Source organism: Oncorhynchus gorbuscha, linkage group LG24 (genome assembly GCF_021184085.1).
Source record: "Oncorhynchus gorbuscha isolate QuinsamMale2020 ecotype Even-year linkage group LG24, OgorEven_v1.0, whole genome shotgun sequence".
Lineage (NCBI taxonomy): Eukaryota > Metazoa > Chordata > Actinopteri > Salmoniformes > Salmonidae > Oncorhynchus > Oncorhynchus gorbuscha.
In genome coordinates, this window is record NC_060196.1 from 25,251,218 (window position 1) to 25,388,703 (window position 137,486).

The 137,486-nt window shown below is 43.7% G+C and overlaps 4 protein-coding genes across 5 annotated transcripts; 1 reads left to right on the plus strand and 3 right to left on the minus strand.

Annotated features, from left to right (window-relative positions):
- Nucleotides 1–12,658: 12,658 nt before the first annotated feature.
- LOC124013354 (free fatty acid receptor 3-like) lies at nucleotides 12,659–14,215 on the minus strand. The gene has a single exon (XM_046327652.1). The coding sequence runs from the start codon at nucleotides 14,189–14,191 to the stop codon at nucleotides 13,202–13,204; it is 990 nt and encodes a 329-aa protein (XP_046183608.1). The 5' UTR covers nucleotides 14,192–14,215; the 3' UTR covers nucleotides 12,659–13,201.
- A 1,527-nt stretch (nucleotides 14,216–15,742) lies between these two features.
- Nucleotides 15,743–17,894, minus strand: si:dkey-211g8.9 (free fatty acid receptor 2). The gene is made up of 2 exons (XM_046325669.1): nucleotides 16,959–17,894; nucleotides 15,743–15,751 (listed from the first exon to the last, which is right to left on the minus strand). Exons 1-2 carry the CDS (start codon nucleotides 17,892–17,894, stop codon nucleotides 15,743–15,745), a joined length of 945 nt encoding a protein of 314 aa, XP_046181625.1.
- A 21,294-nt stretch (nucleotides 17,895–39,188) lies between these two features.
- LOC124012974 (protein argonaute-3-like) lies at nucleotides 39,189–90,338 on the minus strand. Its single transcript, XM_046327072.1, has 19 exons — nucleotides 89,805–90,338; nucleotides 78,634–78,805; nucleotides 78,336–78,456; nucleotides 77,877–78,085; nucleotides 72,505–72,641; nucleotides 71,994–72,128; nucleotides 71,471–71,558; nucleotides 68,688–68,835; nucleotides 68,415–68,534; nucleotides 68,164–68,307; nucleotides 67,734–67,900; nucleotides 66,136–66,320; nucleotides 44,965–45,124; nucleotides 44,170–44,260; nucleotides 43,809–44,003; nucleotides 43,488–43,622; nucleotides 43,277–43,378; nucleotides 42,797–42,996; nucleotides 39,189–42,573 (listed from the first exon to the last, which is right to left on the minus strand). Exons 1-19 carry the CDS (start codon nucleotides 89,821–89,823, stop codon nucleotides 42,465–42,467), a joined length of 2,637 nt encoding a protein of 878 aa, XP_046183028.1. The 5' UTR covers nucleotides 89,824–90,338; the 3' UTR covers nucleotides 39,189–42,464.
- A 28,045-nt stretch (nucleotides 90,339–118,383) lies between these two features.
- On the plus strand, nucleotides 118,384–127,828 carry olah (oleoyl-ACP hydrolase). Of its 2 annotated transcripts, none has more exons than XM_046327455.1 (7): nucleotides 118,384–118,468; nucleotides 121,221–121,356; nucleotides 125,139–125,277; nucleotides 125,493–125,592; nucleotides 125,743–125,912; nucleotides 126,779–126,861; nucleotides 127,147–127,828. In XM_046327455.1, exons 2-7 carry the CDS (start codon nucleotides 121,230–121,232, stop codon nucleotides 127,287–127,289), a joined length of 762 nt encoding a protein of 253 aa, XP_046183411.1. In that variant the 5' UTR covers nucleotides 118,384–118,468; nucleotides 121,221–121,229; the 3' UTR covers nucleotides 127,290–127,828. The 2 variants fall into 2 exon arrangements, with proteins under 2 accessions (XP_046183411.1, XP_046183410.1); XM_046327454.1 differs by having other exon boundaries at nucleotides 118,387–118,468; nucleotides 121,226–121,356; nucleotides 127,147–127,818.
- Nucleotides 127,829–137,486: the final 9,658 nt, after the last annotated feature.

Below are 137,486 nucleotides of genomic sequence, written 5' to 3' on the forward strand. Positions count from 1 at the left end.
TCAAACTTAATATTCTGAAAATACTAACCTGAGGTATCAATGATTAGACAGGATACATTTGCACCTTCCACAATTTTCTTCAAACTCGCCTATTCAGTAGCCCAGATCCACTAAGACATTATGGTAACCAGACAATCAGATCAAATTAAACAGTCATATGCATCTGTCTTACACTGGTCTAGGGAGTTGGAAGTGGTCTTATTCAAGGAGGTGGAAAGTGAGTGCAAATTAGTCACGAAATGCAAAGTATCAAAAATCCAAACCATAAAGAAGTACCCCTTTCTCTCTCCACCAACTCTCTTTGGTCATAGGACCTTAAGGCCCCTGTCAGTCATAACTCACCCTTCTACCTTTTTTGGTGAAAAACATATATTTTGGTTATCTACTTTTGGTTAGGAGAGACTGGTGTAAAATGAACTTTTTTAAAATATAGTATTCGTTCTAACAAAGATATCTACATACATTTCAGGATGTTGTTTATCCCTGGAAAAAAATCAGAATTCATGTAAACATAAAAGTTTTGACAACATAGCTGGTCCCCAAAAAGTGGTCTCTTGGGGTAAGTACAGCTGCGGGACAGGGTAAATTAAGCCACCTATACATTTCTGTACTGAATTAAATACCTCTACCTTTTTAAAACCATGTCTATCTTTATTTCCCAAACACAATTCAACACAATCACAATCGCTGTTTGTCCTTTAAGCACCTTTTAACACAGGCTTAACATATCTACCTTAATTACCTTGTACCCCTGCACACTGACCCGGTACTGATATATATAGCCAAGTTATCATTACTCATTGTGTATTTATTCCTTTAATCTTTCTATAGTTTTTAAAATGTTCTTTGCATTGTTGGGAAGGGCCCGTAAGTAAGCATTTCACCTGTTGTTTACCAAGCATGTGACATAAAATGTTATATTTAATTTTTAACAAACACTTTGTACTTTTAACATAGGCCAGGCCCTGTTGTTACCTCATATCTCAACAATAGTGCCTTGCATTATGCCTGCGAAGAAGACACTTCAATTCTGACATTGGCATTAGCTCAACTTACCCCAAGGCAAACATTTGGACTATATTAGCCCACACAGCTACAAGGATGCCCTTTCATGATAGGTTTAGGACCTAATATTGAAGTTTATAGACCCCAACTGATTTATAGAACAATCCTAAAATGATCTCATTTCGTTTAGATACAAGCCTCATGAAACCTCTAACACAATAAATTAATTTGACTGGGTGAAAATCTGTTTTTTTGGACTCAACTTGCTTACTACTTTTGTAGTGTGGTTTCTTCCTTCACAGACTCCACTAAATGATGAGATCTTCCTAAATATTTGTGTCATTTTGTGTATAGTTTGTGTATAGTTTCTTAGAAACAAGGGTGACAAGGGTGACTCAACTTATCTCTTTGCTCAACTTACCCCACTCTCCCTTACATACATGTTCGGTTTCAGTGTTGACACTCCAATATAGGGGTGAAAATCTGATATCAACTTTGGAGGGGACAATTACATGAAATTTTCTCAAGAGCAATTCCTGAGGGGGACACCAAAAGTAGTGCTGTAACACATAGCCTACGTTGTAATATGTTAAATGTATATTGAGGAACCATAATTACTACTACTGGATAATTGATAGGTACAGTAGTTTACTGAAGGGTTGTCCCAACTTTTTTAAATGTTTAAATCATTATAATACTAATAATAATAATTGTTATAGCAGTGTTCCTCATCAGTCCAGTATGTATGCAGGTATTTGTATTTACAACCAGCAATACCAAGCACGGCCAGTAGGTGGTAATGGCCGTACACTGTATGGGTGCAGTTTTCATAAATACAATGAACATGGTGCGATCTCATCTCAAAGAATCTCCATTGAGAACCATCACAAAGTTAGTCTCCGCACTGAACTGACCTTTTATTGAACTTTTTCTGATTCATTTATATAGTCATTAAATATGTGCCACTGGTTTGAGTCTATTACAACATCTTTACAAGAACAAAACACTCAGAATAAGTACAGTTCTAAAAGCAAGATAACTACTTCAATGAAAAACCCAAACAAATCAACCAAAATATCCTTCAGAAATACTTGGTTATTGTTCAGTCAGTGTCTCAACTCTTCAAACAACAGCTATGGACAAGTATGTCACACAAAGTATGCCATATTAAATTAAATTAAATCAATAATTAGTAAGTGTACTGTCATGTACTAAAAACTACTAAACAAAAATCATACTATACACCAGGGGTTCTCAAACAGGGTAGGTGGACCCCTAGGGGTCCCTGGTGTAATGGCAAGGGGTCCATGAAATAAAAAAGTGTAGTGAACGTATTCAGCAGCACAAGGATTCCACTAACTTTACATATAATATAGATGGGGTGGAGGTCCCTGAGGACCACTCAAAACCTTGCCTGCCTTTCCTCAAAATATGCAGTACTCAAAAAAGGTTGAGAACCACTGCTATACACACTACTGAACAAAAGAACCGAACATATGTTTGAGGGTTTCAATGGATCCAACTAATTGCTGACAGATATTTTCCTCAAGACTGTCTAGCCTGTCTTTATGTACATTACAGACAAAGTTCTGATCAGCACCTCAACTTGGTCAACCAACCCCCGCACCTCCACTGGAAACCTCCTGAGGACCTCTGCTGCCTCTCAACTGTTGCTACAGGCGTATTTGTTGAAAAAGAGAGGCAACTGCACTGAAAGAGAATCTATGTTCAGCTCAGGGTACTCATCCAACTCCCCTGTGAGAAGCACTCTTTCCAAATTTTGCAGAATGTTTAGACTGTCCTGGTCAAAACGGTCGCCAAACTGAACCTCCACACCATCCAACACTTAAAAAGATTCTGCCCTATAGTGATCCACTGCTTTGCCAGCAAATCGTCTTGAGTGTATCTCAATAGATTCAATCAATGTTGTTGCTTTCTCATACAGTGCAAGGTGGCTTTCGTCATTTCTGCTGTTTACCCCACGCGCTGGATAACTGGACACTGATTGGATTCAGCTGGTGTGCTGTTACAGTTACACAGTGGCGGTGGGTTTGGCAGTTTTGATGTGCTGTGAATTTTACAATGGCTTTTCTCCAGTTCCTAAATCGTGCACTAATGAAGGCATCATCTGCTCTTTGGCCAAAAGATGGCTGGCTTGAAAACCCTTGGCTACAGTGAAAACACAACACTCCTTTTATTGATGGATTATAATGTAGCCAGGGGAAATCGCGAAACCATCTCTCTTGAAACGTCAACACTCTGTTGGCAAGAGTTTGCGGTTCTATAAATTGTGGGTTTGGCTGATAAGGTTTTGTGCCATCACTGAGGTAACTGGACAATGCTCTGCCACTGTCCCTTATACTGGTGCTGCTGGCAACAAGGTTGACACCTGGTCCTGCCGTGGCCGTGCCACTGTCCCCTATACTGGTGCAGCTGGCAACAAGGTTGACACCTGGTCCTGCCGTGGCCGTGCCACTGTCCCCTATACTGGTGCAGCTGGCAACAAGGTTGACACCTGGTCCTGCCGTGGCCGTGCCACTGTCCCCTATACTGGTGCAGCTGGCAACGAGGTTGACACCTGGTCCTGCCGTGGCTGTGACACTGTCCTCTGAAGTCTCTCTCCTTGTCTCTTTCCCTTTCACCACCTTCACAGTCTGTCTCCTAGAAAATAAATAAGGTGTTTGCCGTACTCCTAACTACCAGTACCCAGAACTACACAATTAATCACAACAGCAATACCCTTGCCTTAAACAAATCTTAGTTCAGTCACCAGTTTAAGTTGAGAGTGGGGGTATCCATGGCATTTTCCAATGATGTCCCTATTTTGACAGGTCAAAAAAATGTAGAACCTTTCATGTTGCCAAACAAAGACTCAACAAACTTACCTGAGACTCCCTGTCTCTGCCAGTCTGTCCCTGCCCATCTGTCCCTGCCCACCTGTCCCCAGCTCTGCTGTCTGTGTGCCCTCTGTTGCCTGATCTGCCTAATGACATCATTGTGAAACGTTTCCATTAGCATTTCACTTCTTTCTAATGAACATTTTATCAACTAGTCTTAGGTTACTAGGGTTCTTGCTTTGCATTTTGGTGTACTGAAAAATACTCTGATGTCTGTCTTTTTACTTTTTTCGGACTTTTTTTCTACCTGGCAGGCTGGCTAGCTGCACAAACACACACACACACACACGCACACAGTGTGTAGGTTATTTACAGTAGGAGATGGGCTTCTATCATCTTATCTTCTATATCATTCTCTATGAGCTTCTATCATTCTCTATGAGCTTCGATCTAAACGGTAGCTAGCGATGACAGCTGTATGAGTTCACCATTTACACAACATATGATGCAACCTTTTGTCATTTGAATATAGTTTGTTTCATATTGGCTGGCTTCCAACAATAGCTGAATTTGCAAAGCTAGCGAGCACCAATTCCGATTTGTGGTGTTTGCTATAATCTTTGCTATTGTCAGTTTACTCCAAGATCAGCACACGTGCTTCAAGGTTCCATATCGACAATTGAGCTTTTGCAACGAGACCATTCAGTATATTTAAGACAATGGTAGAAGAGAGTGTAGTTCTGTTCAGTTGGGAGTTCAGTTTATCGCTAACCTCATCACAGGGACTTTGAAGCACTACAGCTGCATGCTGATCTTGGAATAAACTGACGATAGCAAAGATTCCATCTTTGACGATGCCACATAAATGGAATAGATACTAGCTAGCTTAATAGTTCATGTTTGCCCCCTAGCTCTGCAAATTCAGCTAGTGTGTGTGTAAACCCTGCCATCATTAAAAAAACATTGCTATGGCGCGATTGACTGGATTAACCTCACGTCAGTCACGTGCATTGAGTGCCTTTACAGACAGTAGATACGAACCCTCTGTTACCTGTCAGATAAGGAACTGGCAGTGGATCAAACCATTGTGAGGCAAAGGGCGGGGGTGCTTTCATTGCGTATTATTAATATTATTGAAATTACATAGTTATGTTTACAGTGATATATTGGGGGGGACAAATTTTACATTTACATTTAAGTCATTTAGCAGACGCTCTTATCCAGAGCGACTTACAAATTGGTGCATTCACCTTATGACATCCAGTGGAACAGTCACTTTACAATAGTGCATCTAAATCTTAAAGGGGGGTGAGAGGGATTACTTATCCTATCCTAGGTATTCCTTAAAGAGGTGGGGTTTCAGGTGTCTCCGGAAGGTGGTGATTGACTCCGCTGTCCTGGCATCGTGAGGGAGTTTGTTTCACCATTGGGGGGCCAGAGCAGCGAACAGTTTTGACTGGGCTGAGCGGGAGCTGTACTTCCTCAGTGGTAGGGAGGCGAGCAGGCCAGAGGTGGATGAACGCAGTGCCCTTGTTTGGGTGTAGGGCCTGATCAGAGCCTGGAGGTACTGAGGTGCCGTTCCCCTCACAGCTCCGTAGGCAAGCACCATGGTCTTGTAGCGGATGCGAGCTTCAACTGGAAGCCAGTGGAGAGAACGGAGGAGCGGGGTGACGTGAGAGAACTTGGGAAGGTTGAACACCAGACGGGCTGCGGCGTTCTGGATGAGTTGAAGGGGTTTAATGGCACAGGCAGGGAGCCCAGCCAACAGCGAGTTGCAGTAATCCAGACGGGAGATGACAAGTGCCTGGATTAGGACCTGCGCCGCTTCCTGTGTGAGGCAGGGTCGTACTCTGCGGATGTTGTAGAGCATGAACCTACAGGAACGGGCCACCGCCTTGATGTTGGTTGAGAACGACAGGGTGTTGTCCAGGATCACGCCAAGGTTCTTAGCGCTCTGGGAGGAGGACACAATGGAGTTGTCAACCGTGATGGCGAGATCATGGAACGGGCAGTCCTTCCCCGGGAGGAAGAGCAGCTCCGTCTTGCCGAGGTTCAGCTTGAGGTGGTGATCCGTCATCCACACTGATATGTCTGCCAGACATGCAGAGATGCGATTCGCCACCTGGTCATCAGAAGGGGGAAAGGAGAAGATTAGTTGTGTGTCGTCTGCATAGCAATGATAGGAGAGACCATGTGAGGTTATGACAGAGCCAAGTGACTTGGTGTATAGCGAGAATAGGAGAGGGCCTAGAACAGAGCCCTGGGGGACACCAGTGGTGAGAGCGCGTGGTGAGGAGACAGATTCTCGCCACGCCACCTGGTAGGAGCGACCTGTCAGGTAGGACGCAATCCAAGCGTGGGCCGCGCCGGAGATGCCCAACTCGGAGAGGGTGGAGAGGAGGATCTGATGGTTCACAGTATCGAAGGCAGCCGATAGATCTAGAAGGATGAGAGCAGAGGAGAGAGAGTTAGCTTTAGCAGTGCGGAGCGCCTCCGTGATACAGAGGAGAGCAGTCTCAGTTGAATGACTAGTCTTGAAACCTGACTGATTTGGATCAAGAAGGTCATTCAGAGAGAGATAGCGGGAGAGCTGGCCAAGGACGGCACGTTCAAGAGTTTTGGAGAGAAAAGAAAGAAGGGATACTGGTCTGTAATTGTTGACATCGGAGGGATCGAGTGTAGGTTTTTTCAGAAGGGGTGCAACTCTCGCTCTCTTGAAGACGGAAGGGACGTTGCCAGCGGTCAGGGATGAGTTGATGAGCGAGGTGAGGTAAGGGAGAAGGTCTCCGGAAATGGTCTGGAGAAGAGAGGAGGGGATAGGGTCAAGCGGGCAGGTTGTTGGGCGGCCGGCCGTCACAAGACGCAAGATTTCATCTGGAGAGAGAGGGGAGAAAGAGGTCAGAGTACAGGGTAGGGCAGTGTGAGCAGAACCAGCGGTATCGTTTGACTTAGCAAACGAGGATCGGATGTCGTCAACCTTCTTTTCAAAATGGTTGACAAAGTCATCTGCAGAGAGGGAGGAGGGGGGGGAGGATTCAGGAGGGAGGAGAAGGTGGCAAAGAGCTTCCTAGGGTTAGAGGCAGATGCTTGGAATTTAGTGTGGTAGAAAGTGGCTTTAGCAGCAGAGACAGAGGAGGAAAATGTAGAGAGGAGGGAGTGAAAGGATGCCAGGTCCGCAGGGAGGCGAGTTTTCCTCCATTTCCGCTCGGCTGCCCGGAGCCCTGTTCTGTGAGCTCGCAATGAGTCATCGAGCCACGGAGCGGGAGGGAGGACCGAGCCGGCCTGGAGGATAGGGGACATAGAGAGTCAAAGGATGCAGAGAGGGAGGAGAGGAGGGTTGAGGAGGCAGAATCAGGAGATAGGTTGGAGAAGGTTTGAGCGGAGGGAAGAGATGATAGGATGGAAGAGGAGAGAGTAGCGGGGGAGAGAGAGCGAAGGTTGGGACGGCGCTATACCATCCGAGTAGGGGCAGTGTGGGAGGTGTTGGATGAGAGCGAGAGGGAAAAGGATACAAGGTAGTGGTCGGAGACTTGGAGGGGAGTTGCAATGAGGTTAGTGGAAGAACAGCATCTAGTAAAGATGAGGTCGAGCGTATTGCCTGCCTTGTGAGTAGGGGGAAGGTGAGAGGGTGAGGTCAAAAGAGGAGAGGAGTGGAAAGAAGGAGGCAGAGAGGAAAGAGTCAAAGGTAGACGTGGGGAGGTTAAAGTCGCCCAGAACTGTGAGAGGTGAGCCGTCCTCAGGAAAGGAGCTTATCAAGGCATCAAGCTCATTGATGAACTCTCCGAGGGAACCTGGAGGGCGATAAATGATAAGGATGTTAAGCTTGAAAGGGCTGGTAACTGTGACAGCATGGAATTCAAAGGAGGCGATAGACAGATGGGTAAGGGGAGAAAGAGAGAATGACCACTTGGGAGAGATGAGGATCCCGGTGCCACCACCCCGCTGACCAGAAGCTCTCGGGGTGTGCGAGAACACGTGGGCGGACGAAGAGAGAGCAGTAGGAGTAGCAGTGTTGTCTGTGGTGATCCATGTTTCCGTCAGTGCCAAGAAGTCGAGGGACTGGAGGGAGGCATAGGCTGAGATGAACTCTGCCTTGTTGACCGCAGATTGGCAGTTCCAGAGGCTACCGGAGACCTGGAACTCCACGTGGGTCGTGCGCGCTGGGACCACCAGATTAGGGTGGCCACGGCCACGCGGTGTGGAGCGTTTGTATGGTCTGTGCAGAGAGGAGAGAACAGGGATAGACAGACACATAGTTGACAGGCTACAGAAGAGGCTACGCTAATGCAAAGGAGATTGGAATGACAAGTGGACTACACGTCTCGAATGTTCAGAAAGTTAAGCTTACGTAGCAAGAATCTTATTGACTAAAATGATTAAAATGATACAGTACTGCTGAAGTAGGCTAGCTGGCAGTGGGTGCGTTGTTGACACTACACTAATCAAGTCGTTCCGTTGAGTGTAATAGTTTCTGCAGTGCTGCTATTCAGGGGCTAGCTGGCTAGCTAGTAGTGTTGTTTACGTTACGTTGCGTTAAAAGAACGACAATAGCTGGCTAGCTAACCTAGAAAATCGCTCTAGACTACACAATTATCTTTGATACAAAGACGGCTATGTAGCTAGCTATGTAGCTAGCTACGATCAAACAAATCAAACCGTTGTACTGTAATGAAATGAAGTGAAAATGTGATACTACCTGTGAATGCGACCGGGTTGTTGAGTTCTATTCAGAAGACGTTGGCTAGCGTTGGCTAGCCAATAATCATATTTTTCCCAGGATGGAGGGGGTCGTGTCCCCCCTGGGATTTCCGCCTATACTCCAATAAGCAAGTTCTGCAGGCTCTAGTTTAGTCTAATCTTGATTATTGTCCAGTCGTGTGGTCCAGGGCTGCAAAGAAAGACCGAGTTAAGCTGCAGCTGGCCCAGAACAGAGCAGCACGTTTTGATCTTCCTTGTAATCAGATTCTGATATAATCTGATATAAATTCTATGCATGCCAGTCTCTCTTGGCTAATAGTTGAGGAGAGACTGACTTCATCACGTCTTCTTTTTCTTTTTATAAGAAACAATGTGTTGAAAATCTCAAATTGTTTGCATAGTCAATTTACACAGAGCTCTGACACACGCACATACCCTGCTCCTTTTACTCTCTGCTCTGAACGCACTAGACGACCAGTTCTGATAGCCTTTAGCCGTATCCTTACCCTACTCCTCCTCTGTTCCTCTGGTGATGTAGAGGTTAATACCTGCAGCGCCTAGCGCCACTCCTACTCCCCAGGTGCTCTCATTTGTTAACTTCTGTAACCGTAAAAAGCCTTGGTTTCATGAGTTTTGTCAAACTACCCAGGTCTGTACCCAAATAATTTGAGCTTCTACTTTTAAAAATCCACCTTTCCAGAAACAAGTCTCTCACTGTTGCCACTTGCTATAGACCTCCCTCTACCCCCAGCTGAACCCTGGACACCATAAGTTAATTGATTCCCCACCATCTATCTTCAGAACTCGTGCTGCTAGGTGACCTAAACTATGACATGCTTAACACCCCAGCCATCCTACAATCTAAGCTTGATGCCCTCAATCTAACACAAATTATCAATGAACCCACCAGGTACAACCCCAAAACCGTAAACAAGGGCACCCTCATAGATATCATCCTAACCAACCTGCCCTCCAAATACACCTCTGCTGTTTTCAACCAAGATCTCAGCTATCACTGCCTCATTGCCTGCATCCGTAATGAGTCTTCGGTCAAACGACCACCCCTCATCACTGTCAAATGCTCCCTAAAACACTTCAGCGAGCAGGCCTTTCTAATCGACCTGGCCCGGGTATCCCGGAAGGATATCGACCTCATCCCGTCAGTAGAGGATGCCTGGTTATTCTTTAAATGTGCCTTCCTCACCATCTTATAAAAGCATGCCCCATTCAAAAAATGTAGAACCAGGAACAGATATAGCCCTTGGTACTCTCCAGACATGACTGCCCTTGACCAGCACAAAAACATCCTGTGGCGTTCTGCATTAGCATGGAATAGCCACCGTGATATGCAACTTTTCAGGGAAGTTAGGAACAAATATACACAGGCAGTTAGGAAAGCCAAGGCTAGCTTTTTCAAGCAGAAATTTGCATCCTGTAGCACTAATTGCAAAAAGTTCTGGGACACTGTAAAGTCCACGGAGAATAAGAGCATCCCAGCTGCCCACTGCACTGAGGCTTGAGTGTCACTGTCACCACCGATAAATCCACTATAATTGAGAATTTCAATGAGCATTTTTCTACGTCTGGCCATGCTTTCCACCTGGCTACCCCTACCCCGATCAACTGCCCTCCACCCCCCACAGCAACTCGCCCAAGCCTCCCCCACTTCTCCTTAACCAAAATCCAGATTGCTGATGTTCTGAAAGAGCTGCAAAATCGGAACCCCTACAAATCAGCTGGGCTAGACATTCTGGACCCTCTCTTTTTAAAACTATTTGCCGAAATTGTTGCAACCCCTATTACTAGCCTGCTCAACCTCTCTTTCGTATCGTCTGAGATTCCCATAGATTGGAAAGCTGCTGCGGTCATCAACCTCTTCAAAGGGCGAGAAACTCTTGACCCAAACTGCTACAGACCTATATCTTTTCTACCCTGCCTTTCTAAGGTCTTCGAAAGAAAAGTTTGGGTTTGGGTGTACCTCAGCCACGCTCAAGGTCCTAAACGATATCATACCAGCCATCGATAAGAGACATTACTGTGCCGCCATATTCATCGACCTGGCTAAGGCTTTCGACTCTGTCAATCACAACATTCTTATTAGCAGACTCAACAGCCTTGGTTTCTCGAATGATTGCTTCGCCTGGTTCACCAACTAGTTCTCTGATAGAGTTCAGTGTGTCAAATCGGATGGCCTGTTGTCCGGACCTCTGGCAGTCTCTATGGGGATGCCACAGGGTTCAATTCTTGGGCCGAATCTCTTCTCTGTATACATCAATGATGTCGCTCTTGCTGCTGTTGATTCTTTGATCCACCTCTACGCAGATGACACCATTCTGTATACCTCTGGCCCTTCTTTGGACACTGTGTTAACTAACCTCCAGACGAGCTTCAATGCCATACAACACTCCTTCCGTGGCCTCCAACTGCTCTTAAATGCAAGTAAAACTAAATACATGCTCTTCAACCGATCGCTGCTCACACCTGCCCGCCCATCCAGCATCACTACTCTGGACGGTACTGACTTACTACAAATACCTAGGTGTCTGGTTAGACTGTAAACTCTCCTTCCAGACTCACATTAAACATCTCCAATCCAAAATTAAATCTAGAATCGGCTTCCTATTTCTCAACAAAGCATCCTTCACTCACGCTGCCAAACATGCCCTCGTAAAACTGACCATTCTACCAATCCTCGACTTTGGCGATGTCATTTACAAAATAGCCTCCAACACTCTACTCAACAAATTGGATGCAGTCTGTGACAGTGCCATCCGTTTTGTCACCAAAGCCCCATATACTACTCACCACTGCGACCTGTACGCTCTCGTTGGCTGGCCCTCGCTTCATACTCGTCGCCAAACCCACTGGCGCCAGGTCATCTACAAGTCTCTACTAGGTAAAGCCCCGCTCACTGGTCACCATAGCAGCATCCACTCGTAGCACGTGCTCCAGCAAGTACATCTCACTGGTCACCCCTAGATCACTGCACCTGTACATTTCCCATCTGTAAATACCTCATCCTGTATTTATCTTGCTCCTTTGCAACCCAGTATCTCTACTTACACATTCATCTTCTGCACATTCTACCATTGTTTAATTGCTATATTGTAATTACTTCACCACCATGGCCTATTTATTGCTTACCTCCCTTAGCCTGCCTCATTTGCACATGCTGTATAGAGACTTTTGTACTGTATTATTGATTGTATGTTTGTTTATTCCATGTGTAACTCTGTGTTGTTGTTTGTGTTGAACTGCTTTACTATATCTTGGCCAGGTCGCCGTTTTAAATGAGAACTTGTTCTCAACAAGCCTACCTGGTTAAATAAAAGTGAAATAAAAAAAAATAAAACACACGTATCACACCAGACATGCCACCAGTGTTGTTTTCACAGTGTCCAAATCCAGAACAAATTCAAGAAAGTGTACAGTATTATATAGAGCCAGTATTGCCTGGCACTCTGTTCCATCTCATAATGCTCAAATAAACAGCCAACCTGGTTTAAAAAAAACAGAAAGCAATGCCTCACGGCACAACGCCTGTCCCGTATTTGACCTAGATAGTTTGTGTGTATGCATTGATATGTAAGGCTACATGTGCCTTTTTTTAATGTATTCTGTCCTTAAGCTGTTCTTGCCTATTAATATTCTGTATTATGTTTCATGTTTTGTGTGGACCCCAGGAAGAGTAGCTGCTGCTTTTGCAACAGCTAATTGGGATACTAAAAACACCAAAAAATACCCCCCAGAAATACATACAAGTGTGTTGTTGTTTGTGGCTGACTTGAAACTTGGGCCCCTATCATGAAGAGGTCCGGAAATTACCTAAATCTAATTTGTCACGTGCACAGGATACAGCAGGTGTGAACAGTACAGTGAATTTCTACTTGTAAGCTCTTCCTCAACAACACGAGACATACAAATACATAGGAGAATATACACTCTACACAAATAAGCATTTTCCTTCCTCTTACAATTTCCTCTTCTCCAGATAAAGATGACCCCCAAGGTTCTTGAAAAAGCTCCACTGATAAGCATTATATTTGATTCTGACATGAATGACTTGATGATAAATCTAAAAGAGAGTTGGCAAGAAAAGCAATAACATTAGGCAAGGATAATGTCTTAATAAGGAGTTTATTGACTAAGTGATCACTAAGAAAGCTAATTACATGTGTAATAACGCATAGATAATATACTGTAAATTCAAGTGCAATGACCACAATGTGACTTTTAGGATACTGATTTTTTTAAATAATTTGTGCAGCAATTTACAGTCTCAATAAGCATGGCATAAGATTAGCCACAAAGACAAATTGGAAGCTTCTGTATTCCCTTTAATAACATATTTTACAGTTTACCATTCTAATGCACTATTCTCATCATTACCCTCTGTACAAGTAATACAAATGTACTGTAATAACCCTTGTGGGACACAAGCTAAGTTACCAGTCACAGTCACCAGACATCATCATACTGTTGTCTCACTGCACACATGTGCAGATGAAATCAGACATTCTATAGCAGTTTCAGATGGACAAATGCTATCAAAATGCTTGACCATGTTTTCAGAATTCTAGATCACATTGTGGAAACACACCATTTCAATGCTTTGTGTACACTTTGTATGGATGGACAAAACTGATTTACTAGTCACTGATTCATCGTGGGGTGTAATTTGTCCCACTTTTGGCAGCAGCGACAAACTTCTGGCTGGACGAATGGGTGGAGTCCATAGGGTCTGGTGTATTACCAGCATGGGCGGCTGTGGCCATTGGATTGAGCTGAGCCTTGATTCGCTTCAGGCAGAGACTGAGAGTGCTCCTAACAGCTGAGGAGGAGAAGTAGAAGACAATGGGGTCCAGACAGGCATTTAAGGTGGTGAGCAGAATGGCATTGTTGCGCCAAGTAGGGACTTTATTCTGCATGATCCCCACCATATGGGACACGTTGTAGGGCCCAAAGCAGAGGGCGAAAACCAGCAGAGTCCCCAACGCCAGCCCGATGGCACGCAGGCGCCGGTGCTGGCTGATGTTGGGAAGCCTAGACAGGATACGGATGAAGTTCACATAGCAGAAGGTGCTGATCAGGAAGGGTACACAGAAGAGAACCAGGGACATCTCTAAGCGTACCGGGAGAAGGGTAATAAGCTGGACATCATTGAAATTTCCATAGCAGGTAGTGTTGTCGGCATCTTTGTCTAATTGCATTACGAAGACAACACTGCAGTGGGCAAGGGACAGGATCCAGAAAACTGCACAGGCCAACTGTGTGTGGAAAACCCTGCCTGGTGCTGTAAACCTTACGGGATACGCCACGCTGAGGAAGCGCTCCACACTCACCGCGGTCAGGAGGAGGGTGCTGTTGTAGATGGTGGAGAAGAACAGGTAGCCAGTGACTGGACACAGGAAGTAAGGGAGGGTCCAGTTAAAATCATTAACAGCCTCCTTCATCTTGAAGGGCAGGAAAGTGAGGAAGATGAGGTCAGAGATGGTCAGGTTGAGGAGCAGGATGTCGATGGGGGCAGGTTTGCGACGCACCTTTCGGCAAAAAGTGCAGAATGCCAGGATGTTGGCAGGTACCCCGATCAGGAAGGTGGTGATGTAGACGAACAGCGCAAAGCTGCATGAAATGTCATTTGCTGGCCTCATATTGGCAGATACTGTTAGCGTTGTTGTCACTACAAGAGAGAGAAAAGCATCATGAAATACAGACATTTCAACCCAAAACTATTGGGTCGCAGCTATCTGAACGGAATTGCACAACTAACATCTCAGATGACATTGTTGTCTCATTCACTTCCTGTCATTACTTTATTACCATGGAGACGCACCACAAAACTGTTGTGCTATTTCTACAATGACTGTTCATTATTTCTAGTCACACAAAAAATGCATTTTTAAAATGAACTACGCTACAATGTTATTTCCCCATAGTGCACACCCTGTTGTGTACTGTTTTATTAGCAAATCCTCTAGTGTCCATAGTTAAACGTATGGAATATATAAAACGGAATATTCTGAATGTCCTAACTTCAGTTATCAATTGTTAGAGAGGATACATTTGTCCCTTGCACTTTTACTCTTTAAAAAAATAGAAAAGTACTAAAAGTACTAAAAGTACTACTCTAAATGACACCACACTAGACAATACAGCCCCTCAGGGATTCATTTGAAAAGTACTACTCTAAAGGACACCACACTAGACAATACAGCCCCTCAGGGTTCCATTTAAAAGTACTACTCTAAATGACACCACACTAGACACAATACAGCCCCTCGGGGATCCATTTGAAAAGTACTACTCTAAATGACACCACACTAGACACAATACAGCCCCTCGGGGATCCATTTGAAAAGTACTACTCTAAATGACACCACACTAGACACAATACAGCCCCTCGGGGATCCATTTGAAAAGTACTACTCTAAATGACACCACACTAGACACAATACAGCCCCTCAGGGATTCATTTGAAAAGTACTACTCTAAAGGACACCACACTAGACAATACAGCCCCTCAGGGTTCCATTTAAAAGTACTACTCTAAATGACACCACACTAGACACAATACAGCCCCTCGGGGATCCATTTGAAAAGTACTACTCTAAATGACACCACACTAGACACAAAAAATGGGACCCCTTCTTGTTCTCTCTTAACCCAATCCCTGCAGATGCCCTGAGAAGTGTCAAAAATCATTTTAGTTCTTTATTTTCATGAATGCAGCATTTGGCTTATTTGCAGCATATTTAGCAAAGGCATGCATAAAAGCCATACACATTATGGTACAGGTAATTTGAATTACACAAAAAAATGTGACCCCATACTAAGATATGACAGGGTAGATTTATAATTGCACAGTTCTGCATGAGTAACAACGTGTTTTCAGTATCTCTTGTACAAACGTCATGGATGACGGCTATGGATAAGGACTGTGAACCATTGTTGCATTTGCTAAACCATCCCTCACTGATGCTACTCTCAAATAAAATAAATGATTAAAGTGAATTTACTCACCAAAGAAGGCCTTCTCCTCACTGGTTACCATAAATGCACTTCAGCTGACCTCGACTTTTTTATACACACATTAGGATGTATCTATGATGAGGAAGTGACTAACATGAAAATGATGAAATGATAAACAGTTTGAGGGACTTTCACTGAATGCTTATAATATTATCAACTTTAGGTACTCTCAATTAGGCCGACTAACAGGGTAAATCGTTTAACTGAAACACTGAACACTATCACGCACGTTGAATTGATCAAGTTATTCATCGTTCAGAATGTCTCTTGAATGGGATTCAGAAGAAATATACACAACACTTGCTCAGTTTATATTTTATTCGGGCATTTCTCTTGCACAAGGAAGGTAGTGATTTACATGTAAATATTGCAAAGTCAAATCCTCAATTAGAAGCAGGTTCTATAAACAAGTAATGCTCAGTTAATTCACATTTTGAGATTAGAGAAACATTCATTATAGTCATAACTGTTTCTGGTTGAGATTTCAAATGTATTGATTCTCAGACTGTCAGATATAAAATGAGGACATGTTTCTGATTAACTTCATGTTCAGCAGAGTTTCAGATCAGAATTAATTAGTACATGTTACATTCATCTTCGTAAACTCCTTAAAGCTCCCAGTGTAAGCTGTAAATAACAATCAATAAATGATGGTTCAATTTACATGTGTCTGTTTAATACCACTTGCCTATTGATCAATTATCTACAGAATATTTGGACAGAGAATTGACAGGGCATTTCTATCATCATACCTTTTTAAGATAGAGAAAGATACCCAGTTTCTGACAGTAAACCAACCAAAATATACCAGAATGCATTCAAACTATTTTTATGAATCTAACTTTTTAACAATGGCTCCATTGTAATTAGTCACTCAGTTGAAATTGTCCTCCTGCCCCATCTGCCGGTGGTGCAATCCAGATCAGACCATCACAGTAGAGGACTCATCACTGGCCCATCTCAGATAACCTTTGGTCAATTTTCCACATCTCACTTGTCTTTCAGCCTCTCAGTTCATAAGCCACAAAGGTTCTTCATATGAGTTCTCATGATACTGTGGTTTGTTATGTAGAACTTTCTAATTTCAGAGCATAGAAAGCTTACAGTATCATGAGAACACAATATATTATTTTTGTCATCAATAATTGTGCAGATTTCTAGACTGTCACTTGTCCCAACCTCAGCTCTGCCCATTTTGAGCACTACCAGTCCTATTTCTAAGTGTTTTCCACATCAGCCTCAGTTCTCCACTTCATTTTGTCCTAAACTATTTATTTTTTTAATTCCACTCACAGGTCTTACATGTCTTGTTTGTGCAGATTTTTCCTGACTTAACTTGGAAATGTTTGCTCCTGTCTGTCTGTCGGTCAGCGACGCCACTCCCCTCACATTAGCTAGAGGGTCCCGTGTGATGGTTTTGCTACAATGGCGCCCCTCTGTCCGGCTGTATCTGCTGGGCCTTCCACAGAGCCTTCCCATGAGGCCGCGGGGCGTTGCCGGGGAGAGCATCAGCATGACCACAGGCTCCAGGAAGACGTTACAGGCACTGGACAGCATGGCCTCAGTCCTCCAGTGGACGTTCTCCTGCAGCACAAAGCCCACGATGTGTGAGGCGTTGTAGGGCAGGTAGCAAACCACAAACACAGCCAGTGTGGAAAGGGCCACGGCCAGGACGCGCCTCTTTCCCAGGACGGGCAAGCAGGACCGCCACACCAGGGCTACGCAGCGCAGCGTGCAGAAGGCGGTAATGGCCAGTGGCATTAGGAAGAGGAGGAGCGCCATCTCCAGGCGCAATGGCAGCAGCAGGTCCAGCTGGTCCTGGGTGAAGTTTTCAAAGCAGACTGACACATTATGGCTGGAGGTGGACACGAAACCACCCCCGCCTTCTGCCACCAGGCCCAGACTCAGGTGCAACAGTACCACTGCCCAGAGGGCAGCGCTGATGAAGCAGGAGATGCGGCCCCGCCGGTACAGCTTGTAGCTGATAGGAAAGGCGATGCTGAGGTAGCGGCCCACCGTCACGGCCGTGAGGAAGAGGCAGCTGCCGTAGATCGAGGAGAACAAGAAGAAGCTGTAGACCGGACAGAGGGGCGATGGAAGAGGCCAGTCCTGGAGGAAAGTCTCCAGGGCCTTGACGGGCAGCCAGGCCACCAGTGCCAGGTTAGCCAGGCAGAGGTTGAGTGCGTATACCACGTTGGGCGTGGCACCCCGCTTGCGCGCCTTGCGAAAGTACACGAAGAGCACCAGCAGATTGGAGGGGAGGCCCAGCAGGAACGTGAAGGAGTAGACCGTCAGGAAGACAAAGTCCTTGACAGGCACTTGCATCGCTTCGGCTCACACCTCCTGCTCAGGAGTTCAGGAGCATAGGAGGCACTGCATCGGAAGCAACTGAAGTCTCGATTCTGCAAGTAAAATCATTTGAGATGGGAAGAAAAAAAACACACTAGTCCTGTGGCAGACACAATGGATGTTAAAAGTAAGATCTCTTAAAGCGACTCGGTTGAAAACAAATTCCAAAGCACATACAGTAAATCCTCAATGCCCAATCACAGATCCTCTCCTGTTCCTCAGTCCTCTAGCTTCAATTTGTGGACAGCATTCCTCTTGTGAAGTTGCAATGCGCATCAATAGGATAGTTCCCACCATGTGAGCACATAACTCTTCAGCAAACCCCTCTCTCCTCCACACACAGGCTTGGCACTGAGCGAGAGAGCAGGGAGGCAGAGACAACCCTTTGGTGACAATAGTATAGAGAGCGGAAGTGGGGTGATACTGGTGTGTGTATATGTGTGTGGGCATGAAGGGGCAGGGTGCAGCATGACAGGTAGACAGATATGGGGAGGTGCCCATTCAAGCAGAAGAGTATGGCATTTAGGAGGCACCAGTGTGTCTTAATGGCCCCCAGGATCTGAGACGACAGCAAGGCAGCATCTGGACCCTTTAGTGAAATGATTCAGAATAATTGGGCTTGTCAGGAAGCGCATGCCCATCCAGCCACGGCGCGGCCACTCGAAATTAACTTGAGGGTCAGGCAGTAAAATCATAAAATGCCATGGATGATGGTCATCGCGTGGGAGCAGGGTAGTAGGGCTTTAGAGTTGGGTGCCTACTTTGTGGCACAAGGGAGATTCTCTATGCTTTATAGCAGTAGGAAAACAACCTGGTTTATTTGTATGTGTGCGCTTGGGTGTGTAAGTGACATAAATTACTCTTCACGGAAGAGAGAAGATTAGAGCGAGGTTGGATAGTTGTGTGTGCAAATAAAAATGTCATCAGTATAGAGTTTTATCATAAAGAAAAACAATTCTCCCCCAGCTTTGTTCAAAACTATCCTTTGTTCAGCTATCCTTATCTACATTTATGTGTAAGAGCACTATGGGCTAGTTTCCTGGACACAGATAAAGCCTAGTTCTGGACTAAAAAGTAGGGTCAATGTAGAATCTCCATTGAAATCCTTTTTTTGGTCCAAGCTAAGCTTAAGGGAAACCTGCCCTTTACGTTTTCTTTGTCTGAATTGGTTTTTAAATGAGCCTTTTTACTTTATTGAATGAAACACGTGGTTTGGTAAGAAGAATGTCCCTCCCTACCGGTGTGATTTCTACCTCTGAGGGTTTAGAGCTTGAAGTAGTCACCTCATACAAGTACTTGGGAGTATGGCTAGATGGTACACTGTCCTTCTCTCAGCACATATCAAAGCTGCAGGCTAAAGTTAAATCTAGACTTGGTTTCCTCTATCGTAATCGCTCCTCTTTCACCCCAGCTGCCAAACTAACCCTGATTCAGATGACCATCCTACCCATGCTAGAGTACAGAGAGTTAATTTTTAGATTGGCAGGTAAGGGTGCTCTCCAGCGGCTAGATGTTCTTTACCATTCGGCCATCAGATTTACCATTTACATCATTTTACATTTAAGTCATTTAGCAGACGCTCTTATCCAGAGCGACTTACAAATTGGTGCGTTCACCTTATGACATCCAGTGGAGCAGCCACTTTACAATAGTGCATCTAAATCTTTTAAGGGGGGGGGGGGGGTGAGAAGGATTACTTTATCCTATCCTAGGTATTCCTTAAAGAGGTGGGGTTTCAGGTGTCTCCGGAAGGTGGTGATTGACTCCGCTGTCCTGGCATCGTGAGGGAGTTTGTTCCACCATTGGGGGGGCCAGAGCAGCGAACAGTTTTGACTGGGCTGAGCGGGAACTGTACTTCCTCAGTGGTAGGGAGGCGAGCAGGCCAGAGGTGGATGAACGCAGTGCCCTTGTTTGGGTGTAGGGCCTGATCAGAGCCTGGAGGTACTGAGGTGCCGTTCCCCTCACAGCTCCGTAGGCAAGCACCATGGTCTTGTAGCGGATGCAAGCTTCAACTGGAAGCCAGTGGAGAGAGCGGAGGAGCGGGGTGACGTGAGAGAACTTGGGAAGGTTGAACACCAGACGGGCTGCGGCGTTCTGGATGAGTTGTAGGGGTTTAATGGCACAGGCAGGGAGCCCAGCCAACAGCGAGTTGCAGTAATCCAGACGGGAGATGACAAGTGCCTGGATTAGGACCTGTGCCGCTTCCTGTGTGAGGCAGGGTCGTACTCTGCGGATGTTGTAGAGCATGAACCTACAGGAACGGGCCACCGCCTTGATGTTAGTTGAGAACGACAGGGTGTTGTCCAGGATCACGCCAAGGTTCTTAGCGCTCTGGGAGGAGGACACAATAGAGTTGTCAACCGTGATGGCGAGATCATGGTACGGGCAGTCCTTCCCCGGGAGGAAGAGCAGCTCCGTCTTGCCGAGGTTCAGCTTGAGGTGGTGATCCGTCATCCACACTGATATGTCTGCCAGACATGCAGAGATGCGATTCGCCACCTGGTCAATGCTCAATTATAGGACACATCACTGTCCTCGATACTCCTCTGTAAACTGGTCAACTCTGTATACTCGTCACAAGACCCACTGGTTGGTGTTTATTTATAAAACCCTCTTAGGCTTCAATCCCCCCTATCTGAGATATCTGCTGCAGCTCTCATCTTTCACATACAACACCTGTTCTGCCAGTCACATTCTGTTAAAGGTCCCCAAAGCACACACATCCCTGGGTCGATCTTCAGCTAGCGACTGGAACGAGCTTTAAAAAATAATAATAATAATAAAACTGGACAGTTTTTATCTCCATCTCTTCATTCAAAGACTGAATCATGGACACTTTTACTGACAGTTGTGGCTGTTTCATGTGATATCTTGTTGCCTCTACCTTATTGCCCTTTGTGCCCTTTGTCTGGCCCAATAATGTTTGTACCATGTTTTGTGCTGCTACCATGTTGTGTTGCTACCATGTTGTGTTGCTACCATGTTATGTTGTCGTCTCTCTTTATGTAATATTGTCTCGCTTGTTGTGATGTGTGTTTTGTCCCATATTTTTATTTCCAGAATCACAGCCCCTAAGAATCTGTTCTTAACTGACATGCCAAGTTAAATACATGTTCAATAAAATGTAAATTTAAATTTGAAAACACAAAAGGAGAACGATATGCATCATTGCTGTTGGTTTGGTTTCCACAGCACGGACAAACACACGCACATAGGTATGATCAATAGAGAGCAGAGAAAAGGGAGTGTGATGTGTACAATGCGATCTGTTAATTGTGTTGTGTGTACAATTTGATCACTGAGTTGTCACTGAGAAACTCTAATTAGCTGTGTGATTTACATAAATTCACTGATAGCCTGCAGTTCCCTTTCACTATTGCTCGCTCAAACACTAAAGCACCAGACAGAATAAAAGTTCTACCACTGTAGGACCTGGTACTACATTCAAATGTAAAAAAATAATCTGAAATTCAGCCATACAAATCAACAAACAGTTGTTTTACAGTACAGTATATAGCTTAATAACACAAGATAGATATTGGTCTCCACTACGACATATAAGTGTATCTGAAATAAAACCGTATGCTACACCTAAACTATAGTCTAAAGTATGTGGACACCTGCTCGTCGAACATCTTGTTCCAAAATTCAAACATCTTGTTCCAAAGTTATGGGCATTAAAATGGAGTTGGTTCCCCCTTTGCTGCTATAACAGCCATTCAGCAACAAGAGCATTAGTGAGGTTGGGACACTGCTGTTGGCCGATTAGGCCTGGCTCGCAGTCGTCATTCCAATTCATCCCAAAGGTGTTTAATGGGGTTGAGGTCAGTGCTTTGTGCAGGCCTTTCAAGTTCTTCCACACTGATCCCAACAAACCATTTCTGTATGGACCTTGCTTTGTGCACGGGGGTATTGTCGTGCTGAAACAGGTTTGGGTTCACAATAACAGTTGACCGGGGAAGCTCTCGCAGGGCAGAAATTTGATGAACTGATTTGTTGGAAAGGTGGCATCCTATGACGGTTCCACGTTGAAAGTCACTGAGCTCTTCAGTAAGGCCATTCTACTGCTAATGTGTGTCTATGGAGATTGCATGGCTGTGTGCTCGATTTTATACACCCGTCAAGAACGGGTGTGGCTGAAATTGCTGAATCGACTAATTTCCACATACTTTCGTATATATAGTGTATATAGAAAACATGTTCTATGTCCTACGTTCTGCACTGCACTTGTGGCGGCACTATAAATATCGATAAAAATCTGTCTTCTTCCTCCTCTTTAAAATATACCGTCTGACACAAACAAGCACATTTGGAGACATTACCACAAGCTGTTAGGGTGGTTTATTATCAATGATTCTCTTTCCTGTGCGTGTTTACCTTGTTTTTATCTAGCTACCTCCTCGTATGATACAAAGGTCACATAAACCGTATGATACAAAGGCCTAATAAACACTATGCCCAGGACTCTGGATCAAAACAACATATTTTGGACTGCATGCCAAATGGCACCCTATTCCCTATACTGTATAGTTCACACATTTTGACCACAGGGCTGCGATCAAAACTAGTGCACTATATAGGATGCCATCTGGGACGTAGTCTTGGCCAAACAATGCGTATTGGACAGACGTAGGATAAACAGGGTCATTAATGCGAATGCTCAACATACATAAATCACCTTAAAACATGATTTATGGAATAGGTAGTTTATTTGTTATGAGCACAATTATATGCTACACTACCAATTCCACACTCCAGGTGGCAGCAGCAACTGGTCAGGTGCTGTGCTCTGACAGAAAGACTTGTCAAGTGTTGATTGTGCAAAGGAGTGAGGATGTAGCAGCTTGCAGAGCTGCGAGGCTGCTGGATTTGGATGGCCATGAGGTTTTGGTTTGAAACATTTGAGCATGGTTTTTTGTATATATACCATATACAGTTGAAGTCAGAAGTTTGCAGACACCTTAGTCAAATACATTTAAACTCAGTTTTCACAATTCCTAACATTTAGTCCAAGTAATAATGCCCTGTTTTAGGTCAATTAGGATCACCACTTTATTTTAAGAATGTGAAATGTTAGAATAATAGTAGAGAATGATTTATTTCAGCTTCAATTTCTTTCATCACATTCCCAGTGGGTCAGAAGTTTACATACACTCAATTAGTATTTGGTAGCATTGCCTTTAAATTGTTTAACTTGGGTCAAACATTTCAGGTAGCCTTCCACATGCTTCCCACAATAAGTTGGGTGAATTTTGACCCATTCCTCCTGGCAGAGCTGGTGTAACTAAATCAGGTTGTTGGCCTCCTTGCTCGCATACGCTTTTTTCAAATTTTCTATAGGATTGAGGTCAGGGCTTTGTGATGGCCACTCCAATACCTTGACTTTGTTGTCCTTAAGCCATTTTGCCACAGCATTGGAAGTATGCTTGGGGTCATTGTCCACTTGAAATACCCATTAGCGACCAAGCTTTAACTTCCTGACTGATGTCTTGAGATGTTGCTTCAATATATCCACATGATTTTCTGTCCTCATGAGGCCATCTATTTTGTGAAGTGCACCAGTCCCTCCTGCAGCAAAGCACCCCGTGCTTCACTGTTGGGATGTTGTTCTTTGGCTTGGAAGCCTCCCCCTTTTTGCTCCAAACATAATGATGGTCATGATGGCCAAACAGTTCTATTGTTCTTTCATCAGTCCAGAGGACATTTCTCCAAAAAGTATGATCTTTGTCCCCATGTGCAGTTGCAAACAGTAATCTGGATTTTTTATGGCGGTTTTGGAGCAGTGGCTTCTTCCTTGCTGAGCGTCCTTTCAGGTTATGTCAGTATAGGACTCATTTTACTGTGGATATCGATACGTTTGTACCTGTTTCCTCCAGCATCTGGGATTGATTTGCACTTTTCGCACCAAAGTACATTCGTCTTTAGGAGACAGAACGCGTCTCCTTCCTGAGCGGCATGACGGCTGCTTGGTCCCATGGTGTTTATACTTGAGTACTATTGTTTGTATAGATGAACGTGGTACCTTCTGGCGTTTGGAAATTGCTCCCAAGGATGAACCAGACTTGTGGGGGCCTACAATTTTTTTCTGAGGTCTTGGCTGATATCTTTTGATTTTCTCATGATGTCAAGCAAAGAGGCACTGAGTTTGAAGGTAGGCCTTGAAATACATCCACAGGTACACCTCCAATTGACTCAAATGATGTCAATTAGCCTATTAGAAGCTTCTAAAGCGATTACATCATTTTCTAGAATTTTCCAAGCTGCTTAAACCTGTTAAGGATGATGCGAATTTTCGCAGCTTTTTGTTAAAAATCGCGCAACATTTCAAAGTCCTGCTACTCATGCCAGGAATATAGTATATGCATATGATTAGTATGTGTGGATAGAAAACACTCTGACGTTTCTAAAACTGGTTAAATCACGGCTGTGACTATAACAGAACGTGCGTTCCATCGAAAAGCGCAAGAAAATCTGATCACTGAAAACTGGAAAATATATCAATGCGCCACTTGCATGTATTGTTGAATGGAAACCACATTACATGGGGCTTAGATTGCAATTCCTACAGCTTCCACACGATGTCACCAGTCTTGGCATTTGCCTAGGCTTTGTTTCTTGGTCAAACGAACAAGAGACAGTCCATTTCTTCCGGTCTCCGACAGGATGTTTTGGATGAGAAATATCCGGATATGATTTGAAGACGTGGAGCTATTGAATACACATCGCCCCGTGATCAATTTGATAGATTATTAACGTTTACTAATACCTAAAGTTGCATTACAAAAGTATTTAGAAGTGTTTTGTGAAAGTTTATCGTTTACTTTTTTAATTTAAAAAAATGACGTTGCGTTTTAAAATGCTGTTTTTTCCTTGATTACACAGTCTTCATAGATCGATATCTAGGCTATATATGGACCGATTTAATTGACAAAAAGACCCAATAGTGATGTTTATGGGACATCTAGGAGTGCCAACAAAGAAGCTAGTCAAAGGTAATGAATGTTTTATATTTTATTTCTGCGTTTTGGGTAGCGCCGGCTACCGCAAAATCTGTTGTTTAGGTGACGTTGCGGTATTTAGGAGGGTGCATGCTATCAGATAATAGCTTCTCATGCTTTCGCTGATTTGGTTCCGACAGTGGGACCAAATCCCTAACAAGTTTTTAAAGGCACAGTCAACTTAGTGTATGTAAACTTCTGAACCACTGGAATTGTGATACAGTGAATTATAAGTGAAATAAGCTGTCTGTAAACAATTGTTGGAAAAATGTATTGTGTCATGCACAAAGTAGATGTCCTTACCGACTTGCCAAAACTATAGTTTGTTAACAATAAATTTGTGGAGTGGTTGAAAAACGAGTTTTAATGACTCCAACCTAGGTGTATGTAAACTTCTGACTTCAACTGTATATGTACAGTGCCTTGCGAAAGTATTCGCCCCCCTTGAACTTTGCGTCCTTTTGCCACATTTCAGGCTTCAAACATAAAGACTTAAAACTGTATTTTTTGTGAAGAATCAACAACAAGTGGGACACAATCATGAAGTGGAACGACATTTATTGGATATTTCAAACTTTTTTAACAAATCAAAAACTGATAAATTGGCCGTGCAAAATTATTCAGCCCCTTAGTGAGGATCTCTGAATGATCCAATGTTGACCTAAATGACTAATGATGATAAATACAATCCACCTGTGTGTAATTGGGCGTGTAACTCTGTGTTGTCTGTTCACACTGCTATGCTTTATCTTGGCCAGGTCGCAGTTGCAAATGAGAACTTGTTCTCAACTAGCCTACCTGGTTAAATAAAGGTGAAATAAAAATAAAATAAAAATAATCAAGTCTCCGTATAAATGCACCTGCACTGTGATAGTCTCAGAGGTCCGTTAAAAGCGCAGAGAGCATCATGAAGAACAAGGAACACACCAGGCAGGTCCGAGATACTGTTGTGAAGAAGTTTAAAGCCGGATTTGGATACAAAAACATTTCCCAAGCTTTAAACATCCCAAGGAGCACTGTGCAAGTCATAATATTGAAATGGAAGGAGTATCAGACCACTGCAAATCTACCAAGACCTGGCCGTCCCTCTAAACTTTCAGCTCATACAAGGAGAAGACTGATCAGAGATGCAGCCAAGAGGCCCATGATCACTCTGGATGAACTGCAGAGATCTACAGCTGAGGTGGGAGACTCTGTCCATAGGACAACAATCAGTCATATATTGCACAAATCTGGCCTTTATGGAAGAGTGGCAAGAAGAAAGCCATTTCTTAAAGATATCCATAAAAAGTGACGTTTAATGTTTGCCACAAGCCACCTGGGAGACACAAAAACATGTGGAAGAAGGTGCTTTGGTCAGATGAAACCAAAATGGAACTTTTTGGCAACAATGCAAAACGTTATGTTTGGCGTAAAAGCAACATAGCTCATCACCCTGAACACACCATCCCAACTGTCAAACATGGTGGTGGCAGCATCATGGTTTGGGCCTGCTTTTCTTCAGCGGGGACAGGGAAGATGGTTAAAATTGATGGGAAGATGGATGGAGCCAAATACAGGACCATTCTGGAAGAAAACCTGATGGAGTCTGCAAAAGACCTGAGACTGGGACGGAGATTTGTCTTCCAACAAGACAATGATCCAAAACATAAAGCAAAATCTACAATGGAATGGTTAAAAAATAAACATATCCAGGTGAATGGCCAAGAATGGCCAAGTCCAGACCTGAATCCAATCGAGAATCTGTGGAAAGAACTGAAAACTGCTGTTCACAAATGCTCTCCATCCAACCTCACTGAGCTCGAGCTGTTTTGCAAGGAGGAATGGGAAATTTTCAGTCTCTCGATGTGCAAAACTGATAGAGACATACCCCAAGCGACTTATAGCTGTAATCGCAGCAAAGTATTAACTTAAAGGGGCTGAATAATTTTGCACGCCCAATTTTTCAGTTTTTGATTTGTTAAAAAAGTTTGAAATATCCAATAAATGTCGTTCCACTTCATCATTGTGTCCCACTTGTTGTTGATTCTTCACAAAAAAATACAGTTTTATATCTTTATGTTTGAAGCCTGAAATGTGGCAAAAGGTCGCAAATTTCAAGGGGGCCAAATACTTTCGCAAGGCACTGTATATATATATACCTTAAACTGAACACAGTTTACTTTATCTTGTAAATGAGAACTTGTTCTCAACTGGCCTACCTGGTTAAATAAAGGTGAAATATATATATATTTTTAAATAAGCCGCATGGAGCTGCCCTTGGACCCAGGTAAGGTTGCGGTCTCTTGGAGCACATGCATACAACACGATCCGCATGCTCTGAATTCTCAAGTAAATGCACACATTAAATCAGGTAACAGACCATTTAGCTAGGCCTAGGACTCCTAGACTTAGCCAGTGAAGCAATGTCAGTAGACATGCTAGCTGGTTTTTTAACAGGTGAGCGAATCATCAGATGTGTTTCTTAAACGTGATCACATTCAGAAATGCAATCCGCCTCCCTGAGGAACTACATATTTGGGCCAACCTGTCAATTGGGAAATTATTTCAGATTAATCTGAATAATGACCATGTATACTGAACAAAAATATAAAGATTTTACTGAGTTACACTATATAAGGAAATTAGTCAATTGAAATAAATAAATCAGGCCCAAATCTATAGATTTCACATGACTGGGCAAGGGCACTGCCATGGGTGGGCCTGAGAGGGCATAGGCACATCCACTGGGGAGCCAGGCCCATCCAATCAGAATACATTTTTGCCTACAAAAGGGCTTTATTACAGACATACTGTAAATAATGTCCCCAGATGATCCCGTAGGTGAAGAAGCCAGATGTAGAAGTCCTGACGTACTGTCAAATTCTCTAAAACGACATTGCAGGCAGCTTATGGTAGAGAAATTAACAATCAATTCTCTAGCAACAGCTTTGGTGGACATTCCTGCAGTCTGCACGCCAATTGCAAGCTCCCTCAAAACTGCAGACATCTGTGGTATTGTGTTGTGTGACAAAACTGCAACATTTAGATTGGCCTTTTATTGTCCCCAACACAAGGTGCACCTGTGAAATTATTATGCTGTTTAATCAACTTCTTAATTTTCCACACTTGTCACCCAACTCTCAATAGTCTTACTGTACACATACATTTTTAGCAATATCTATGAAGCAGAAACAGGCCCTATCAAATACTAAACAACAACAGAGAGCCCTGTGAAAGCAGACAGGGTTTGTCCCCCAAATGGCATCCAAAGGGCCCTGGTCAAAAGCAGTGCAGCACTATAAAGGGAATAGGGTGCCTTTTGGGATGCAGTGACAGTGCTGTTTTATAGGGGTCAATACAGAACAGTGCTATTTTTACAGGCCTGGCCATATGGTAACGCTACACTCCTCTCCCCCAGGCTTTATTTTATACCTGTACCCTAGTGACTCATGTCCTCCCTCAGCTGCTGTGACGCCTGCATCGTCTCCTGTGCTTGGGGCCATGTTGTACTGGCTGAAATGCTCCCACTGCTGGGAGGTGGTGGAACTGCAGCAGCACATTTACACATACAGGTATTTTACAGGTACATTCAATTAATTTGAAAGGCAAATGGTGGCATTGCAGAAACTATTTTGATGAGTTGAGTGCCCGGTTAATTAATATTGTAGATAGTTACAGACATGTTTTTACAAATCAAATCACATTTTATTTGTCACATACACATGGTTAGCAGATGTTAATGGGAGTCTAGTGAAATGCTTGTGCTTCTAGTTCCGACAATGCAGTAATAACCAACGAGTAATCTAACCTAACAATTCCAAAACTACTACCTTATACACACACAAGTTTTAAGGGATAAAGAATATTACATTTACATTTAAGTCATTTAGCAGACGCTCTTATCCAGAGCGACTTACAAATTATATAAAGATATATTAATGATATATTAATGAGTGATGGTACAGAACGGCATAGGCAAGATGCAGTAGATGGTATAGAGTACAGTATATATATATATATATATATATATATATATATATATATATATATATATATATATATATATATATATATATATATATATATATATATATATATGAGATGAGTAATGTAGGGTATATAAACATTATATTAAGTGGCATAGTTTAAAGTGGCTAGTGATACATGTATTACATAAAGATGGCAAGATGCAGTAGATGGTATAGAGTACAGTATATACATATACATATGAGATGAGTAATGTAGGGTATGTAAACATTATATTAAGTGGCATTGTTTAAAGTGGCTAGTGATACATTTTTACATCAATTTCCGTTATTAACACTGTTATGCTTTATCTTGGCCAGGTCACAGTTGCAAATGAGAACTTGTTCTCAACTAGCCTACCTGGTTAAATAAATAAACAAATAAAAAATAAAAAACCTCAGAGAACTTGGCAGAGGAACTGTTGAGAGTGGCCAGAGAATGGTAAGTAGGTGGAAAAGTGGTCTGTTGTATTAGCGACAATGCAGCTAACATAACCAAAGCCATGAAAATGTTTAAATGGACCTATCAGCCATGTCTTGCCCACACAATCAACCTGATTGTAAGAGATGCTCTGAAGGTGATGAAGCCCACCGTGGACAAAGTGAAAGCAGTTGTGGAAATCTTCCACAGGAGCACAGTCGGTGCTGAAAAACTAAAGTCTACACAACGCCAGATGGGAATGCCTGAGCTGAGGCCTAAACAAGACTGCACATTTTATATTTAACATTTTATATATTGAAGCGGTTTCTTGAGTCAAAGGATGCCATCATCTCTCCCCTGGCCATGGTCAATGCAACTGTTGATGCTCTGACTCAAGAGTAATGGGAGGTAACAACAGGACATGTGACAGAGTTGATGGACACCCTATGTTCACCAATGGACAGAAGGTTCCACAGAATGGAATATAATCAGAAACCGCTGCACTTGACCCCAGGTTTAAGAAGTTAGCCTTCAGTGATGCCAGAGCGATTGATGAGGCTCTTCAAAGAATAACCTTAGCAGCAGGGAGGGACAGCCCCAGCAGTCAGCTGGCTCAGGCACCAGGGCAACAGGAAGAAGATGGAGCAGAAGCACAAGCAGTAGTGCCACAAACGTCTGCTGTTTGGATGCTGTTTGACGAGAGAGCAACTGGGGATGCAGCACGAAGGAATCCCGCAGCAGATGCCATAATGGAGGTCCGATCCTATTTGGAGGAGCCCATCCTCCAAAGATCTGCAAATCCTCTGAGCTGGTGGAAGAACAAGGCCTCTGTCTAAAGTCATTACAGGGAGACTGCATAGTGGCCACACCTGTTCCCTCTGAGAGAGTCTTCGAAAGTGAGGCATCTTCCATTTCTGAATGCAAATCTCTCAAAAAAAAGCTAAATATGGTCAGCATTACTGTGTGTTGCTGGTTATAACATGGCAATAAAGAAAAGATGGACCAGTGTAATGTTTTAAGTGGGATACTACAGTTTTGCACATTGTTCATTATTTTTCTTTGATATGGTTTAATATTCTATTATTATGTTGTTCAGATTGTATTCATTTTGAATTGTTACATTTAAACTCAGCAAAAAAAGAAACGTCCTCTCACTGTCAACTGCGTTTATTTTCAGCAAACTTAACATGTGTAAATATTTGTATGAACAACAAGATTCAACTGAGACAAACTGAACAATTTCCAAATACATGTGACTAACAGAAATTGAATAATGTGTCCCTGAACAAAGGGGGGGTCAAAATCAAAAGTAACAGTCAGTATCTGATGTGGTCACCAGCTGCATTAAGTACTGCAGTGCATCCACTCCTCATGGACTGCACCAGATTTGTCAGTTCTTGCAGTGAGATGTTACCGCACTCTTCCACCAAGACACCTGCAAGTTACTGGACATTTCTGGGTGAGCCTGCAGGAATGGTACCACATGAGGGAGGAGAAGGTCTTCCCTGTAACGCACAGCATTGAGATTGCCTGCAATGACAAACAAGCTCAGTCCGATGATGCTGTGACACACTGCCCCAGACCATGACGGACCCTCCACCAGTCCTTTGCCAGTCCTGTCTGGTCCACCGACACTGGGTTTGTGCCCATAGGCAACGTTGTTGCCGTTGATGCATGGTGAGGACCTGCCTGTCTGCAATAGGCTGAGAGAGGTTGGACTTACGGCTTGTAGGCCTGTTGTAAGGCAGGTCCTCACCAGACATCCCTGGCAACAGCATTGCCTTTGGGCACAAACACACCGTCGCTGTTTTGAGACATCGTGCTTTCATTTGTGTTTGAGCTCATCAGTTTACAAGTTAGAACCGTAGCAAGCTAAATGTCCTTTACCTTGAGCTAGGAGCTCATGTGGCATTATGCCCTCATGGGGCATACACATCAGTTATGGAAGCTAACAACCAGCATACATAACAAGCTAACAAGACTACCTAGCTAGCTCACAAGTCTAGCCAATTTAGCTGCGTTGTTTCTTGCATTATATCGGCTGCATGAGATAGGCTGTGGTCTTGGGGACGCCACGCAGCCTGTGAGACCAGGCTGCCTATCCAGTATCGTTCTGGGCTTCAATGCCCCACGAGCGCATTGTGATCTATGCAGCGGCAGCATGGTACTTTTGATTATCTTGACATTTGTTATGTCGGGATCACAAGAAAATTATCTTGATTTGACAAAACTTTTGTGTTGTAGTGATGATGAGATAAGTCGTGACTTCGACATAACAAGGGAATTTTATTTATTTAGTTATATCTGAACTTCTGTAGTGAACTGAGTAATAGCTCCTCTTTCTTCTTAACAAACCCTTATGTGAGCTAACTTGTAACACATAAATAAGTGCAGTCACATTTAACATGTAAAATTCATAAGCACAAATAAGAATTGTATAGAACAGGATATATTTCGATTGGAGAAAGTTTCTATTGTGACAAGATGCGTATCTCACGTGTGAGTGGTAGTGTTATGCAGGTGAATGAGGACCCAAAAGCGACTTAGCGAAAACAGAGTCTTTATTCCAGTATATGGCAAAAGTAATAATCCTGGAAAAAGCAAGAAGAAAACAAAACAGGAAAAAACTTAAATCCACTCGTAGTAACGAGGACAGACTGGAGACTCGACCATTGACTGCAGGTTGCTTCGGGAAGGCACCGACCGTAGCAGACTAAGACACCTGCTCACACGCAGCATCTGAAGGAGACAAGACACGGCAGGGCGAGACAAGGACACAGCACAGCGAACATCATACAAGGATCCGACAAGGACAGAAGCGGAAAACAAGGGGAGAAATAGGGACTCTAATCAGAGGGCAAAATAGGGGACAGGTGTGAAAAGAGTAAATGAGTGAGTTAGGAGAATGAGGAACAGCTGGGAGCAGGAACGGAACGATAGAGAGAAGAGAGAGAGGGAGGGGGAGAGAGAGGGATAGAAAAAGGGAACGAACCTAATAAGACCAGCAGGGGGAAACGAACAGAAGGGAAAGCACAAGGACAAGACAATATATGACAAAACATGACAGGTAGGCTCAAGCAAGCCTGTTTCTCTCCCCAGTCAGAGGCTGCATGTCTGTCTCACAGACTGACCTGCAGCAGCAACCTAACTTCCTTACAGTGCATTTGGAAAGTATTCGGACCACTTGACTTTTTACAAATTTTGTTACGTTAAAGCCATTTAAATGGATTAAATCTTTTCCCCCTCATCGATCTACACACAATACCCAATAATGACAAAGCAGAAACATGTTTTTAGATTTTTTTGCAAATATATATTACAAATAAACTTCTGAAATATCACATTCACATGAGTATTCAGACCCTTTACTCAGTGCTTTGTTGAAGCACCTTTGCCAGCGATTACAGACTTGACTCTTCTTGGGTATGACGCTACAAGCTTGGCACACCTGTATTTGGGCAGTTTCTCCCACTCGTATCTGCAGACCCTCTGAAGCTCTGTCATGATGGATGGGGAGCATCGCTGCACAGCTATTTTCAGGTCTCTCCAGAGATGTTCGATCAGGTTCAAGTCCGGGCTCTGGCTGGGCCACTCAAGGACATTGAGACTTGTCTCGAAGCCACTCCTGAACCTTCGCCCTAGTCTGAGGTCCTGAGCGCTCTGGGGCAGGTTTTCATCAAGGACTCTCTGTACTTTGCTCCTTTCATCATTCCCTCGATCCTGACTAGTTTCCCAGTACCTGCCACTGAAAAACATCCCATCAGCATGATGCTGCAACCACCATGCTTCACCGTTGGGATAGTGCCAGGTTTCCTCCAGACGTGACACTTGGCATTCAGGCCAAAGACTTCAATCTTGGTTTCATTAGATGAGAGAATCTTGTTTGTCATGGTCAGAGTCCGTTATGTGGCTTTTGGCAAACTCCAAGTGGGCTATCATGTGCCTTTTACTAAGGAGTAGCTTCCGTCTGGCCACTCTACCATAAAAGGCCTGATTGGTGGAGTGCTGCAGAGATGGTTGTCCTTCTGGAAGGTTCTCCCATCTCCACAGAGTAACTCTGGAGCTCTATCTCAGTGACCATCAGGTTCTTGGTCACCTCCTTGACCAAGGCCCTTCTCCCCCAATTGCTCGGTTTGGCCGGGCGGTCAGCTCCAGGAAGAGTCTTGGTGCATTGAAAATTATTCAATTTAAGAATGATGGAGGCCATTGTGTTCTTGGGGACCTTTCAATGTTGCAGACATTTTTTGCTACCATTCCCCAGATCTGTTCCTCTACACAATCATGTCTCGGAGCTCTACGGACAATTCCTTTGACCTCATGGCTTGGTGTGCCTTTCCAAATAATTTCCAATCAATTGAATTTACTACAGGTAGACTCACCTCAAGTTGTAGAAACATCTCAAGGATGATCAATGGAAACAGGATCCACCTGAGCTCAATTTCAGGTCTCATAGCAAAAGGTCTGAATATGTAAATAAGATATTTCAGTTTTCTATATTTGTGACTCACAACCTGGAGTGACACGTGCACTTATCACATAGTGAGTGACACATGCACTTATCACATATTATTCCATACATAAGTTAAGGCCATACATCCTGAGTTGAAACCTGAGTGAGGTGCGCATTTACAGTACATAAACAGATGCATGAGCCATATATTTATGTGGTGGGCACTTGATACGGTCACATGACATTGTTGTGGTATGTCACAAAATGTGGGGTGGCAGGTAGCCTAGTGGGTAGAGCGTTGGACTAGTAACCAAAAGTTTGCCAGATCGAATCACCGAGCTGACAAGGTAAAAATCTGCCATTCTGCCCCTGAACAAGGTAGTTAACCCACTGTTCCTAGGCCGTCATTGAAAATAAGAATTTGTTCTTATCTGACTTGCCTAGTTAAAGGTTGAAAAAAATAGAAGGGGTAGTTACAGTGGAATTCAGATGTTTATACACCTTAGCCAAATACATTTAAACTCAGTTTTTCACAACTCCTGACATTTAATCCTGGTAAAAATTCCATGTCTTAGGTCAGTTAGGATCACTACTTTATTTTAAGAATGTGAAATGTCAGAATAATAGTAGAGAGAATGATTTATTTCAGCTTTTATTTATTTTATCACATTCCCAAAGGGTCAGAAGTTTAAATACACTCAATTGGTATTTGGTAGCATTGACTTTAAATTCTTTAACTCGGGTCAAACATTTTGGGTGAATTTTGAGGATTGAACCCTGTGGCACCCCCATAGAGACTGCCAGAGTTCCGGACAACAGGCCTTCCGATTTGACCCACTGAACTCTATCAGAGAAGTAGTTGGTGAACCAAGGGAGGCAATCATTTGAAAAACCAAGGCTGCCGAGTCTGCCAATAAGAGCGTGGTGATTGACAGAGTCGAAAGCCTTGGCCAGGTCGATGAATACAGCTGCACAGTCATTTCTCTTATCGATGGCGGTTATGATGTCGTTTAGGACCTTAAACGTGGCTGAGGTCATGACCAGCTCTGAAACCAGATTGCATAACGGAGAAGGTACGGTAGGATACGAAATGGTCGGTAATCTGTTTGTTAACTTGGTTTTCGAAGACATTAAGTTATCAAAGTCATGTTATAGCTATGCAAATTGTTTATAAGAGATGTGAATTGGAGATTGTATTCTGTTGTATCTTCATTTCTCTCTTTACTTGCAGACTAACCACACATTGTTAGTCTGCAAGTAGCACGCGCTCCAGCAGGTGTATCTCACTGATCATCCCTAAAGCCAACACCTCATTTGGCCGCCTTTCGTTCCAGTTCTCTGCTGCTTGTGACTGGAAAGAATTGCAAAAAAATAAAATAATCATCGCTGGAGTTGGAGACTTATCTCCCTCACCAACTTCAAACATCTGCTATCTGAGCAGCTAACCGATCGCTGCAGCTGTACATAGTCTATTGGTAAATAGCCCACCCATTTTCACCTACCTCATCCCCATACTGTTTTTATTTATTTACTTTTCTGCTCTTTTGCACACCAATCTCTACCTGTACATGACCATCTGATAATTTATCACTCCAGTGTTAATCTGCAAAACTGTAATTATTCGCCTACCTCCTCATGCCTTTTGCACACAATGTATATAGACTCCCCTTTTTTTTCTACTGTGTTATTGACTTGTTAATTGTTTACTCCATGTGTAACTCTGTTGTCTGTTCACACTGCTATGCTTTATCTTGGCCAGGTCGCAGTTGCAAATGAGAACTTGTTCTCAACTAGCCTACCTGGTTAAATAAAGGTGAAATAGAAATAAATAAAAAAAATTGCTTGACACAAGTTGCCAGACCACTAAGAGCCTTTGCCCATCTATACTACATACACTGTGCGGTTCCGTGCTAGCCCATCCAATTGACATACACTGTGCGGTTCCGTGCCTGTGCAGTCAGCGTTATTAAACCACCTCAACTGGAATCCTACCCGTCTGTCATCTGTGCCCTTATCCGTACACGGGAACGAACAAAGTGTATTAAGTATGGATGGGCTGGCATGGAACCGCACAGTGTATGTAGTATGGAACCTAACCTAAAGACTATACAGTTCACCAAATCCTCACTTACACAAATGAAAGCATGATGTTCACATGAAATTGACCATCCCTTAGTGTAGCAATCAATAAAAACATATGTGCTGATCCACCGTGGGCTCACTGCCTCAGCCATACTGTCACTATCATCAATATGTCCACTCCTATTTCTAGAGTTTGTTTCAGGATCTCGACAAAACAACTTTTATGTCGTGATCATGAGAATTAACTAGCTACGATGGGAAAATAATTTCCAATCCATCATGGTGTATTATTGAGGGGGTCAAATTGGCTCGTCTCAAATATTGGGGGCATTGATCTCCCCGCAAGTTACACACCTGACTCCAGCACCATCACAGTTGAAAACCATATCTCAGTCTTTCTAGGAATGATGCAGAAAAAGACTAAGGATCAACATACATTACTTATCCATTCTCAATGAATACACCAACACAGATTTCATACATACAGTATTTAATTAAAACAATTAAATATGACAACCAAATAAAAAGGCTCAACTTAGGACCAGGATCAGGCAAAAAAAAATGTATTTTACATATAATTATACTTCTAAAAGTGTCACAATAATTTCATAATCAGGCAAAGAATCTAGAGCATACTGTTACCGAAGCAATTTGTCAGTTGTATCTTATTAAGTACGATATGCAGCCAACCACAATAGAGATGCAGGGTTTGGAGATTTAGAGGAATCCTTTCTTAGGCAAGCGGGCACTCATGTGGCACAACTGGACCACTGCATGTTGTTCTCGGTCTATAAACATCTAGCTGTAACACGTCAATGCTCTTCAATAAAGACCTTCAGAAGAAACGCAGAATGCCAGAGCAATGGTTCTAAACAAATATAACATGTATTTCTGTCTAGCCTAGAATAATGGTTGGGTTACACCAGGGTTGCTTCCCAAAATGGCACCCTATTTCCTATATAGTGCACTACTTTGACCAGAGCCAACATTAGAGAACTATAAAGAGAATAGGGTGGCATTTGAGAAGTAATCCCCGTGTAAACCCAACAGCCAGTTGCTCAGAGCCTAAAGATCACATTGTTTATTGCTATTCACTTTAGAACATACCATCCCTGAACATCTACTAAATGATTAAAGGGAACCAGGGCTGAAAACCCCATGCATTACAGTAAACAGTTTGCCACTAGGGAGGCAGTCTAAAATATCCACTGTAGTGTCTAGTTATTAAAAGCAACATTTTTGGTTGTGCATTGTGAGTGCCTGCCCACCTTATCATCCCCACAAGCTTTTTTGGTCCCGACACCTCAAAACTGATTGGTTCTGCATATTGTTGTGTTCTTGGCATACAGTATGTCAGTGGTACACACAAACAGACACCCAGGCGCACACATACATGCACATGTTGGACAGTATTGTCATGTATCAATATATACGTATCAATGTAGAGAGGCATATTGCCCTCAATGTTTTGAAAGTAAGATATCTTCTTTGATTTACTTGTTTTCAGCACCATCAGAAAAAGGCACGGGTCTATGGAGTTTTGTCCAAGGATGAACCTTCAACCCATTCCCACAAAAAACTTTGAGAGATGCACACACACACAAAATTAGACAAAATGTCTCAGATGAAATCAACACTCAAAAATGGAGGTCACATTCACTACCTGTTCTAGTAGACCAGGCTCTGTGAGATGAATGGAATCTATGAATGGAAGCTAGGCTACTCTCCAGAGATTATTAGTTCAATGAACAGAGGAGGGTGATGGGAAATAGGGGGAGGTTCATCTAATCAGTCACTACAGAACAACACCTGACCCCCCCCAAAATAATCAGCAATCCCCCTCACAGTAGGTCATTTAAATGCTACACAGATGTAGCTTCAGTACGACACGCTTTGCTTTGACATGGAACAAATAAACACCACATCAGTCTATTGCATTTGGATTATTATTAGTGACCATATTACCATTGTCTTCTATATTTTATTATTATTGTTCTATTTTTATAGAATTTGTTAGCAAAAATAAGTGTTCATTATAATATACAAATATATCTCAATTTCAGAATTTTAAATAGTTTAGAACAACACGAAAGAAGGCATCTGATGTCCAGCGTTTAGAGGGGAGGGCATCACATGGAGGAGCCTGGTTGAGTCCCAAATGCCACTGATTACCTACATAGGTAGTGCATAGTGCGCTACGGGCCACCCCATTCCCTACATAGTGCACTACATTTTCCCAGAGCCCTGGTCAAGAGCAGTGCATTACATAGGCATTGGGCTGCCATTATATAGGAAATACAGTACATTTGGAAGGTATTCAGATTTTATTCCACATTTTGTTACGTTACAGCCTTATTCTAAAATTGTTTTTTTTTAAACCCCCCCCCTTAATCTAAACACAATACCCCATAATGACAAAGCAAAATCATATTTTGTATTTAAAAAAATAACTGAAATATCACATTTACACAAGTATTCTGACTCTTTACTCAGTACTTTGTTGAAGCGCCTTTGGCAGCAATTACAGCATCAAATCTTGGGTATGACGCTACAATCTTGGCACACCTGTATTTGGGGAGTTTCTCCTGTTGTTCTTTGCATATCCTCTCTATCTCTGTCAGGTTTGTTGCGGAGCGTTGCTGCACATCTATTGTCAGGTCTATCCAGAGATGTTTCATCTGGTTCAAGTCCGGGCTCTGGCTGGGTCACTCAAGGGCATTCAGAGACTTGTCCTGAAGCCACTCCTGCGTTATCTTGGCTGTGTGCTTAGGGTCGTTGTCCTGTTGGAAGGTGAACCTTCGCCCCAGGTCCTGAGCGCTCTGGAGCAAGTTTTCATCAAGGATCTCTTTGTACTTTTCTCTGTTAATATTTTCTTCAATCCTGACTAGTCTCCCAGTTCATACCGCTGAAAAACATTGCCACAGCATGATGCTGCCACCAGCATGCTTCACCGTAAAGATGGTGCCAGGTTTCCTGCAGACGTGACGCTTGGCATTCAGGCCAAGGAGTTCAATCTGGGTTTCATCAGACCTTAGAATCTTGTTTCTCATGGTCTGAGAATCTTCAGTTGCCTTTTGGCAAACTCCAAGCGGGCTTTCATGTGCCTTCAACTGAGGAATACTTCAACTGAGGAATACATCAGTCTGTCCACTCTACCCAAAAAGGCCTGATTGGTGGAGTACTGCAGAGATGGTTGTCCTTCTGGAAGGTTCTCCCATCTCCACAGAGGAACTCTGTCAGAGTGACCATCGGGTTCTTGGTTACCTCCCTGACCAGGGCCCTTCTCCCCCGATTGCTCAGTTTGGACAGGTGGCCAGATCTAGGAAGAGTCTTGGTGGTTCCAAACTTCTTCTATTTAAGAATGACGGAGGCCACTATGCTCTTGCAGATCTTCAATGCTGCAGACATTTTTTGGTATCTTCCCCCAGATCTGTGCATCAACACAATCTTGTCATGGAGCTCAGACATTTCCTTCAACTTTCATCACTTAGATTTTGCGCTCACATGCACGGTCAACTGTGGGACCTTATATAGACAGGTCTGTGCCTTTCCAAATCATGTCCAATCAATTGAATTTACCACAGCTCAATTTCAAGTCTCATAGCGAAGGGTTTGAATACGTATGTAAATAAAGTATAATTTTTGTGCAAAAACCTGTTTTTGCTTTGTCATTATTGGGTAGTGTTTGTAGATTCATGAGGAGAAAATCTATTTTAGAATAAGGCTGTAACGTAACAAAATGTAGAAAAAGGGTCTGAATACTTTCCGAATGCACTGTAGGCTGCCACGCGTCTCCCCTGTATTGTCCCCCAGCCTCAGAATAATGCTGCATTCGTTAACCAAGTGGGAATTCACCACATACAACTGGGAAAATCGACTTGAATGGCCCTCCAACTGCTAATTACTAGTGGTAAATTTGTCCATCATCCTGTGCTCCCACACGATGACCTCTGTCACCTACTAAGGAAATAACCTAGATAACAGCATTTTCGGAAGTTAAATGCAACAAAACATTTCTAAATAGCAATCTATTAATATGGTTTTTGAACCCTTTAAATTTGTTTGCAAGCATGAGAGCTGTACTTTTAATTTATGGTTTACGCAGCTTGTAGCCAATCGGCATTTCTCAATGAGTTCAACATTTACATTTACGTCATTTAGCAGACGCTCTTATCCAGAGCGACTAGTATTTCCGACTTTACAACTGGTAAATTCCCACCTCCCACGAACGGCAGCATAAGTTCACAACCCCCCCCCCACCTAGATGCAAAACCCCGCCCACTGGGCTCTAGAGGTCAATTCCGTGGCATCGTAGAGAGATAATTCCTTCCCGTTTTACTACCGTACAGACATTTTTTAAATATTTTATCACACAAGCAGAGCAGCTACACATTAGCACACAGTAACAGTTGATGAGATCATACCGACACTGTTCTTTAAGTAAAATCAGATGCTGGTAATGTCTGACATTTTGCTGGGACTTAATTCACACATACAGTTTGGCCCCCGGGGTACTGATGACTAAAAGACCACACCCTCTGGGAATGAAAGCATGTCCCCTGTATTATAAGTGGAAAGTCCTCTCTACTGTTACACCTGATCCTTTAAAACACGAAGCTCATAATGTCTGAATACAACAGAGGGGGTTCTACTACCCCCCCCCCCATACTGCACCGCTCAGCACCAGGGTATGTGTCTCACGTGAAACACATGCATCTTTAAGTGCAGTAAATTGTCATATATTTTTATAGTCTCTCTTTGTAGGAATATATATGAACAAAATAACATGTGGTATAGCAGCTAGTTTGGTTTCTGGTAACACGTAGCTATAGGACAATGAGTGTGGCAGAGTGCTGGCCATGCTACAACACTGCCTCTTTTGCAGTGAGAGCAGGGATCACCTGTGTCCCAGTCGGACAAGGCTCATACCACCCACGCTTCAAGCCCCATGCAGATGACCCCAGTCCTCCCCCTCACAATCCCACGAGGCACATTGAGTTTCGTCTCGTTCCAGCTTGACCAAACCAAAGGCCTCGCCTGGAGGATACTGCACAGCAAGGCAAAGCCCTTCAAAATGTGACAAAACGGCTTGATAAAACTCAGAAATTTGAAAGCTTACTTTGAACAGTGCAAAATGAGTCCTCCACTAGAGGGTTAAAATGAACGATACAGATCTGTTAGCTAACTGTCCCCACCTTCAATTGATCAGTCTACATATTAAAAAATAATTCACATTAAAAATGAAATCATGAAACTGAATCCATGCAGCCATACATGCTGTGCTCTCTAACCCCAGACATTCCTAGACAGCATATCATGCTGACAGTAATGCCTGGATGAGATTATTATAACTAAACTAATTAACTGATCTCAGAGGAGCTCCAACTAAAATAGATACATCCTTGGTCTTTCAAATTCTTCTTTCCACCTAAAAACGGGCACATAATTCACTCCATTTACTAAAAAAACACGTATTGTGTCATGTCACCCCCACATAACCATTTTGTGGCATCAATCCTTGCCCCAGTTTACATTCTTTATCCGTTATCACCTGCCCATATCCGGTCATAATGGCCCAAAAATATACAAATCGGTATGTGAACCCTTTTTATGCATTAATGACTTATTGCACTAAAAGGTGTGACATCAGTTCCTTAGTTCAAATTTGACAAAAACGAACAGTGCTCTATTGCTGAAAATGAATGATAAATAAGAATAATCTCAAATCACAGAAGGATAAATAATAATTTTTAAAAAAGAGAGTGAAATCTGTAGCTACCACAGTGAAATCTGTAGCTACCACAGTGAACTCTGTAAAGGTTCTGAGTAGGTCCATGGTGTGGCCAGGGTTGATATTCTAAAAGTACGACAAACAATAGCTGTAAAAAAAATTTTTTTGTTGTAAATGCCTTTTGATAGAGATAGAGATTGCCGTGTTCAACTCTGACAGGCGCAATGACTGCAAGTAAATCCCCATTGGCTTAAAGAGAGCAGAGTAACTGGGCGAGCAGCTTGCCCTATGAAAAAGGGCATAGCTGTGATTCACAAGCGTTCTCGACTAACAGGCATCGCCATGGCAATCAGACTTCTACAGAACATACAAAGACGCACATATAACGACAACAAGCTAACGAAGACATTTAAAAGAGGACCATTTATACGTTTGAACATGGATAGGCAAGTCATCATATCAGCACTGGGTTGAGGAACAAGAATGATCCTCACTGGACCTGCTATGTCCCCACCCAACCCCTGAAACCATCCTTATCAATTCCCCTGTCTCGTCTTCTACACTCTGGCATTTTGAAAGTAAGACAAAAGCAAAAGTTGAGCACAGCTCAAGGAGCAGTATCAGAGACGATCCATTCATTAAAAACACAGCAAAGGAGAACAGGCTGGGAGAGGATTGGCTGGTTTCATATTGCATAACGTTGCTGTACTCCCTTCTGGTTGTTGTTATCCTTCGCGGCTTGGCATCCCCTCATCGGGACCAGAGCTGCGCCAGCCCAAAGTGCGATATGCGATGGCTGACCCCCACTAGGACACAGAGGCTGATGGGGTGGGGTGTTGGGAGGGGTATTCTACCTCTCAGGCGAAATACATAGTCCTCAGTGTGTCGTGATGAATCTGAACAGCCTTGGCGAGGGCCGTGGGGTCTCGGCCGTTACTCTGCCCCGAGACATGGCTGCCCTCCGCACTGCGTGTGTTCAAGAGAAGGAAGTGAGGAAACGAGAAAGGGAAAAGGACAGAAAGAGAAGAAGAGAACATTTATCTTGAATAAACTTGACTATTATTTTATAGTCAATACATGACGTCGGCCTCCAGTTTCTTTTTACCTGATAAACAGCACGAGACAGTGATTTTAGCCCTACAGAAAAGTATACTGATCACAATGAAATGAATCCCTTCCCCCCCCTCACCTGTCATGTTCTTTGTCCACCAGGTGGTAGCGGGCACGGAAGGCCACCAGGTGGGCGTAGTAGGCTGGCGCGGGGATGGAGACAGAGCGGGTGCAGCGGACGTAGGTGTGGCACAGCTGGTAGGTGAGCAGCTGAAACTCGTCAGCCGTGAAGCAGTTGTCGTCCCACAGGACGTGGTAATGGGATGGTCGGCTCGTACCCTGTAGGGAGAAGGCGAAGTCTGTAATTCCACAGGAACAATGAGGGTTCCATGGAGAGGATACCAGCATTGATTCAACACTGACAACGAAGTGTAGTGGAAAGCAATAGAGGCCGACGAACCTCTGAGAAAGTATCAATGACGGCAAGAGTCGACATTAGGGAGAAATAAGCAGGATATACTACCTGAACTTGTCCAATAAGAATGCTGACTTTAGTATTACAACGTTTTCCCATTTTATGCCTATTGAACATAACCCTGGTGTGAGTCTTGACACACACCTGTATTCCTGCGTGGCTGCAGAGGTAAAAGTCAAACTCATAGGGGTGAGTGATATCTGTGTCCACAGTGGTGCCTGCAGGAATGTTACCACTCCGTCCAACCTGCCAAAGAAACAACACTCCATTTAAAAAAACAGTTCAACAACCAATCTAAGCCCAGCAGATAAAGTCAATCATTAATGTACAAGGAGAGATCCATAGCACTGCTTACCCGCTCATTGCGGTCTGCACAGAAGAGGCGTGTGTGGTGGCGTTTCTGCACCACGATGTAGGTGATGCCCGGCTGGTACTCCTTCTCCAACATGATACAGGCTTCCCTGATCGCCAGCAGCTCATAGTACAGCACCTGCCACACAGAGAGAAGTCAACTCACCAGCAAAGAGTGGCACGCAGTGAAGAATTCAAGTTTAAGGCAAATAGTCTATGAAGAACATTTTTGTAATACGTGTATTCCTCAACATAGGGACATCATTTGGCTTGGCTGTCAACTTTAAATGAGAGATTGAAGGGGGACATAAGTATTTTAACTAACCTGTCTGAACTGTCCCTCTGACACACCATCCCTGTAAAATATGATTCTGGTGGGTTTGTAGCGGGTAGACTTGTAGAACTGGATGAGGAGCTCCCGCACCATGGAGGCCAGGTCCTGGATCACCTCCTGTCTGGGTCTCTGGACCCTCACTGTGGCACAGTACCTGCTGGGGTGGGCGTCCATACTGCCCACCACCTGGGACAGAAACATGACTTCTGACACCATGTTTCAGAACGCTATTGTAGCAAACTAGTAGATTACCAATGTACTAGAGCCATCAGACTCCATGTCAACTAGATAGACAAGGCAGTGTTTGTGAGGAAAGTGGAAATGGAAACTAGAGTGACAGGAAGAGACTGACCGCTGCGATGGATGGCTTCTTTCCGTCTCCGGCTGGAGGGTGAGTGACGTCGGCCCCCAGGAAGATAACAGGCTGCTGGAACACTGAGGGACTGGTGGAGAGAGAGACAAACATCAGACATATACTACAGCCCAAAACTTTGGGGTCACTGAAATGTCCTTGTTTTTGAAAGGAAAGCAATGTGTTTGTCCAATGCCAATTTCTCGAATGGAATAGCCTTCATTTCTCAGAACAAGAATAGACTTACGCGTTTCAGAAGAAAGGTATTTGTTTCTGGCCATTTTGAGCCTGTAATCAAACCCACAAATGCTGATGCTCCAGATTCTCAGTCCGAAGAAGGCCAGTTTTAATGCTTATTTAAATCAGGACAACAGTTTTCAGCTGTGCTGACATAATTGCAAAAGGGTTTTCTAATGATCAATTAGCCTTTTAAAATTACAAACTTGGATTAGCTAACACAACGTGCCATTGGAACACAGGAGTGATGGTTGCTGATAACGGGCCTCTGTACACCTATGTAGATATATCTTTAAATCAGCCGTTTCCAGCTACAATAGTTATTCACAACGTCTACACTGTATTTCTGATCAATTTGATGTTATTCTAATGGACACATTTTTTTTTCCAATAATAAGGACATTTCTAAGTGACCCCAAACTTTTGAACAGTCGTGCATGTCCTAATAGGTTTTTGTCATACACTACATAGGTGTTTTCCATCATAAAGTATATAGGCGTTTCTGCTAAATAGGGGTTTTCTGCCTGTGGCCACACCCACTCTTTCACTATGCTTTACCGTTGGTGTGGGACCAGGATGTTGTTGATGCCCCCCAGTTTGACGTTGATCTTGAGGCAGAGGTTGGAAAGGGTCTGGGGGGACGTCTTCACCACGTTCTTCACCTGGACACACTGAGTGGCCATGCCGAGGAGGGTGTCTCCAACCCGCTTTACCTCAGCTGTTAGAGAGACAAAGGGAACCATTTTACACCTGGTGCCATATTGTAGGACACAGGTAACCATTTACATCCAATGCCATATTGTAGATGCCGGGAAACATCTTACACTTAATGCCATCTTGTACATGGTATACTCTGGCTATGGAAATAACCAAAATAAATACACAGACTGTGGAAAATACACAATTAGTAGAGGTCGACCGGTTATGATCTTTCAACTCCGATACAGAATATTGGAGGAGCAAAATATATACATTTGTAATAATGACAATTACAACAATACTGAACAAACAATGAACACTTATTTCAAAGTAATATAATACATAAATAAAATCTATTTAGTCAAATAAATAATGAAATATGTTCAATTTTGGTTTAAATAATGCAAAAACACAGTGTTGGAGAAGAAAAGTAAATGTGCCATGTAAAAAAGCTAACGTTGAAGTTCCTTGCTCAGAACATGAGAACATATGAAAGCTGGTAGTTCCTTTTAACAAGAGTCTTCAATATATATATATATATATTTAGTATAGGATTTTTTTCTCTCTCTATACAATTTGTATTTCATATGCCTTTGACTATTGGATGTTCTTATAGGTACTATAGTATTGCCAGCCTAATCTCGGGAGTTGATAGGCTTGAAGTCAAACAGCACTGTGCTTCAAGCATTGCAAAGAGTTGCTGGCAAACGCAGGAAAGTGCTGTTTGAATGAATGCTTACAAGCCTGCTGCTGCCTACCACCGCTCAGTTAGACTGCTCTATCAAATATCAAATCATAGACAATTATAATATAATAAAACACACAGAAATACGAGCCTTAGGTCATTAATATGGTCAAATCCGGAAACGATCATTTCGAAAACAAAACATTCATTCTTTCAGTGAAATACAGAACCGTTCCGTATTTCATCGAACGGGTGGCATCCATAAGTCTAAATATTGCTGTTACATTGTACAACCTTCAATGTTATGTCAAAATTATGTACAATTCTGGCAAATTAATTATGGTCTTTGTTAGGAAGAAATGGTCTTCACACAGTTCGAGCCAGTCGGCCCAAACTGCTGCATATACCTCGACTTTGCTTGCACAGAACGCAAGAGAAGTGACACAATTTCCATAGTTAATATTGCCTGCTAACATGAATTTCTTAACTATATATGAAAGTTTTAAAAAATATACTTGTGTATTGATTTTAAGAAAGGCATTGATATTCATGGTTAGGTACATTGGTGCAACGACAGTGCTTTTTAAAACTCCCGACAACTGTATGTAAACTTACGACTTCAACTGTATATCCACAGTAAAACGAGTCCTATATCGACATAACCTGAAAGGCTGCCCAGCAAGGAAGAAGCCACTGATCCAAAACCGCCATCAAAAAGCAAGACTACGGTTTGCAACTGTACATGGGGACAAAGATAGTACTATTTGGAGAAATATCCTCTGATCTGATGAAACAAAAATAGAACTGCTTGGCCATAATGACTATCATAATGTTTGGAGCAAAAAGGGGGAGGCTTGCAAGCCGAAGAACACCATCCCAACCGTAAAGCACGGGGGATGCAGCATCATGTTGTGGGAGTACTTTGCTGCAAGAGGGACTAGTGCATTTCACAAAATAGATGGCATCATGCCGGTAGGAAAATTATGTGGATATATTGAAGCAATATCTCAAGACATCAGTCAGGAAGTTAAAGCTTAGTTGCAAATGGGTCTTCCAAATGGACAATGACCCCCAAGCATACTTCCAAAGTTGTAGCAAAATGGCTTCAGGACCACAGTCAAGGTATTGGAGTGGCCATCACAAAGCCCTGACCTCCATTCTATAGAAAATTTGTGGGCAGAACTGAAAAAGCGAACTCAATTACACCAGCTCTGTCAGGAGGAATGGGCCAAAATTCACCCAACTGATTGTGGGAAGCTTGGCTACCTGAAACGTTTGACCAAAGTTAATCAATTTAAAGGCAATGCTACCAAATACTAATTGAGTGTATGTAAACTTCTGACCCACTGGGAATGTGATGAAAGAAACAAAAGCTGAAATAAATCACTCTACAATTATTCTGACATTTCACATTCTTAAAATAAAGTGGTGATCCTAACTGACCTAAAACAGGGCATTTTTACTAGGATTAAATGTCAGGAATTTAAATATATTTGGCTAAGGTGTATGTAAACTTCCGACTTCAATTGTAGATACTTTTGTACCCGTTTCCTCCAGCATCTTCACAAGGTCCTTTGCTGTTGTTCCGAGATTGATTTTCACTTTTCACAACAAAGTACGTTCATCTCTAGGAGACAGAACGCGACTCCTTCCTGAGGGGTATGACGGCTGTGTGGTCCCATGTTGTTTACAATTGCGTACTATTGTTTGTACAGATGAACGTGGTACCTTTAGGCATTTGGAAATTGCTCCCAAGAATGAACCAGACTTGGAGGTCTACAATTTTTTTCTGAGGTTTTGGCTGATTTCTTTTGATTTTCCCATGATGTTAAGCAAAGAGGCACTGAGTGTGAAGATAGGCCTTGAACTACATCCACAGGTACACCTCCAAATGACTAAAATGTTGTCAATTAGCCTGTTGTCGATCAGAACCTTCTAAAGCCATGACATCATTTTTCTGGAATTTAAAGGCGTAGTCAACTTAGTGTATGTCATCTTGATCCATTGGAATTGTAACACAGTGAATTATAAGTGAAATAATCTCTGTAAACAATTTTTTGAAAAATGACAAAGCATCTTGCCACCGTGATGTAATTAAATGTATCACACGCCACATTAAACAATGCTACTTCATATGATGTTTTCATACATTTACATTTACATTTAAGTCATTTAGCAGACGCTCTTATCCAGAGCGACTTACAAATTGGTGCATTCACTTTATGACATCCAGTGGAACAGCCACTTTACAATAGTGCATCTAAATATTTTAAGGGGGGAAGGGGGGGTGAGTAGGATTACTTTATCCTATCCTAAGTATTCCTTAAAGAGGTGGGGTTTCAGGTGTCTCCGGAAGGTGGTGATTGACTCCGCTGTCCTGGCGTCATGAGGGAGTTTGTTCCACCATTGGGGAGCCAGAGCAGCGAACAGTTTTGACTGGGCTGAGCGGGAACTGTACTTCCTCAGTGGTAGGGAGGCGAGCAGGCCAGAGGTGGATGAACGCAGTGCCCTTATTTGGGTGAAAGGCCTGATCAGAGCCTGGAGGTACTGAGGTGCCGTTCCCCTCACAGCTCCGTAGGCAAGCACCATGGTCTTGTAGCGGATGCGAGCTTCAACTGGAAGCCAGTGATATCCTACATTACTCATCTCATATGTATATACTGTACTCTATACCATCTACTGCATCTTGCCTATGCCGTTCGGGCATCACTCATTCATATATTTGTATGTACATATTCGTATCCATTCCTTTGTGTATAAGAGGTAGTTGTTGTGAAAGTGTTAAGTTAAATTACTTGTTAGATATTACTGCATGGTCGGAACTAGAAGCACAAGCATTTCGCTACACTCGCATTAACATCTGCTAAGCATGTGTATGTGACAAATACATTTGATTTGAAGTAGATGTCCTAACCGACTTGCCAAAACTATAGTTTGTTAACAAGAAATTTGTGGAGTGGTTGAAAAACAAGTTTTAATGACTCCAACCTAAGTATATGTAAACTTCAGACTTCAACAGTAGCTGTAAGCCCTGTCTTATGACTAAGAGCCGTTTGGGTGCAACTGCAGAATGTGACAGACCTTCTACAGAAAGTCACATGTATGGAAACTTGCAGAAAGGAGTACATAGTGTTTGTTCTTTTGAATGCAGTTAGCACAAGCTTGATAGCCCGAGGGCTCAACCGTCTATCTTAAGTCTGCACGGACAACTAATTACCTTTTACACACCATCTGCTGACTGCCACGTATACAGAAAGAGGTTGTATTTTCTCAATAAAGCAAGGACCCGACTATGTTTGTTAAGCTTTCAACTCTGAGCCATTATTGGTGATGGTTGATGGCTTCGTTTTTGTAAATTTTATAAAATTGTTGTTTGAAAGAGTCAGTCTCTTTCTTCCTATAGAATTGCTAACACAATTTGGCGACTAGGAGGGATGACAACTCCGCTTGCTGAATGCTCCCGAGGAGACCGAGGGATGACGTATGTACGTCGTCCCCACAGTGACTGTACGTACATACCCCAACCAGAATCAGTGGATAACAGACAACATTCGCACTGAGCTAAAAGGGTAGAGCCGCTGCTTTCAAGAAGCGGAACTCTAACCCAGAAGCTTATAAGAAATCCCGCTATTCCCTCAGATGAACCATCAAACAGGCAAAGCGTCAATACAGGACTAAGATCGAATAGTACTACACCGGCTCCGATGCTCAATGGCTGTGGCAGGGCTTGCAAACTATTATAGACTACAAAGTGAAGCACAGCCGAGAGCTGCCCAGTGATACGAGCCTACCAGACGAGCTAAATAAATTATATTCTTGCTTCGAGGCAAGTAACACTGAAACATGCATGAGAGCATCAGCTGTTCCGGACGACTATGTGATCACACTCTCCGCAGCCGATGTAAGACCTTTAAACAGGTCAACATTCACAAGGCCGCAGGGCCAGACGGATTATCAGGACGAGCATGTGCTGACCAACTGGCAAGTGTCTTCATTGACATTTTCAACCTGTCCCTGACCGAGTCTGTAATACCAACATGTTTCAAGCAGACCACCATAGTCCCTGTGCCCAAGAACACTAAGGTAACCTGCCTAAATAAATACCGACCCGTAGCACTCATGTCTGTAGCCGTGAAATGCTTTGAAAGGCTGGTCATGGCTCACATCAACACCATTATCCCAGAAACCCTAGACCCACTCCAATTTGCATACCACCCCAATAGATCCACAGATTGCACTCCACACTGCCCTTTCACACCTAGACAAAAGGAACACCCTATGCAAAAATGCTATTCATTGACTACAGCTCAGCGTTCAACACCATAGTGCCTTCAAAGCTGATCACTAAGCTAAGGATACTGGGACTAAACACCTTCCTCTGCAACTGGATCCTGGACTTCCTGACAGGCCACCCCCGAGTGGGGAAGGTAGGCAACAACACATCCGCCACACTGATCCTCAACACAGGGGCCCCTCAGGGGTGCATGCTCAGTCCCATCCTGTACTCCCTGTTCACTCATTAAGTTTGCTGATGACAACAGTGGTAGGCCTGATCACCGACAACGATGAGACAGCCTATAGGGAGGAGGTCAGAGACCTGGCCGGGTGGTGCCTGAATAACAAACTATCCCTCAACGAAACCAAGACTAAGGAGATGATTGTGGACTACAGGAAAAGGAGCAACGAGCACGTCCCCATTCTCATCGGCGGGGCTGTAGTGGAGCAGGTTGAGAGCTTCAAGTTCCTTGGCATCCACATCACCGACAAATTAACATGGTCCAGGCACATCAAGACAGTCGTGAAGAGGGCATGACAATGCCTATTAACCCTCAGGAGAAAAGGTTTGGCATGGGTTCTAAGATCCTCAAAATGTTTTACAACTGCACCACCGAGAGCATCCTGCTGGGGTGTATCACTGCATGGTATGGCAACTGCTCGGTCACGCAAGGCACTACAGAGGGTAGTGCGTATGGTCCAGCACATCACCAGGGCCAAGCTTCCTGCCATCCAGGATCTCTATACCAGGCGGTGTCAGAGGAAGGCCCTAAAAATTGTCAGACTCCAGCCACCCTAGTCATGGACTGTTCTCTCCGCTACCGCACAGCAAGAGGTACCCGAGCACCAAGCCTAGGTCCATGAGGCTTCTAAACAGCTTCTACCCCCAAGCCATGAGACTCCTGAACAGCTAATCAAATGGCTACCCAGATTATTTCAATTGCCCACTCCCCACCTTACTACGCTGCTGCTACTACTCTCTCGTTATCACTTTAATAACTCTACTTACGTTTTAATATTACCTCAATTACCTCGCCACCGGTGTCCCCGACATCGACTCTGTACCAGTACTCCCTGTATTGTTACCCCCTGCTATTGTTATTTACTGGTGATCTTTAATTTGTTGTTCTTATCTCATACTTTTTTGTTGTTGGTATTTTCTAAAAACTGCATTGTTGGTTAAGGGCTTGTAAGTAAGCATTTCACTGTAAGGTCTACACCAGTTGTATTCTGCGCATGCGACAAATAAAATGTGATTTGTGTAAGAGAAGCCAGGAGAGAGTCCTTATGAAAGCAATTCCAGAATAAGATCCTGAGGTACTATAGCGATACCAGGACAAAGTCCTGAAGAAATATGACACGAGTTACCATCGTCAGGTGTAAATGTATGAGCTATGTGATTCCAGGACAGGGTCCTGAAGAAATTTGCAATGGGTTATCATCGTCAGGTGTAAATGTATGAGCTATGTGATTCCAGGACAAAGTCCTGAAGAAATATGCCATGGGTTACCATCGTCAGGTGTAAATGTACGAGCTATGTGATTCCAGGACAAAGTCCTGAAGAAATTGGGTATAAAATTGGGTATAACAAAGTCCCACCATTTGGGTATAACATTTGAAATAAAATAATGAAGAAATTATATTAATTATATTTTATTATTTTATATTAAACTATATAAATTATATAAAAATATATTTTAGATTCATAAGAAAGGAAGATGGGTGGGTTCAGATTTCTAAACTTGAAATATGATTCATCATTAGTTATAATAGAGACATGAGGGGTGGCATAGTCTAGGGTCTACACCAGAAGTTAATGGTTATCTGTAGGAGGAAGGTATATGGTGGGTGCAATTAAGATTGGAATGTGCTGAGTGTAGGGAAAACGATCACGTGGCAGGCACTGATAAGGGGGAGAGAGCCATGGATTAGTGATGAAGGGGGTCGAGGTCAGGTCACATTAAGGGAGAAGGAACAGTTTATTGCCCGTATCACTTTGTTTCCTGCCTAGCAGCAGAGATGGAGTGTTGAGAGAAGGAAGAGATTCCACCCCAAAGTGGATTCAAACCCACTGCTCAAAAAAATAAAGGGAATACTAAAATAACACATCCTAGATCTGAATGAATGAAATATTCTTGTTAAATACTTTTTCTTTACATAGTTGAATGTGCTGACAAAAAAAATCACACAAAAATGATCAATGGAAATCAAATTTATCAACCCATGGAGGTCTGGATTTAGAGTCACACTCAAAATTAAAGTGGAAAACCACACTACAGGCTGATCCAACTTTGATGTAATGTCCTTAAAACAAGTCAAAATGAGGCTCAGTAGTGTGTGTGGCCTCCACGTGCCTGTATGACCTCCCTACAAACGCCTGGGCATGCTCCTGGTGAGGTGGCAGATGGTCTCCTGAGGGATCTCCTCCCAGACCTGGACTAAAGCATCCGCCAACTCCTGGACAGTGTGGTGCAACGTGGCGTTGGTGGATGGAGCGAGACATGATGTCCCAGATGTGCTCAATTGGATTCAGGTCTGGGGAACGGGCGGGCCAGTCCATAGCATCAATGCTTTCCTCTTGCAGGAACTGCTGACACACTCCAGCCACATGAGGTCTAGCATTGTCTTGCATTAGGAGGAACCCAGGGCCAACCGCACCAGCATATGGTCTCACAAGGGGTCTGAGGATCTCATCTCGGTACCTAATGGCAGTCAGGCTACCTCTGGCGAGCACATGGAGGGCTGTGCGGCCCCCCAAAGAAATGCCACCCCACGACTGACCCACCGCCAAACCGGTCATGCTGGAGGATTTTGCAGGCAGCAGTACTCCACGGCGTCTCCAGACTGTCACGTGCTCAGTGTGAACCTGCTTTAATCTGTGAAGAGCACAGGGCGCCAGTGGCGAATTTGCCAATATTGGCGTTCTCTGGCAAATGCCAAACGTCCTGCACGGTGTTGGGCTGTAAGCACAACCCCCCACCTGTGGACATCAGGCCCTCATACCACCCTCATGGAGTCTGTTTCTGACCGTTTGAGCAGACACATGCACATTTGTGGCCTGCTGGAGGTCATTTTGCAGGGCTCTGGCAGTGCTCCTCCTCCTTGCACAAACGCGGAGGTAGCGGTCCTGCTGCTGGGTTGTTGCCCTCCTATGGCCTCCTCCACGTCTCCTGATGTACTGGCCTGTCTCCTGGTAGCGCCTCCATGCACTGGACACTACGCTGACAGACACAGCAAACCTTCTTGCCACAGCTCGCATTGATGTGCCATCCTGGATGAGCTGTACTACCTGAGCCACTTGTGTGGGTTGTAGACTCCGTCTCATGCTACCACTAGAGTGAAAGCACCGCCAGCATTCAAAAGTGACCAAAACATCAGCCAGGAAGCATAGGAACTGAGAAGTAGTCTGTGGTCACCACCTGCAGAACCACTCCTTTATTGGGGGTGTCTTGCTAATTGCCTATAATTTCCACCTGTTGTCTATTCCATTTGCACAACAGCATGTGAAATTTATTGTCAATCAGTGTTGCTTCCTAAGTGGACAGTTTGATTTCACAGAAGTGTAATTGACTTGCAGTTACATTGTGTTGTTTAAGTGTTCCCTTTATTTTTGTTGAGCAGTGTATATACCACCACTGGTGGAACCATGTCTTTGTCTGTTCAGCTTTTCGATCCTTCGGGGTGAATAAACTTGGTTTAAGCTTTCATAGTGTCCATTGAGATCTTACTCTGATATTTAGAACCGAACACTAATTAAACACTGTTGTTTGTGTTTGAGTGTGTGTGTATAGTGGAGTTTCACAATGGGAGTCAAGAGCAGCAAGGGAGAACCTTGCCTGACCGGTCATCTCACGGGGCCAGTGAAGGTCATGGCAGATAAATGGGGCAGGGACATTCTGGAATAGGTACCGCTCTGGCACAAAGTAGCAGATTTTCTCTTAAAAAGGTACATTGAGTGAAATTTTATTAGCAGAATTGTAGAAATAACTTTTTGAAGTTTGAGGAAACCAAGAAAGCCTAGAAATGTCTAATAGATTGCCGTATGTTTAGAAAGTGGGAGAGGGAAGCCAAAAGACAGACAGGAAAGTTAAATGAATAACGCTGAAAGAAAGTAACAAGAAACACACGGAAGAAGATAAGAAAATAAGGAGAAACACAGATGATGATGACTTTCCACCCACAGCAGCTCTCTCAGCCGTCTGTCCCTCACCGTGGCTCTACCAGCAGACCACTCGGAGGAGCAGAAATCCGTTCTGTGCACCGCCCACATTGAGTCCGGTCTCTAGTGTTGGACTCTGGGAACTTAGTCCACCATCGACGCCGACCCCTACGTGTAAGTTCCTTACCCGCAACGGTCACGACCAGAACAGGTTAAAAAACGGGGGGGGGGGGCGAACACAACCTTTCTCCAGGCACCTCTGGTAACGTTCTCTAATTCACAACTGCGATCTGTGGACGGTGAAGATGTCGAATGGCACCCTCTCGTTGACATCCAAAAGACTTGGACGAAATGAAGAAGGACATTGCTAATGAACTTACAAATCTTACAAAGGACACTGGTGATTTTACCACACAGCTACTTAAGTTGGCCGTACAAGCCATCTACAGCTGAGATCACGCACATTTGCCGTGTCAAGATGAAGTTGCGATGGGCAGACGTTGAGGGAGGCTTTGATGAGAACTACCAATGAGAAGAGGGTGGAGCGTATCAGACCCAACTGGTTACACTGTGTGATCAAATAAAATAAACATTACCCACCCATGACTGATTGGGCAGCTATCCATAGTTGCAAGCAAAAAGCTAACACTACAGACATGGGCTGAAAACCTGCTACTGAAAGCATAGCGGGCTCAAACCAATGACTGATGGCCGCCGCAATGACTATGACAGCCTCTTTAAATCTGCCCCAATGAATGGAATTTTGCCAGCCCTTAGTAAACAGGTAAAAATGACCTGCATTGGCTGGGAAACAGTCTACAAGCAGTTATTGAACACTGCAAACATGCTGAGAGGCAGCAACTGTCTCAAGAAGACAAGACAAAACAGAGAATAGAAAAAGAAGGAAGTTACAAGCTGCACAGTTGGCTTTTTAATCAAGGACAGGGCCAGCAGAGGCAGGCTCAGCGAAGACCTCAAAATGATGGACAGAGGGGAAGAGGAACAGGTAGATGAAGAGGGGGAGTCAGTGCTAACGGGTGGGCCAGACAAGAGAAACAACAGGAAATGAGCTTGTTACAATTGCGGAAAGGAGGGATATTTCGCCAGAACATGGGGGCAGTGGGATGGGGAGGGGGCGTAGGAAAACCGGACCTCCACCGAAAACAACGCTTTACAACCCACATATGGACTGACGCAAGATCGAGCCAGCTGACACCCTTAGACAGCATTTAAAGATTTTTTTAAAACCCCCGTGAGGAGCCAATGGTTTGTCTCTTCGTCAGTGGTGAGCCAATCACATTTCTAGAAGATACTCTCTCTGCAATGTCTGTCATAGATTTGGAATTGATGTCCAAACCTCCCACCACTATAAGAGCCTCGGGAGCGACTCTGAAAGAGTTAATAACACATGCATTTACCATCAATACATTTTTGGGGGAATGTTGTCCTGTAATTTTGTCAGGAAGCGATCCTCTCTGTAAATTGGGAATTCATATTCTTTGTGAAGGAAACGGCCTCCCTGTTGTACAGCCTCAGGTCACCTCATGATGTTGTCCGACATGGTCTGAACATGAGTATTCATGAGTATCCATGGGTTATTCATGGGTCACACTATGACCCCACTTATTAAAATTTTATCAACTGCTCACAGTTATTGGAAACAGAAGGTAGTTTTATGTCACAGACGGGCTTACATTGCACCGCACATTTCTCACTATTGACAAGAGATTTAGATTATAAACAAAGTTGGCTGACCGGGACCATATCCAAGAGAGCTTACTTTGCAGTGATATGTATAGTGGGCCCCAATTTTATGCTTTAAGTGTTAAATTGACTACAGAACAGGCTTTGTTGTATGTATTTATGTATCGGTAGCTAAAAACAGATGTTGCTGCTTGGGAGGATATTGGTATTTGGTTGAAGTCTGTCTTGCAGGGATGGGTCTAAATTCTCCCCCAGCATTCATACTTCCTGTGTTCCATGGCTGTACATGTTCAATGAGATGTACATGGCCTTGATAGCACTAAACAGATGATTTGGTTGAACCGGCTTACTGTCACACCTAAGGGCCCACACAGACCAAGCTGAACTCAGTATCCCCTAAGTGGGGAAGCTATATCAAGGGGATTACCCCTGTTCATGCTTCATTGGTAGAAAGAGGAGCTATTGTGTCTTGTCCAGGCTCTCCCTGTAATACCGCCATTCTTTCTGTATGAAAAGGCTCAGGTGATTGCCGTTTTGTTCAAGATCTCAGACCTGTTAACGATGCAGTTTATGCAATGACTCCTGCTGTGCCAAACCCCATTATGATTCTATCTTCTGTGCGGCAAAATGGTTTTCAGTTGTTGATTTGGCTAATGCTTTTTTATAGCATTCCCGTCGCACCAGAATCACAGTTCTGGTTCGTGTTTAAGATTTTAAACAAGTGTTTGACTTGGACCGTCTGCCACCAAGGATACTCAGAATCTCCGGTGGTATTTTCTGCTGCTTTGGCACAAAATTAATACAGTATGTCGACCTGTTACTGTGTTCTGAACAAGCATGAGAAGTCAACACCAGAGCTCTATTAGTGTTTCTTTCTGAAAATGGCAGAGAGAGGTCAGGGTGGGGTTTACAGACCTGCTCCACAATGCCAGCACAATCGTGGGGTTACCCATTATCATCAGTTGCCAATTTTTTTAAACCATTACTTTTACTCAAGTAGTATTTTACAGGGTGACTTTTACTTCTTACTTGAGTAAAAGTAAAGATACCTTAATAGAAAATGACTCAGTATGACAATGTTGTACTTTTTCCACCACTGCCTACGCAGGTACGACTGACTGCTATAGATACTTAAAAGTGCAAAACTGCCATCACATCTGTCAGCTCAGGCTGCAGAATTATTTTCACTGACTAGGGTGTGCATTCTAGCTAAGGATAAAACTGTTACCATTCATACTGATAGCAGATACGCGTTCGGGGTGGTGCACGATTTTGGAACATTGTAGCTGCATCGTGGGTTCCTTACATCATCTGGTAAGACTGATTGCGAAACTATATGAAAGACTGTCTCTAAAAGGGAATGCTATGGCTGCCATGGCTGCAAAGGCAGCTGCCGTGTTGATTGTTTCCCCCCACTCTCCAAATGGTTTCACTTCCTGTTTCTGCAGAAAATATGTTTTAATTACATGATGTTTCTGATCTGCAATCAGGTGCAGAGCCTGGGGAGGTGAGACAGTGGAGGAAGAAGTGTTCCTTTGACAGCCTTCCCCTTTTGCCCAGGTCTTGCTTCCCCTATGTGGCCAAGTTGACACACATGGCCAAGATCATGTGTCAAAAGGGGGAGTAGTAGAAATTGTACATCATTTTTTGGTTTCCTCCTGGATTTTGTGCTAAGTGTTTGATTTGTATGACTAAAAACACAGGCAAAGGCTGCCTATGTCAACCCACCCAAGGCCCGAAGACCCTTTTGAGCACATAATGATGGACTTCATTGAGCTTACTCCATGCCAGGGGTATACGTACTGCCTGGTTGATGCCTTCTCCAAATGGGTAGAAGCATTTCTTTGTAAGCATGCCACAGCAATGGCTGTAGCAAAGAACCTACTAAGGGAAATCATCCCTAAGTGAGGTCTGCCGTCCAAATGAACAGCTCTCATTTTGTAAATAGTGTTATTCCGAACATCTCTGAAAATTTGCAGATTGACCTGTAAATGCATTGTGGTAATCATCCATCCAGTGGTGATCTCATAGAGAGAGCCAACCAAACACTGAAAATTAAATTGATTAAACTGATGACTGAGACCGGATTGCCATGGGTAACAGTAATGCCTCTGGCTCTGATGTACATAACTGGCTGGACAAGCGCATCGTACCACTGGTTTAGCACCTCATGAAAGACTCACAGGAAGGGTGAGGAACCCTAACCCACAATATTGCTTAACAGGTTGACATTGATGGGTTGCAAGAGTCAACTGGTAAGTTACTGTGCTGCACTTAACAATGTTCTGAAGTCTAGTTTTCCCAGGGTAGCACTTATTTGTTTTTCCTTTGCCTAGATGTGTGGTATGGATGGGGGTGGGGCTAGGTCTACATAAAGGGTGCACATTTTAAACAATTCACAAAAAGCTCTGACGAAGGCCGATACGTAAGCTTATTAAATATCAGTGATACTATCAAGAGCAGTGTGCGGTTTCCTTTTTCCTTCATATTTTTCCCAGGGTGAAAGTGGCTTTACCTGAATCAAAGGAAGGACCACTCCACAAACTTCAACCAGGCAATTGGGTGGTCATCAAGGACCTCCGCAGAAAGACCTAGCACCAACAGCGCTGGAATGGTCCATTCCAAGTGCTTCTGACAACCCAGACAGAGGTGAAAGTTGCCGAGAGGTCTATGTGGGTTCAGGCAAACCACTGTAGGAAGGTGCCCCACAACCCAGGCGAGGATGTACTAGCTGATGTCCCGTCGTAGGCAACCCCAGATGCCATGGGAGAACCAGGACCAGACTCTACGCATCATGTTTGTTGCTTTCGTGGTCAGTCTTCGCATTGCAGCTGCTGTATGGGTATGTTGCTAGCACGAGGGTGGAGTGTGCCAAATGATAGGTGACCATTGATGTACATTCATACCCTAGAAGGCCAGAATCCCAGTTCGCCTCTTCACTGTTGACGTTGAGACTGGTGTTTTGCGGGTACAATTTAATGAAGCTGCCAGTTTAGGACTTGTGAGCCATCTGTTTCTCAAACTAGACACTAATGTCATTGTCCTGTTGGTAATTTGTGCACCGGGGCCTCCCACTCCTTTTTCTATTCTGGTTCGAGCCAGTTCGCGCTGTTCTGTGAAGGGAGTAGTACACATCGTTTTACGAGATCTTCAGTTTATTGCCAATTTCTCACATGGAATAACCCTCATTTTCTCAGAACAAGAATAGAATGATGAGTTTCAGAAGAATGTTATTTGGCCATTTTGAGCCAGTAATCGAACCCACAAATGCTGATGCTCCAGATACTCAACTATTCAGACCCGTTGTATTGCTTCTTTAAACAGAACAGCAGTTTTCAGCAGTGCTGACATAATAGCAAAAGGGTTTTCTAATGATCAATTAGCCTTTTAAAATGATAAAATTGGATTAGCTAACATGACGTGCCATTGGAACACAGGAGTGATGTTGCTGATAATGGGCCTCCGTCTGCCTATGTAGACATTCCATAAAAATCTGCCGTTTCTAGCTACAATAGTCATTTGCAACATTAATGTTTACACTGATGTTATTTTCAATGGACAAAAACTGTGTTTTTCTTTAAAACAAGGACATTTCTAAGTGACCCCAAACTTTTGAACAGTAGTGTACATAAGTATTCAAACCCTTTGTTGTGAGACTCAAAATTGAACTCCGGTGCATCCTGTTTCCATTGATCATCCTTGAGATGTTTCTACAACTTGCAGTCCACCTGTGGTAAATTCAATTGATCGGACATGATTTGAAAAGGCACACACCTTTCTATATAAAAAGGTCCCAGAGTTGATAGTGCATGTCAGAACAAAAACCAAGGCAGGAGGTCGAAGGAATTTCCGTAGAGCTCCGAGACAGAATTGTTTCTAGGCACAGATTTGGGGAAGGGTACCAAAACATTTCTGCAGCATTGAAGGTCCCCAAGAATACAGTGGCCTCCATCATTCTTAAAATGGAAAAGTTTGGAAGCACCAAGACTCTTCCTAGAAATGGTCGCCCGGCAAAACTGAGCAATCGGGGTAGAAGGGCATTGGTCAAGTCTCTGACCTTGAAATAAGATTCTCTGGTCTGATGAAACCAAGACTGAACTCTATGGCCTGAATGCCAAGCTTCACGTCTGGAGGAAACCTGGCACCATCCCACCGGAGAAAGAGGGTGGTGGCAGCATCCATGTGGTGGGAATGTTTTTCAATAGCAGGGACTGGGAGACTAGTCAGGATCGAGGGAAAGATGAACAGAGCAAAGTACAGAGAGATCCTTGTTGAAAACCTGATCCAGAGTGCTCAGGACCTCAGACTGGGGCAAAGGTTCACCTTCCAACAGGAAAATGACCCTAAGCACACAGCCAAGACAACGCAGGAGTGGCTTCGGGACAAGTCTCTGAATGCCCTTGAATGACCCAGCAAGAGCCCGAACTTGAACCCCATCAAGCATCTCTGGAGAGACCTGAAAATGAATGTGCAGCGACTCTCCCCAACCAACCTGACAGAGATAGAGAGGATATGCAGAGAACAATGGGATAAATTCCAAAATACAGGTGTGCCAAGCTTGCAGTCAGTAGAAAGGCCTCTTTAGTGTCCTAAGTTTTCATAACTAACCTTAATTGCCTACCGTCTGTAAGCGGTTGGTGTCTTAACAACTGTTCCACAGGTGCATGTTCATTAATTGTTTATGGTTTATTGAACAAGCATGGGAAACAGTGTTTAAACCCTTTACAATGAAGATCTGTGAAGTTATTTGGATTTTTACATATTATCTTTGAAAGACAGGGTCCTGAAAAAGGGACGTTTCTTTTTTCGTTTATATCTCAATTGCAAAAGGTACTGTCCTTGGCTTGATAAAAACAACATTTTGGGCAGTATTTTTTTGAGAAAACATAAGAAACATTATTTGTTGAATACAGAGGTTCAATCCAGTGTGCCTTATGGCTATTAGCTGGACCACAATGTTTCCATTTGGGATAGTGATATCCGCACATACTATATGTCCTCTTCAGGTTGGGATGAGTAGCAGAGCAGCACAGATGGTCTCCCCGACTGCCCCTAAGAAGTCAGCAACATACTTCCGTGGACGCTAACACTATATGCGGGAACGTTTTGTGCCTCTTGCCACGGATAAGAAGTACCAGCTCAACCTACCTCAGTACCCCAATACTGACTGTATGTACCAGCTGCAGTGGTGCCCAGTGATATACAGTAGTGGGAAAAAAACACTACTCATCGTGAAAAGTGATTAAAGTAACACTCCCATTTACACTCCACTAAACCACTGGTGCCAACTGTTTAGAAAGGGCTGGGTAAGTACACTTGGTTTTGAGAGGTTATCAACATCAGTGGATCTATTATGAATTTGGTGAGATGTTTACAATGGCATGATAAAGTATGTGAACCCATTGCAATTAACAGGATTTCTGTATAAACTGATCATAAAATTGATCTGATCTTCATCTAAGTCACAACAATAGACAAACAGTCTGCTTAAACTAATAACACACAAATTATTATATGCTTTCATGTCTTCATTGAACACACCGTGGGAGCGTTACCTTACTCACAGTGCAGGGTTGGGAAAGTATGTGAAACCTTTGATTTAATAACTGGTTGACCCTCCTTTGGCAGCAATAACCTCAACCAAACATTTTCTGTAGTGGCGGATCAGATCTGCACAACGGTCAGGAGGAATTTTGGACCATTCCTCTTTACAAAACTGTTTCATTTCAGCAATATTCTTGGGATGTCTGGTGTGAACAGCTCTCTTGAGGTCATGCCACAGCATCTAATCGGTTTGAGGTCAGGACTCTGACTGGGCCACTCCAAAAGGTGCATCATCTTCTGTTGAAGCCATTCGGTTATTGATTTTCTTCTGTTTTTGGGTCGTTGTTCTGTTGCGTCACACAACTTCTGTTGAGCTTCAATTGGCGGACAGACAGCCTATCATTCTCCTGCAAAATGTCTTGATAAATTAATTCCCAAGTTTTTCCTGTCGATGACAGCAAGCTGTCCAGCCCTGAGGCAACAAACCAGCCCAAACCATGATCCTCCCTCCAGCATAGTTTACAGTTGGGATGAGGTTTTGACATGGGTGTGCTTTGCTTTTTTTCTCCTCAACACAGTGTTGTGTGTTCCTTTCAAACAACTCAACTGTAGTTTAATCTGTACACAGAATATTTTGCCAGTGGCACTGTGGAACATCCAGGTGTACGTTTGCAAACTTCAGATGGAAGAAGCCACTGCTGTCCTCCTGTGAACACTTGAGTGGGTTGTGTCACTGATGTGATCTTCCTGTCTGGTTTGGCGCCCCCCCCCTTGGTTTGTGCCGTGGCGGAGATCTTTGTGGGCTATACTTGTGGGCCACAGTGTCTCCTGACCCCTCCTGTCTCAGCCTCCAGTATTTATGCCGCAGTAGTTTGTGTCGGGGGGCTAGGGTCAGTTTGTTATATCTGGAGTACTTCTCCTGTCCTATCCGGTATCCTGTGTGAATTTAAGTGTGCTCTCTCTAATTCTCTCTTATTTTCTCTCTCTGAGGACCTGAGCCCTAGGACCATGCCTCAGGACTACCTGACATGATGACTTCTTGCTGTCCCCAGTCCACCTGGCCGTGCTGCTGCTCCAGTTTCAACTGTTCTGCCTGTGATTATTATTATTTGACCATTCTGGTCATTTATGAACATTTGAACATCTTGGCCATGTTCTGTTATAATCTCCACCCGGCACAGCCAGAAGAGGACTGGCCACCCCACATTGCCTGGTTCCTCTCTAGGTTTCTTACTAGGTTTTGGCCTTTCTAGGGAGTTTTTCCTAGCCACTGTGCTTCTACACCTGCATTGCTTGCTGTTTGGGGTTTTAGGCTGGGTTTCTGTACGGCACTTTCAGATATCAGCTGATGTACGGAGGGCTATATAAATACATTTGATTTGATCACCATTCTTGTTTAGTGTTTCACGTATCGCAGACTTGTCAGAGATGTTACCGTCAGAGATGTTATAGATTTATATACGTTTTTAGCTGACACTCTAGGATGCTTCTTAACCTCAGTGAGCATTCTGCACTCTGCTCTTGCAGTCATCTTTGCAGGACAGCCACTCCTAGGGAGAATAGCAACAGTGCTGAACGTTTTCCATTTTTATAGACAATTTGTCTTACTGTGCGCTGATGAACATAAAGGCTTTTAGAGATACTTGTGTAACCTTTTCCAACTTTATGCAAGTAATCAATTCTTAATCTTAGTTCTTCTGAGATCTCTTTTGTTCGAGGCATGGTTCACATCAGGCAATGCTTCTTGTGAATAGCAAACCCAAATTTTGTGAGTGTTTTTTGTAGGGCAAGGCAGTTCTAACCAACATCTCCAATCTCATCTCATTGATTGGACTCCAGGTTAGTGGACTCCTGATTCCAATTAGCTTTTGGAGAAGTCATTAGCCTAGGGGTTCACTAACATTTCCCAACCTACACTGGGAATATTTATGTATTTATATAGCCCTTCGTACATCAGCTGATATCTCAAAGTGCTGTACAGAAACCCAGCCTAAAACCCCAAACAGCAAGCAATGCAGGCGTAGAAGCACTGTGGCTAGGAAAAACTCCCTGGAAAGGCCAAAACCTAGGAAGAAACCTAGAGAGGAACCAGGCTATGTGGGGTGGCCAGTCCTCTTCTGGCTGTGCCGGGTGGAGATTATAACAGAACATGGCCAAGATGTTCAAATGTTCATAAATGACCAGCATGGTCAAATAATAATAATCACAGGCAGAACAGTTGAAACTGGAGCAGCAGCACGGTCAGGTGGACTGGGGACAGCGAGGAGTCATCATGTCAGGTAGTCCTGAGGCATGGTCCTAGGGCTCAGGTCCTCCGAGAGAGAGAGAAAGAAAGAGAGAATTAGAGAGAGCACACTTAAATTCACACAGGACACCGAATAGGGCAGGAGAAGTACTCCAGATATAACAAACTGACCCTAGCCCCCCGACACATAAACTACTGCAGCATAAATACTGGAGGCTGAGACAGTAGGGGTCAGGAGACACTGTTGCCTCACCCGAGGACACCCCCGGACAGGGCCAAACAGGAAGGATATAACCCGACCCACTTTGCCAAAGCACAGCCCCCACACCACTAGAGGGATATCTTCAACCACCAACTTAACATCAATAAAGACAATATATTCAATATAGACCAAATAAAATACAGTAGTGTGTGTGTTATTACATTTAAAACACACTGTTTGTCTGTTGTTGTGACTTAGATGAAGATCAGATCAAATTTGATGACCAATTTATACAGAAATCCAGGCAATTCCAAAGGGTTCACATACTTTCCAGCCCATGTATTTTGGAATCTTCAAAGTAGCCACCCTTTGTCTTGACAGCTTTGCACACTCTTGGCATTCTCTTAACCAGCTTCACCTGGAATGCTTTTCCAACAGTCTTGAAGGAGTTGCCACATATGTAGAGCACTTGTAAGCTGCTTTTCCTTCACTCTATCGGTCCAACTCATCCCAAACCATCTCAATTGTGTTGAGGTCGGGTGATTGTGGAGGCCAGGTCATCTGATGCAGCAATCCATCACTATCCTTGGTCAAATAGCCCTTACACAGCCCAGAGGTGTGTTTTGGGTCATTGTCCTGTTGAAAAACAAATGACAGTGGGACTAAGCACAAACAAGATGGATGGTGTATCTTAGCAGAATACTGTGGTAGCCATGCTGGTTAAGTGTACCTTGAATTCCAAATAAATCACAGCAAAGCACCCCCACACCATCACACTCCTCCATGCTTCACAGTCGGAACCACACATAAACTCCTTATCTGTTCACCTGCTTTGCGTCGGACATTGACACGGAGGTTAGAACCAAAAATGTAAAATTTCCACCAGTCTAATGTCAAATGGTTGTGTTTCTGGCCCAAACTATTCTCTTCTTCTTATTGGTGTCCTTTGTTTCTTTGCAGAACTTCCACCATGAAGGCCTGATTCACGCAGTCTCCTCTGAACAGTTGATGTTGAGATGTGTCTATTACTTGAACTCTGAAGCCTTTATTTGGGCTGCAATTTCTGAGGCTGGTAACTCTCTGCAGCAGAGGTAACTCTGGGTCTTCTTTTCCTGTGGCGGTCCCATGAGAGCCAGTTTCATCATAGCCCTTGATGGTTTTTGTGACTGCACTTGAAGAAACCTTCAAAGTTCTTGAAACTTTCCTGATTGACTGACCTTCATGTCTTAAAGTAATTATGGACTGTCATTTCTGCTTATTTGAGCTGTTCTTGCCATAATATGGACTTGTTCTTTTACCATATAGGGCTATCTTCTGTATACCACCCCTACCTTGTCACAACACAACAGATTGTCTCAAAACGCATTAAGAAGGAAAGAAATTTAAACTAACTAACAAGGCACATCTGTTAATTGAAATGCATTCCATGAAGCTGCTTGAGAGAATGCCAAGAGTGAGTAAAGCTGATATCAAGGAAAAGGATGGCCACTTTGAAGAATCTCAACATCAACTGTTTGATGACACATCTCAACATCAACTGTTCAGAGGCGGCTGCGTGAATCAGGCCTTCATGGTTGAATTGCTGCAAAGAAACTCCTACGAAAAGACACCAATAAGAAGAATAGACTTGCTTGGGCCAAGAAAGCAATGGACATTAGACCAGTGGAAATTTGTCCAAATGTAAGCTTTTTGGTTCTAACCGCTGTGTCTTTGTGAGACGCAGTGCAGGTGAACGGATGATCTCCGCATGTGTGGTTCCCACCGTGAAGCACGGAGGAGTGTGATGGTGTGGGGGTGCTTTGCTGGTGACAGTCTGATTTATTTGGAATTCAAGGTACACTTAACCAGCATGGCTACCACAGCATTCTGCAGCGATACGCCATCCCATCTTGTTTGCACTTAGTGGGACTATAATTTGTTTTTCAACAGGACAATGACCCAAAACACCTCCAGGCTGTTTAAGGGCTATTTGATCAAGGAGTGATGGAGTGCTGCATCAGATGACCTGGCCTCCACAATCACCCGACCTCAACCCAATTGAGATAGTTTGGGATGAGTTGGACCACAGTGATGGAAAAGCAGCCAACAAGTGCTCAGAATATGTGGGAACTCCCTCAAGACAATTGGAAAACCATTCCAGGTGAAGCTTGTTGAGAGAATGCCAAGCTGTCATAAAAGCAAAGGGTGGCTACTTGAAACAGTGTCTGGGACCGTACCATAGACAGGGGTCTTCCCAGGTAGGATGACGATGATGAGCTGCAGGCCAGCGTAGGTGTTCTTCAGGTGCCTGAACATGGGCTCCACACTGTCTGATCCCTGGGCGTATTTACAGAAACATGGCTGGCCCTGGATGGGCATCCCAGCATCCTTAGAGATCTTACGCAGCTGGTCTGTGAAACCCCTGGAGAGACAGAGGGAAGAAGAGAGAGGATGAGAAGGAGAGAGAGAGAGAGAGAGAGGAGAGGACGAGGAGACCCAAAGAGACGATATGGACGGACACACAGACGAAGCGTGGCAGAAACCAACCCAAATAAATCATACTGTAAAAATATATAAAATGCAACATGTAAAGTGTTGGTCCCATGTTTCATGCACATGAAATAGATGATCCCTGACATTTTCCATATGCACAAAAAAGCTTATTTCTCTTCAATTTTGTGCATACATTTATTTATCCTTCGCCAAGATAATCCATTCACTTGACAGGTGTGGCACATCAAGAAGCTGATTAAAACAGGCCACTCTAAAATGTGCAATTTTGTCAAACACAATGTCACAGATGTCTCAAGTCCTGAGGGAGTGTGTAATTGGCATGCTGACTGCAGGAATGTACGCCAGAGAATTGAATGTTCATTTATCTACCATAAGCTGCCTCCAGCTTGTTTTAGAGAATTTGGCAGTATGTCTAACCAGCCTCACAACCGCAGACAACCTGTAAACACGCATGTCCGGGACCTCCACATCCAGCTTCTTACCCTGCTGGATCGTCTGAGACCAGCCACCCAGCGGATGAAACTGTGGGTTTGCACAACCAAAAATTCTCCGCAAAGCTTATCTGAGTCCTGGTATGGGCAGCCATAGGCTACGGACAGCCATAGGCTACGGACAACGAACACAATGGCATTCTATTGTTAGCAATTTGAATGCAGAGATACCGTGATGTAATCCTGAGGCCCATTGTTGTGCCATTCATCCGCCACCATCACCTCATGTTTCAGCATGATGAGATCCTGAGGCCCATTGTCGTGCCATTCATTCGCCACCATCACCATCACGTCACCTCAGCATGAGGTGTACGACAGCGTGTTCCAGTTCCCGCCAATATCCAGCAACTCCTCACAGCCATTGAAGAGTGGGCCAACCTTCCACAGGCCACAATCAACAGCCTGATCAACTCTATGCGAAAGAGATGTGTCGCACTGCATGAGGCAAATGGTGGTCACACCAGATACTGACTGATATTCTGATCCACACCCCTACTAAAATTTTATTTTTAATAAATACATTTTTTATATATTTTTTTTACAAGGTATTTGTTACCAACAAATGCATATCTGTGTTCCGAGTCATGTGAAATCCATAGATTAGGGCCCAATTTATTTATTTCAATTGACTGATTTCCTTATATGAACTATATGTAACTCAGTAAAATCGTTACATGTTGCGTTTATACTTTTGTTCAGTATAAATATTTGTTTGAATATTATGTTATTGCATTGTGCTGAGTATTTAACTGTTGAAACAGAGACCTCTGTCTGCGTGTGTTTATGATGTACAAGTATATGTATGCATGTATGAGACAAACAACACTCACTTGAGGATCTCCTCGCGACACTGCCTCTGCGTGGCGAAGCAGGCGATTGCCCACATCTTGATCTCCACCCCAGTGTGGAACTGTTTGCCCCTCATGTCCCACACGCCGTGGCTGGGCGTGGCCACCGTGCGGTTCTGCAAAGACACCACAGGGTTCACCTGCTGGGGCTGACACACACACACACAGAAGGGGGAGAGTATCATTTTTTAAAAACAAGGTCATGCCATTTGTCATAGCCTTCACACAAGAGAAGTAGAAATTATTATTTTCACAGAGAAAAACAGAGGTGGGTGAAATGGTGGTAGAGGTTGACAGTTCGTCAAAAGCGACAAAAGTGAAAGAGCCTGGGGCAAGAAAGAGAGATGGTGAAGCTAAAATCACAGACATGCACAGAGACATGCAGATGAAGGATGATTTAAAGGGTAGATACCATGAAGTGTTCCGAGCTCGCCCTGCCGCCATACTGCAGCCCGGGGGCTGGCAGCACACGGCCCGTCACCTGCGCCATCTCGTCACGCACACGGAACTGGAACTCCTGGACGAACGGGTCCACCTCATAGTTCGCACTCCGCACCTGGACACAGAAGAGGGGAATGATAGAGGAGGAGGATATAGGGAGGGGTAGTGGCAAAACAGGAAATCATTAGTTTGGTGGTGGATGAGACGGTACACCATACTCACCAGCCTGCTGATCTCCTCCTGTCTGTCTGGGGCAGAGCGGGCCGTGGCTTTGATCATGGTGGACGTCTGGTTATCAGTGAGTTTTTTAATACAACGCTGGCCAGCTACTATGTTGCACACCTGCAAGGAGACATAGAATGTGAGTTAAAGTAATTTAATACAGTAGGTACAGTTTTATGCTTAGGGCCCGGAGTTATCCTGAGCAGATGATCTGACCAGGAAAGACAATCATTCAGGGCTCTACAAAGAGCCAATACTATTATTGGTACTCACCTCCAGGGGCAGATAGGTGTGTTTCTGCTCCTGCCCCACCTGCAGGCAGGGGAGGTGAGGGTACTTCAGCTGCAGGCTGTACTTCTCTCTGAAGTACTGGGCTACCGTGCGCTCCACTGTCTGACCATTCTCCAGCTGCAGGGGGAACCTGGGGGTTCAGAGAGGAGAAACATGGAGTTTTGTCTAGTTTCCATGTTCAACTCTTACGGGTGGTTTCTCGGGACACAGGTTAAGTGAAGTCCTTGACCAAAACGCATATTGAATGGAGATTCCCCATTGAGCTTGCTTTTTGACCAGGACTAGACTTAATCCATCACGACTGGTCTGCCGACGTAATCGTCCGATGTGGCTTCAACAAGCTTTTCCGTTGCGATGTCGCCAAAGACCCATCCTCTAGCCTCGGCCCGCTAGCTTTCTGAATGCCGTCGTTTCCCGTTCGCTTAGCGTAGTAGCAACTACCGGATGGCTCCCAGACGCACCCATTGCTGCTCATTGGACCCTATGATCACTCGGCGACACAGCTGATGTACTGCGTTAGTGAATAGTCCAGCAGGCCTCTATTTATCTGTCGGCCCCAGCCTCGAACTCAGGTCCTGTGCGTACCTAACTGACCCTCTCTGCTCATTCATCGCCATTTACCCGTTGTCTTAGCGCTCCCGATCAACACCCATGACTGCTTTATGCCGCTCTCTAATGTAAATATGCCTTGTCTACTGCTGTCTCAGACAGTACTTATTGTTTTATTTAACTGTAGAGACCCCAGTCCCGCTCAACATGCCTTAGATAGCTCTTTTGTCCCACCCCCCACACATGTTGAGACCTCACCTGGCGCCTCCAGAGATGCAATCTCTCATCGTCACTCAACGCCTAGGTTTACCTCCACTGTACACACATCCTACCATACCATAGTCTGTACATTATGCCCTGAATCTATTCTACCATGCTCAGAAATCTGCTCCAGCGCACTAGACGACCAGTTCTTATAGCCTTTAGCCATACCCATATCCTACTCCTCCTCTGGTGATGTAGAGGTGAATCCAGGCCCTGTAGTCCTTAGTACCACACCTATTTCCCAGGTGCTCTCATTTGTTGACTTCTGTAACCGTAAAAGCCTTGGTTTCATGCATGTTAACATCAGAAGCCTCCTCCCTAAGTTTGTTTTATTCACTGCTTTAGCACACTCCGCCAACCCTGATGTCCTAACCGTGTCTGAATCCTGGCTTAGGAAGGCCACCAACAATTCTGAAATTTCCATCACCAACGACAACATTATCCGTCAAGATAGAACTGCCAAAGGGCGCGGAGTTGCAATCACTGCAGAGATAGCCTGCAGAGTTCTGTCATTCTACCCAGGTCTGTACCTCTTTCAAAAATTATCCGCCATAATTGTTGCATCCCCTATTACTAGCCTGTTCAACCCCTCTTTCATATTATCTGAGATCCCTAAAGATTGGAAAGCTGTCTCAGTCATCGATCCTGCCCTGCCTTTCTAAAATCTTCGAAATCCAAGTTAAACAGATCACAGACCATTTCGAATCCCATCGTACCTTCTCCACTATGTAATCTGGTTTCTGAGCTGGTCATGGGTGCACATCAGCCACGCTCAAGGTCCTAAACAATATCATAAACGCCATCAATAAAAGAGAACTGTGCAGCCATCTTCATCGACCTGGCCAAGGCATTCGACTCTGTCAATCACCGCATTCTTATCGGCAGACGCAATAGCCTTGGTTTCTCAAATGACTTCCTCACCTGGTTCACCAACTACTTCTCAGATAGAGTTCAGTGTGCCAAATCGGAGGGCCTGTTGTCCGGACCTCTGGCAGTCTATTGGGTTGCCACAGGGTTCAAATCTCAGGCCGACTCTCTTCTCTGGATATATCAATGATGTCGCTCTTGCTGCTGGTGATTCTCTGATCCACTTCTATTCAGACGACACCATTCTGTATACATCTGGCCCTTCTTTGGACATTGTGTTAACTAACCTCCAAACAAGCTTCAATGCTATACAACACTCCTTCTGTGGCCTCCGCCAATGACTGGAACGAATTGCAAAAGTCTGGAGACTCACATCTCCCTCACTAACATTAAGCTTCAGCTGTCAGAGCAGCTGACTGATCACTGCAGCTGTACACAGCCCATCTAACTACCTCATCCCCATATCGTTATTTATTTTTGCTCTTTTGCACCCCAGTATTTCTACTTGCACATCATCATCATCATCTGCACATCTATCACTCCAGTGTTTAATGGCTAAATTGTAATTACTACGCTACTATGGCCTATTTATTGCCTAATCTTACTACATTTGCACACACTGCACATAGATTTTTATATTGTGTAATTGACTGTACGTTTGTTTATCCCATATGTAACTCTGTGTTGTTGTTTTTGTCACACTGCTTTGCTTTATCTTGGCCAGGTCACAGTTGTAAATGAGAACTTGTTCTCAACTGGCCTACCTGGTTAAATAAATAAAAGGTGAAATAAACAAATAAACAGAAACATTCTGTATCCAGGAAGCTGCCCATTAGTCCAATTTAGAGGCAATTCAAGACTTCGGTTCAGGCTGTGTCAAGAGTTAACCTACATTGTAATATTTGAAATGTTATCCAGAGCAACTTACAGGAGCAATCAGGGTTAAGTGCCTTGCTTAAGAGCATATTGACAGATTTTTCACCTCGTCAGCTTGGGGATTTGGTTACTGGGCCAACGTTCTTAATTTCTGGTCTGCCTGCCGCCAAACTACACACATCCCTGTCTCTCTGTGTATAGGTACTCACGTCTGGTGGCTGGCAGGGCGGCGGGTCACGTTACACACTCTGTACTTCCTCCGCATCGTCCCGCAGTGGGTCACTTCCACCTTTAGACCTGGACACAGCAAAGGAAGGAGGAGGTGCATATGTTTGAGAAGAACTATTCATTCAAAATTAATTATGGCCCTAATCTATGTATTTTACATAACTGGGCAGGGGTGCAGTCCCGCTCCCAAGTGGGTGTTCCTATGACCTCCCAAGCCCACCCGTGGCTGCGCCCCTGTCCAGTTATGTGAAATCCATAGATTAGGGTCTAATGAATTTATTTCAATTGTTGAGCTTCTATTTTTGTTCAGTATAAAGCGATTCAGCAATACAGAAAGGAGTGAATGAACTATCACAATACCAATATCCCTACAACCAAAACAAATGACTAAAACATTAGCCCTGGAATTCAATAGTGATGCAAGGAGTCTAGCAGTGTGTTCCATTAAAGTGTTAGTTTGCATTGTTGTTCCTGGGGTGGTGGTGGTGACGTCACTCTGCATACCTTTGATCTCTTTGGTGAACTTGACCCTGTGGGAGTCGGTGAGGGGCCGGGGCTGCTCGTCTATGTTGTGGATGTCCAGGACCTCGCACATGAACTGGATCACCGGCTGGGCCTTGTAGAAAGCCGTGGCCGATACTACAGAGGAGAAGTGGTCAAATTAAAATAAGGTACTTGAATGCGGCTTAGGATCCATGTTATGATAGTCAACAACCAAATTCAAAGAGCAAGAGTTGGAACATGTACATTTTTTTTTTTTTATCAGGAACTTCGAATGTAGCTAAGGATCAAATTCTGACTAGAAGTGTGAGGGATAGGCTGTATTCTATATCATTTGGACCAATCAAAGACATGACTGACTAAACAAAATGCAACTAAACACAGACATCAGAGACTGACTGAAATGCTGCATCATTGTCATCCAGACAACGTGGAAAGAAACAAGTCCCTGCCACCAGTGAAGACTACTATATTATTGTCGATGTTCCTGACAGTCAAGGGAAAAGGCCCTCACCGTCAATGTTGAGCATCATCTTCCACATGGCGGGCCGCACCGACTGGTGGAAGCCGAACCACACCTCCCTACCCCCGCCCAGGGGATGATCGTAACCCTCTGGGGCGGAGAAGAAGGAGCGCCCCACTGGGGTGTACCTGGGGAGAAGAGAGGGTCACCTTTCACAGCCAGAAAATGTATTGAATTACTCTACTCATGTTTTATTCAAGACATAGCTTCATTAGGTTGTACATCTTTTCTAAAAGAATCAATACTATAAACTACTACTATTCTGAACTATGAGTGTTGATAAATACACACAACCAACAGAACATCTGGAAAAACACAGCAAAGAGCTTCTGACAGCAGTTCTATAGTACATGAACACTCCTAGGCCCATACAGATGGAACCCCACTAATCTACCGACAGAAACGCACAGGGTGGCTAAAATCCGACCTCCATCTTCTGCTAGCTTGCTACCCATGGCTCGGCTAGCTGTCTGAATCGCCGTGACCCCAACCAACCTCACTACTCACTGGACCCTTATGATCACTCGGTTAAGCATGCCTCTCCTTAATGTCAATATGCCTTGTCCATTGCTGTTCTGGTTAGTGTTTATTGGCTTATTTCCCTGTAGAGCCTCTAGCCCTGCTCATTATACCTTATCCAACCCTTTAGTTCCACCACCCACACATGCGATGACATCACCTGGTTTCAATGATGTTTCTAGAGACAATATCTCTTTCATCATCACTCAATGCCTAGGTTTACCTCCACTGTGTTCACATCCTAACATACCTTTGTCTGTACATTATACCTTGAAGCGATTTTATCGCCCCCAGAAACCTCCTTTTACTCTCTGTTCTGGACAATCTAGACGACCAATTCTCATAGCTTTTAGCCGTACCCTTATCCTACTCTGTTCCTCTGGTGATGTAGAGGTTAATCCAGACCCTACAGTGCCTAACTCCACTCCTATTCCCCAGGTGCTCTCATTTGTTGACTTCTGTAACCGTAAAAGCCTTGGTTTCATGCATGTTAACATTAGAAGCCTCCTCCCGAAGTTTGTTTTATTCACAGCTTTAGAACACTCCGCCAACCCTGATGTCTTAGCCATGTCTGAATCCTGGCTTAGGAAGACCACCAATAACTCTGAAATTTCCATTCCTAACTATAACATTTGCCAACAAGATAGAACTGCCAAAGGGGACGGTGTTGCAATCTACTGCAGAGATAGCCTGCAGAGTTCTGCCTACTATCCAGGTCTGTACCCAAACAATTTGAACTTCTACTTTTAAAAATCCACCTCTCTAAAAACAAGCCTCTCACCGTTGCCGCTTGCTATAGACCACCCTTAGCCCCAGCTGTGCTCTGGATACCATATGTGAACTGATTGCCCCCCATCTATCTTCAGAGCTCGTGCTGCAAAGTGACCTAAACTGTGACATGCTTAACACCCCGGCCGTCCTACAATCTAAGCTTGATGCCCTCAATCTCACACAAATGATCAATGAACCTACAAGGTACAACCCCAAAGACGTAAACACGGGCACCCTCATATACAGTGGGGCAAAAAAGTATTTAGTCAGCCACCAATTGTGCAAGTTCTCCCACTTAAAAAGATGAGAGAGGCCTGTAATTTTCAACATAGGTACACTTCAACTATGACAGACAAAGTGAGAAGAAAAAAAAAATCCAGAAAATCACTTTTTTTTTTTTTATGAATTTATTTGAAAATTATGGTGGAAAATAAGTATTTGGTCACCTACAAACAAGCAAGATTTCTGTCTCTCACGGACCTGTAACTTCTTCTTTAAGAGGCTCCTCTGTCCACCACTCGTTACCTGTATTAACAGCACCTGTCTGATCTTGTTATCAGTATAAAAGACACCTGTCCACAACCTCAAACAGTCACACTCCAAACCCCACTATGGCCAAGACCAAAGAGCTGTCAAAGGACACCAGAAACAAAATTGTAGACCTGCACCAGGCTGGGAAGACTGAATCTGCAATAGGTAAGCAGCTTGGTTTGAAGAAATCAACTGTGGGAGCAATTATTAGGAAATGGAAGACATACAAAACCAGTGATAATCTCCCTAGATCTGGGGCTCCACGCAAGATCTCACCCCATGGGGTCAAAATGATCACAAGAACAGTGAGCAAAAATGTCAAAACCACACGGAGGGAACTAGTGAATGACCTGCAGAGAGCTGGGACCAAAGTAACAAAGCCTACCATCAGTAACACACTACGCCGCCAGGGACTCAATTCTTGCAGTGCCAGATGTGTCCCCCTGCTTAAGCCAGTACATGTCCAGGCCCGTCTGAAGTTTGCTAGAGAGCATTTGGATGATCCAGAAGAAGATTGGGAGAATGTCATATGGTCAGATCAATCCAAAATATAACTTTTTAGTAAAAACTCAACTCGTCGTGTTTGGAGGACAAAGAATGCTGAGTTGCATCCAAAGAACACCATACCTACTGTGAAGCATGGGGGTGGAAACATCATGCTTTGGGGTTTTTTTCTGCAAAGGGACCAGGACGACTGATCCGTGTAAAGGAAATAATGAATGGGGCCATGTATCGTAAGATTTTGAGTGAAAACCTCCTTCCATCAGCAATGGCATTGAAGATGAAATGTGGCTGGGTCTTTCAGCATGACAATGATCCCAAACACACCGCCCGGGCAACGAAGGAGTGGCTTCGTAAGAAGCATTTCAAGGTCCTGGAGTGGCCTAGCCAGTCTCCAGATCTCAACCCCATAGAAAATCTTTGGAGGGAGTTGAAAGTCCGTGTTGCCCAGCAACAGCCCCAAAACATCACTGCTCTGGAGGAGATCTGCATGGAGGAATGGGCCAAAATACCAGCAACAGTGTGTGAAAACCTTGTGAAGACTTACAGAAAATGTTTGACCTCTGTCATTGCCCACAAATGGTATATAACAAAGTATTGAGATGAACTTTTGTTATTGACCAAATACTTATATTCCACCATAATTTGCAAATAAATTCATTTAAAAAATCCTACAATGTGATTTTCTGGATTTTTTTGTCTAATTTTGTCTGTCATAGTTGAAGTGTACCTATGATGAAAATTACAGGCCTCTCATCTTTTTAAGTGGGAGAACTTGCACAATTGGTGGCTGACTAAATACTCTTTTTGCCCAACTGTATATCATCCTAACCAATTTGCCCCCATAAACACCTCTGCTGTTTTCAACCAAGATCTCAGCAATCACTGCCTGCATCCGTAATGGGTCAGCGGTCAAACAACCTCCACTCATCACTGTCAAGCGCTCCCTGAAACACTGTGAAATGCAACTTTTCAGGGAAGTTAGAAACCAACATACACAGGCAGTTAGAAAAGCCAAGGCTAGCTTTTTCAAGCAGAAACTAACACAACACAAACTAAAAAAAGGCCTGGGACACTGTAAAGTCCATGGAAAATAAGAACACCTCCTCCCAGCTGCCCACTGCACTGAGGATAGGAAACTCTGTCACCACCGATAAATCAACTATAATTGAGAATTTCAATAAGCATTATTCTACGGCTGGCCATGCTTTCCACCTGGCCACCCCTACCAAAGTCAACAGCACTGCACCCCGCACAGCAACTCACCAAAGCCTTCCCCATTTCTCTTTCTCCCAAATCCAGTCAGCTGATGTTCTGAAAGAGCTGCAAAATCTGGACCCCCACAAATCAGCCGTGCTAGACAATCTGGACCCCTTCTTTCTAAAATTATCTACCGAAATTGTTGCAACCCCTATTACTAGCCTGTTCAACCTCTTTCGTGTCGTCTTAGATTCCCAAAAATTGGAAAGCAGCTGCAGTCATCCCCCTCTTCACAGGGGGAGACACTTTAGACCCAAACTGCTACAGACCTATATCAATCCTACCCTGCCTTTCTAAGGTCTTCGAAAGCCAAGGTCCTAAACGATATCTTAACCATCAATAAGAAACAATACTGTGCAGCCGTATTCATTGACCTGGCCAAGGCTTTCGACTCTGTCAATCACCACATCCTCATCGGCAGACTCTATAGTCTTGGTTTCTCAAATGATTGCCTCGCCTGGTTCACCAACTACTTCTCTGATAGAGTTCAGTGTGTCAAATCGGAGGGCCTGTTGTCCAGGCCTCTGGCAGTCTCTACAGGGGTGCCACAGGGTTCAATTCTTGGGCCGCCTCTTCTCTGTATACATCAATGTCTCTCTTGCTGCTGGTGAGTCTCTGGTCCACCTCTATGCAGAAAATACCATTCTGTATACCTCTGGCCCTTCGTTGGACACTTAACAACCCTCCAGATGAGCTTCAATGCCATTACAACTCTCCTTCCGTGACCTTCAACTGCTGTTGAATGCAAGTAAAAGTAAATGCATGCTCTTCAACCGATCGCTGCCTGCACCTGCCCGCTCGTCCAGCATCACTACTCTGGACGGTTCTGATTTAGAATATGTGGACAACTACAAATACCTTGGTGTCTGGTTAGACTGTAAACTCTCCTTCCAGAATCCAAAATTAAATCTAGAATTGGCTTCCTATTTCACAAAAAAGCATCCTTCACTCATGCTGCCAAACATACCCTCGTAAAACTGACCATCTTACCGATCCTCGACTTCGGTGATGTCATTTACAAAATAGCATCCAACACCCTACCCAACAAATTGGATGCAGTCAATCACAGTGCCATCCGTTTTGTCACCAAAGCCCCATATACTACCCACCACTGCGACCTGTACACTCTCGTTGGCTGGCCCTCGCTTCATACTCGTCGCCAAACCCACTGGCTCCAGGTCATCTACAAGAACCTGCTAGGTAAAGTCCCGCCTTATCTCTGCTCGCTGGTCACCATAGCTGCACCCATAGCACGCGTTCCAGCAGGTGTATCTCACTGGTCACCCCCAAAGCCAATTCCTCCTTTGGCCGCCTCTCCTTCCAGTTCTCTGCTGCCAATGACTGGAACGAACGAACTAGCTTTAAGCACCAGCTGTCAGAGCAGCTCACAGATCACTGCATCTAGCCCATCTATAAATAGCCCAAACTACTACCTTTTCCCCTACTGTATTTATTTATTTTGCTCCTTTGCACCCCAGTATTTCTACTTTGCACACTCATCTACTGTCAAATCTACCATTCCAGTGTTTTAATTGCTATATTGCATTTACTTCGCCACCATGGCCTTTTTTTGCCTTTACCTCCCTTTTTTCACCTCAGTTGCTCACATTGTATATAGACTGTATTATTGACTGTATGTTTGTTTTACTCCATGTGTAACTCTGTGTTGTTGTTTGTGTCGAACTGCTTTGCTTTATCTTCGCCAGGTCGCAGTTGTAAATGAGAACTTGTTCTCAACTTGCCTACCTATAATAAATAAAGTGTAAACTGTAATGACTCACTTCATGGAGGGCAGGTGTCGCAGCACCACGTCCACAGCGTGTACAGGGTTGGTGCTGATGGGCTTGTCCAGCTCCAAGGGCTCAGGCATGGTGCGCCCTGTCAGGACCTCATGCAGCATGTGCCAGCTGACTAGCGACACAAACCTGATGGACACTTTGAAGGGGCGATCCTTACCCCCCTCCCCTGGCAGGGTGACGTCCAGATCCACCTGAGGAGAATATAGATAGCTTGAACTTCTATGGCAACTCAATGAATCACCAGAACACCCACCTGACATTCAATATGGTAAATTACACTACTAATGTTATTTTGTGTGTGTGTGTGTGTGTGTGTGTGTGTGTGTGTGTGTGTGTGTGTGTGTGTGTGTGTGTGTGTGTGTGTGTGTGTGTGTGTGTGTGTGTGTGTGTGTGTGTGTGTGTGTGTGTGTGTGTGTGTGTGTGTGTGTGTGTGTATCTCACCCCTGCTGTGGTGACTGGTAGGGGGTTGGCTGTGTAGAGACTCCTCTTCCCATCGTAGACTGGCCTTCGGTCCCCAAAGATGGTCACCTTGAAGTGCTTCACCATGGAGTCCACCACCTCCCTATAGGGGCACCAGAGAGACAAATGTATCGACACTCCAGCACTGATCCATAATGTAAAGTGATGCTGAGTACAGTTCATGTGATCAAATGAAAGCTCTGCAGCCAGTTTGTGTTGTTTTGAGAATGTTCATGCAGACATATAAGTTTGTGGGTTTGATCCAGCGCAGCTTGTTTACCTGTTGACGCGACGCGGGCACTTCTCGGGATTGATGTCTACTTCATAGAGGTAGACGTCCATCTTGGGGATATCCACCTGGAAGCAGTTGGCCAGCAGCTTGATGGGCTTCCCCATGGTGCCAAAGCCAGGCCGCCGCGGCACTGAGAACAGGGCCTGGGCCCCAACATCTCCTAGAGAGAGGAGGGTGAGTGTAAGAGCAAGTGAGAATTCTCCTGACTAACACAAACTTTGTTGGAGAGATTAGTAAGGGTGTGCCAGCCACACTACACCCATACTCTACCACAGCCTCATCGAAAACTACTCTGGTAATCATGACGTCACAAAACCACACACTACCCACACTTACATCTCAGATGAGCCGCACACTAACTACTCTGACACACACACAAAAAGCATGACACTTGTGCAGTTGGCAAATGATTAGTTCTTTTTTAACTACCTCTTTCTACTGACTCGAGAGAGTCATGGTTTGTATTTCTGAGTGACTTGTTAATTGTTTGACCTGCTGGCTGCAATGAATTCTACAACAAGATTAGCACGCGCTCCTCCGGTGACTCAGGAAAGGTGATCCGACCAACAAATGCCTGTCATATATGTGCACAGGCAAAATTTACTGAACAAAAATATAAAACGCAACATGCAAGGTTGTCTTCTTTACAGAAATGTTTGGCAATCTACTAAGATCGGTGTAATACATGTTGGCTTATAGAGCAAAACCTATTCTGGGTGCCAGAGTAAAAGTATTGTAGGGAATACTCAGTAGGGTCTGTAGAATGTACACAAAACATAAATATAAACGCAACATGTAAAGTGTTGGTCCCATGTTTCATAAGCTGAAATAATAAGACCCCAGAAATGTTCCATATGCACAAAAAGCTTATTTCTCTCATTTGTTTACATCCCCAGCCTCTTAACTGCAGACCACATGTAACCACACCAGCCCATGACCTCCACATCTGGCTTCTTCACCTGCGGGTTCGTCTGAGACCAACCAATATCCAGCAACCTGACAGCTGATTAAACTGTGGGTTTTCCCAACTGAAGAATTTCTACACAAACTGTCAGAAACTCAGGGATCAGGCATCTAAATGCTTGTCGTTCGCACCAGGGTCTTGACTAGACTGCAATTTGGCAGCATACCCAACTTTAGTGGGCAAATGCTCACCTTCGATGGCCACTGGCAGGCTGAAGAAGTGTGCTCTTCACAGATCAATCCAGCGTGTGTGGCGTCGTGTGGGAGTGCAGTTTGCCGATGTCAACATTGTGAACAGAGTGCCCCACGGTGGCGGTGCGGTTATGGTATGGGCAGGCATAAGCTAGGGACAACGAATACAATTGCATTTTATCAATGGCAATTTGAATGCACAGAGATGCCATGACGAGATCCTGGAGGCCCATTGTCATGCCATTCATCTGCTGCCATCACCTTATGTTTCAGCATGTTGATGCACGGCCCCATGTCACAAGGATCTGTACACAATCCCTGGAAGCTGAAAATATCCCAGTTCTTCCATGACCTGCATTCTCACCAGACGTCACCCATTGAGCATGTTTGGGATGCTCTGGATCGACATGTACGACAGCGTGTTATAGTTCCCGCCAATATCCAGCAACTTCGCACGCTGCATGATGCAAATGGTGGTCACACCAGATATTAACTTGTTTTCTGATCCACGCCCCTACCTTTTTATTTTAAGGTATCTGTGACCAACAGATGCATATCCGTATTCCAAGTCACGTGAAATCCATAGACGAGGGCCGAATGAATTTTTTTCAGTTGACCGATTTATTTATATGAACTGTAACTCAGTGAAATTGTTGCATGTTGCATGATAATTGATCGCATTGTGCAATATTTAATTACGGAATGTTATGATGGACACAGCTTTGTAGAACCAAAACATACAGTGTCTGCTCAACTATCTAGACAACAAATTGTTTGGGGTTCGGCTGTTCAAATTATATTGTGCTCATCACCCTCACGGCAGTCAAGCAATGCATTCTGCCAACAGTCGTTCACAATCTAGTCCGGTTGTAGCCACAACTAGACCTAGCTTCAAATGTAACAATAAATCGTATTTGCATGTCTAGCAATCAACAAATGCACACTGTAACGTGGTTTTGTAAAGTCAGATTGTACTGTCTGTGATGCCGTGTCCCCAGTGTCTATCACTCGCTCCCATGCGTGTCATTGCCATGCCAACAGCACCCATGTGGCTGCCACTTCTCCATGGCAACACAGACCATCCTGACAAGAGGAAAAACAGACACACATACTGACCTAATCAAGGGTCCAGCTCAAAAGATGGTGTAATCATGAGTTGGATGGTTTTGCCAGCCAGGAACACAATTAGCCTACACACTCAAACATTAACTCATACACTGGCTGCACTACTAAACAACTAGCTAGATACTGAACCTAAACCTAACAAGAAACAACTGAGTGTACAAGAGTGGGTGGCAATGGTGGTGTGGATGGCTAACTAACTGCCTCTTCTTCTTTCTCATCCTCTTCCATTTACAGTTAGGCTGCAAGTCTACCCACACAGAGCTCTGGATCATGGGCTCTCTTGGCTTACACACACAGAACCTACACGATAAACACCATGTGAAACACCATCTATGGCTCCTCTCTCGAGGCACGTTAACACACATGGGTCATTTGGTGGGTGCAAAATGTATCAAAATATTGTAATTCCCCTAAAATACAGTACCAAAAAAAAAAAAGTGTCCTTTGGAGGAAGTAGGGAACTTTACTTGGCATTTATCTCCCAGGCCTCATTTAAGACACCAAATACAGACTAAGATTTGATATCAAACTGGTATGAAATCAGAAAACATGACAATCCAACAGACTGTGTCAAATGAGTGCTATAAGAAAGCAGACAGCACAAATCATATCATCCATCTCCAATCATGGTTTCAATGTTTTAACAGCTCAAAAGTATGCCAACAATTATTTTTCTCACAAAGCAGCTGCCCCTAGCTGATAGTTAATTGACTTTGTGGCTTTCATGCAGAATTGATTGATAATTAAGCGAGCCCACAGTGAGTTGGCTCCCGAATGGCGCAACGGTCTAAGGCACTGCATTTCAGTGCTAGAGATGTTACTACAGACCCTGGTTCGATCCTGGGCTGTATCACAACCGGCCGTGATCGGGAGTCCCATGCTGGGAATACAGAGTTCCATGCAACAACATCCGGGTTAGGGGAGGGTTTGGCAGGGATAGACAGTCATTGTAAAAAAAAAAAACATTTGTTCTTAACTGACTTGCCTAGTTAAATAAAGGTAAGAAAAAAGCACTATTCAATAACTTTGACACCAGCTGGTGTGGAAGGCAGGCAGGCAACTCCCAAACAGCCAGCCAGCCAGCCTCTCATGGGCTTGAGATAATTAGACACACCTGACGGGCTTGCCACCTGCTTATGACAGCCGGCGGCAAACCTAATTTAGGCGTAAAAGAAAAGCTTGAAACTAGATACTGTCGGGGGAGATTCTCTTCTGTTCAACCAATCCAGTACATGTGGAGGAGTTAAGATGGAGTGTCGCCTTGTTAACGCCCTAAAGCGGAAGTCACGTCACAGGCTCTCATTCCATTTCCCCTAAAAACCACAACATCCGGTTGTTGGGGACTCGGCAGAGGCAACCAACCAGCAAACAACTCTGTTCCACCAGCATGCAGTATGGGGGGAAAAATAATCAAATGGTGGTAATATTTTACGAGGAAATGCTAGCAGGCAGAATTTTAAGAATATGAAAAATCAGAAAATATTTTATAGCACAAATAATATTGACATTGTTAACAGCATGAAAAAATATGATTACTATCAATCAAATGTATTTATAAAGCCCTTCGTACATCAGCTGATGTCACAAAGTGCTGTACAGAAACCCAGCCTAAAACCCCAAACAGCAAGCAATGCAGGTGTAGAAGCACGGTGGCAAAAACTCCCTAGAAAGGCCGGAACCTAGGAAGAAACCTAGAGAGGAACCAGGCTATGAGGGGTGGCCAGTCCTCTTCTGGCTGTGAAGTGTGGATATTGATAGATAGTTATCATGTAACAACAGTAATACAAATTTTAAAAAAACATTTATAATGCTATTAATAATAACAATAATACGATTATTTGTATTACATTAAAAATCAACCTTAGAAAATCCCACTGTTAATTAGCCCATTTGTACTGCTCTACGTTCAGAATGTTTTTCATATTGGACATCCATATCGCACCGTACATAATTCCCTGTACGTTGTGTCGCAGTAAAAGCAGGGTCCATTTTACGCATGAACACATCTATTGTTGAAGTTTACACCCAGAGGAGTGTCACTTCTGCAGCCCTTAAGAGCGGCCAATCAGCCTAAATCCATTTTTTCATATTGGACTACATATTGCACCGTACATAATTCTCTGTACAAAAAGGATGAGTTTGAACAAAAAGCTAGGTCATAGGAAGTGTTACTAGACTTTCACGGTGGTCAAATTGGTTTGGGTGGGGCCCCTGGACACTATATGGTACAAATATATCACTGTACAGGATAAATATGAATTGTTTGTGTCCATAAAACCAGGGTCCAGTCTGCCCTTTGGTAATGTCGCTTTAACTAAGTCAGGACAATATCTTAATTACAAAACAATAAATGAGAAATGTTTGCTTCCAGTGTGAAATAAAATGCCATTCTGTACCAGACTTGCACTCTTGGCTTGCCCTATAATGGAGGTGACCAATTCTGACCAGATGGTATTTTATTAGGATCCCCATTAGCTGTTGCGAAAGCAGTAGCTACTCTTCCTGGGTTCCACACACAACATGAAACATGACATAATATAGAACATTAATAGACAAGAACAGCTTAAGGACAGAACTACATACATTTTTAATTAGGCACACGTAGCCTACATATCAATACGTACACACAAACTATCTAGGTCAAATAGGGGAGAGGTGTTGTGCTGTGCCGCGAAGTGTTGCTTTATCTGTTTTTTGAAGCCAGGTTTGCTGTTTATTTGAGCAATATGAGATGGAACAGAGTGCCATGCAATACTGGCTCTATATAATACTGTACACTTTCTTGAATTTGTTCTGGATTTGGGGACTGTGAAAAGACCCCTGGTGGCATGTCTGGTGGGGTAAGTGTGTGTGTCAGAGCTGTGTGTAAGTTGACTATGCAAACAATTTGGGATTTAACATATTAATGTTTCTTATAAAAAGAGGACGTGATGACAAAAACAATGTTGACCATTCAGGCTTGAAAAATAATCAAATCACACAATATCTCATAAAAATACTTTAAAATGATCCTATGAGACTCAAAATTGACCTCCGGTGCATACTGTTTCCATTGATCATCCTTGAGATGTTTCTACAACTTAATTGGAGTCCACCTGTGGTACATTCAATTGATTGGACATGATTAAGGCAGGCACACCTGTCTATATAAGGTCCCACAGTTGACAGTGCATGTCAGAGCAAAACCCAAGCCATGAGGTCGAAGGAATTGTCCGTAGAGCTCCGAGACAGGATTGTGTAGGGGCACAGATCTGGGGACGGGTACCAAAACACTTCTGCAACATTGAAGGTCCCCAAGAACACAGTGGCCTCCATCATTCTGAAATGAAAGAAGTTTGGAACCACCAGGACTCTTCCTAGAGTTGGCCACCCAGCCAAACTGAGCAATCGGGAAGAAAGGCCTTGGTCAGGGAGGTGACCAAGAACCAGATGGTCACTCTGACAGAGCTCCGGTTCCTCTGTGGAGATGGGAGAACCTTCCAGAAGGACAAATATCTCTGCAGCACTCCACAAATTAGGCCTTTATGGTAGAGTGGCCAGACGGAAGCCTCTCCTCAGGAAAGGGCACATGACAGCCCGCTTGGAATTTGCCAAAAGGCACCTAAAGAACTCTCAGACCATGACAAGATTCTCCGGTCTGATAAAGCCAAGATTGAACTCCTTGGCCTGAATGTCAAGCGTCACGTCTGGAGGAAGCCTGACATTTTTTAGCGGCAGAGACTGGGAGACTAGTCAGGATCGAGGGGAAGGTGAACGGAGCAAAGCACAGAGAAATTCTTGATGAAAACCTGCTCCAGAGTGCTCAGGACCTCAGACTGGGGCGACAGTTCATCTTCCAACAGGACAATGACCCAAAGCACACAGCCAAAACAACACGAGTGGTTTCGGGACAAGTCTCTTAAATTTACTTGAGTGGCCCAGCCAGAGCCTGGACTTGAACCCAATCTAACTTACAGTACCAGTCAAAAGTTTGGACACGCCTACTCATTCCAGGGTTTCTCTTTATTTGGACTATTTTCTACTTTGTAGAAAAATAGTGAAAACATCAAAACTATGAAACAACACATATGGAATTATGTAGTAACCACAAAAGTATAAAACAAATCAAAGGACATTTTATATTTTAGATTCTTCAAAGTAGCCACCCTTTGCCTTGATGACATCTTTGCATACTGTTGCCATTCTATCAACCAGCTACATTTAAAATAAAATAAATATTTCACCTTTATTTAACCAGGTAGGCAAGTTGAGAACAAGTTCTCATTTACAATTGCGACCTGGCCAAGATAAAGCAAAGCAGTTTGACAGATACAACGACACAGAGATACACATGGAGTAAAAACATACAGTCAATAATACAGTATAAACAAGTCTATATACGATGTGAGCAAATGAGGTGAGAAGGGAGGTAAAGGCAAAAAAAGGCCATGGTGGCAAAGTAAATACAATATAGCAAGTAAAACACTGGAATGGTAGATTTGCAATGGAAGAATGTGCAAAGTAGAAATAAAAATAATGGGGTGCAAAGGAGCAAAATAAATAAATTAATTAAATACAGTAGGGAAAGAGGTAGTTGTTTGGGCTAAATTATAGGTGGGCTATGTACAGGTGCAGTAATCTGTGAGCTGCTCTACATGAGGTAGTCACCTGGAATGCATTTCATGAACAGGTGCGTCTTTATTAAAAAATGAAATTGTCAAATATATTTCCTTCTTATTGCGTTTGAGCCAATCAGTTGTGTTGTGACATGGTAGGGGTGGTATACAGAAGATAGCCCTATTTGGTAAAAGACAAAGTTCATGTTATGGGAAGAACAGCGCAAATAAGCAAAGAGAAATGACAGTCCATCATTATTTAAGATATGAAGGTCAGTCCATGCGGAACATTTCAAGAACTTTGAAAGTTTCTTCAAGTGCAGTCACAATAACCATCGAGTGCTATGATGAAACTGTCTCTCACAAGGATCGCCAAAGGAAATGAAGACCCAGAGTTACCTCTGCTGCAGAGGATAAGTTCATTAGAGTTACCAGCCTCAGAAATTGCAGCCCAAATAGATGCTTTAGAGTTCAAGTAACAGACATCTCAACATCAACTGTTCAGAGGAGACTGTGTGAATCAGGCCACATTGAAGACAGTGCCATATTGAAAGTCACTGAACTCTTCAACAAGGCCATTCTACTATTGTTTTGTCTATGGAGATTGCATGGCTCAAATTTATACACCTGCCAGTAACTAGTGTGGCTGAAATAGCCAAATCCACTAATTTGAAGGGGTGTCCATATACTTTTGTTTATACAATTTCACAAGCACTTGATAATGCCTCGAATTTCACGGCGGCATCCCTTTGTGGCCATGACGCACCCTAAAAAAATCCATGCCTTTGCGGCCAATAGTTGTTGTGCCCTTGCCCCGGAGTGCTGCGTTGTGCCCTTCTCCCGAGTGCTGCGCAATCCGAAGCGGCTCTCACTCACATGGCTCTCCATAACGTGATCGGGTCTTTCTCACAGGCTACAAGTGAAGACTGACACATCAGGGACGCAACTGTTATTCAATTCCGAGGTGCATATTGAAGATATTGGAAGAACTGTCCACATTTACTATTCATGCACCGGTCTCAAAACAGGGGCAGCGGGAAGAAAGTACATGTCTGATATGCACTAAAATAGCAAATGGAGGATGCATTTGCATTGATGTCAGAGTGATTAGAGGGACAATAGAGTGCTGAGTACCAGGCAGTTAGCAAGTTTGGTGGCTACTATATGACCAGCATCAGAGCTTGGAGAAGCCTAATTACCATGACTAAACAGTCACATGGAATTTGATTGCCTTCATGACTACTCCAACCTCGACCAACAGCTCCGCCCCCTTCCCCCCTGCAGCTACTCGCCCACGCCTCCCCAGCTTCTCCTTTACCCAAATCCAGATTGCAGATGTTCTGAAAGAGCTGCAAAACCTGGACCCATAAAAAAATCAGCTGGGCTTGACAATCTGGACCCTCTATTTCTGAAACTGTCCGCCGCCATTGTCGCAACCCCTATTTACCAGCCTGTTCAACCTCTCCTTCGTATCATCTGAGATGCCCAAGGATTGGAAAGCTGCAGCGGTCATATCCCTCTTCAAAGGGGGAGACATCCTGGACCCAAACTGTTACAGACCTAGATCCATCCTGCCCTGCCTATCTAAGGTCTTCGAAAGCCAAGTCAACAAACAGATCACTGACCATCTCGAATCCCACCGTACCTTCTCCGCAATCTGGTTTCCGAGCCGGTCACGGGTGCACCTCAGCCACGCTCAAGGTACTAAACGATATCATAACTGCCATCGACTCTGTCAATCACCATATTCTTATCACCAGACTCAGTAGCCTCGGTTTTTCTAATGACTGCCTTGCCTGGTTCACCAACTACTTTTCAGACAGAGCTCAGTGTGTCAAATCGGAGGGCATGTTGTCCGGTCCTCTGGCAGTCTCTATGGGGGTACCACAGGGTTAAATTCTCAGGCCGACTCTTTTCTCTGTATATATCAATGATGTTGCTCTTGCTGCGGGCGATTCCCTGATCCACCTCTACGCAGACGACACCATTCTGTATACTTCTGGCCCTTCCTTGGACACTGTGCTATCTAACCTCCAAACGAGCTTCAATGCCATACAACACTCCTTCCGTGGCATCCAACTGCTCTTAAACGCTAATAAAACCAAATGCATGCTTTTCAACCATTCGCTGCCTTCACCCGCACGCCCAAGTAGCATCACCACCCTGGATGGTTCCGACCTAGAATATGTGGACATCTATAAGTACCTAGGTGTCTGGCTAGACTGTAAACTCTCCTTCCAGACTCATATCAAACATCTCCAATCCAAAATCAAATCTAGAGTCGGCTTTCTATTTCGCAACAAAGCCTCCTTCACTCACAACGCCAAACTTACCCTATTAAAACTGACTATCCTACCGATCCTCGACTTCGGCGATGTCATCTACAAAATAGCTTCCAATACTCTACTCAGCAAACTGGATGCAGTTTATCACAGTGCCATCCGTTTTGTTACTAAAGCACCTTATACCACCCACCACTGCGACCTGTATGCACTAGTCGGCTGGCCCTCACTACATGTTCGCCGCCAGACCCACTGGCTCCACGTCATCTACAAGTCTATGCTAGGTAAAGCTCTGCCTTATCTCAGTTCACTGGTCACGATGGCAACACCCACCCGTAGCACGCGCTCCAGCAGGTGTATCTCACTGATCATCCCTAAAGCCAAAACCTCATTTGTCCGCCTTTACTTCTAGTTCTCTGCTGCCTGCGACTGGAACTAATTGCAAAATTCTCTGAAGTTGGAGACTTATCTCCCTCACCAACTTTAAACATCTGCTATCTGAGCAGCTAACCGATCGCTGCAGCTGTACATAGTCCATTGGTATATAGCCCACCCAATTTACCTACCTCATCCCCATACTGTTTTTATTTTATTTACTTTTCTGCTCTTTTGCATACCAGTATCTCTACCTGCACATGTTCATCTGATCATTTATCACTCCAGTGTTAATCTGATGAAATTGTAATTATTCACTCCTATGGCCTATTTATTGCCTACCTCCTCATGCCTTTTGCACACAATGTATATAGATTATTTTTTTGTCTACTGTTATTGACTTGTTTATTGTTTACTCCATGTGTAACTGTGTTGTTGTCTGTTCACACTGCTATACTTTATCTTAGCCAGGTCGCAGTTGCAAATGAGAACTTGTTCTCAACTAGCCTACCTGGTTAAATTAAGGTGAAATAAAAAAATGACTTGTGACCACCGGTATGGCGGTAATACAGTCACCGCAACAGGCTTACTCCCAACCACAGTTTTACCTCTGAACATTGAATAGTTTTTCCAATATGTAAATGTATAGGCCTACAGTGTATTGCATTGGGACCATTTGAGTGGGTGGAGTAGAAAGTGTTGCTGGGCATATAGACCACAGTCCCCCATGAAACAACACCATATATACATTCTACAGATCTAAGTATTTATTACCCTACGTTTCCTGTACAGTGCTATATTTATACCGTAAGGTGTCCAGGCAGCCCATTATTAAGCAATTTGACCACAGTAAAAGGCCAGCAACACTCAGAGCCCGATGAAATGACACCAACATATACAATTCTACTATTATTCCTTACAATACTTTTACGGCGGAACGCTGAATATTTTTTTCTCTATATAGTGATTTGCATTGTGGCCGCCAATATAACGGGTGGAGGAAAGGGCCAGCAACACTCCATATTATTCATATCCCTTGAAATGACACCGTATATACAATCTACAGACCCTACTGATTATTGCCTATAACACTTTTACTACCACACCCAAAATCGGTTTTGCTCTATTAAGCCAATATGTATTCCATATAGTGACTCGCATTGAGGGGATTTGTTTGACCTTCAAACATGTTTTTTTAAACCCAAATTGAATGCTATTGATTTCTTAAACATATGAATCATTGTTAATGTTTAGATAATTATTTGTCATCTCATAAATAAATACAGGTTATTTACACTTTCCCCCGCTATTACGCGGGGGACTTTTATTTAGAAATGTTCCCAAATTCTGTGACCCGGAAGTACTATTTGTTGCTGCTGACGAGACGCTGAACCGGCAAACCATCTTACCAATGGTATGTCTGGTCACCCAAATTCGTTTTCTAACCCAGGCAGTAGAGTGAAAGGCCTGAATGTGTTTATTTTCATGCATTATCTGATTGGTAGGCTTACTAGGTTTTTGGTTTGACTATATGCTATCCTTTAAGGATAGCAACTGATAGTCAGCCTACAAAACTTCAACAATTTAATAAGAATAAGGGGTTTAACAGACAGGTGTATGAATATACCTGAAGTTCCGATTTCCATTCATGAGGTCTCTGTCCCCGGCTCCCAATGGTCAAATCTCAACGCAGCTCTTGTTCGTCTGACGCTATTACCTCAGCGTTGGAGACGTTCCACCCGACCACTCTCTCAAGCCGACACCCCGGCTTCTGTCGCTGATTTGGACACGGGCCGCTGGGGTGTCCGATTAACCCGAGATCCTCCCAAATTGCCCCCGTTGTCAACCGGCACAAGTTGAACGACGTGTCCCCTTCCTTTCGTTAAAGCACTAATTGTTATCAGGTGATAATATGTATATATATATATTTTTTTTTCAAAGACTCAAGTCCCAGAAAATATGTCAGAGCCTCGGATACTCCACTGCTCCTATTCCGGAACGGTTTTAAGGCTATATCTCAATCGTTTAGGGTTTCACCTTGTCATTAGTTGCCAGGATAATATCAACATCATGTTTGTTTTTTCCGACCATAAAAGTGAACCTTTTGGTGTTCTTCTGCCGGCAAATTGGTGTTTCACTCCCCGGTGCGTTCTCTGGACTACCGCTGTGAAGCGGGCAAGATTAACTAAGTACTTTCCGGGTCACGGATATCGTCTTCTTCTATGGTATATTGGCGATTGCACAATTTAATGTACATCCCGCCACCTACTGTGAGGGATGGAAACAGGATTCCCTCCCCCCTAAACGGCCAAACTACCAACAACAACAAAATGACCAAATTACAAAAAATAAACTAAATCAAACAACTTTACTGTTGAAAAAAAACAGATATTTGGCTTGTCATGTTTCGGAGTAAAAAAGCACACCTGCTCTTTCCATGACATAGATTGACCAGGTGGATCCAGGTGAAAGCTATACTCCCTTATTGATGTCACTTGTTAAATCCACTTCAATCAGTGAGGATGAATGGGAGGACACTGGTAAAGAAGGATTTTTAAGCCTTGAGACATGGATTGTGTATGTGTGCCATTCAGAGGGTGAATGGGCAAGACAAAATATTTTGAATGGGGTATGGTAGTAGGTGCCAGGCGCACTGGTTTGTGTCAAGACCTGCAACACTGCTGGGTTTTCACGCTCAGCAATTTCCTGTGTGTATCAAGAATGGTCCAGCACCCAAAGGACATCCAGCCAACTTGACACAACTGTGGGTTGCATTGAAGTCTACATGGGCCAGCATCCCTGTGGAACGCTATCGACACCTTGTAGAGTCCATGTCCTGACAAATTGAGGCTGTCCTGAGGGCCAAGGGGGGTGCAACTCAACATTAGGAAGGTGTTCCTAATGTTTGGTATACTTAGTGTATATTGTATCAAACTATAATATATTACATTGTGGGCCGATAGAAACAATATATGGCTTGCTTCATATACAGTATGCTGGGGAATAAAAGATACCGAAAAGTAAAACAATATCAAAATACAATGTTAAATGTTATGTGAGGTTGAAATGTATTTTGCAGCTGTTACATTTTGAACGAAGTTACCTTGTAGGCTATCATTAAATAACCTAGTATGACACTAGTCTCAAAAGCCAGACCCAATTGTTGCAAAGGGTCTGGATGTCAAGACTAGTATGACACTTACATTCTACAAAGTTAAGGCACCCTCATACTAGGTTCGATTTACTCCTAGCAGAACTCCCTTAAAGACCTTTGCTTGAAAAATGAGAAAAAAAGCGGAAATATTGCTGTTTGTCCCTCTTGAGATGCCATAGCAACAACATAGCCGGTATACACTTCCTCAAAATAGTCTGAATTAATCCAAGATATATCAAGAAATCTATAATTAATTTAGATGTTTTTGCCGAGGAGATCTTAGCCACACAATTTTACATCTAAGATGTTTGATGCAGTATTTCTGAAGTGAAAAAAAAATGTGCATGTCTCTCGTTGAATGACAACAAACACTTAATTGAAGAATCCCGTCCATAGTTCCCACTCACACTAGGAGTTATACTGTTGACCAATCACCAACCAAAGGGCATAGACTTCAATGACTAAATTTTGACTTGGCTCAAGGAAAAATGTTGTGCGTAGGCCTATTTATCATTGCCAGGTCACAGGTGTAAATGAGAACTTGTTCTCAACTGGCCTACCTGGTTAAATAAAAAAATGGTAAATAAAAAATGCATGCTCCAAATGCTGTAGTGGAGCAGGTGGGGCTGTAGTGGAGCAGGTTAAGCGCTTCAAGTTCCTTGGTGTCCACATCACCAACAAACTATCATGATCCAAACACACCAAGACAGTCGTGAAGAGGGCATGATAACGCCTATTCCCCTAAGGAGACTGAAAAGATTTGGCATGGGTCTTCAGATCCTCAAAAAGTTCTACAGCTGCACCATCGAGAGCATCCTGACTGGTTGCATCACCGCCTAGTATGGCAACTGCTCGGCCTCTGACCGCAAGGCACTACAAAGGGTAGTGCGTACGGTCCAGTATATCACTGGGACCAAGCTTCCTGCCATCCACGACCTCTAGACCAGGCGGTGTCAGAGGAAGGCCCAAACAATTGCCAAGGACTCCAGCCACCCTAGTCATAGACTTTTCTCTCTGATACCGCACGGCAAGCGGTACCAGAGCGCCAAGTCAAGGTAAAAAAAGGCTTCTTAACAGCTTCCAACCCCAAGCCATAAGACTCTTGAACAGTTAATGAAATGGCTACCTGGACTATTTGCATTGTCCCCACCCCATCCCCCATTTTTATGCTGCTGCTACTCTCTGTTTATAATCCATGCATAGTCACTTTACCTCTACCTACATGTACATATTACCTCAATTACCTTAACTAACCAGCGCCCCTGCACATTGGTTCTGAAACGGAACCCCCTGTATAAAAGCCTTGCTATTTTATGGTTGCTCCTTATATATTTATTATACTTCTATTATAATTTTAATATATTCATTTTAAACTGCATTGTTGGTTACGGGCTTGTAAGTAAGCATTTCACTGTATTTGGCACGTGACAAAATAAGGACAACCATCTCTGCAGCACTCCAGCACGCCAGATGGAAGCCACTCCTCAGTAAAAGGCACATGACAGCCCGCTTGAAGTTTTCCAAAAGGCACCTAAAGGCACCTAAAGGACACAAGGTAATAACATTTTTGATTCTGAGCTCCTAGAGTGTGCAGCTCTCTTTTATTTTCAAGTTTTCTACTCCGCTAGCCAGCACCTCGCCTAAATAGGTGTGCGTTTCTTTTTCTTTTTCACCCAAAGGACACGGATCATGAGAAAGAAGATTCTCTGGTCTAATGAAACCAAGATTTATTTTTTTTGCATGAATGCCAAGCATCATGTCTGGAGCAAATGAATGGAGCAAAGTACAGAGAGATCCTTGGTGAAAACCTGCTCCACAGCCCTCAGAATCTCAGACTGGGGAGAAGGTTCACCTTCCAACAGGACAACGACCCTAAGCACACAGCCAAGACAATGCAGGAGTAGCTTCGGGACAAGTGAACCCTATCTAACATCTTTGGAGACACCTGAAAATAGCTCTGCAGCAACGCTCCCCATCCAACCTGACACAGCTTGAGAAAGGATCTGCAGAGAAGATCATACCCAGTGAGGTGCTGAAATAAAGTGTCTGAATACTTATGTAAATTTTATTTCATTTTTAAAGTTTTTTTTTCAATATACATTTGCATAAAAATCGAAAAACCTGTTTTTGCTTTGTCATTATGGGGTATTGTGTGTAGATTGAGGGGGGAAAACAGTTGAATCAATTTTAGAAATAGGCTGTAACGTAACAAAATGTGGGAAAAAATCAAGGGGTCTGAATACTTTCCGAAGGCACTGTATAGTCATGTATTTAACGTATCTTACCTGGAAAAGAGTCCCCTGCCCCCCCCAAAATGACTATAATCACGTGCACACACATAGAACAACGGAGTGGATCTTATAGCGGCCTTAAGATGCAGGTAATTGTCAGTGTTTTATTACAAAATCAGATGTTCTGGGTAGGGCTGCGTTGGATGTGGACGGTTGCTCCAGGTTTCGTTCGGCGCTCTTTCTCCCCAAAAATGCCCGTTTTCTCTGGTCTGCTAACGTAATCAGGTCCTCAAACTCAGGGAAGCACCAAGGTTGGGAGGTTATTAAAAATGTATCTGGGTCCTCTAGGTCTGTCTCCACATCAGACATCATGTCTTCAGTTGCACCCACAAATCGCTGCTTCTCTTCAGCAGAGTGTTATTTTGACCGATTTGTCAGAGCCTGTAAAATTACATATATATATATATATATATATATATATTATATATTATAGATATACTGTATCTGAGAGTCTACAGATTTCGAATGCTAACACATCGCATGCTGTTAGATCCGAATCGGTTGGACGAGCGGTTCACCAGTAGACCTTAAGGATGATTATTTCCACATCAGAGTTTATCCTGCACACAGGAGATATCTAAGATTCGCCTTCGAGTGCTTGCCTATGAATATATCTCACATTACCCCTTGGTCTGTCCCTTGCCCCACAGATATTCAAGAAGTGTGCTGAAGTCGCCCTAGCCCCCATGTGGGAGAGAGGCTTAAGAATCTTCACGTACATCGACGACTGGTTGATCTACGCTGACACTCGAGCTCAGGCAGCGGAGGGCACAGCCCAGCTGTTATCACACCTGCTCGCTTAAGGCTTCAGGATAAATCTGGCCAAAAACACCCTCTTACCAACCCAGCAGAAAATCTTTTGGGATTATCGTGGATAGAGTGACCACTTTTCGCCACTGGCTGTCGTTGTTTTGCCCGGCAACATCAGTCACGTACTGGATACGTCCGAGGCTTCTTGGGTTCATGGCCGCCATGATTGTGATTGTTCCACTTGGTCTCCTCCTCATGAGAGACTTCCAATGTTGTGTAACCTCACTCTGCTTGGACCCGTCTCTCCACCGACACAGGCGTTTGCTTCTCTCAGAAAGTCTCTATCGGCACATCAATGCTCATCCCTCTTGGGTCTCGACAGGGCTGCTGTTACGGCAGGGCTGCTGTCAATCTGTACGCATCGCAGTACAACTCACACTGTCGCTTGTTCTTTTCGCGATGAGAGATCACAACTCTCTTCTAGGCATGGACGCTCTGGACGGATTTACTTCTGTACACCTTCCCTCCAGTGGGCCTGACACCCCTCCCCACTACTCTAGACAGAGTAAGAGAAAACGGTATATCCCTCATCCTGAAGCCATGGGCAGAGAAGATTGTACCTCTCTTGTATGCGCAACCTGTTCTCAAATAGTGCAGGGATCTGCTATCCCAAGCGCAGGGTGACATATTCCACCCTTATTCTGAGCTGATGGATCTCTGGGCCTGGCCCGTGAGAGGTCCAACTTAGACTCGGTGGGCTTGCCTCCGTGTTTGCCTCAATTCAGAGCTTCAGCCCCTTCTACAAGAGGTATTTATGACCTGAAGTGGAGAGTATTCGAGAGGTGGTGTGAGAGACGCAAGTTGGTCTCATTTCAATGTTCCATCCCTGCCGTTCTCTTCTTCCTACAGGAATTGCTCAACAAGGGCAAGGCCTTTTCCACTGTTAAGGTCTACTTGGCAACGATCGGGGCTCACCCCCTGGTTCCTCATTTTTTGAAGGGAGTGTGCCGTCTCAGTCCGGTCTCCAAGCCACTTGCCCCATCATGGAACTTGGTACTGGTTCAGGATGCGCTTACAGATGATCACTTTGAGCCCATGGAGACAGTGGATCTTAAGAATCTCTTATAAGACGGCCCTGTTGCGACTACTCCAAGGTTATGTTATGTCCTAACACTGCATGAATTCCTAAGGTCATTCCCATGACATATATTAATCAAACTACTGACCTCTTTCCCTTCCACCCTTCAATGTTCTCTTCTCCAAAGCAGTGGCGCCATAACATGTTGTGTTCGGTTTGCGTACTGCACATCCACATGGACAGGACTAGGCCATTCCATAGCAGTCGGGCTTTGTCCTATCCCCATTGGGTAGTGGAGGCATGGACAGGATTACAGTCTCCGCAGGCCATTCCATAGTTGTGCTCACTGTTCAGAGTCTCTATCTTGGAGATTTATGCTTTGTCTTCTCCTCAACAGGTTCTACACCTCTCCCATTGGGTTGGAGCTGGAGGGATCAGGTACATTATCATGTACCACAACAGACTTCTCAGGAAACTGGCTATTGGCAATCGGGGCATTTGCAAGTGTCCCATAGTGTCCCATAGTGTCCCATAGTGAGATGTCAAAGAGATGTCGAGTCTGAAAGATAACTTTTGGTTACCGTATGTAACGGGAGTTTTCTGAGGGAGATGAGGGAGAAATCCTGGCATATTCCACTAAAGCAGTGCAGGGTGTTATATAGACAACGCACCCACAAAGCTCTGATTGGCACTGATCTGCAAAACACGAGTGTCTCATCTCTATCTTCCCAAAGGACTAAGGTTATTTATAATTTAACCTCGCTAACTAGCTACTTCTGTGGCTAGTTGGGAGATGCTAGGTCTCAAATAATCAATAAAATAATTTTTATTTGTCAGTATAACAGTTACAGTGTGTTACAGGAAATACTTATATAACTGCAGTTTTACTGAAATAAACTGGGAGCATAAAATAACCGGTATATACTGTAGGGGAGTCAATGTGCGGGAGCACAGGTAATATGTACATGTAGGTAGAGGTAAAGTGACTATGCATAGATAATAAACAGCGAGTAGCAGCAGCGTAAAGAAAATGGCGGGTCAATGCGAATAGTCTATGTATCCTTTTGATTAGCTGTTCAGCAGTTTTATGGCTTGGGGGTAAGAAGCTGTTAAGAAGCCTTTTGGACCTAGACTTGGCGCTCCGGTATTGCTTAAAGAGAGAACAGTCTATGACTAGTGTGGCTGGAGTATTGGGACTTCCTCTGACACCGCCTGGTATAGAGGTCCTGGATGGCAGGAAGCTTGGCCCCAGTGATGTACTGGGCCATACATACTACCCTCTGTAGTGCCTTGTGGTCGGAGGCAGAGCAGTTGCCATACCAGGCGATGATGCATCCAGTTAGGATGCTCTCGATGGTGCAACTGCAGAACTTTGAGGAGCTGAGGACCCATGCCACATCTTTTCAGTCTCCTGAGGGGGTATAGGCATAGTCATGCCCTCTTCGTGACTGTCTTGGTGTTTTTGGACCATGATAGTTTGTTGGTGATACAGGCACCAAGGTCCTTGAAGCTCTCTACCTGCTCCACTACAGCCCCGTCGATGAGAATGGGGGCGTGCTTGGCCCTCCTTTACCTGTAGTCTACAATCAGCTCCTTTGTCTTGATCATGTTGAGGGATAGGTTGTTGTCCTGGCACCAGATGGCTAGGTCTCTGACCTCCTCCCTATAGGCTGTCTCATCGTTGTGTGTGATCAGGCCTACCACTGTTGTGTCGTCGGAAAACGTATGGGAAGTCCCCCATGAAATGGACAAAAATGAATGGCAACTTATTTTCTTTGGGCGAACCATATACATAATCGCAAATACCACTCAAATGGACGGCAGTTCATCCAAACCATGTGGCAGGTGGAACATGGCAAATGCCAAGTGTCATACCCCAAAAATCTCAGATGGAGAACGCGCTCCACCGTAGATTTTCATATGGGAAATGGTCACAAAGTCAAGACCCAAGGGTGAACTTTTGAAAACCTCTAAAAAAGGGCTTTTTGGACCTTCTTTAAAAAAAAATGTTTGGTCAATTAGACATATGTAATAACCATATGAACATACATTTGTCTTATTTTATTGAGTTTGTTGATAAGGCCTATGTTTTGTCCATTTGCAATTATGATCATCAGAAGTCGGCTTCCGAACCCAAAAGTCAGGGAACCATGTCCAAATGGCATAAGAAATGTCCAAATGGCATTTATACTGACCAAATGATGTATATCACTATGTTAAGCCCTGAGTCAACAATAATCATGTTTGATCATAGGAAGTAATTATTTGGTCCAATGAGAAGTGGGACTCATTTACCATCACGAATTGGACATGCTCTAATACACTGCAGAAATGCCCGATTGACTGTCCCGTTGAACTCTGGATGGTCAAGCAGTGATAGTTGTTCCTCTCCATTGCTCGTTGGTGCATCTATTGGATGGGCATGGGTGTGGGGGTGCTCTCTTACCCGGCCAAGGACCCTTTGCTCCCCCTTAAAGGCATTAAAAAACATTTAAAAAATTTGCTCCTGGTAAACCATTCAGATAATCAGGCTGTCCACTTGCAATGTCTTACAATGGGCATTTACCATCACGAATTTGACATGCTCTAATATACTGCAGAAATGCCCAATTGACTGTCCCGTTGAACTCAGGATAGCCGTGCAGTGATAGTGGTTCCTCTCCATCACTCGTTGGTGTTTATTTAAGCCTGTCCATTTGGTGATGGTTCATCACTGTTTAAAATTATTGCAAACGGACAAAAGTCAGCCATCAAGTCAGCGTCCATCAGTCAATAAGATATCATTTTGACAGCAAACTGATACATACTGACACCAAACCCACTTGGTCCAACACGTTTAGAAGGCAACTATCACATATTTCATAGCAGGCCATCTGTTTAAAACATAGTAAAAACATAAAACACGTAGTTACATTCTAGTTGCGGGTCCAGTTCTGACATTATGTGTAGGCCTAGTTGAGGCGACCCCAAAGCCCAAATTTCGGTTCAATATGTCATTCGGAGCCCGAACAGCGACCTTAATTAGTGCTGAAAATTCACTTTTTCCAGGTGTTGCTTCGGGTTCCTGAATTAGCTATCGGACAGAAACTTTAGGGTCGATGTTCAAAATGAATTGAAGTCATTGCAAATGGACGAGGCTGTTTCTCGGCCTGAGAACCTTCTAGGGCCACGTAACTCGCCATGCACTATTGACTTAAGCTCTAGAACATGTATATAACGTTTCAGAGCTCTAGGTCTGACAGTTCTTTGATGGTGCGAACGCCGGTATCTATTGCAGGCTCTGTGTGTCTGGGATAATGGTGTTGTGAGCCATGACCAGCCTTTCAAAGCACTTCATGGCTATAGACATGAGTGCTACAGATAGGTCAAATCAAATCAAATGTTATTGTTCACATACACATGGTGAGCAGATGTTATTGAGAGTGTAGCTTGCTTGTGCTTCTAGTTCCGACAGTGCAGTAATATCTAACAAGTAATCTAACAATTTCACTACAACTACCTAATACACACAAATCTAAGTAAAGGGATGGAATAAGAATATATACATATACATTTATGGATATGTGGCATTATTATTATTAAAGTGACTAGTGATCTATTTATTAAATTGGCCAGTGATTTTTGTCTGTATGTAGGCAGCAGCCTCTCTTTGTTAGTGATGGCTGATTAACATTCTATTGGCCTGGAGATAGAAGCTATTTTTCAGTCACTTGGTTCCAGCTTTGATGCACCTGTACTGACCTCACCTTCTGAATGGTAGCGGGGTGAACAGGCAGTGGCTCAGGTGGTTGTTGTCCTTTATGATCTTGTTGGCCTTCCTGTGATAATGCTGTAGGTGTCCTCGAGAGCAGATAGTTTGTGCAGACCGCACCACCCTCTGGAGAGCTCTGCGGTTGTGGGCAGTGCAGTTGCCGTACCAGGTAGTGATAGAGCCCGAGGTAGTCATTTACGCGGGTTACCTTGGTGTTCTTGGGCACAGGGACTATGGTGTTCTACTCGGAACATGTAAATTATACAGACTCGGTCAATACGGTAATCTCGGTAATCCGTCTGGCCCTGCAGCCTTGTGAATGTTGACCTGTTTAAAGGTTTTACTCACATTGGCTACGGAGAGCGTGATCACTCAGTCGTCCGGAACAGCTGGTGCTCTCATGCATGCTTCAGTGTTGCTTGCATCGAAGCGCAAATGGAAGTCATTTAGCTCATCTGGTAGGCTCGTATCACTGGACAGCTCGCGGGTGGGCTTCTCTTAGTAGTCCGTAATAGTTTGCAATCCCTGCCACGTCAGACGAGCATTGGAGCCGGTGTAGTAGGATTCAATCTTAGTCCTGTATTGATGCTTTGCCTGTTTGATTGTTCATCAGAAGGCATAGTGGGATTTCTTATTAGCATCCGCATTAGAGTCCCGCTCCTTGAAAGCCACAGCTCTACCATTTAGCTCATTGTGAATGTTTCCTGTAATCCATCACTTCTGGTTGGGGTATGTACATACTGCGACAACCCGAGGGCCAGCAGGGAGCTACAAAGGAAGGACCAGGACCTTGGTCAGCTCCAGAGTGCTAAAGAGGCCAAGGTGAGTCAGCACCAATACTACTCAGTCCAGGTGCTGCAACCAATTGTCACCTGGAATTGATTTCACCTGTTCCTCGTTACCACAAATACAATATTCTCAAACGGAGCTCATCGTTTTTTCTCCAATAATTGCACATTGGCCAATAAGACAGATGGTAGAGGCGAGTTAACCACTCACCAACACAAAATAGCTAAATTGGTTAGGAGCCCATAAAATGGCAGCCATCTCCTCAGGCGCCATTCTCCTCCTTCCATGACTTGGTGCGACATTGTTAGCTACATGAATTGCTTTATATTTTAAAATGACCACAATTATTTTCTGGTTCATATACAAGTAGACCAGAGACAGCTGCTATTACATTGGTGTCTATGGTAGAACCACCCCTTAAGTCAGGGGATCCCAAACTTTTTGGGTCCACGACCCCATTATATCTGAAAAGATTATCTTTTAGATTTCAATCATTTTCATTTAGATTTTTAGGTTAATCACATTACAATGATTTTGAGATACAAAGACGATATAATCGTTTTTTGGGATTTTGGAAATTCTCCCATGACACCGTTTCCCGCGACCTCTAATTTGGGAACTACTGCCTTAAGCATCTCCAATCCAAAATGTTATCTAGAATCGGCTTCCTATTTTGAAACAAAGCCTCCTTCACTCATGCTGCCAAACATACCCTCATAAAACTGACTATCCTATCGATCCATCTGTTTTGTCACCAAAGCCCCATATACTACCCACCACAGTGACCTGTATGCTTTCGTTGGCTGGCCCTCGCTACATATTCGTTGCCAAACCCACTGGCTCCAGGTCATCTATAAGTCTTTGCCAGGTAAACCCCGCCTTATCTCAGCTTACTGGTCACCATAGCAACACCCACCCGTAGCACGTGCTCCAGCAGGTATATTTAACTGGTCATCCCCAAAGTCAACACCTGCTTTGACCACCTTTCCTTTCACTTCTCTGCTGCCAATGACTGAAACGAATTGCAAAAATCACTGACGCTGGAGACTTATATCTCCCTGTCTAACTTTAAACATCAGCTGTCAGAGCAGCTTACCGATCACTGTACCTGTACACAGCCCATCTTTAAATAGCACACCCAACTACCTCATCTCCATATTGTTATTCAATTTTTTTGCTCTTTTGCACCCCAGTATCTCCACTTACACATCATCATCTGCACATCTATCACTCCAGTGTTAATACTAAATTGTAATTATGTCTTCCCTATGGCCTATTTATTGCCTTACCTCCCTTATCTTACTACAATTGCACACACTGTACCAAGGTTTTTCTATTGTGTTATTTATTGACTGTACGTTTGTTTATCCCATGTGTAACTCTGTATTGTTGTTTTTGTCGCACTGCTTTGCTTTATCTTGGCCAGGTCGCAGTTGTAAATATGAACTTGTTCTCAACTTGCCTACCTGGTTAAATAAAGGTGAAATAAATAAGAAAATGAAAAATAAAACTTGCAAGGCTGCCAACCCAGACGACATCCCTAATCGCGTCCTCAGATCATGTGCAGACCAGGTGGCTGGAGTGTTTACAGACATATTTAATCTCTCCCTATCCCAATCTTACAGTCCACACTTGCTTCACGATGTCCACCATTGTTCCTGTACCCAAGAAAGCAAAGGTAACTGAACTAAATTACTATCACTCCGTAGCACTCACTTCTGCCATCATGAAGTGCTTTGAGAGGCTAGTTAGGGATCATATCTACCTTCCCTGACACCCTAGACCCACTCCAATTTGCTTACCACCCAATAAGATCCCCAGACGATGCTATCGCCATCGCACTACACACTGCCCTATTCCATCTGGACAAGAGGAATACCTATGTAAGAATGCTGTTCATTTACTATAGCTCAGCATTCAACACCAATCATTAAGCTCGGGGCCCTAGGTTTGAACTCCGCCCTTTGCATCTGTGCCCTGGACTTCCTGACGGGCCTCCCACAAGTGGTGAAGGTAGGGAAACAACACCTCCACTTCACTAATCCTCAACTAATCCCCCCCCCCCCGAACTCCCTGTTCACCCATGACTGCGTGACCACGCACACATCCAACTCAATCATCAAAATTGCAGACGACACAACAGTAGTAGGCCTGATTACCAACAATGACGAGACAGCCTACAGGGAGGAGGTAAGTGTCCTGGCGGAGTGGTACCAGGAAAATAACCTCTCACTCAACGTCAACAAAACAAAGGAGCTGATTGTGGACTTCAAGAAACAGCAAAGGGAGCACTGACGATCTTTAATGATCCACCCACACAGACAGTGCAGTGAAGAAGGTGCAACAGCGCCTCTTCAACCTCAGGAGGCTGAAGAAATTGAATTTGGCACCTAAAACCCTCACAAACTTTTACAAATGCACAATTGAGAGCATACTGTTAGGCTATATCACCGCCTGGTACAGCATCTGCACAACCCGCAACTGCAGGGCTTTCCAGAGGGTGATGCGGTCTGCCCAACTCATCACCGGAGGCAAACTACTTGCCCTCCAGGATACCTACACCACCCGATGTCACAGGAAAAAAGATAATCAAGGAAATCAACCACCTGAGCCACTGCCTGTTCACCCTGCTATCATCCAGGAGGCGAGGTCAGTACAGGTGTATCAAAGCTGGAACTGAGAGACTAAAAAACTGCTTCTATTTCAAGACTGTTAAATTGCCATCACTAGCTGGCTTCCACCCGGTTACTGAACCCTGCACTTTAGATGCTTCTGCCCTATACACATAGACTTTGAATAACTGGCCTCTTTAATAATGGAACACTAGTCACTTTAATAATATTTATTTACTTCTTTACTCATCTCATGTACAGTGGGGGGAACAAGTATTTGATACACTGCCGATTTTGCAGGTTTTCCTACTTACAAAGCATGTAGAGGTCTGTGATTTTTTTATCATAGGTACACTTCAACTGTGAGAGACGGAATCTAAAACAAAAATCCAGAAAATCACATTGTATGGTTTTTAAGTAATTAATTTGCATTTTATTGCATGACATAAGTATTTGATACATCAGAAAAGCAGAACTTAATTTTTGGTACAGAAACCTTTGTTTGCAATAAATACTGTATTCTATTCTACTGTATTTTAGTCAATGCCACTGCGACACTGCTCGATCTAATATTTATATATTTCTAAATTCCATTATTTTCCTTTTAGATTGATGTGTATTGTTGTGAATTGTTTGATACTACTGCACTGTTGGAATTAGGAACACAAGCATTTTGTTACGTCGCAATAACATCTTCTAAATTTGTGTATGTGACAAATAAAATTATATTTTATTTGATTTAGGTGCACAGAGCCCTAAGACTTCGCACAAGGCGTGAATCGGCAATTCTATAGAATATCTCTATCTTACATATTATTTATGAAATATCCCGTAGCTCCACAATACAGATAACCCTGGGTGTGGACTCTGCGTAAGCACTCAGCCAGTGTCAATCTAGCCCTGCCCAGGTGCCTGGACTCTGAAGGAGGCGAGTTGGCAGCCCTCTGTGACTCGGGTGACGTCGGGTTCACTTGGACATGTAGACTTTGTGGTCTCCAGGATTCTTCGGAGGCGAGGTGGGAATCGAGGGTGAATGAGGGCCACAAGGCACAGATTCCCTCTCCCTCCTACGTTCTCGAAGCCACCCATCGATCCGGATGTTCAATGCTATGAGTGAGTTCGGCTGCAAGCTCAACTTCGACCACCTCTGATTATCCGTGAAAGAACATGTCGAACAATGCTTCCGGGTTCCAGGCACTCTCAGCCGCCAACGTGCGAAAATCCACCTTGTAGTCTGCCACACTATGGGTGTCACGCCCTGGCCATAGAGGCTTTTATTCTCTATTTTGGTTAGGCCAGGGTGTGACTTGGGTAGGCATTCTATGTTCCTTTTTCTATGTTTCTGTATTTCTTTGTTTTTGGCCGGGTATGGTTCTCAATCAGGGACAGCTGTCTATCGTTGTCTCTGATGGAGAACCATACTTAGGTAGCTCTTGCCCACATGGGTTTTGTGGGTAGTTGCTTTCTGTTTTGTGTTTTGCACCTGACAGAGCTGTTTCGGTTGTTCGTTTTGTTACCTTGTATTTAGTGTTCAGTTCTATTTAATAAATGGCGAACCTTTGGTCCTCACCTTCTTCCACCAACGGCCGTTACAATGGGAGTCTTGGCGTAGCTGGAGCATCTTACGAGCAGCCTCTCTCCTGGACAACGTAGAATCAAACAAACCTTCCGCCACAAACTCCTTCAGACTGATGCAGTCGGTGGACTGTTGCTCACACACTGTGGGATCCCAGGCGAGTGCCCTCCCGGACATCAGCGTTATGATGTACGCTTTCCTCGATAGCGGGCTCAGGGTCAGGGCAGGCAAAATGGTCAAAACTGGGAAAACTAGAAAACAAGAGCTTTAGAAAAGACAGGAGCAAGGGGAAAACCTCTGGTAGGCTTAACAAACAAAACAAACTGGCAACAGACAAACAGAGAACACAGGTATAAATACACCGGGGATAATGAGGGGAGATGGGAGACATCTGGTGGGGGATGGAGACAAGCACAAAGACAGGTGAAATAGATTAGAGTGTGACAGATGTTTACGAATAGTCAACTTGAGTTAAGGGAAATGGAGATGTAGACCAGTGAATGAGTAGAGATTGTAGAGGGATTTCTGAGTAAAAGGAAACAGAGATGTAGACCAGTGAAGGTAACAAAGGAAAGTAAGTTAGCTGGAAAGTAAGAATTTTGAATTTGAATCGTTTGGATTGCTTAAGGGTTGGCAAACTAAAAACTAACAATGTTATTTCATTTGGTTTTATTGTTTTTCCCCCGCAGGTTAGAGTAGCTGTACTTAAATGGGCACACACATGGAATTTTCATTGAACACATTTTGATAAGAAATGTATGTGAGAAACTTACTGTAAACCTGGGATACGAAATATTTGACTATTGTTAAATAATTCATCTTATAGAGTTAGAAAAACTTGTTTGAATGACCTCTGATCTCTGTTCTGACTTTCTAGTGTGGATTGATCACCCTCACTGGAAAGCCTAGAGATGGCTGGTTGATAATTTAAGCTCATATGTAATACTAATTTGAATGGTCATTTATAATACTGATAATTACGGAGTTTATAGTTATTTGTGTGATTCGGACCTGAGAAGGATAGCCCTGTCTCTAGTCTATTTTTATTTTCCTTGATTCAAGTTATGGGTACCATTTGTCTTTATGGAGTCATTATGAGTAGTGATTCTAATTAGATTTTATTTTAAAATTGTTCTGTTCTATTTTTTTACCAGTAGTGTTGCTGTTTTTACACAATAGTCACTATGTGAGTCATGTGTCAAAATGGGGGAATTCCCAGTCTTTTGAAGTTTTTGTCTTGAAATTTACACACATCTGTGTTGTTGTATGTGTCAAACTGCTTTGCTTTATCTTAGCCAGGTCACAGTTGTAAATGAGAACTTGTTCTCAACTAGCCTACCTGGTGAAATAAAATAAATAAATAAAACCTTGAGTGATATATAGGGATGTATGAAGGTGTGTATTGTTTTTTATGTTTGTTTTGTTTGATAAATCTCACCAGGTTGGGTTTGCTGGATGATCGAGATTACTCCCTGAGGATTAGCGGTCTAATTTCCTGATCCTATGACTCTGAGGTTGACAGTGTGATAAGGGGAGTGAATATAAGTTCATTTCAAACATTATTTAAACAGAATGTGTTTTTCTCTTTGACATTTGTATTAAGAATAATGATCATAAGTAATCATTTGACAGATTTCCTGAATCAGAGATGCACTGAACTGAATTGTTGTTCTGATCTGTCTCTTGAGGTTATGTTGGAGATGGTATCTAGATGCATGGAAGGGATAATTTGACAAAATGGTGTACATCATCCAGTTGAAGCTATCAACTGCCTTTTCTCTCCTAACTTTTCTCTTAGTCCACGTGGAGTGACCATGGAGAGAAATCTGTTCCAAAACTTCTCAAATTGCTGGTATACTGGTTGGCAAATGGACAAGACATAATAGGAGTTGTGGTGGGGCTTAATTGAGACATTGAAATTGAGACATTGTCATGGGCCATAACCTTTGAACTGTGAAATTATCTGAAGAAGAAAAAGGAAGAAACACCAGAAGACTGAGTGCCGGAAAAGCGAGAGGGTTGGTCAACTGTGTCCGTAATTGATTTAGACTTGTCTGAAATTGTTATTTGGGGTATCAGGTCGATTGAGGAGGTCTACACACTACAAAATGTATAGTAATTTAGACTAATGCATTTCAATACGGATCTGTAATTGTCAGAGTCCTGTGTATAGGTGGCAGGGAAGTCAGGCGCAGGAGAATCAAACTAAGTGTAATAAAGTTATTTAATACCAATACACTAAACATACTCCAAACAATAAATGTAACAATAAACAAAGTGAGTACGAGGACCCGTTGCGCACCAATTTCAAAACAACACTGAATAACAAACAATCTCTGACAAATACATGAGGGTTAAATACACAACAGGCAATGAATGGGATTGAAACCAGGTGTGTAGGAAGACAAGACAAAACCAATGAAAAATGGATCGATGATGGATCGATGATGGCTAGAAGACTGGTGATGTCGACCGCCGGGCATCGCCCGAACAAGCTGAGCCTTCGACTTGTGACAGTACCCCCCCCCAACACGCGGCCCCAGCAGTGCGTCGACACCGGCCTTGGGGACAACCCTGAGGGCGAGGTGCAGGGCGATCCAGATGGAGACGGTGGAATTCTTGCAGCATGGAAGGATCTGATACGGAACCCAGCATCTCTCCTCCGAACATTACCCCTCCAAGTCCACGAGGTACTGAAGGCCCCTCGCCCGACATCTCGAATCCAAGATGGATCGAACAGAGTACGCCGGGACTGCCTCGATGTCCAGAGGGGGGCGGAGGAACATCCCGCACTTCAGCCTCCTGGAGCGGGCCAGCCACCACCCGCCTGAGGAGAGACACATGGAACAAGGGGTTTATACGGTACTTAGTGGGTAGCTGCAACCTATAACATACCTCGATCACTCTCCTCGAGACTTTAAACGGCCCCACAAACCGCGGACCCAGCTTCCGGCAGGGCAGGCGGAGGGGAGGTTTCGGGTCGAGAGCTGGGGCTTCACTGTGGTGACAGGGTATCAGGTTGGCGCTGAACCAATTGTCCACCGCAGGAGCCTCGGTCTGACTCTGATGCCAAGGAGCCAGAACCAGCTGATACCCTTATACACATTGAAAGGGAGAAAGGTTAGTGGAGGAGTGGCGTAGCGAGTTCTGGGCCATCTCTGCCCAGGGCATGAACTTAGCCCACTCCTCCGGCCGATCCTGGCAATAAGACCGCAGAAACCTACCCACATCCTGGTTAACTCTCTCCACCTGCCCATTACTCTCAGTGTGAAAACCTGAGATAATGCTGACCGAGACCCCCAGACATTCCATGAACGCCTTCCGGACCCCTGATGTGAACTGGGGACTACGATCATACACTATATCCTCAGGCATCCCATAGTGCCGGAAAACGTGTGTAAAGTTTGTAAGGCCGTAGGGAGACGGGGCAAAGGGAGGAGGCGACAGAAAAACGATCCACAACGACCAGGATCATGGTGTTACCCTGTGAAGGTGGAAGATCAGTTAAAAAATCCACCGACAGGTGCGACCACGGCCGTTGTGGAACGGGTAAGGGTTTGTAACTGAGTTGAGCTTCTTTGAAAAGAAGGCACAGGGGCGTAGCTTCAGTGGTGTACCTGAGAGCTGAGAGAGCACTGCTCCTATCCCAGCTTCAGATGCGTCCACCTCCACTATGAATGCCAAAGAGGGATCCGGATGAGCCAACACTGGAACCGATGTAAACAGAGCCTTCAGTTGCTTAAAAGCCCTGTCCGCCTCAGCCGACCACTGCAAGCGCACCGGGCCCCCCTTTAGCAGTGATGTAATGGGAGCAGAAACCTGACCAAAACCCCCGATAAACCTCTGGTAGTAGTTGGCAAACCCTAAGAATGTGGTAGTAGTTGGCAAACCCTAAGAATCTGGTAGTAGTTGGCAAACCCTAAGAATCGCTGCACCTCCTTTACCGTGGTTGACCAATTACACACGGCTGCAATGCGGTCGCTCTCAATCTCCACTCCTGATGTGGAAATCCGATGCCCTAGGAAGGAGACGGATTGTTGGAAGAACAAGCATTTCTCAGCCTTGACATATAGATCATGCTCCAACAGGCGACCAAGCACTTTGCTCACCAGGTACACATGCTCGGCGTGTGTAGCAGTGTATATCAGGATATCATCGATATACAACCACTACACCCTACCCGTGCAGGTCTCTGAAAATCTTGTCTACAAATGATTGGAAGACTGATGGAGCATTCATCAACCCATATGGCATGACGAGGTACTCATAATGACCTGAGGTGGTGCTAAATGCCGTCTTCCACTCGTCTCCCTTCCGAATACGCACCAGATTGTACACACTCCTGAAATCCAGTTTAGTGAAGACGCACGCCCCGTACATTGACTCAATCGCTGTAGTGATAAGAGGTAGCGGGTAACTATATCTCACCGTGATTTTATTGAGACCTAGATAATCAATGCAAGGGGGCAAACCGCCATCCTTCTTCACAAAAAAGAAACTCAAGGAGACGGGTGAAATGGAGGGCTGAATGTACCCCTGACGCAGGGATTTGGAGACATATGTCTCCATAGCCACCGTCTCCGCTTTCGACAGGGGATACATGTGACTCTTGGGAAATGCAGCATCTACCAGGAGATCTATCGCACAATCCGCCCGTCGATGGGGTGGTAATTGAGTCGCCTTCTTTTTACAGAATGCGAGAGCCTTATCGGCATAGTTTGGGGGTATGCCCACGGTGGAGACCTAGTCTGGACTTTCCACCTTAGTAGCACCAACGGAAACCCCTAAACACCTTCCTGAGCACTCTCGCGACCACCCGTGAGAGCCCTCTGTGGCCAAGAAACAGTGGGGTTATGACAAGCTAACCAGGGTAGGCCTAGCACCACAGAATATGCAAAATAATCCATACGGAAAAGACTCATCTTTTCCCTGTGACCCCCCTGCGTTACCATACACAAAGGAGCGGTGGCCTCCCTGATAAACCCTGACCCTAATGGTCGACTATCTATGGCATGAACGGGGAAAGGCATATCCACAGGAACAATGGGGATCCCTAAACTATGAGCTAAACTTTTATTGATGAAATTCCCAGCCGCGCCTGAATCTACTAGCGCCTTATACTGGGAACGCGGGGAATATATTTTTTTTAATAAAATGTGTTTTGTCTCTCTGTTTCATAATTTTCCTTCAATTTGCAAGAGGCTGAATGTACCTCTCAGGAGAAAGCATCTGAGCGAGCGAAACAGTGCCCCTCTGTCTCTACGTGTAGGCCATCATCTGATGCTTTCTGGTCCAAATGAGTATGACATTGTTGCTGCCCGTAGCATTGAAGGCAAGGGAAGCCAGCAAGCATCTGGCCTCACCTTGACAAAAAATGTATAAGAAATGATCCAATCAACGTTGAGCTAAACGGAGAGAGCTCAACTGTGGATGGTCCTAGTGCACCAAAAAAAGTGTCAAGGGATGCCAGCTTAGATTTTGGTGTCACTCCTATCAAATCCCATTGAGAGCATACGTCATTGACATAAAAACTTGAATTGTTGCATCTCGTTGTGTTGTTGTCCTCCAGTGGCTAGCTAGCCAGCTAGCTAAAACTGTCCCTTTCCTAAATTAGCCATGGATGGAGATAGTGATGGACTTGTGGGTTTACTTAATTCTCCGTACTGGCCAATGATTGTAACAGCGATTATGATCCAACCATTAATTAATACATTGTTGTGTCCCTGGCCTGAGAGGATAGAAGTTCAATATGTAGCTAGATGTAGAAGGCTAATGTTAACTAGCTAACGTTGCCCATGAATGGAAGTTAGGCTAGCGAGCAAGCATTTTAACCAGGTAGCCTAGGACAACAAAAAATAAAAGGTGTACAGTATGACAGAATCATAGTCCGTTTCGTCAACATGAAATAGAGGAGGATGGCATTGGTGGTTCTCTACAAGTAGTGTGAGTCAACATGTTTTGCTACTTGCACGGACACGCATTCACACACACACGCACACAGAAATCAGAACCATGGACAGCCACATCATATTTAGCTGACATTGATTGGACTAAATTTGTTTTTGGTATCTTTTAGTTGTCACTGTATTAGACTAAGTGGAGGTGATTTGATGATGTGGAAGTTAAAATAAATGGTGCTGGAATAGTGTAAGCAACTCCTGTTTTCTTTGCGACTTTTTAATGCACACAACGGTATGTCTTAAACCAACCCCACGAAAACACAGGGCGCACAACAAAACAAATGTTACAAACCTGGGGACTTAAACTGTCCAGCAAAACCCCACGAAAATGGGAAACACGTAACCCACAGACGTGCACACAAGTTACAACAAAAACAATCAGCACAAAGAGCAGGCGGGCCTACCGGTAAATAAAGCCCGACTAATCAGCCTAAAACAGGTGAAACCAATAAACAGAAAGGGGAGAAAAGATCAGTGGCAGCTAGTAGGCCTGTGACGACGACCGCAGAGTGCCACCCGAACAGGAAGGGGAGCCACCTTCGGTAGGAGTCGTGACACCATGCTGTAGGCATAAATGTACATACATTTACTTAAATGTAAATGTATGTAACTGTCTGTAACTGTGCATGCAATATGCTTTGTGGACTTTACTGGACAGGTTGCTATCTGGTTTTGTAATAAAACAAAGGTGTGGTTGAATCTATTCTGCCACTGTGTCTTATTATTGTCTCTGCCTTTAGGCCTATCACGGTCGCAAGGCATATGAATTAACAGGTTACAGAACAAACAACGAAAGTATCACAACACAGGTTGTAATATGGCACTTATTGGTAGATGGGTAAAAATGTTAAAAGCAAACATTGAATATCCCTTTGAGCATGGTGAAGTTATTAATTACACTTTGGATGGTGTATCAATACACCCAGTCACTACAAAGATACCGGCGTCCTTGCCAGAGAGGAAGGAAACCCCTCGGGAGTTTCACCATGAGGCCAATGGGGACTTTAAAACAGTTACAGAGTGTAATGGTTGTGACATGATAAAATTGAGCATGGATCATCAACATTGTAGTTACTCCGCAATACTAACCTAACTGACAGAGTGAAAAGAAGGAAGCTTGAACAGACTAAAAATATTCCAAAACATGCATCCTGTTCGCAATAAGGTACTAAAGTAAAACTGCAAAAAAGGTGGCAAGAATTACATTTATGTACTGAATACAAAGCATTACGTTTTTGGCAAATCCAACAAATCCCATCCCTCTTCATATTTTCAAGCATGGTGGTGGCTGCTTGATGTTATGGCTATGCTTGTCATCGGCATGGACTAGTGAGTTTTTTAGGATACAAATAAACAGAATAGAGCTAAGCACAGGCAAAATCCAAGAGGAAAACCTGGTTCAGTCTGCTTTCCAACAGATACTGGGAGACAAATTCAACTTTCAGCAGGACAAAAAACAAAAACACAAAGCCAAATCTACACTGGAATTGCTTACCAAGATGACATTGAATGTTCTTGAGTGGCCTAATTACAGTTATGGCTTAAATCGGCTTGAAAATCTATGGCAAGACTTGAACATTGCTGTTTAGCAATGACAGAGCTTAAAGAATTTTAAAAATAATAATGTGCAAATATTGTACAATCCAGGTGTGCAAAGCTCTTAGAGACTTACCCAGAACGTCTCACAGCCGTAATCACTGTCAAAGGTGAATCTAACATGAATTGCCTCAGGGATGGGAATACTTACTTAAATTAGATATTTCTGTATTTCATTTTCAATAAATGTGCAAAAACATGTCATCACATCGTCACTATGAGGTATTGTGTGTGGGTGAGAATCATTATCGATTTTTTAAATCCATTTTGAATTCAGGCTGGAACACAACACAATGTGGAATAAGTCAAAGGCTATGAATACTTTCTGAAGGCACTGGGTAAATAGTATGGTCTGCAGCTTATCATGAGGTATTCTAACTCAAGCGACCAAAAACTTGAGGCTTCCTTAACATTAGAGATCACACAGCAGCTGTTAAAAAAGAGACCCTGCTGTTCAGTCTTGACAAAGCATAGAAAAACCAGCGAGATGTTTATTCATGTTCTTATTCAGCCACGACTATGAAACATAGGATATTACACTTTTTCAGGTCCTATTGATAGGATAGTCTTGAATGGAGCTCATCCAGTTTGTTCTCCAGTGGCTGCACATTCACCAACAGAACATTGGGCAATGTTGGTCTCTCTTTCCCACCATTTCCAGGGATTAGGTCCTGGTCCGGAGTAAGCAGAATGTCCAGAGCTGCTGACTCATTGAAGTAGAAATGTGCATCCAAATTGAGGTCAGTGATCACTGTTCTGATGTCCAGAAGCTGTTTTCGGTCATAGGAAAGGATGGCAGAGACATAAAAAAAGAATAATCATATCCTGTAGGTATAGCCAAGGTTGCAAGCCTTGTGTCACCACTCAGAATACTATAAGATGCATGTGTCTAGGTTTACCATTAAGCAATTATTAAGAGGCTGTTAGGTTCTAATTCACAGAGTAAAAAACTCAACGGACATGATAAAAGCTTAACCAAGTTTAATTCTTCCCAGAGGATCAATACAGCTGCATTAGACAATGACATTTCACACAAGCCCTGATATTTAACCCTTCCTCCTGAGTCTCCTCCTGCACATCTGAACAGCCAATGCATCTCTGTTGTTAGACAGAACCTTGGTGATATCTGTTCTTCCTCACTTTATCTGACCTGACCTCTACCCCAAAGTGCTTACTCCTCCCCAACTCACGGCTGTCATGGTGCCTGGGACCAGACTGTGTCTCTTCTCCTCCCAGAGTATCCCTGTGAAAGGGACAATGAACTTGCCAGGCCTGGTGGCTGGACAAGGTAGCCCTTGAGAGGTTGATTGTTTTGAATGGGAACATTCTGAACCATCACCCTCGGCCCAAGGGACTTAATGTGATGGGACTGTTTATTCGAGACCTGAACTGGGGAACAGTGGTGTTTACCCGTCCCAATGGGGACTTATGAGTCTTGAGGCGGGGGGGCTCTTGTGTGACCTGACACAGGACTCCTGAGGAGACTGGTCATCAAGGTCAGAGGAGCTCAGCTGGCTCCCAATGTCCCTGCGCCTTGGGTCGAGATGTTTAGCCAGGGAAGGCTCTACGGGAGGAGGAATACACTATTCAAGTGCGGGTAGCCAGTCACCAGAGAAAGTGACTTAAATGGCTCTGCCCAACTTATCCAAAGACAAACAGTCTGATACACATTGTTGGACGGATGTGGAATTACACTGAGAGGTGATTGCACCCATCCTAGTCTTGTAGGCGTATGATACCTGACTTTGGCAGTGCCTCGAAGAAGGAGAGATTAATTATTGACTCAACTCAACTCTTCAGTTTGCCTGGGCAGCACAAGCTGAGCAGACATTCTTTTTCAGGGGCGTAATTAAGGTTGTAAATAAATTCCCTGGTTTTCCCAAAATCCCGGTTGGAGGTTTACCGAAATGTTGAAAGTTCCCAGAATTTTGCAACCCTAGGCATTATTCCCTTCCTGGTCAAAAGGGGCACTGCCTGATGCTGCAAGAGAAATGCCATTGTCCTCACTTGAAAGTTCCCAAAGATGGATGACCTTTGTCAACCCTAGGCATTATTCCCTTCCTGGTCAAAAGGGGCACTGCCTGATGCTGCAAGAGAAATGCCATTGTCCTCACTTCTGGATTCGTCAGAATGAGGCAGTGATCGCTGAGATCTTGGTGGAAGACAGCAGAGGTGTATTTAGAGGGCAAGTTGGTTAGGATGATATCTATGAGGGTGCCCGTGTTTAACGCTTTGGGGAGGTACCTGGTAGGTTCATTGATAATTTGTGTGAGATTGAAGGCATCAAGCATAGATTGTAGGATGGCTGGGGTGTTAAGCAAGTTCCAGTTTAGGTCGCCTAGCAGCATGAGCTCTGAAGATAGATGGGGGGCAATCAGTTCACATATGGTGTCCAGAGCACAGCTGGGGGCAGAGGGTGGTCTATAGCAGGTGGCGACAGTGAGAGACTTATTTTTAGAGAGGTGGATTTTTAAAAGTAGAAGTTCAATTTGTTTGGGTACAGACCTGGATAGTAGGACAGAACTCTGCAGGCTATATTTGCAGTAGATTGCAACACCGCCCCCTTTGGCAGTTCTATCTTGTCTGAAAATGTTGTAGTTTGGGATGAAAATTTCAGAATTTTTGGTGATCTTCCTAAGCCAGGATTCAGACACAGCTAGAACATCCGGGTTGGCAGAGTGTGCTAAAGCAGTGAATAAAACAAACTTAGGGAGGAGGCTTCTAATGTTAACATGCATGAAACCAAGGCTATTACGGTTACAGAAGTCATCAAAAGAGAGCGCCTGGGGAATAGGAGTGGAGCTTGGCACTGCAGGGCCTGGATTGATCTCCACATCACCAGAGGAACAGAAGAGGAGTAGGATAAGGGTACGGCTAAAAGCAATAAGAATTGGTCATCTAGAACGTCTGGAACAGAGAGTAAAAGGAGGTTTCTGGGGGCGATAAAATATCTTCAAGGTATAATGTACAGACAAAGGTATGGTAGGATGTGAATACAGTGGAGGTAAACCTAGGCATTGAGTGATGATGAGAGAGATATTGCAGGGTGAAGGGGAGAGTGGGGTAGGTTGAGCCAAAGGGATAAGTTGAGCCACCCTTGTTTCTAAGAAACCATACACAAAATTAATCATTTTAATGGAGTCTGTGAAGGAAGAAACCACATGGAAAAAGTAATAAGCAAGTTGAGTCCAAAAAAAAAAAAGATTTTTACCAAGTCAAATTAGTTTATTGTGTTTGAGGTTTGTATCTAAGTGAAATTAGATCATTTTAAGTATTGTTCTATAAATCAGTTAGGGTCTATAAGCTTCAATATGAGATCCCAAACCTAGCATGAAAGGGCATCCTTGTAGCTGTGTGGGCTAATATAGTCAGAATGTTTGCCTTGGGGTGAGTTGAGCAAATTGTTGAGCCAATGGCAAGTTGACCAAAAGTGTTTTCTTCCCAGGCGTAATGCAGGGCATTATCGCTGGGATATGAGGTAACAGGGCCTATGTTATAAATAAAATTACAAAGTGTTTGTTAGGTGTTAAGCCTGAGTTAAAAGATGCTTAAAATGACTAAAAGACAAAAAGCGATTGTAATTGTGTTGATTGTGCTTGGGGAAAAAATATAGACAAGGTTTTAAAAAGGTAGGGGTAATATTTCATTCAGTCGAGAAATGTGTCTGAGGCTTAACAAACTCTGTCCTGCGGCTCAATTTACCCCATAAGTTGTGCCAAGAGACCACCTTTTTTGAGGAAAAGCCCTGTTTTCAAAACTGTAATGTTTACATGAATTCTGATAATCTCCAGGGATGCACAACATCCTGAAATATTTAAGCCATAAGGCCCGCCGTGCCTGCATACTAGAGTAAAAATGTTTTGTTATATTCGTGGTACATGGTCTGTTCCCAAGAAAGCTAAGGTAACTGAGCTAAACGACTATTGCCATGAGGCACTCACTTCCATCTTCATGAAGTGCTTTAAGAGACTAGTCAAGGATCATATCACTCCCACCCTACCTGACACCCTAGATCCACTTCAATTTGCTTACCGCCCCAATATGTCCACAGACGATGCAATCACAATCACTCTGCACACTGCCTTAATCCATCTGGCCAAGAGGAATACCTATGTAATAATGCTGTTCATCGACTACAGCTTAGCATTTTACACCATAGTACCCTCCAAACTCGTCATTAAGCTCAAGACCCTAGGTCTCGACCCCGCCCTGTGCAACTGGGTCCTGGCCTTCCTGACGGGCCACCCATAGGTGGTGAGGGTAGGAAACCCATTGATCCTCAACACTGGGGCCCCACAAGGGTACTTTCTCAGCCCTCTCCTGTACTCCCTGTTCACCCATGGCTGTGTGGCCATGCACACCTCCAACTCAATCATCAAGTTTGCAGACGACTCTACAGTGGTAGGCTTGATTACCAACAACGACGAGACGGCCTACAGGGAGGAGATAAGGGCCCTTGGAGAGTGGTGTCAGGAAAATAACCTCACACTCAATGTCAACAAAACAAAGGAGCTGATCGTGGACTTCAGGAAACAGCAGAGGGAGCAGCCCCCTATCCACATCGACGGGACAGTAGTGAAGAAGGTGGAAAGTTCTAAGTTCCTCGGCGTACACATCACGGACAAACTGAAATGGTCCACCCACACAGACAGCGTGGTGAAGAAGGCGCAGCGGCGCCTTTAGTTACATCACAACACTCCCTCATCACACTCCCTATCTTGCTCTTGGTCCTCATCTTTGTAAGTCACCTTGATATTGCACCTGAGTGTTTTATCAGTTTCTTTATGAAAAGATTTAGCGAACTCCAAGACTGTACCTAAAGCAAGGTGCTATAGCAGTACACAAGTAGCCTACAAATGCATGCTGGGCCGGGCATGCCCAGAGCTAATTAAGTGAAATTGGAGCGGGCTAGAAGGCCGATGCTTCAGCCTTTGCGAAACTCTCTCCAGACTCCAGTCAAATTGGGCATGCTCCACTCCTCGCTCCACTCCAGCTCCGCTCACATACTCTGGTAGCTGTAGCTAGTTGGCTAGCTAGCTGCAAGCAAGGGATAAGAACTTTGCCACTGAGCATAGCAACGGAACATAAAGAACTAACGACTGGGTTATGTTTGTAAATATCAAACTAATCTAATGAACGACTGGGTCGCGTCTCTAGCAATCAATAGATGAGTAAGTATTAATTTGCTTGTAAAAAGTATGAAAATATCAACGAAAAATAAGATTTGATCTTGTCTCATCGCTGCAACTCCCCAACGGGCTTGGGAGAGGAGGTGAAGGATTCATGTGTCCTCCGAAACATGAGGTTAAACGCACTCCTTAACACCCGCCAGCTTAACGGGAAGCCAGCAGCACCAATGTTTTGGAGGAATCGTTCAGAAAGTGCAATGGGACAATGAAACCCGGGTCTGTACTAACCGCTACGCCACTAAGGAGGCCCAAAAAATATGTTTTAATACCGGTAAATGTGTGCTTTAATATTTTGGGGGGGCAACTGTGGTATAAGCGGGATAAACGCTTCCGTTCTGTACATTAATGTATATCAGAACATCTAATGTACAGAACGTCTAATGTACAGAACGTTGGCATTTATCCCTTACATATCTTTGTTAGAAAGAATAGTATATTTCCCTTGATGGAGTGATGTTGATTGTAAAAATGGGATAAACATACCCGTTCTCTCCTACACCCACAAAGCGTTGATTGGCCTGTTAGGCATGATTGAATAAGGCCTCAACCAATGACCCGCAAAAGAGGTGAGATGTCGAACCGAATGGCCTGAAAGAGAATTACACTTCGTGAAAGAAAAAGGTGTCAGTGATCCTTTATTTATAAGGGATTTGACAATGCAGTGCATAGGGACAGGGTACAGTACATAGCAAAAGTGGTAAAGACCCTATTGGGGTAAAATACACTTCCAAATCTTTGGTCCAAAATGTTTCACTGGCCTCAGTACCATACATCCAGAATGACATTATTTATATATTTAATATGATATGTAGTACTGTACATCCATAGTTAAGTTATTTATATATTTAATATAATATATATATAAATGAATTATTTACCATGTAATTCCACACTCCAGACTTCAGATGAAACTTTTGATCTATTTCAGCATCCGTTTACTAACCAAACCTGAAGAAGAGAAGAACCAGGACTGTGGTAGCAGAGGCAGAGAAATACTTGGGATTGTAAGGATTTGCTGCAGAACAGCTGCAGGGGGTGTTGAGTGGTAGTGTTCTGACATAGGAGGTTGGTGCCACCTTAATTGGGGAAGACAGGCTCGTGTTAATGACTGGAGCGCAATAGGTGGAATGGTATCAAATACTTAAAACACATGGTTTCCATGTCATTGATGCCATTCCATTTGCACCTTTCCAGCCATTATTATGAGCTGCCCTCCCTTCATCAGCCTCCATTGGTTCTGGAATAGGACTAGATAGGGTTAAATAGTGGAATGGGTTGGTGGTTTTTTTAGAGAGAGGGCTAATAGTTGGCAGGGCAATTTTCCTTTTCCCCAATTTTGTATTCCCTTAATAAGAATTTAATGTCGGTAGGCTGTGAATGGCCTCACACACCAGCACAGTAGGTGGCAGTGTATGCATTTAAAAGTTGGATGCGATCTGCCAGCCAATTCGCTAAGAAGAAGAAGAAGGAAACGAGAGAACCAGGAAGCTTTAAAATTGAAGGGATTGCTTTGAGAAAATGTGAGGTGCCACGACTATTTAACAGGTATTTACAGTATGACATACTAGTTAACGCTTAGAAATTCTTCAGTGACGTGAGATTTAGTAAGCTACATTAAGTGTAAGAACTGGATCTGGCAGTAATGTGACCAAAATCCAAACAAACATGGTTCGTTTGCTGTAACTTATAAACCTATACATTGCACCTGGTATAAAAAAAGTTTGCGTTTTGGTAGTCGTCAGTTTGTTCCATTATACCTTTGCATCCTGATGCACAGGAAAGTATGATGGCTTTCGCACCAAATTGGTTTCGAGCGTCTTTTACGATCTCTGGCACATATTCGCCCTTATTTCGGTTCGTTTGGACGGGTGTGAACTCTATCAGCACACGGGAGCGCACTAACAGCGCACCGTGGTTCACTCAAAAAAAGAGTGCTCGGTCCGATTCCATTCGTGACGTGGTGCCAGTTCCATTCGTGACGTGGTGCCAGTTCCATTCGTGACGTGGTGCCAGTTCCATTCGTGACGTGGTGCCAGTTCCATTCGTGACGTGGTGCCAGTTCCATTCGTGACGTGGTGCCAGTTCCATTCGTGACGTGGTGCCAGTTCCATTCGTGACGTGGTGCCAGTTCCATTCGTGACGTGGTGCCAGTTCCATTCGTGATGTGGTGCCAGTCTGGACCAAAAACAGGAAAATAACCCGAGGCACGCAGTATTATTGGTTGTTTGACTGCGAACATTGGATGATACTCACGCAGTAGCTTACCATAACTTGATATGTCTAAAACATTATGTGAGTAGTCAGCATATTTATGAGAGCATGCTGATTAGGGCCCGGGTTAGAGCCCGAGTCTTATCTATTTATCGCGCCGATAAAGACTACTGAATATACCCTATCCACGGCGCGGTTAGAGCGAGAGGCTATTGCGCTGTTTTCTCCTGCATGTTGTTGGAAGACGAAAATGATATGAAGTTTGAGAGGAAAGTTATGCTTCTTGATAATCAATAATGGATTAAACATGAGCATTTTTCTCCAATAAACAAATTACTTGCATGAACACATGGTTTTGTTTAGGTGTTTTAGTTTGTTTGACATTGGGCAATCGGAAAACCAACCAGACGCCTAACAAGTCCTCAACTGGCAGCTTTTTTATTTATTTATTTCACCTTTATTTAACCAGGTAGGCTAGTTGAGAACAAGTTCCTTTTTACAACTGCGACCTGGCCAAGATAAAGCACAACAGTGTGAACAGACAACAACACAGAGTTACACATGGAGTAAACAATAAACAAGTCAATACACAGTAGAAAAAAATAGTCTATTAATATTGTGTGCAAAAGGCATGAGGAGGTAGGTGAATAATTACAATTTTGCAGATTAACACTGGAGTGATAAATGATCAGATGGTCATGTGCAGGTAGAGATACTGGTGTGCAAAAGAGCAGGAAAGTAAATAAATAAAAACAGTATGGGGATGAGGTAGGTAAATTGGGTGGGCTATTTACTGATGGACTATGTACAGCTGCAGTGATCGGTTAGCTGCTCAGATACCAGATGTTTAAAGTTGGTGAGGAAGATAAAAGTCTCCAGCTTAAGCGATTTTTGCAAATTTGTCACAGGCAGCAGAGAACTGGAAGGAAAGGTGGCCAAATGAGGTGTTTGCTTTAGGGATGATCAGTGAGATACACCTGTTGGAGCGCGTGCTACAGGTGGGTGTTGCCATCGTGACCAGTGAACTGAGATAAGGCGGAGCTTTACCTAGCATGGACTTGTAGATGACCTGGAGCCAGTGGGTCTGGCGACAAATATGTAGCGAGGGCCAGCCGACTAGAGCATACAGGTCGCAGTCGTGGGTGGTATAAGATACTTTAGTAACAAAACGGGTGGCACTGTGATAAACTGCATCCAGTTTGCTGAGTAGAGTATTGGAAGCTATTTTGTAGATGACATCGCCGAAGTCAAGGATCGGTAGGATAGTCAGTTTTACTAGGGTAAGTTTGGCGGCTTTGTGAAGGAGGCTTTGTTGCGGAATATAAAGCCAACTCTAGATTTGATTTTAGATTGGAGATGTTTGATATGAGTCTGGTAGGAGAGTTTACAGTCTAGCCAGACACCTAGGTACTTATAGATGTCCACATATTCAAGGTCGGAACCATCCAGGGTGGTGATGCTGGTCAGGCGTGCGGGTGCGAGAGCAGTTGGAGGCCACAGAAGGAGTGTTGTATGGCATTGAAGCTCATTTGGAGGTTAGATGGCACAGTGTCCAAGGAAGGGCCAGAAGTATACAGAATGGTGTCGTCTGCGTAGAGGTGGATCAAGGAATCGCCCGCAGCAAGAGCAACATAATTGATTTATACAGAGAAAAGAGTCGGCCTGAGAATATAACCCTGTGGTACCCCCATAGAGACTGCCAGAGGACCGGACAACATGCCCTCCGATTTGACACACTGAACTCTGTCTGCAAAGTAGTTGGTGAACCAGGCAAGGCACGGTATTAGAAAAACCGAGGCTACTGAGTCTGCCAATAAGAATATGGTGATTGACAGAGTCGAAAGCCTTGGCCAGGTCGATGAAGACTGCTGCACAATACTGTCTTTTATCGATGGCGGTTATGATATCGTTCAGTACCTTGAGCGTGGCTGAGGTGCACCCGTGACATCAAATAGTACCAGCAAAACACCAGTCTCAAGGTCAACTGTGAGGAGGCGACTCCAGGATGCTGACCTTAGCACATGTCATCTTCAATTTTACAGCATTATACATAGGCCTATTTCTTATTTTCATTTCTCTTGTCAAGTACAGTAGAATGGACAAGGTGATCAACTGCTTCAGTAAGAGACCTGATGCCGTGGCCAGGCTGATATGCTTCCCATGGGCAGGTGGAGGTTCCATACACTATGCACGCTGGGGGAAAATCCTCACCTCCATTGAAGGTAATGATGATGATGATTATAATACATTGGATTTACATATCCATTTTCAAAGACCCAAAGGCGCTTTACATAAGGTTCTATTATTTTTAGAGCCCGACCGATAAATCGGTTGACCAATATTATCGGCCAATTATTTCTCTTTTATCTTTCACGGAAATATGTGTCTGTCTTTATTCCGCATATAAACCTGCAATATTATATACATAGAATTAACGAATACAGTATGTCTTATTTGCTGTCATTTTTTGAATTTTTCAATGGTTGCCTAAAGATGGCATTCTACGAGATGCTCATTGAACAACATTCAGCCCTAAGTCAAGAGAGAGTAGGCATGGTGGTTTGACGGTGAGTAGCTTGCCACATCTGGTGATGGCATATTTGAATAAGTAAATAATCAAAGTACACTTCACCAAGCAAACAGCCCTGTCCTCATCCCATTCTCACTTAGTTAACGTTAGCTGGCTAGCTAGACAGCTATGTAGTTAGGCTCTATCTAGCCGGCAAGATACTTTTGGGCATGTAGTGTGTGTGGACACCTGCTTGTCGAACATCTCATTCCAAAATCATGGGCATTAATATGGAGTTGGGCCCACCTTTGCTGTATAACAGACTCCACTCTTCTGGGAAGGCTTTAGACTAGATGTTGGAACATTGCTGCGGAGACTTGCTTCCATTCAGCCACAAGCATTAGTGAGGTCGGGGACTGATGTTGGGCAATTAGGCGTGGCTCGCAGTCGGCGGTCCAATTCATTCCAAAGGTGTTCGATTGGGTTCAGGTCACTGCTCTGTGCAAGTCAGTCAAGTTCTTCCACACTGATATCGACAAACCATTTCTGTATGGACTTGCTTTGTGCACAGGGGCATTGTCATGCTGAAAAAGGAAAGGGCCTGCCCTAAACTGTTGCCACAAAGTTGGAAGCACAGAATCGTCTAGAATGTCATTGTATGCTGTAGTGTTAAGATTTTAGTTCACTGGAACTAAGGGCCCAAGTCCGAACCATAAAAACACATCCCCAGACCATTATTCCTCCTCCACCAAACTTTACAGTTGGCACTATGCATTGGGGCAGATGGCGTCCTCCTGGCATCTGCCAAACCCAGATTTGTCCGTCGGACTGCCAGATGGTGAAGTGTGATTTATCGCTCCAGAGAATGCGTTTCCACTGCTCCAGAGTCCAATGGCAGCGAACTTTAAACTACCCCAGCCAACACTTGGCATTGCGCATGGTGATCTTAGGCTTGTGTGGCTGCTCGGCTGTGGAAACCCATTTAATGAAGCTGCCGACAAACAGGTATTGTGCTGGCGTTGCTTCCAGAAGGAGTTCGGTAGTGAGTGTTGTACCTGAGGACAGACTATTTTTACGCGCTTCAGCACTTGGCGTCCCGTTCTGTGAGCTTGGGTTGGCCTACCACTTTGCGGCTGAGCCGTTGTTGCTCCTGGACGTTTCCACTTCACAACAGCACAGTTGATCGGGGCAACTCTAGCAGGGCAGAAATTTGACGAATTACTTGTTGTGTTGGAAAGGTTGCATCCTATGATGGTGCCACGTTGAATGTCACTGTGCTCATTCTACTGCCAATGTTTGTTTATGGAGATGGCTGTGTGGGCATGGCATATGTATGCGTGTGTGTGTAAGTATGTGTGTTAACCTAGCTAGAAATCTCTGTGCTACTTATGTGCGGACACCGGACTGACGCCAAAGTGAACACTCCTTGATACAAAAATAGCACTTACTGTGTGGGCTTATTTAGTTAGTTTCCCACAAACTACAAAAAGCAAGATATTTGGCGCCAGTCTATCATTCAGGTCATGCGCTTGCATTCATGAGAGAGATAGCTGAATTAGGTGTATGACTAAAACCATTGCGGCAAGGTTATTCTTGCATTAACGTTTTTAGTCATCAGCGTATGCCATTTGCAGTTGAAATATACACTGAGTGTACAAAACATTGACACCTGCTCTTTCCATGACATAGACTGAACAGGTGAAAGCTATGATCCTTTATTGATGTCCCTTGTTGAATCCTCTTCAATCAGTGTAGATAAAGGGGGAGAGACAGTTTTTAAAGATGGATTTTTAAACCTTGAGAAAACATTGGTGTAAGAAAACATTGGTGTAATGAACAGTTAGCATGTGCACTAACCAAGATCTCAATGCAAGGTTTCCATAAAGTGTTTGTTTACATGACCTTTGATTATTGACAAAAGGAACACCTATGTGAGAATGCTGTTCATTGACTACAGCTCAGATTTCAACACCATAGTGCCCAGGATCACTTAGCTAAGGACTCTGGGCCTAAAGACCTCCCTCTGCAACTGGGCTGTTGTGGAGCAGGTCGAGAGTTTCAAGTTCCTTGGTGTCCACATCACCAACGAACTATCATGGTCCAAACATACCAAAACAGTCGTAAAGAGGGCACAATAAAACCTCTCCCCCCTCAGGAGACTGAAAAGATTTGGCATGGGTCACCAGATCCTCAAAAGGTTCTACAGCTGCACCATCGAGAGCATCTTGACCGGTTGCATCACCGCCTGGTATGGCAACTGCTCAGCAGCTGACCGTAAGGCACTACAGAGGGCTCAACTAACCTGTTCCCCCGCACACTGACTTGATACAAGTGCCCTCTGTATATAGCCTCGTTATTCTTATAGTGCGAACGGCCCAGTACATCACTGGGGCCTAGCTTCCTGCCATCCAGGGCCTATACAATAGGCTGTGTCAGAGGAAAGCCCATAAAATTGTCAGACTCCAGTCACCCAAGTCAGACTGTTTTCTTTGCTACCACACGGTAAGTAGTACTGGAGCGCCAAGTCTAGGACCAAAAGGCTCCTCAACAGCTTCTACCCCCAAGCCATAAGACTGCTGAACAATTGATAAAATCGCCACTGGACAATTTACATTGACCCCCCCCCCCTCCCTTTTGTACAGCTACTCGCTGTTTATTATCTATGCATAGTCACTTCACCTCTACCTACATGTAGAAATGACCTCAACTAACCTGTTCCCCCGCACACTGACTTCATACCAGTGCCCTCTGTATATAGCCTCGTTATTCTTATTGTGTGACTTTTTATTTTAGTCTAATTAGTGAATGTTTTCTTAACCCTTCTTGAACTGCACTGTTGGTTAAGGGCTTGTAAGTAAGTATCTCACCGTAAAGTCTTCACTTGTTGTATTTGGCGCATGTGACAAATAAAGTTTGATTTGGAAGCACTACATTGAATCTACTCAAAACAAATGCTGACACCTAGTGTTGACATGTACTGCGTGGTACTGCATTTCAATGAATAGGTTGTGAACGTGTGAACAGTGAAGTTTAACATTTATGGAGACAGTGTGATTCATTCATCCCTTGTTTAATAATTTGCTTGTGGTGCTTCAGCAACAAAACAATTCTGCATTTTTATCCCCTGCTATAGATGGACACATTTTTTAAAAGTTCAACCTAAGAAGGTAAACGGAACAAGTGTTTGGTTTTTCTAGAGGATTTAGAAGCTTTTTGATGTAAACCACATCATTTTAATATTTAGTTAAGAAATGTTCCTTTTAGAGTATCTGTTAATCCTTTGTTTGTAGTTAAAAATATATATATATTGATCATTAGTGACTTTTTCCTCCCTAAAATCAGTATCGGACCCAAGAAACCCATATCGGTCAGGCTCTAATTTATATTATAAAAATAGGATTGGTCAATTGAAATTGCATCATGATTCATGAGCTGTAGGTTTAGTGAAGGGAAAGGAGACCCAATGTTTCTATCTTCCACTTTGTTCTTTGCTAGTGTACGCTGTTAAACTTCCTGGCCGGGAGGCTCGAGCCAAAGAGCCCTTCTTTCAAAGCATGGAGCAGATTGTAGATGAGGTCATCAATGTGCTACTGCCGGTGCTCAAGGAGAAACCGTTTGCCCTCTTTGGCCACAGGTACAAGTAGAAAAATATCATCAGTGCCACTTAGGTATGAATCTCGTCACCCAGAACAAAATCGGGTTGTCACGAGGACAGTTTGATGGCACACTTAATTACTGAGGGAACTGTTTGATCTATAGTCATCATGCTCCTTATCTGAAGCTACATTTTATTGATCCAAAGTTGTCAGAATTGTGATGACCTTTGATCGTTATTCTGCACTGTCACAGCTTTGGCGCCATGACCAGCTTTGCTATAGCAGATACTTTGAAAAGAGTCCACAAGCTGGAACCAATTCACATCTTCCTGTCTGGTGCCTCAGCACCCTACGTGAGTACTATAATAGCAATCATGTAACAACGGAACATCATTTATACAATATAACATGTGCAATATGGGCATTTCTCATACCTTTTGAAATGCTGCCAGTTAATGTACTGACCTAAAGCAGACATCCTTTAGTTTTTCCTTTCTTTCTAGTCTGAGATGCGTATCCAAGCCCCAAAGAGAAGTGATTTATCAGACGAGGAGTTCCTCCAGTGGATGACCAGGATTGGTGGGACTCCCCCCGAGTTACTGGCCAATCCTGAGGTTGTAAAGCTCTTCCTACCTGCGCTGAAAGCCGACCTCCACGTGGTGGAGAACTACAGGTGGGCGTCTCTAGCTTTGTCACAATTCTCTCTTTCCTCCCAAAGTGTGCACTTTCACTCATTTGAAAAGAAATTGCTGGTATAAGAAATATGGTGGACATTTCCCCACACTTCAGAAGATAGGAGATATTATTGGGACGCACATTCTATTAGCACCTCTGGCCTGTAAATGTTAATTAACAACACATTTATTACCCCTTATACCATGGCATTGTTGAATACTCAATTCTGATTGTCTAGAAGGGCATTCTAGAGCGTGCATTATTTCCCTATAATGCACTGTATAATGCAATGGCTATGGAGTTAAAGACTATCTGAACACGCCGATTGGCACGTGTTTTTCTGTTTCTCATTAGAAAAACAAGATTTCAGTCTGCGGTGTGTTTCCTGACCGGTTCCGCGGTTGGTTAATGTTTTTCCCCCATGAGACACTGTAGCCTATTTCACTTCCTCGAAATCTGTAATAAATGTTGACCTTTTTTGTCGGATGTTTTAGTTGAGTAAATGTTTGGAGTATTTCTCAAGTAAAAAAAGTTCAACATGTCTTAATCAGTCGATCTGTTTCACTGTCTATGCTATTGGATAGAGTTTAATCATCGCAGCTGTTCACCCCATGTTAGTGGGAAAATAGACAGTCAAATGAATTTACCCATTGTGGCACACGGATGTTCCAAACTCCATTTTAGATGAGACTGACTTTATAACAAAAATAACTTTTTTTTTTTTACTTTAATCGATGCTACACAGCCCGTTTTCAAAGGGATTCGTTGTTCTTTATTAAAGGCAGTCACTCTTTAATTCTGACATGGTCGATGTTTGGGCTGCTTTTGTATAAATATGTCATCAAGATTGTTCTTGTGTTCCAGGTGTGACAGGCCAGAGAGTCCTCTCCTCTCATGCCCAGTCACATGCTTCGATGGACAGCAGGACATGCCTCATGACTTACAAGGTCAGCGCTCTGATGTCTCGTGCATCTCTGCTTTCCATGTGATGTCTAGCGATTCTCTCCATAAGTTACACTGCTGTAACACCCTGTGATTTAACACACAAAAAAAATGGCCATTTTGTCCTAAGTGATGAGCACAGTTCAGCTGTAGGTGTCCTGGCTGTTTGTGTAAGGTCTTCAGAGAACTCTGACGTTGCTTTAGAACTTTAGTTGCTGAAACCGAATGGTGATCTGTTTCCATCACAACTGTAAATGTGGTGTGTGTCTTTCCCTTTTCTCATTTAACAGCATGGAAAGACATATCATCTGGAGATTTTGCAGTGCAAATGCTACCTGGAGCTCACTTTTATTTAAAAGATGCAGCCAATGAGAAGATCATATTGGACTACATCACAAAGTATCTGGAGATGGCGGAAATGGACTACTTGTAGCTATGACGGGCACAGTGGCAGCAAAGGAAATGTATCATGTTTTCATTGTAGTAACACAACCAGTTGTACTTAGTCCAATAAGCATTTCAACACTAGTATCTATGCCTTTGAGCAATAATGCAAATGAGGGAAGTAGGGTTTGTTGACCATGTGAATCTAGCCAATGCGTCTAGGATTTTACGAGTGATGTAAGATGTATTACAGCCTAAAATGGAATCCAGAGAGATGGCCTGACTATTTCTCAAATCAAATAAATCAAATTTGATTGGTCACGTACACGTGATTAGCAGATGTTATTGCGCGAGTAGCAAAATGCTTGTGCTTCTAGTTCCGAAAATGCAGCAATATCTAACAATTCCATAACAAATACCTAATACACATAAATGTAAGGAATCAAATAACAATATATAAATATATGGATGAGCAATGATAGTGGCATAGCCTAAGATGCAATAGATAGTATAAAATACAGTATATACGTATGAGATGAGTAATGCAAGATATGTAAACATTATTAAAGTGACTAGTGTTCCATTATTAAAGTGTCCAATGATTTCAAGTCTATGTAGGCAGCAGCCTCTAATGTACTAGTAATGGCTGTTTTAACAGTCTGATGGCCTTGAGCTAGAAGTTTTTTTTTCAGTCTCTTGGTCCCAGCTTTAATGCACCTGTACTGACCTTGCCTTCTGGATGGTAGCAAGGTGAACAGGCAGTGGCTCAGGTGGTTGTTGTCCTTGATTATCTTTTTGACCTTCCTGTGACATTGGGTGTTGTAGGTGTCCTGGAGGGCAGGTAGTTTGCCCCCGGACGCGTTGTGCAGACCACACCACCCTCTGGAGAGCCCTGCGGCCGTGGGCGGTGCAGTTGCCGTACCAGGCGGTGATGCAGCCCGACAGGATGCTCTCAATTGTGCATCTGTTAAAGTTTGAGTGTTTTGGGTGACAAGCCAAATTTCTTCAGCCACCTGAGGTTGAAGAAGCGCTGTTGCGCCACCTTCACCACACTGTCTGTGTGAGTTTGTCAGTGATTTGTACGCCGAGGAACAACTTTCCATCTTCTCCACTGCTGTTCCTTGATGTGGCTGGGGGGTGCTCCATCTGCTGTTTTCTGAAGTCCACAATCATCTCCTTTGTTTTGTTGATGTTGAGTGGGAGGTTATTTTCCTGACAGCACGCACCCGTGTGGGCCCCCAGTGTTGAGGATCAGTGAAGTGGAGATATTGTTTCCTACTGTCACCACCTGGGGGCGGCCCGTCAGGAAGTCCAGGACCCAATTGCACAGGGTGGGGTTGAGACCCAGGGCCTCAAGCTTAATGATAAGTGATAAGCTTGGAGGGTACTATGGTGTTGAATGCTGAGCTATAGTCAATATAGTCCTCTGTATACCAATGTTTGTCTCCCAAATTGCACCTTATTCCCTTTTATAGTGTACTGCTTTTGACCAGCGCTATATGTAGAGAACAGGGTGCCATTTGGGACATAGTCTGTTACCATTACTGTACCAATGACATTCTACTGAGCCTGATGTCCATGAGGATGGAGAATATCTGTGCCAGTTTTGGCACCATGTGTGCATCTGTCACTTTGTGTTCTGATCAAAAGTGTTAGCATGCTAACTGTTCCTGTAGACCTCTAGCCTTTGTGCTAAGCTAGTTAGCATTTTCACACACAACGTCCTCCAACTTCCATCATACTGGATGCAGATACATAAAAATGGCATTCATGAATTCATCAGACTGTGGGAGGCACACAGTACTAGGCGCACAGTAGAGCCATGACTACATGGAACTCTAGTCCACATCAAGTAACTGATGCAAGCAGTAAAATGTGATTTCAAAAACAGACAACAAAAAAAACACCTCATGGAACGACAATACAAACATAGGCACAGACACATGCATACACATAGATTTAGTACTGTAGATGTGTGGTATGGGCCTGAGGGCACACTGTTTGTTGTGAATGTATTGTTTTAATGTTTTAAACTGTAAAAACTGCCTTAATTTAGCTGGACCCCAGGAAGGCAGCAGCTAATGGGGATCCATAATAAATACAAACCAACTATGGAAGTGTATTGTAGCTCATTCGGAGGTAGCCTCGACTGGGATTCTAACCTCGACCGGGGGTCAAACGTTCTTGACGAACTTGCAAAAAACGGATGGTTAGGCTAGTGAATGGGAATCTCAACACAATAAATGATGCAGTGGTGAACTTACCATTAGACAGAAGAGGAAATTGCCACAGGCCTCACATCAAGTCCTGCCTCTCCCATCTCCTCATTGGTTTATATAAGCAGATACCCACGTGCCATCTCCATTGGTTTTACCCACGTGGGTGATTGAAAGATAAACTAAACTGATGTCGGTCAACCGTTTTATGTGTGGATTAATGTACACGCACTAAGTTGACTGTGCCTTTAAACAGCTTGGAAAATTCCAGGAAATTATGTCATGGCTTTAGAAGCTTCTGCTATTTTGAGTCAATTGGAGGTGTACCTGTGGATGTATTTCAAGGCCTACCTTCAAACTCAGTGCCTCTTTGCTTGATATCATGAGTAAATCAAAAGAAATCATCCCAGACCTCAGGAAAGAAAATTGTAGACCTCCACAAGTCTGGTTCATCCTTTGGAAGGAGGCCTACAAACCTGACTCAGTTACACAAGCTTTGTCAAGAGGAATTGGCCAAAATTCACCCAACTTATTGTGGGGAGCTTGTGGAAGGCCACCTGAAACGTTTGACCCAAGTTAATCAATTTAAAGGCAATGCTACCAAATACTAATTGAGTGTATGTAAACTTCTGACCCACTGGGAATGTGATGAAATAAAAGCTGAAATAAATAATTCTCTCTACTTTTATTCTGACGTTTCACATTCTTAAAATAAAGTGGTGATCCTAACTGACCTAAGACAGGGAATTTTTACTCGGATGTCAGGAATTGTGAAAAACTTTGAGTTTAAATGTATTTGGCTAAGGTGTATGTAAATTAATGACTTCAAATGCATATACTGTATGTAAAGAGTACAATGTTTAGTGAATATTGAGACCTAATAACAGTTGAGTTTACATGTTTTTCAGATGTTATAATACAAATATACCGAACAAAAATATAAATGCAGCAATTTCAAACATTTTACTGAGTTACAGTTAAGATTCCTTATATGTAACTGAGTTACATATAAGGAATCAGTCAATTGAAGTAAACTCATTAGGTCCTAATCTGGATTTCACATGACTGGGCAGGGGCACAGCCATAGGTGGACCAGGGAGGGCGTAGTCCCACCCACTGGGGAGCCAAGCCCAGCCAATCAGACAAAGTTTTTCCTGACGAAAGGGCTTTATTACAGACAGAAATACTCCACAGTTTCATCAGCTATCCGGGTGGCTAGTCTCAGACGATCCCGCAGTTGAAGAAGCCAGATGTGGAGGTCCTGGGCTGGTGTAGTTACACGTGGTCTGTGGTTGCGAGGCTGGTTAGACGTACTGCCAAATTCTTAAAAACATTGTTGAAGGCAGCTTATGGTAGAGAAATGAACATTTAAATTCTCTGGCAACCGATCTGATGGACATTCCTGCTGTCGTCGTGCCAATTGCACACTCCTTCAAATCTTGAGACTGGAATTGTGTGACAAAAATGCACATTTTAGAGTGGCCTTTTATTGTCCCTGGCACAAGATGCACCTGTGTAATGATCACGCTGTTTAATCAGATTCTTGATATGCCACACCTGCCAGGTGGATTTAAAAAAAAGTATTTTTACCTTTATTTAACTAGGCAAGTCTGTTAACAAATTCTGATTTTCAATGACAGCCTAGGAACAGTGGGTTAACTGCCTTGTTCAGGGGCAGAACAATGGATTTTTACCTTGTCAGCTCGGGATTTGATTTTGCAACCTTTCGGCTGCTAGTCCAACGCTCTAACCACTAGGCTACCTGCTGCCCCAGGTGAATTATCTTGGCAAAGGAGAAATGCTCATTAACAAGGGTGTAAACACATTTTTGCACCAAATATGAGAAAAATAAGCTTTTTATGCATATGGAAAATTTCTGGGATATTTTATTTCAGCTCATGAAACATGGGACTGACAATTTACATGTTTATATTTTGTTTCACTGTACATAAATTCCTATTTTTATTATCAAAATAATAAACACATATAAACCTTTTAAATAACTATCCTCTAGGTTCTAAAGTTTAATTTGTGTTATGATAATGATTTACAACCGGGATCCACTTGGTTTTGGGTTGATAGGTATGCTCAGTCCTAAATACAGACAACATCCAGACACGTGATTGTAAAGCTCTGTGTTGTAAAGGAAAGAGTGTTTGTGTTCCTGGCGATATGAGCTTTCAGGATTGGGGTCACAATAGTAATTCAGACAAATGACATGTCACACAAGCATGGATATTTAACCCTTTCTCCTAGGTTGAGTCTCCACCTCCACAAATGAACAGCCAATGCATCTCTGTTGCTAGACAGAGCCTTAGTGATATCTGTTCTTCCTCACTTCATCTAACCTGACCTCTACCCCATAGTGCTTACTCCTCCCCAACTCAAGGCTGTGCCCCTCTCAAAAAATGTAGAACTAGGAATAGATATAGTCCTTGGTTCACTCCAGACCTGTCTGCCCTTGACCAGCACAAAAACAACATCCTGTGGCGTTCTGCATTCGCATCGAATATCCCCCATGATATGCAACTTTTCAGGGAAGTTAGGAACAAATATACACAGGCAGTTAGGAAAGCTAAGGCAAGCTTTTTCAAACAGAAATTTGCATCCTGTAGTACTAACTCAAAAAAGTTCTGGGACACTGTAAAGTCCATGGAGAATAAGAACACCTCCTCCCAGCTGCCCATTTCTCTGAGGCTAGGAAACACTGTCACCACCGATAAATTTCAACAAGCATTTCTCTACGGCTGGCCATGCTTTCCACATGGCTATCCCTACCCTGGTCAACTGCCCTCCACCCTCCACAGCAACCCGCCAAAGCCCCCACCATTTCTCCTTTACCCAAATCCAGATAGCTGATTTTCTGAAAGAGCTGCAAAATCTGGACCCCTACAAATCAACCGGGCTAGACAATCTGGACCCTCTCTTTCTAAAATTATCTGCCAAAATTGTTGAAACCCTATTACTAGCCTGTTCAATCTCTCTTTCGTATCGTCTGAGATTCCCAAAGATTGGAAAGCTGCCGCGGTCATCCCTCTCTTCAAAGGTGGTGACACTCTAGACCCACACTGCTACAGACCTATATCTATCCTACCCTGTCTTTCTAAGGTCTTCGAAAGCCAAGTTAACAAACAGATTACTGACCATGTCGAATCCCAACATACCTTCTCCGCTATGCAATCTGGTTTTAGAGCTGGTCATGGGTGCACCTCAGCCACTCTCAAGGTTCTAAACGACATCGTAATCGCCATCGATAAGAGACATTACTGTGCAGCCGTATTCATCGACCTGGCCAAGGCTTTCGACTCTGTCAATCACAACATTCTTATTGGCAGACTCGACAGCCTTGGTTTCTCAAATGATTGCCTCGCCTGGTTTACCAACTACTTCTCTGATAGAGTTCAGTGTGTCAAATTGGAGGGCCTGTTGTCCGGACCTCTGACAGTCTCTATGGGTGTGCCACAGGGTTCAATTCTCGGGCCGACTCTCTTTTCTGTATACATCAATGATGTTGCTCTTGCTGCTGGTGATTCTCTGATCCACCTCTACGCAGATGACACCATTCTGTATACTTCTGGCCCCTCCTTGGACACTGTTAACTAACCTCCAGATGAGCTTCAATGCCATACAACTCTCCTTCCGTGGCCTCCGACTTGCTCTTAAACGCAAGTAAACTTAGAATACGTGGACAACTTCAAATACCTGGGTGTCTGGTTAGACTATAAACTCTCCTTCCAGACTCACATTAAGCATCTCCAATCCAAAATTAAATCTAGAATCGGCTTCCTATATCACAACACAGCATCCTTCACTCATGCTGCCAAACATGCCCTCGTAAAACTGACCATCCTACCGATCCTCGACTTTGGTGATGTCATCTATAAAATAGCCTCCAACACTCTACTCAACAAACTGGATGCAGTCTATCACAGTGCCATCCGTTTTGTCACCAAAGCCCCATACACTACCCACCATTGCGACCTGTACGCTCTCATTGGTTGGCCCGCTCTTAATACTCGTCGCCAAACCCTCTGGCTACAGGTTATCTACAAGTCTCTGCTATGTAAAGCCCGCCTTATCTCAGCTCACTGGTCACCATAGCAACACCCACTCGTAGCACGTGCTCCAGTAGGTATATCTCACTGGTCACGCCCAAAGCCAATTCCTCCTTTGGTCGTCTTTCCTTCCAGTTCTCTGCTGCCCATGACTGGAACGAATTACAAAAATCTCTGAAGCTGGAGACTCACATCTCCCTCACTAGCTTTAAGCACCAGCTGTCAGAGCAGCTTACAGATCACTGCACTTTTACATAGCCCATCTGTAAACAGCCCATCTATCTACCTACCTCATCCCCATACTGGTATTTATTTATTTTGCTTCTTTGCACCCCAGTATCTCTACCTGCACATTCATCTTCTGCCGATCTACCATTCCAGTGTTTAATTGCTATATTGTAATTGGCCTATTTATTTCCTTAACTTACCTCATTTGCACTCACTGTATATAGACTTTGTTTTCTTTTGTTCTACTGTATTATTGACTGTATGTTTTGTTTATTCCATGTGTAACTCTGTGTTGTTGTACGTGTCGAATTGCTACACTTTATCTTGGCCAGGTCGCAGTTGTAAATGAGAACTTGTTCTCAACTAGCCTACCTGGTTAAATAAAGGTGAAATAAATCAATTAAAGGCTTTCATGGTTATTGATACCAGACTGTGTGTCTTCTCCTCCCAGAGGATCCCTCCCATAAGATCCCTGAGGGTTAACAGTAACGTATCCAGACATAATGTAAATGTTATACATTACCCTCTCTCATTCAGTGACATTGTTAGATTATAAGATCTCCACCAGTCTCCCCTACACACTCTAAAGCCATCTGACTCCTACAGATAACCCGTAACTTCTGATGTAAAAACCAGTCTCGTTCACTGTTAGAACATGGTTACTCAGAAGGATAGTGTCTAAGTTCAACCCAGAATCTAACACCGCCAATCGCAACACTGGTGGATAAGTAATACACTGATCACGCCGGTATCTGTTGTCAAAATGGGAAAGCTGTTTGGATTTCGTGGCTGTGGAAATCGGGTCAATCGGCCAGTGTAGAAAACGCTTTGTAATTTCCTGGTTGCTAAAATTATACACTCAATTTCAGTTTATGTGAGAAAGCACTGAATAGTGTAGGGAATCATTGTACCATCTAAATCGCTCTGAAATACATTTTCAATTACAGCTGTTCTAAGCTGGTGGACCATAACCGAAAGTAAAAGGTTCAAGAGCAAGTCTCCAGCATGTTATGGGGAAATGGGATGCCAGGAGGGGGAGACTATGAATGCAATCTTGTGCTGTTACAATTCACATAACTTCCACATAAGAGAGGAATTCAGAAAAAAATTATATGTAGCACCTTTTTAAAATGTCATATCTTTGTTGTAAGCGTTTTGGCACCGAACTGTTGGCAGTTGCAAAACAAAGTCAATAGTTGGATGAGTTGTTGACTCGATTATTTAGACTTTTCTCTTGAACCATATGGTATATCCACAAGAAACTCGTAGATCATATAGACACAGCTAGAAAGATTAAGAAACAAATGTTTTATTTGAATACAAGTTATTCAAGTAAAATGTACTTTTCTAAAGAGCAACTGTAAAAATACTGGTATATGTCGGACGTCACTACTTCACAGGAGCGCCATTTGAATGCAAACTTTTTCAATTTTTTAAAACAAATTGTGTTTTTTGGCAGAAATGCCTTCTGGTACATGTGCCTTAAACAAACTTGTATGCCATCTGTAAATACGAATACGATGGTTAAATTATGAACATAGTTGGTTTAGCATGGAAAAAGACAGCAACCTTCCCGCTAGCCATGATTGGCTAAGATAATGAGTGGGCTGGACATAAGAGATGAGCTCGGATTGGTCTGCCATGTAGCGCTCTTCTGTCTATAACCATGAAATGGTCAGTATGTGTAGGTAATCCTTTTTAATGCAGCTTTTTTGAAAGATATCATGTAGTAGAACTGAATAAGTGTTGCTCTCCACTTTCTGGAGGACCGCGTTTTGAAATCAGTGGAATTAGAGTAGGGTAGTAACGTTATGAGTTGGGATAATGGTTAATTGTTTGGCTAGCTAGCTAATGTTATGTGTATGATCTGTGTAGTTATATTATTTGTATCTCAGAGCCATTTACATTGCTAGTTATAGCCTAATGTTAGCTAGCTAACATTGAACCTGATTGGTTAGCTACCTGCAGATTCATGTAGGATGGTAACGTTATGAGTTGGCATTATTGAAGTGTTGAAGTGTTTACGAACGCTCAACAGCCGTTGAATATGGCCGGTGTCAGTGAACGTTGGCAAATAAAGCGTGATTATATTGTTTCCAGCAGCACAGTTGCAGTCACCAACGCTCTGGCTAACATAAAAATAGCCTAACCAGCTCTGCTAGTGTGAGTAAAATGGTCAGAGTGAGGTGTTCTCTCATTTGTGTCTGGAAGTAGCTAGCCAACGTTAGCCAGCTAGGGTGCTTGACTGCTGTTAAGTCAGAACACTCGGATTAACCCTCCTTTTCGGCCAGAGTGTCCATTGTGCCTTCTGAGAGCGAAATGCTTTGAATTTACGAATGGCCAATCTGACAAAGCTCTGAGTTTACGAACAGCCAGAGCACACCAGTAGTATAATCCAGCCTTTAGTATTGAAAGCTTTGGTTGTTTAGGACATAGCCTCAAATGTGTATCCTTAGAGATGGATGAGGCTAAAGCTTAAAAGGGTGTGAATGATGCTGAATGGGTGTAGACAGAAGAGTAGGTACAGGCCTCTCATCTTTTTAAATGGGAGAACTTGCACAATTGTTGGCTGACTAAATACTTTTTTGCCCCACTGTATATTGCTTCTCCTTGCCCCAACCGAGGCTTGAACCAGGGACCATCTGCAAACAGACAGCATTCACCCACAAAGCATCATTACCCATCGCTCCACAAAAGCCACGGGAAACAATGTTAAGGTCTCAAAGTGAGTGATCAACAATTGAAATGCCTCACAAATTGCCTTGCCAGCAGTTCACACCAAGTAGTAGGCTACTCGGAGGCAGGCAGCACTTAAAGTAGATGGCCCTAGCTAGCAAAAAGACAGTAATAGACAACGTATAGAAAAATTATACTTTTCACTCTCTAGCTATAGAAAGATTCACCATTGTGCTATGACACCATCGTAAGTGAATTCGTTTTGCAGCCTTCACCATCTGTGAATATGTCTCTCCTGATAAATATTCTGCTTCAATTATGTGATGGTGTGTGAAGGCCTGTATATTCCTGCTTGTTGTCTACATTTGTTGGCCAGGAAAGAGGATGGCCCGGAAGGGTAAGAGCCTAATTACACACACCTTAATCTAATTATTGGTCTAGAGCAGCAAGAGCTGACATGCAGGGTCCTCCAGTCCTGGGATGAACATCGAACCCAACTGGACAGGAACCTACCGGACGTTACTTTTGTTGGATATGCAGGTAAACAGCTTAGCTGTCCGGTTGCAGAGAGGGACCGGAAGACCCGTGTAGAAAAGCTCAAAGACGAGCTAGATTTTGTTTTGGTTTAATTGTTACTCAGTGCTGTTGCGCATTCTGTTTCTTTCCCTGAATAAAAGTCCTGGGTCGTTTCCCAGGAGAAAGGTACATTATTGTCAACGCTTGTGTTACTTCACACTCGTCAGTTAATGCAAAGTTAAAACAGGCTGATACAAGTCTCTCAAAAATAGAAAAAAACAAAGCAATTAAGACTTTCTATTGATAAAATTGCAATATCTAAAATATAAATGTAGGTTCTTTGAGGGGTGAGGTGGTCACAAAAAGGACAGTGAATACATGCATAAACGTGCTTGTTTGGTGTCATGATGAGTGTGGTTTAACTTTTACTGTCAGGGCAACATGGGATCTAAGCCATGGGAGTCAAAGCCTGGGTTGTTTATGGGATTGGTTTTGTCAGGTAAACCGAGTCAGTATTGACCATGGATTTGGACTGCGAGGTCACATGTCCAATCA

Coding starts and splice junctions, on each gene's coding strand:
- LOC124013354 (XM_046327652.1), bottom strand. CDS start 14,191: ATGAGGCCAGCAAATGACATTTCATGCAGCTTTGCGCTGTTCGTCTAC.
- si:dkey-211g8.9 (XM_046325669.1), bottom strand. CDS start 17,894: ATGCAAGTGCCTGTCAAGGACTTTGTCTTCCTGACGGTCTACTCCTTC.
- LOC124012974 (XM_046327072.1), bottom strand. Junction 72,129..72,504: donor GATGATGCTCAACATTGACG/GTGAGGGCCTTT, acceptor TCTCCTCTGTAG/TATCGGCCACGGCTTTCTAC. Junction 42,574..42,796: donor GTGGACAAAGAACATGACAG/GTGAGGGGGGGG, acceptor GAACACACGCAG/TGCGGAGGGCAGCCATGTCT.
- olah (XM_046327455.1), top strand. CDS start 121,230: ATGGACAAGGTGATCAACTGCTTCAGTAAGAGACCTGATGCCGTGGCC. Junction 121,357..125,138: donor AATCCTCACCTCCATTGAAG/GTAATGATGATG, acceptor GTTCTTTGCTAG/TGTACGCTGTTAAACTTCCT. Junction 125,278..125,492: donor TTTGCCCTCTTTGGCCACAG/GTACAAGTAGAA, acceptor GCACTGTCACAG/CTTTGGCGCCATGACCAGCT.